Source organism: Pinus tabuliformis, chromosome 3_1, assembly GCF_031772625.1.
Source record: "Pinus tabuliformis cultivar Carrire ecotype Pingquan chromosome 3_1, CPIR1, whole genome shotgun sequence".
Lineage (NCBI taxonomy): Eukaryota > Viridiplantae > Streptophyta > Pinopsida > Pinales > Pinaceae > Pinus > Pinus tabuliformis.
The window spans coordinates 584,012,198-584,156,376 of NC_142301.1; positions in this window are offsets into that span (position 1 = coordinate 584,012,198).

Genomic DNA, 144,179 nt, shown 5'->3' on the forward strand with positions numbered 1-144,179 from the left:
AAACAGAGTGTTGCTTTATTTTTGACAAATTTGATGTAATTTTATGTTTCCTATATGTAATAAGTACTATTCAGCTGCTCTTGGTCATCTTGCCAATTTCTGCAACTGCAAAATAAAAACATCAAAGAATTAGTTCATTAAATTTCTAGGAAAATGGGTCAAACTTCAAATATAAGAACAAAGCATTTGAAAGGGTCATTTAAACTTTACAAAAGTGGGTTTTGAAAGGACAAAAATTAAAGTGAGAAGGTATATAAGGTTATTTCATTATTATGTCTCATTTCACTTCGAAAATTTGAAGTGTGGAGGAAAAAATACGATTTGGAGCAGTCATTGGGCAAAAGAGAGAAAAATCTGGCATTTTGTAACAAATTTGGTGGTGCTGGACATTGGGAGGTTGGCGCTGTGCATCAGGCCAACGCTGTGCATGAGAGGACTTTTTCTAGTGTATTTTTACACTAGCGCTGCGCATATAACTGGCACTGCGCACTTGTCTACAAAGCTTCAAAATGGTTCACGTCAACCTAATTCACTTCAAATCACTCAATGACCCTCTAATCAAGTAAGTTAAGCTCCCTTCTTAGCTAAAGAAAGGTTTCTCATTAGTTATGGTGATTGTTATCTCTTATGAAACTAAACCCTAGCTATCCTTTACACTCTCTCGTACATTTGCAAAGGGTGTTTATTTTCCATTGTGATTTGCAAAAGGTTTTAGTTTTCTACTATTTTCATTCCCTAATCCATTTTCTCTAAACCGTAATCCTCCATATATGAACTCCTCTACACACTATTTTCACAAACCCTAGACCCTACATACAAAACCCTTCAAGCCTTAACCCCATTCATCTCTTCATTCATCTCACCTATTTCATTTTTTTTTAAATCTCTTCATACTCATTTTCATTCACCTCGTTCCTTTACTCACCATCAGTATTCATAGTCATCAATACCAATGGAGAGGGATAGTGATTATGACATGGAGGAACACACCCTTAGTAGGGAAAGGAATTTGTAGCAGCGAAAGCCTCACAAAGGGAGTAAGATAATCAAGGAAGAGCCCATTAGTATGAAGGAATTTCTTGCTTATCCACTGGCCATCTCATGCTTTAAACATCAGTCATGTTTTGAGTTTTGTGAAATGGTGGAGAAGGTTAAGTTTCATCCTGAATTAGCAAGGTTATTTGTAACAAATCTGGACAACAATGTAGTAAATCTTGTTGGAGTCACATTTACTTTGTCACCTACTATTATCTCATAGGCTACAAGTATTCTAGATGTATGTGAGAAATGGAACAAAATATATAATATTGACTAGGAGTACTATGAGCCTTATATTAAGGCTAAATACCATATCAAAATCAACAGAGTGTTTCCTTTCAAATTCTTGGAGGATAGGTTTGCTTCACTGATGAAGGTCATCATCAAGTATTTTACTTGTGAAGGTAGGTTCTCTAGATTGTATGGTTATCATATTAGATTGTTGATGCACCTTACCAGGGTGAGAATCATGAACATCCCCTACTTCATATGTGAAAAAATAGAGAAGATGGCACATTTTGCGAAGAAGAAACCCTACCCACAACAGCTCAATAGCATTTATCATTTCTCTTTAATTAAAATTGTTGTTTTACATCAGTTGAATCAGTTGGGAATGCCATGGGAAACCTTCATTTCTCATGAAGTGTTCAAAGGCCCTCAAATATTTTCATCAGTGCATTAGGAGGAAGGTGGACCTTCAGGACAGCAAAAGGTTCAAGAAACTGAAACTATGGGGATACCTGTGTTTTTTACTTATGAGAGAGGCACTTGGATGCTCTTTGCAATTGCCAAGTGAGTACTATCTCTGCAAAGACTGGAAGGGGTCTCGCCATCATCTATAGACCATAGGAAAATGCTATCTCCACCTACAGTGGAAGGGGCTTTGCCTTCTTCTCTGGCTAAACAGCTACATGTTGGACTCTTTTGGAAGTGGTGCACACATTCTATACTTGTATCAATAGATTGGCAAGGAATAAAACCAGGTTTTGCAGCTATTTTTGTGGGATTCTTGTGATACTGTGTTTTTGTATTGTTTCTTCTTCTGTAATGAGTTATTTTGATGTGTTATATGTTTCAAAACCTTTTCCATTCTTCTAAACTAAATGAATCAAGAAAAATAGGCAAAATACATTGATAACAGTGCTTTGCCTTGGGAGTGCATTTAGTTCTTAATGTTTTTAGCAATTTGAAGAGGATTCATGGTCTCCACATGCCCTCCTTAGCCCCTCAGCAGTCTGTTGTGCCGTACAACAACCCCCATTTCATAAAATTTTTCTTTAAAATCATAATATGAAATGGGTCCCTTTTAAACTTAGATGTGTGAATAAATCGGTGTTAACCCATCTTTAGTAAAATCCTCATCAAAAGGTCCAATGGAAATGATATATTTTAAAATAAACCTTTTGAACAATTATAAAATAGGTCACATATCGTAATAATAAGAAAAACATATATAAAAGACCCATTGACTCACTCCGATCTAAAAAAGGAAATCGCTACCAGATATTGGGGAAAGGCAAAAACACATAGTATAGAGAAACGCCTCCCTCATTTCCCCGATGCGATAAAAGGTATCGCCATTGGCAGTCGGCCGTAACAACCCAATACATGAATCGTGACACCTTCAGATTCTCCGATGCAATAAGGCGTATCGCCATCGGCGATCGGCAATTTTGCAATGGCATAAGTAATATGACCCGAACCCATCCCCGATTGAGATGCATTAAATCAAGGCGCGTGTTTCGAAACATATTTAAAAGTCTTGCATGCATTGTATCACCTTTGGTGATCGAAGGATATTTTGGACTATTATTAAAATCTTCCTGTTCACGTTACCAATCATCGATTGCGATTTACTTCTGATTATCCGCCAAAAAATCTAAGCCACGCTTGAATGGATCATTCATCATATAAACGGTATGATGGGAATTTAAAAACTCCTTTACCATGATTGACATGTTAAACAACCAATTAATGAAGCAGTTATGCCGAGATTTTCCCTTAGATTGTATCTACGGCAGTTTCACTATAATCCTTTCTTATCTGCTAATCGATATAATTCTTTCATATTGGATCATACTACCTATTTCTCTGTATCACGTTGGTTTCATTCCTTGTGCAGAACTTCGCTGAAATAACAAATTTCAAACAAATGGGAAAGAAATCCAAGAGATCTGTGGCAGCAGTGGCTCCTACAGCAACAGTGCAGCCCACCAGTGATCCAGGACCAAGTAAAAAAGGTCTAATCTTAGACACTACATGTCTTGGCCTTGGAAATACAAGTTGGAAAAGTATCTACAATTGAATTGAAGCAGAGGAGCCCAAGGAAGTGTCGGAAGAAGCTACTGCAGACTCAACTAATAAATCAGAAGCTTCCCTGAAAGATTTAGCTGACTCATATTTGCACAGGATAGCAACACAGGAGAAAATTCTTCCATACACCGATGTAGTCAGATGGGTGGTTGAAGAAATTCCAGTTTCAAATAGAACGTTTTGCACAGTTGACGGAATAATTTTTGGTTCATTTCAGCCTGATGACTTAAGGAAGATATATCATTTTCCCGAACCTGAAAAGAAATACAACAAAGCCTTTCTAGAAAAATTCGTAGCAGAGAACAAGACTGAATCAGCCCCAATTAAGCAATGGAGATAGAATCCCACAAAGCACAAACATGAATCATCGGGTAAGTACTCTATGGATTCATTATCATCTCCTTACTGTTATGTTGGGGAAATGACGTGTAGAATGTGAGGAATGCATGATTCTACAAAGTTCAATATTGAAATGGTTCCTTTAATGGAAGCAGCAGTTAATAGTTATGTGATGGATTGGGCAAACATATTGTCCGAGAAATTAGCCACTGCAATTCTTGACTTCAAATCAAATGCATGAAAAACTGCCAGAACCATTCCCCCTTTTTATTATAGTGCTTATATTATGGATACTCTTTCCTTTAATTCTGAATACCCGGTACTCGGATGGAGATGGACTGCACAAGACCCTAAGCCAATCCACATTTATCATCAGATGTTATGGAAGGCACACTATAAAGACCACTTGTACCAAATTTGTAAGGGTTTCATGTTACCTATCTATTATGCCATTTTTGATAATCCTACCCCAAGGATTTCTGAGGAAGCAGTGATTGACTTGACTGCTGTAGGGAATTGGTTTGGAGAAGACAAGTTCACATATATAAGGGTTTATGGTAGCCTTGCAAGACCTCATGTTCTTCCTTTGTACCTGATAAGCTGTTGGCTCGAGAGTTGGCCTACCAAATAACCACAGCAAGAACATCCAAAACTCTTGGGAATTCTAAAAAGCAGTCATGGCCTACATTTCCTTTCAGATGCGGTGTTTACACTCTACATGATTACAAACATGCGGAGAAGGAGGTAGAAAAAATAAACATGTTCAATCTTGTAACCATCCCTAACAGACAATAAAATCCAAGGAAAATTGCCTATAATGTGCTTGAGCAAGCCAAACTTACAAAGTTTGAACATGAAAAAGATGAATTTGACGACCTGTTTTCTTCATCAGAATCATTATTTTAGGTAAAAACATTGGCCAAAATGAAATATAAAGATGAAGGGCTGGTAGAATTCAATAGGCTCAGAGAACAGAGGTTGCAAACTCTGCCTCTGGACTTATTAGCTACTACCTTAACAACTCAATCAAGCGAGCCTAAACAACAAATTATTGATAAACCTCCTACTACAGAGAAAATTCTCGAGAAGGGAAAAGAGCCAGAACAGGAGACAGAGCAGGAGAAAGAGAAGAAACAGGGCAATGAATATATTGATATAGATACTAATATTGATCCCAAACTCCTAAAAGAATGGAAACAATTTGATTCTATTATAAGCAATCCCGAGACTTCACAAGGTTTCAGCACACCTCAAGTAACAGTCGGTCAAAAGACAATGACAACTATGGTTCCAATTGAAGGGACCAACGGCCTACCCACCAGCAAAGATGTAGAAATAGTTCCTAAGGATCCATCCGATCAAATTGTCTTGCAGATAGAAGACATACCACCATTAGATGTCTTTTACAGTCCCAAACACAGGGTTGTAGTGAAAAGACAAAGGAAAAGGAGGAGACTTGATCAATCTTCCCTTTTACCAGCACAAATAGAGATGGCTAATGTGGTGTGGAAGGAGGAATTTAACCCTTCCGATGACCTTACAAAACTTTCTCAGTATGCCGGAGCCTATTCAGTAGCCACCATGGATAAAGCCTTGGAAGTAAGCAATCTACTTAAGGAAAGAGATCAAACAATTGTTTCATTGCAGTCATAGGTGTCCGAAAGTTAGCAAAAAATAGAACAGTAAGAACAGCAACTATCAACACAGCAACAGATAAACAATCAATTAAATGAGCAATTGCTCAAGGAGAAGCAGAGGATAGACTTAAGCACAGTACAAAAACAAAAGGAATTATCTGAAGCATTGGCCAGGTTGAAGACAATGAATGAACAAATGAGTAAGACGAAAGATGAGCAAATCACTCAACTGTCACACCAAGTAGAAAAGTTCAAGAGTTTTCCGCAACTAGCAGATTTTAGTTCCGAAGCTCTCCAAATCAATAAAGAATTGATTACACAGCTAAAACTACTATGTCATAACATTTCTCTGGTTGAGCCCCTTTGTGAGATTACTACATCAATAGTTGACAAATCAGTCGATGGCAGGCAAGATTGGGAACAAGCCGATGAGACTTTAACCAATTTTCTTGCTTGGAAAGACACCATTGAAGGGAAAGCCGTGAATCTGCATAAAATTCTAGAGTCACGCAAGGAAATCCTTTTCCTAGAATGGCAGTCACAACTGATGAAAGCAGAGAGAGAAACCTCAAGATGCATATTATCAACCAATAATTTAATTGAGTTAATCAATGACACTCTTTATCTATCTAACTTGATTTCACAATGCACTCCAGGTAAGCTGCCATCAGCCAAAGCATTGGAACAAACATGCAATCAAGAATTGGAGAAGAATGGAAGGTGAATCGCTGGCATCCAAAGTTTAACATGGGATACCTTTTGGTTTTTTTTAATTAAACCATACAGTCAAAGGTCCGCACTCAAATGTTTAACTGACACGGTCGGTTACATGATTCCCAAAATCCATGATGCCACATACTCAACCCAACTGCATTCTCGTCTGAGTCGCCCTCCAGAATTGCAACCGATGCTTGCTATCTGCCAGCTCAAGCCAAAGGAAGATCATCTGAAACAATGAATCATGTTGCCGACTGTAAACAAGCATTTTTGAGGAGATACTCATGATATAGTTGTACCAATTAATAGCATTTTTATTTTGTAATTAGTTAGCCTAATTAGTATTTATAGGACCTTTCATGCATTTATAAAGGGTCCTCAGTTTTTGTATGCACTCAAATCAGTAAGTCACACTATTGTGCTTCTGATATATTTTTTATGAAGACTGGGCCAGTATTCTGAATTTTAACGAAGAAAGCTTTGATGAGATGTGCACTATTGCCTTGTTGTGCAAGTGTTTCTAAGTTAGAAGAGGGAATTTGAATGCGACTGATATCGGGAGTGATACAAATAACATATGGTACTATTATCTATGCTCTTGCTTCATTCTTGCATGTGAATCAACATTTATTTAATCTTTCTATCATTGGATATATGTATGTGTTTTAACAACATTCTTTATACTTATCACTATTGAATGTCTAAGGAGTGTTATTCTTTCAATCATATTTATGTCTATGATATATATGAAGAATAATGTAATAATGTTTTCTTGATTAGTTTTTTCAACTACTTGAACAAATTAATTATCATATGAATAAATGTCTTTGTTTACCAATAGAGTCATCTATATGCCTGTTTGTAGATAAAGATCATCAAAAGTTACACTAAAGCAGAAATTTCCTGGGATAGGATAGTTGTTCGTAATTTTACTTTTTAGATTAAATCATTCATCCATTATCATTATATATTAGAGAATCAACCGCTTATCCATCCTATTTATCCATCATTGGGAAACTGGTCCCATTATTTCTAGTCGGAGCCACCACACCAAACGGAAAAGGATCTGCCTTTAAGGTCTGGACCAGGTGGTTTTCCCTGATGTTGTTGCAGTGATTTTTGAGGCATCAACATTTTTGGCGCTAGAAGGAGGGCTATGAACTGTGAATGGCAAGCCAACCCAAACCTATAACCCATTCTGAGAGTAAATCTCTCTCCACCTCACCTCGGACCTCCCATTTGCATGCTGGAACACCAGTATTCAAACGAGAAGAAGAGGAGTTAACCACAACTACTCAAGCCCATCATACTTCAGAATGATTAAGTCCTAAGTCCCCTGAAGTACATTCTCTTATCCAGAAACTTCAAGGCTTTTCAATATCACCACAGAAATATGAGGTATCTCAAGGTAGTGAGACTTCGAAATTCAATCTACCTCACCCTCTCACCAGACTTCAAAGCGGAAAGCTCAGTATTGAACCTACCGAGTTGCTTTTACCCAAAAGGAAAAGGGCAAAAAATAACACTGAAGGATCTGACAGTGAGACTTTCTCATCATCATCGTCCATCTCATCTTCTCCAGTGAAAAGTCAGCCATCCACCCCTCCATCACACATTGTTGTTCAACAGGGATCAGGAACTTCAACATCTCAACCTCAAATCTCAATATCAACTCCTTCCCAAACATCTGGAACTTCATCAGCAATATCATCTACTATTAGTTTTACAATGGCTTAGAATCCATGGAACAATCTTGGTGCGATTACTATGCTTGCACCATTGTATCCGTTGCTAGCACATCCTGAAAAATGGTTGTCGAAATTTAGTCCAGATGCATGAATACAAGCCGACGAACATATCAACAATTTCATGTTATCAGTTAATTTGAAAGGAGTAACAGAGGAAGACGTTGTTGTTAGGATTTTCCCTTATACCTTACAAGGATCAGCTGGATCTTGGTATTTTTCCTTGCCCTCTGAATCCATTACTAGTTGGAACATTTTCCAAGGATAGTTTTTGATTTAGTATGGCGATGATAGATCTTTAGCAACGTTAATTAATGATCTCTCGAATCTTAGGATAGAATCTAAAGAACCTATCAAGGAATTCAACTCACGATTTAATAAACTCTTGAATAAGATTCCAACCACCTCTAAACCAAGTGAGAAAATCAGAAGCGAATGGTATATAACAGCCCTACCTTCAAATATAGCTATTTTTGTAGATAGAGCTGCAAAACCAACTTTAGCTGAGAACATGAAAGAGGTGCTTGCTGTAGAGAAACGCATTATTTCTTTAGAAAAGAAAGTTGCTCTTGAAGATAGAAAATCCAAAAAAGTTTCTTTTAAGGATGATTCAAAGAAGAAAACCCCTAAAGATCCATATGATATGGAGGGTCTACAAAAAGTCCTCAAGACTATGTCAAATGAAATGGTTGAAATAAAAAAGCAAGTAGCTGAAACTTCAACAAAAAGGCCATTTAGAAATTTTAAGAAACCTGAATCAAAACCACCAAATGCCATATCCAATGTAGACTCAGATCCTGAAGAGGAAGAAGAAGATGAAACAGTCTTGCCATCCGAGGAACCAGAAGAAGAGGAGACTGTTGAATGCCATGGGATGTGGGACTTTATTTTACCCAACTCTGATACAGAAAATGAACAAGAAGCTTTTCCTGTGACTACCAGAAGTAAGGGTACTTCTGAACCTGTTCAGGCAACTTCAAAGAAAAGGAATGCAAGTACCACTACTACCAAAGAAAAGGTTTCCACAAAGAAAGTTGCAGCAATACCATCCCAAAATCAGCCATCATCTTCAAATTCACCTTCAACATCTAAGACATTAGTAGTTACAGATTCTATGGACTACAATATTATCGAAGACATGAAGAAGACTAAGGCAAATATTACTATGTTTGAACTTAGCAAACTCAAACATCAACAGAAATTACTTCTTAAGGAGCTAAATGTTGTACCTTCTTCACCTCTCCCTAATGTTGTATTGTCCAAAGCTGCTAATGATTCAGGCCAACCACCTCCTGGTAGAGTGGAAGCTACTAATGCAATTTTAATTGGGGATAGATCAAATTCACATACTCCTCCTTTCCTCTTAACCTATGAGATCTATAATAGAAATCTACACAACTATTTGATTGACTCAGAGGCTTCCTCTAATATAATGCTAGCTTCAGTTTGTTCAAAACTGAACATTGAACCCCTAAAGTCTGCAATTCATATTGTACAGTTGGATAGAACTAAGGTCCAGGTTTTAGGGGAAATCAACTCAGTGACTATCAGGTTATCAACTGATCCAAGAGTGGTCTAGAGAATTGATATTTTAATCACTGATATACCTGAATTCTATGGGTTGATTTTAAGTAGAGATTGGTCTGAGAAACTCCATGGTTATATTTCCACTGATTGGTCCCATATGTGGCTAAAGCCAAATCAGATCAAGATCGATCGGGAGAAACATATGACCCATACTGTTACTGAATTCGAGCAAGAAAATCAACCAATAGCATTCAATAAGAATATTTTGGGGAATTACTCATCCGAATCATTCTTTGGCAATTTCACTGCCCAACCATCTCCTTTCCCAGTTCATAATTTCACATCTCAAATTGAAAATTTCTCACAAACAGATAAATCAAGATGTGTTAATATCTCTGAGGAAACTATAAATAAAATTGTTGATAATTCCTTATTTTGGCCACTATACTTTGAAGGGTCTAAATCTAGTGAAGGTGCAGGAGCAGGATGTATTTTAATTAGTCCTGAGGGAGAAAAAACCATGTTATCATGCAGATTGGAATTCAAATGCACAAACAATACAACTAAATATGAGGCCTTAGTTCAAGGACTTTACAAAGCAATTGGTCTTAAAGTTAAATATTTGAAAGTGTTTGGTGATTCAGAAATTGTTATTAAACAAGTTAGAAATTCAATTCATTGCCTTTTCGATCATCTCAAACACTATCAGTCTTTGGTGCAGGAACTCATATTTCAATTTTTAGCATTCAACATTTCTCCCATCCCTAGGTCCCAGAACACAACAGCTGACTTGCTAGCTAACGTTGCCTCCAAACTCCTACCATCTGAAGATTACAGCCCAGATAGATTTTCAGTAGAATTAATTTTTAGACCATCAATTCTCGATAATGTTACCAATTGGCGAGGGTTCAATCATGATGAAGACATTTTAAATTTCTTGACTTCTGACAAGTCCTACGATGATCAAATCATTGATGAAAGTGATCATGACCTTCAAATGAATGAAAAACAAAAAGAAAACTCAATACCTAAACTAGTGGTCAAACTTGAGGATCTTTATGATATTAAAGATAGGTTTAAACATGTGACCAATTCAAAACTCCAGAGTTCTACTTTAATATTTGAATTGATAAACCTAGGTACTGAGGAAAACCCTCAAACATCAATTTGGGATTAGGACTTTCTTTAGAAGAAATAACAGCATTCATTAGATTGTTGTAGAAAAACAAAAATGTCTTCGCTTCGAAATATGATGATTTGAAAACATACGATGCATCGATCATTGAACATACTATTCCAATGCTTTCTAAACAAAAACCAGTGCAACAGAAGTTGAGGAAAATTCATCCTAACCTAGAGAGTCAAATAAAGGCTAAGCCAAACAAACTCTTAAAGGCTAAGATAATTTTTCTTGTTAGAAATTCAAATTGGGTGTCCAATATGGTGCTAGTTAGAAAGAAAAATGGCAACATCAGGATTTGCATCGATTTCAGAAATCTTAATAAGGCAAGCCAAAAGGATAACTTCCATTTACCTACCATGGAGCAGACACTCCATTCAGTAGCTGGTTTTAAGTTAATGTCCTTTTTAGATGGTTTTTTAGGATATAACCAAATTTTGGTCCATCCTGATGACAGGCTTAAAACTGCCTTCAGAACTAAGTGGGGAACTTATGCTTACCCAAAAATGCCTTTTGGATTTATCAATGCATGAGCCACATTCCAGAGAGCAATGGACATAGCATTCAAAGGATTGATCAATAAATTAGTAGTTGTCTATTTAAATGATATTACTATATTTTCCAAGAAAAGGTCTAATCATTTACATGATTTAAAACAAATCTTTGAACGCTGCAGAAGGTATGCTATCTCGCTTAACCCAAAGAATTCCTTTTTTGATCTTAATCAAGGAAATCTTTTGGGATTCATTGTTTCAAAGGATGGTATCTATATTGATCTAGATAGAATTAAAGAGATTTTTGATATTCCATTCCCTCATAATAAAAAATCCATGCAGTCATTTTTGGGTCAAATTAACTTTGTCAAAAGATTTGTTCCAGATTTTTCCCATATTATTTTACCATTGCAAATGATGATTAAGAAAAATTCAGTGTTTAAATGGGGACCTGCAGAAAAAGAGGCATTTGATTCTATCAAACGATCAATCATTAATGCCCCTACTTTAAACACTACCAATTTTTCAAGTCATTTCATACTATATACCTTCACATCCTCTTTGTCTTATGCAACAGTGCTGACTCAAATTAATGATCAAAACTTGGAAGCACCAATCTCATTTTACAGCTCAAATCTTCAAGGTGCTGAACTTAATTACTCGGAGGTTGAAAAACAAGCCTTTGCTGTGTACAAAGCCATTAAACACTACAGACCCTTTCTCTTAAAAGCTCACACAAAAGTTATAGTTCCTTTTTCAGCAGTAAGACAATTACTAGTTCAAAGGGAATTAGGAGAAAAGAGAGCAAATTGGGTCACATCATTACAAGAATATGACTTAGAAATCAAACCAGCAAAGATTATCAAAGGCCAAGGTTTTTTCAGGTTGTTAGCAGGAGCATCCAATATTCAAGAACCTGAAGGTACAAAAGATACTGAAGAAATTAATCAGATAAGTATCACAGATCCTAAATCACAATATGCAGATCTGATTTTCTATTTAAAAAATGGATACGCTCCTTCTAATATTTCCTATAAAAACAAACGTGCCATTAGATTGAAAGAAAAAAACTTCATAATTGTAGATGATGTATTGTTTAGACAAAATTATGATTCAATTCTATTAAGATGCCTAGAAAAACCTGAAGCACAAAAAGTTTTGCAGGAGCTACATGACGAACTAGCAGGAGGGAATTTTGGAGCTGATACAACAGCTCACAAAATCATTCATGCTGGATATTATTGGCCCACCTTGTTTAGAGATACTCATGAATATGTAAGGAAATGCCAAAGTTGTCAAACCTCCAATGGAAGACAAAGGAAGCCAGCTTTCCCTTTGCAACCAGTGAATATTGAACAACCTTTTGAGCAATAGGGATTGGACATCATTGGGGAAATTACTCTACATTATTCCAAACAGCATAAGTATATCCTTACTGCCACTGATTACTCTACTAAGTGGGTTGAAGAAATTCCTTTAAAGACAACAAATTCTGAGGTAATTATGGAATTCATAGATCAATTCATTATTACCAGGTTTGGTGTCCCAAATGCTCTTTTTTTTTTATAATGCATCTTATTTCTCTGGAAATTCTATATTTGAGTTTGCTATCAAAACGGGATTCAAATTGAAGTATTCTGCAAATTACTACCCTCAGGGTAATGGTTTAGCAGAATCCACCAATAAAAATCTTATTAAGATTATTAAGAGAACTATTGAGCAGAATCATAAAAACTGGCATAAATCTCTGATATTTGCACTATGGGCTGACAGAATAACACAGAAGGCCTCCATAGGAACTTCTCCATTTAATCTAGTATATGGAAAGGAAGTTGTCATACCAGCAAATTTAGTACTTCCATCCCTAGTTTTAGTGTAATTTATTGAAGAAAGTCCCTCATCTTTTATTCAACTAAAACATGATCAAATTTTGAAACTAGAAGAAGAAAGGGAAAAAGCCAGAATTATACATGTAAAACATCAGAAAATTATCAAGTCATGTTTTGATACAACTTCAAGCAGTTCAAAGAAATTACAAGTTGGTGATCTAGTTTTGAAATGGGACAAAGCCCATGAAGATAAAGGAAAACACACTATGTTCCAAAAAATATGGCTTGGACCATTTCAAAACAATGAGAAGATAGGCCCTTCTACTTTTATATTGCAAGATCTATCAGGAAAGAGAGATTCTCTTCCTGTTAATGGCCTTATCTTGAAAAAATTCTTCAATTGAGGAGGTAACCCCTTCTCCCTTTGTAAATATTCAATTTTCAGCAAAATTTGTGTACATAGTTTATTTGTTAGAATTTTAGGAAAATAAAGTTGTATGAAGCCTTCCATTGGTTTTTACTATATTGAAAAGTTACTCAAAAGAAATAGTTTTGATATTTACTTTTGAGAAATGGAAGCCTTAAACGAAAGAAAAATTTCTATGAAATTAGGTATATTTAGATTCTGAAAAACCTCATTTTATTTTTGTGAAATCTTCTCAAGATTTAGAAGTACTGTAAATCATTTTAATGTTTTTAAGCAGCCTGAAAACGGTTATCAATACAAAATAGAAACTGATTCAATCTTAGCATCTTCAACTCTTACCCTGTCATCCATCTTCTCTTAAGGAGAAAATTGTTCATCCCATTCATCAAAGTTTATAATTACTCAGAGTGTAATTCTAAAATATGTATGATATAAAAGATAAGAGGTCTTATTACAAGCCTGCTTACCATGATCATTAGGGGAATAGTTCAACTGACATTACCAATACTGCATATCAAAACAAGGTAATGGCTTATAATTATAAGACAAGGGGTTTCATCACGATCCAGCTTGTTCAATTAAATTACAACCAGTGAATGGCATTGTCAAACAGCTAGCCACTAGACCAGAACAATGGCTTTTTATCTTACAAAATAAGGAAAAAGGAAAAAAAGTGATACAAAATATGGAGATATATTTATGGATTCATTCTTTTTAATTATACTCTGAAATGGATCAGATAATGAATGATCAAATGGTTAAAAGGTATCCCTGTCGAGACTATAGACGTTTGCTGGCAGCAGAGGCTCTACCTATGACAGAGGAGTCATTATAAAACTAAGTTGGAAAGGTTTTTTTTTATCATTATCAACCAATTAAGGCTAATTTAAAATATACAATGTATTTTTTTAACATGAGAAGAAAATAGCAGAAATAGTTATCATTATATTCAGAATTTATGATTACCTAGTTCTATTAGAATTTCTCTCTCAGTTAAGATTTCCAGATTAAGAAAGTTTAAGTATTTTAACATTTGTCGGAGATAATTATTTCTCCTAGTGAATCGCCAATTGTTGTGCTATACAACAACCCCCCATTTCATAAATTTTTTCTTTAAAATCATAATATGAAATGGGTCCCTTTTAAACTTAGATGTGTGAATAAATTGGTATTAACCCATCTTTAGAAAAATCCTCATCAAAAGGTCCAATGGAAATGATATATTTTAAAATAAACCTTTTGAACAATAATAAAATAGGTCTTTTAAACAATTATAAAGTCCTTTGTTATTACAATAAAGCGATCGCAAGATTGCATATCGCAATAATAAGAAAAACATATATAAAAGACCCATTAACTCACTCCGATCAGAAAAAGGAAATCACTATCGGATATTGGGCAAAGGAAAAAACACATAGTATAGAGAAATACCTCCCTCATTTCCCTAATACGATAAAAGGTATCGCCATCGGCAGTCGGCCGTAACAACCCAATACATGAATTCTCACACCTTCAAATCCTCCGATGCGATAAGGTGTATCACCATCGACGATCAGCGATTTTGCAATGGCATAAGTAATATGACCCGAACCCATCCCCGATTGTGATGCATTAAATCAAGGCACGTGTTTCGAAACATATTTAAAAGGCTTGCATGCATTGCATCACTTTTTGGTGATCGAAGGATATTTTGGACTATTATTAAAACCTTCCCATTCACGTTACCAATCATCGATTGCGATTTACTTCTGATTATCCGCCAAAAAATCTAAGCCACGCTTGAATGGATCATTCATCATATAAACGATATGATGGGTATTTAAAAACTCCTTTACCATGATTGATAGGTTAAACGGCCAATTAATGAAGAAGTTATGCTGAGATTTTCCCTTAGATTGTATCTGCGGCAGTTTCACTATAATCCTTTATTATCCGCTAATCGATATAATTCTTTCATATTGGCTCATACTACCTATTTCTCTGTATCACATTGGTTTCATTCCTTGTGCAGAACTCCGCCGAAATAAAAAATTTGAAACAAATGGGAAAGAAATCCAAGAGATCCGTGGCAGCAGCGGCTCCTACAGCAACAGTGTATCCCACCAGTGATCCAGGACCAAGTAAAAAAGATTTAATCTCAGACACTACGTGTCTTGGCCTTGGAAATACAAGTTGGTAAAGTATCTACAATTTAATTGAAGCAGAGGAGCCCGAGGAAGTGTCGGAAGAAGCTACTGCAGACTCAACTAATAAATCAGAAGCTTCCCTAAAAGATTTAGCTGACTCATATTTGCACAAGATAGCAGCACGGGAGAAAATTCTTCCATACATTGATATAGTCAGATGGGTGGTTGAAGAAATTCTAGTTTCAAATAGAACGTTTTGCACAGTTGAAGGAAGAATTTTTGGTTCATTTCAGCCTGATGACTTAAGGAAGATGTATCATTTGCCCGAACCTGAAAAGAAATACAACAAAGCCTTTCTGGAGAAATTCATAGCAGAGAACGAGAATGAGTCGGCCCCAATTAAGCAATGGAGACAGAATCCCGCAAAACACAAACATTAATCATCGAGTAAATACTCTGTGGATTCATTATCATCTCCTTACTGTTATGCTGGGGCAATGATGTGTAGAATGTGGGGAATGCATGATTCTGCAAAGTTCACTATTGAAATGGTTCCTTTAATGGAAGCAGTGGTTAATAGTTATGTGATGGATTGGGAAAACATATTGTCCGATAAATTAGCCACTGCAATTCTTGACTTCAGATCAAATGCACGTAAAACCACCAGAACCATTCCCCCTTTTTATTATAGTGCTTATATTATGGATACTCTTTGCTTTAATTCCGAATACCCGGTACTCGGGTGGAGATGGACTACACAAGACCCTAAGCCAATCCACATTTATCATCAGATGTTATGGAAGGCACACTATAAAGACCACTTGTACCAAATCTGTAATGGTTTCGTTTACCTATCTATTATGCCAATTTTGATAAGCCTGCACCAAGGATTTCCGAGGAAGCAACAATTGACTTGACTGCTGTAGGGAATTGGTTTGGGGAAGACAAGTTCACATATATAAGGGTTTATGGTAGCCTTGCAAGACCTCATGTCCTTCCTTTGTATGTACCTGATAAGTTGTTGGCTTGAGAGTTGGCCTACCAAATAACCAGAGCAGGAACATCCAAAACTCTTAGGAATTCTAAAAAGCAGTCATGCCCTACATTTCCTTTGAGATGCAATGTTTACACTCTACATGATTACAAACATGCGGAGAAGGAGGTAGAAAAAATAAACATGCTCAATCTTGCAACCATCCCTAACAGACAATACGATCTAAGGAAAATTTCCTATAATGTGCTTTAGCAAGCCAAACTTACAAAGTTTGATCATGAAAAAGATGAATTTGACAACCTGTTTTCTTCATCAGAATCATTATTTCAGGTAAAAACATTGGCCAAAATGAAATATAAAGATGAAGGTCTGGTAGAATACAATAGGCTCAGAGAACAGAGGTTGCAAACTCTGCCTCTGGACTTATTAGCTACTACCCCAACAACTCAGTCAAGCGAGCCTGAACAACAAATTATTGATAAACCTCCTACTACAGAGAAAATTCCCGAGAAGGGAAAAGAGCCAGAACAAGAGACAGAGCAAGAAAAAGAGAAGAAATAAGGTAGTGAATATATTGATATAGATACTCAGATTGATCCCAAACTCCTAAAACAATGGCAACAATTTGACTCTATTATAAGCAATCCCGAGACTTCACAAGGTTTCAGCACACCTCACGTGACAGTCGGTCAAAAGACAACAACAACTACAGTTCCAATTGAAGGGACCTGTTAGCGCTTTAAATTTCACCTCAGGCTGAAAAAGTTAAACTCCAAGGCAACATCAAACCACTTAGCCTCGTAGCTAGCCCTACGGGGCAGGAGAGGGCTCTCAATGGTCTATCTCGGTAAAGATCTTCAATGGATGAGATAACCAATGAGGAAACAATGATTTTAGGCTAGTAAACTGATAAAAGGTTTGATTTAGTATTTTTAGGATTTTGGTGGAAAGTTGGGGAAAGGCAATTCTGGGTGCGGGGATTGGACACAGTTTTTGCAGGGGGTTCTTTGGGGCAAGGTAGGAGACTGTACTGATGCCTTCAAATTAATTGAATGGATAGAAATGACCGGTGAGGAGCTAAAGAGAGCAAGAAACCTTCAAGAGTTCTCTTTAGATAGATGAAAACATAAATATTAAGCAAACTTAAAAGCAGAGCATGGCAATCATGAATTCTACTTTAACACTTCATTTGCCTAATTTGCAGAAGGAAAAGTAAGAAGATGAATCACATAACAAATTTACAAGTACAAATAGAAACACACCATCAATACATGTAACCACAGGAATCCCAAAAAGACTGCAAAACCCTGGTCTTTCTTCCTTTGCCAAAACTGCAGAGATACAATGAATAATACAATAGTAGCTTCTCCCTCAAGAGTCCAACCTCTCCAACCTCTGAAAATGACTAAGAAAATACATAATATAGGCAAGCTAACACCTTTCCTTGCCTCTAGGGGTCGAGCTCATCCTTCTAGGAGCTGTTTCAACCAATTCTAAACTGAGCACTAAAATCTAGGCAGTCAAAACAACTTGCCTCTATAAGCTAGGAAACCAATTCATTCATTAAATTTTTGCCATTTCGTGAATGAATTTCTAGAATAGGTAAATAAGTGTTATGTCAACATGAAAATACATTAATTACATCAAAGAGGGTGAAAAATCCCATCACAAGTCAAAACTGGTCAAAGCTGGGCGAATTCCTGAGCTGTAGATGAAAAATTGGCAAACTTTCCCAACAGGTCACGCCCTGATCCTGAACGGGTCGCGCTACTTTGGAGCTTCTTTTGAGGTACTTCACGGTGTCCAAATGAGGCAAAAGTTGGCTTGTTGAAAAGGTCTGGATGTCTAATTTCCAACCCAAGTTGAATTTCTGAATTTGGTGGTCATTTGCCCCTCCCAAATTGCAATCTCCCAAGACTGCTTCCTGTGTGTCAAAAAGGTGGCAGAAAGTCTTTTTTGCTTGTTTTTTGACTTTCTGGAGGCCCAAAACTTGGTGAAATTTCTTGGCAATGGCTGAGCAAGTGTATCTTTGCATGACAAATCCAAAAATGCTTAGTTTTCCCAAAACAGAGTTGCCCAACGAAAAGGTCGCACGCGGCATGCGACCCGTTGGTGGAAAAAACCTGTTTTTTGCCCAAAAAATCATAAATGACCAAAAATGCTCAAAATTGTTTGAAATTTGTGCTGGAGATAAGTCATTTAGTATAATTCTCCTTCAAGGAAGCCTCAGCCAAGATGTGGAGGGGGTTGGGCCTTTTCCTTCGTTTTAATGCTTTGGTCAACCGCCCTTGGATCACCTTCATTTTTGCCTTGCATACATGCATTCGGGCCCAATAGTGATTTTTCATGTTCCGGAGCAGGTCCTTGTCTTTATTGGCCTTGGCCAGCAACCTCTCTAAATGAGCATTGACCTGTAGAAGCATAGCCTCTCGAGAGATAAAATCCTCCCATGGGATACCCTGCTGTTTTGACTGTTTAAATGTTGCTCCAAGGGGACAAAAACACAAGGGAGATGTTAGGGAGGGGGACTTTTGAAGGGATTTAGGGAAAATACATATGAAAGGGGAATTTAGGGAAGCAATTATGAAACATATACCATCACATAATCATATTTGTAGGGGTTTCATAGGAGGTTGGGTTTAGGGACTTTGATATTTTGGTAAGGAGATTAGGTGAAAATGACAAGGGAGGTGGTAATGGGATGTGGGAAAAAAAATGGAAGTGAAAGGGATAACCTTGAGAGCAGCAAAACAAAACCCTAGCTTTACTTGCACTTTGACATTTTTAAACAAAATACACATGAACTTCTCCTTTCAAATTGATGGCATTAAAACACATTTTCATGCTCATGCAAGCTTTAGCAAGCAATAAACCTTGATGATTAGAGGCCTACCTACAACGTTGAAGAATTTTGGGGTCGTTTGGCAGTTTACAGGCGAATTTTGGTGGAAGAATTCCCAACAGGTCGCGCGCAAGGCTCAACGGGTCGCGCCTGTGTTGTTTTTGAACTGCGATGGGCACCCTGACAGGGCGCGCTCACCCAACAGGTCGCGTGCAGGCTTGAACGGGTCGCGCGCGGGTACTCTATGCAATTTCGCCCAATTTCTCTTCAATCACTCTTCACTATTGCTTTGAGGCACAATGATGACTAAATGGAGGGAGAGAGGAGCTTTATAGGCTTTGATTTAAATTAATTTCCTTTCAAACCCTCTTTCTAATGTTTATATCATGACACTTTTTCAAAACTTGAATGCTGTTGATTTTATGGTTTCCTTTTGTCCTGAAATTGGTTGAACTGATATTTTTTCTTGAAAATTTTTGCAGGGATAGCTTCTGAGGAATCTTGGCAAAGGGGACCAGGGCTGCATGCTGACTTTCAGAAAATTTTGAATTTTTACAATTTTTTACAAAAATTTGAGAAAATGACATTAGGCTTTAAAAACAGGGTTTTTAAATCCAAGGTAAAAATTAGCTGTACAAGATGAAATCTTTTGAAGAAACACTTTGATAGTCATCCCTCTGGCCTGCTGGGCACTTATTGACTTTTGAAGACCTGACCTTAGAGACAAATTGGACCCAAACCCTAGACCTAGGACTTTTGACCTCAAGACAAGACAAGTAACCTTAAAAACGTTTATTGACTGAAACAACTTGATCCAGCAGTGCCAAGAGGGGAATAAAGACACCAGCTCCTCCATCAGGGTTATGGCATGCCTAATGGAATGCAATGAGATGACACTGATGAGACACCTACTTATGCAAATGCAAAGAGCTTTGATCGCTGATGGAGGGCTACTAGACCGACTCTAACATTGGCTCGAATGGGGATGGTAGCTCCTTGGAGGTACCAAGAACCTTAGACCTCTGGGAGAGCAGACCATTACCTTCGTCCATTGGGCGATGGAGTCCATTATTTCGGCAAACGACACAAGACTTTGACTCATTTATTGAATGAAAACTTGACTGAAAACTGACTGAAACTTAACTGGAACTTGACTCAAACCGACTCGATGGCAAATTGAAATAACTTGAAAAGCTCACTCAACAGACCAAACACAAATGACTCATGACTGACTTAACTAAAACAAGAACTTACAAAGCTTATTGAAGGGCAGCAGTCCATCAAGATTTGAAATCGTGATGACAACCACCTGTGTTTTCTTACAAGACAATATACATCAAACTATATCAAAATGCCAATGCAACCAATCAAGAAGATGCCTTCTTGACTGATTCTTTTTATCAGATCTCATGATCAACAATAGATACTAGTAACTGGGCATCCAAAAACATAGTTGACCATGATCTCCTTCAACACTAAACACAACAATAATCACTTTCACTGCTGACTATAACAAATCTGCCATTGGATCCTGGAAAACATGAAGACTTGACATTGCCACCTCCTGCTGAAAGAACAAGGTATCCTTTGTTTCAAATTCTGATCTGCCTTCATCATGTGCTTCAGAAAGAGTATGTTCCTGGTCCTCAAAAAATTTTGAACAAGTAGATGAGCAGATCTCCTCTTGAAATAACATTTCAAAACATGAGACATATGAGGAAGAATCTGAAATGGAATCCTGAATGGTCTGATCTTTTGTAGTTTGAATACATGGTAAGTCATCCTCATATGATATGATAGCCAGATTCTCATTACATTCATCAATCATGAGAAAAGAAATTTGAGATGTTTCGTGAAACCCAACACTAACATTTCTATCAGCTATCATAGATTCATCCAGAGAAACCTTTTCACTTACTTGAACGAAGATCTTGTCTTGTTTTTCACAGAGGCAATGAACTACCTCCTCATGAAGATCTAGTATTGGTGAAATGAGAGCATTTAGGTCTGCTACTCCATTTTCTTCATTTGAGGCAGCCGCGACAATACAACTCTCTTTTATGAGATCCAGAACAACATGTTTTGCCTCATCACAATTTATCTCCCGATCTGATTTTTCATCATCACTTTCTGAGATTGGAACATTACTTTCCTGCGTTACCTGCATGCTATCTTCTTCTATGGACAGATCTGAAACAACATTTGCTCTTTCCTCATTTTCAACCATATGGAAATCTTCAGCCTGCTGATCTTGACAAATATCCTCTAAGATTTCTGTGTGCTACCGAAATGGATTCTCATTCAGAGCCTCCATAATCTCAACGTCCATAAAATTATCATCTTCATAATATTTCTCAAGGCTTTCAATAAAACTATAAGCATGCTTGCAACAGTCTTGAACTAAATTTAATGATGGATAAGAGTCCTTATATCGTTCAATGAACATAGCATGAAAATCCTTTAAACAGTAAATACAAGCAGGCGGCAAAATTTCATACCATGATTGGGCTTTACCTTCCAGAGTGGCCAGGAATATCTTCATCAAGCAATCTTCAGGAAAATCCACCTTCAACTTGCGAATATGCATATGAAATCTAACTAGATGAAGAGCAGCATCCTTCTTACCATCATCATTAAATGTAGGTAAATTCCTTGACCAATCTACCTTCGGAATTTTATTCGGAAAACCAGGAATGTGATCTCGACTCAAAGGAGCATATCTTCTTGCAATCCAATCCATCTTGAAAATCTCAAAGCTACTGATCTCTCTGCAGTGAAGTCACCATGAAGCATTGATCTCTGGAGCTTTCAGTGAAGGAGTCGCCAGTGAATGATTTCAGCCTTGTCAGTGTCTAATCGTTGTCCACTATCAACAATCAGATCTGAACTTGATACATGTACTGGGGTGAAATGCAAATGAAGTGCTATATTCACAAGCTCATGGAGATTGACTGAAGCAACGTTTATCTACTTCGGCTAATGCAAAGCAAAAGCGTTTCGAAGGCTACCTGGCATAACTTCAGGCTCCGTCTAAGACTTATGAAACCAACACATCAATCAACAAACAATTTGTTCTCCCCAGTATGGTCGCCAATATGTTAGCGCTTGAAATTTCACCTCAGGCTAAAAAAGGTAAACTCCAAGGCAACATCAAACCACTTAGCCTCGTAGCTAGCCCTACGGGGCAGGAGAGGGCTCTCTCCGGTCTATCTCGGTAAAGATCTTCAACGGGTGAGATAACTAATGAGGAAACACTAATTTTAGGCTAGTAAACTGATAAAAGGTTTGATTTAGGATTTTTAGGATTTTGGTGGAAAGTTGGGGAAAGGCAATTCTGGGTGCGGGGATTGGACACAGTTTTTGCAGGGGGTTCTTTGGGGCAAGGTAGGAGACTGTACTGATGCCTTTAAATCAATTGAATGGATAGAAATGACCAGTGAGGAGCTAAAGAGAGCAAGAAACCTTCAAGAGTTCTCTTTAGACAGATGAAAACATAAATATTAAGCAAACTTAAAAGCAGAGCATGGCAATCATGAATTCTACTTTAACACTTCGTTTGCCTAATTTGAAGAAGGAAAAGCAAGAAGATGAATCACATAACAAATTTACAAGTACAAATAGAAACACACCATCAATACATGTAACCACAGGAATCCCAAAAAGACTGCAAAACCCTGGTCTTTCTTCCTTTGCCAAAACTGCAGAGATACAATGAATAATACAATAGTAGCTTCTCCCTCAAGAGTCCAACCTCTCCAACCTCTGAAAATGACTAAGAAAATACATAATATAGGCAAGCTAACACCTTTCCTTGCCTCTAGGGGTCGAGCTCATCCTTCTAGGAGCTGTTTCAACCAATTCTAAACTGAGCACTAAAATCTAGGCAGTCAAAACAACTTGCCTCTATAAGCTAGGAAACCAATTCATTCATTAAATTTTTGCCATTTCGTGAATGAATCTTCTAGAATAGGTAAATAAGTGTCATGTCAACATGAAAATATATTAATTACATCAAAGAGGGTGAAAAATCCCATCACAAGTCAAAACTGGTCAAAGCTGGGCGAATTCCTGAGCTGTAGATGAAAAATTGGCAAACTTTCCCAACAGGTCGCGCCCTGATCCTGAACGGGTCGCGCTACTTGGGAGCTGCTTTTGAGGTACTTCCCGGTATTCAAATGAGGCAAAAGTGGTCTTGTTGGAAAGGTCTGGATGTCTACTTTCTAACCCAAGTGGAATTTCGTAATTTGGTGATCATTTGCCTCTCCCAAATTGCAATCGCCCAAGACTGCTCCCTGTGTGTCAAAAAGGTGGCAGAAAGTCATTTTTTGCTTGTTTTTTGACTTTCTGGAGGCCCAAAACTTGGTGAAATTTCTTGGCAATGGCTGAGCAAGTGTATCTTTGCATGACAAATCCAAAAATGCTGAGTTTTCCCAAAACGGAGTTTCCCAACAAAAAGGTTGTGCGCGGCACGCGACCCGTTGGTGGAAAACACCTGTTTTTTTCCCAAAAAATCATAAATGACCAAAAATGCTCAAAATTGTTTGAAATTTGTGCTGGAGATAAGTCATTTAGTATCATGCTCCTTCAAGGAAGCCTCAGCCAAGATGTGGAGGGGGTCGGGCCTTTTCCTTCGTTTTAATGCTTTGGTCAACCGCCCTTGGATCACCTTCATTTTTGCCTTGCATACATGCATTCGGGCCCAATAGTGATTTTTCATGTTTCGAAGCAGGTCCTTATCTTTATTGGCCTTGGCCAGCAACCTCTCTAAATGAGCATTGACCCGTAGAAGCATAGCCTCTCGAGAGATAAAATCCTCCCATGGGATACCTTGCTGTTTTGACTGTTTAAATGCTGCTCCAAGGGGACAAAAACACAAGGGAGATGTTAGGGAGGGGGACTTTTGAAGGGATTTAGGGAAAATACATATGAAAGGGGAATTTAGGGAAGCAATTATGAAACATATACCATCACATAATCATATTTTGTAGGGGTTTCATAGGAGGTAGGGTTTAGGGACTTTGATATTTTGGTAAGGAGATTAGGTGAAAATGACAAGGGAGGTGGTAATGGGATGTGGGAAAAAAAATGGAAGTGAAAGGGATAACCTTGAGAGCAACAAAAAAAAACCCTAGCTTTACTTGCACTTTGACATTCTTAAAAAAAATACACATGAACTTCTCCTTTCAAATTGATGGCATTAAAACACGTTTTCATGCTCATGCAAGCTTTAGCAAGCAATAAACCTTGATGATTAGAGGCCTACCTGCAACCTTGAAGAATTTTGGGGTCGTTTGGCAGTTTACAAGCGAATTTTGGTGGAAGAATTCCCAACAGGTCGCGCGCAAGGCTCAACAGGTCGCGCCTGTGTTTTTTTTGAACTGCGATGGGCACCCTGACGGGTCGCGCTCACCCAACAGGTCGCGCGCAGGCTTGAACGGGTTGCGCGCGGGTACTCTATGCAATTTCGCCCAATTTCTCTTCAATCACTCTTCACTATTGCTTTGAGGCACAATGATGACTAAATGGAGGGAGAGAGGAGCTTTATAGGCTTTGATTTAAATTAATTTCCTTTCAAACCCTCTTTCTAATGTTTATATCATGACACTTTTTCAAAACTTGAATGCTGCTGATTTTATGGTTTCCTTTTGTCCTGAAATTGGTTGAATTGATATTTTTTCTTGAAAATTTTTGCAGGGATAGCTTCTGAGGAATCTTGGCAAAGGGGACCAGGGCTGCATGCTGACTTTCGGAAAATTTTGAATTTTTACAATTTTTTACAAAAAATTGAGAAAATGACCTTAGGCTTTAAAAACAGGGTTTTTAAATCCAAGGTAAAAATTAGCTGTACAAGATGAAATCTTTTTAAGAAACACTTTGATAGTCATCCCTCTGGCCTGCTGGGCACTTATTGACTTTTGAAGACCTGACCTTAGAGACAAATTGGACCCAAACCCTAGACCTAGGACTTTTGACCTAAAGACAAGACAAGTAACCTTAAAAGAGTTTATTGACTGAAACAACTTGATCCAGCAGTGCCAAGAGGGGAATAAAGACACCAGCTCCTCCATCAGGGTTATGGCATGCCTAATGGAATGCAATGAGATGACACTGATGAGACACCTACTTATGCAAATGCAAAGAGCTTTGATCGCTGATGGAGGGCTACTAGACCGACTCTAACAGGATCAATGGCCTACCCACCAGCAAAGATGTAGAAATAATTCCTAAGGATCCATCCGATTAAATTGTTTTGCAGATAGAAGACATACCACCATTAGATGTCTTTTACAGTCCCAAACATAAGGCTGTAGTGAAAAGACAAAGGAAAAGGAGGAGACTTGATCAATCTTCCATTTTACCAGCATAAACAAATATGGCTAATGTGGTGTGGAAGGAGGAATTTAACCCTTCTGATGACCTTACAAAACTTTCCTAGTATGCCACAGCCTATTCAGTAGCCACCATGGATAAAACCTCGGAAGTAAGCAATCTAATTAAGGAAAGAGATCAAACAATTCTTTCATTGTAGTCACAGGTGTCTAAAAGATAGCAAAAAATAGAGCAGTTAGAACAACAACTATCAACACAGCAGCAGATAAACAATCAATTAAATGAGCAATTTCTCAAGGAGAAGCAAACGATAGACATAAGCGTAGTACAGAAAAAAAAGGAATTATCCGAAGCATTGGCCAGGTTGAAGACAGTGAATCAACAAATGAGTAAGACGAAAGATGAGCAAATCGCTCAACTGTCACACTAAGTAGAAAAGTTCAAGAGTCTTCCGCTACCAGCAGATTTTAGGTCCAAAGCTCTCCAAATCAGTAAAGCATTGATTACACAACTAAAACTGCTATGTCATAACATTTCTCTGGTTGAGCCCCTTTATGAGATTACTGCATCAATAGTTGACAAATTAGTTGATGCCAGGCAGGATTTGGAATAGGCCGATGAGACTTTAACCAATTTTCTTGCTTGGCAAGACACCAGTGAAGGGCAAGCCACAAATCTTCTTAAAATTTTAGAGTCACATAAAGAAATCCTTTTCCTAGAATGACAGTCACAACTGATGAAAGCAGAGAGGGAAACCTCAAGATGCAGATTATCAACCAGTAATTTGATTGAGTTAATCAATGACACTCTTTATCTGTCTAACATGATTTCACAATACACTCCAGGTAAGCTATCGTCAGCCAAAGCATTGGAACAAACATGCAATCAAGAATTGGAGAAGAATGGAATGTTAATCGTTGGCATCCAAAGTTTAACTTGGGATACCTTTTGGTTTTTTTTTAATTAAACCATACAGTCAAAGGGCCACACTCAAATGTTTAACTGATGTAATCGGTTACATGATTCCCAAAATCCATGATGCCACATACTCAGCCCAACTGCATTCTCGTCTAAGTCACCCTCTAGAATTGCAACTGATGCTTGCTATCTGCTAGCCCAAGCCAAAGGGAGATCATCTGAAACAATCAATCATGCTGCCGACTGTAAACAAGCCTTTTTGAGGAGATACTCATGATATAGTTGTACCAATTAATAGCATTTTTATTTTGTAATTAGTTAGCCTCATTAGTATTTATAGGCCCTTTCATGCATTTAGAAAGGGTCCTCAGTTGTTGTATGAACTCAAATCAGTAAGTCACACTATTATGCTTTTGATATATTTTTTATGAAGACTGGGCCAGTATTCTAAATTTTAACGAAGAAAGCTTTGATGAGATGTGCACTATTGCCTTGTTGTGGAAGTGTTTCTAAGTTAGAAGAAGGAATTTGAATGTGATTGATATCGGGAGTGATCCAAATAACATATGGTACTATTATCTATGCTCTTGCTTCATTCTTGCATGTGAATCAACATTTATTTAATCTTGCTATCATTGGATATATGTATGTGTTTTAACAACAATCCTTATACTTATCACTATTGAATGTCTAAGGAGTGTTATTCTTTCAATCATATTTATGTCTATGATATATATGAAGAATAGTGTAATAATGTTTTCTTGATTACTTTGTTCAACTACTTGAACAAAGTAATTATCATATGAATAAATGTCTTTGTTTACCAATAGAGTCATCTATATGCCTGTTTGTAGATAAAGATCATCAAAAGTTACACTAAAGCAAAAATTTCCCGGGATAGGATAGTTATTCCTAATTTTACTTTTTAGATTAAATCATTCATCCATTATCATTATATATTAGAGAATCAACCGCTTATCCATCCTATTTATCCATCATTGGGGAACTGGTCCCATTATTTCCAGTCGGAGCCACCACACCGAATGAAAAAGGAGCTACCTTTAAGGTCCGGACCGGGTGGTTTTCCCCGATGTTGTTGCAGCGATTTTCGAGGCATCAACACAATCTTAAACCAAACATGTCACTCGATTACTAGTGCATAAACACTTATCTATCTCGTCCTACAGAACATGTCTGCATCCTTGATTTGTTTCCCAGACCTAAGCTACCTGCTCCATTTGATCCAGCATCCAAACCCTCAAAATCAAACAAAAAACCCTAGAGCTACTATACCTAGCCTAAAATATATTCTTATTTCAGTCATCACCATTGAAATTGACAAGGAGAGAGCCCTCTCCCGACCTTGTAGGGCTAGCTACCAAGTTAAGTTTGGTTTGTGGTTATCCTGGGATTGCCTCCCTTCAGCCTGAGGTCGATCTAGGCTCTAGCACCATGGAAGTGAGGGAGAACAGAGGGTGGAATATTCTTCATCTAAACTACTCCATTCAGATCCACAATGGGAAATCCAAAGCTGGATTGTTCCTCATTTGGCTGATTCTCACCAGTTCCTTCAACATGATACTCCATCCTTCTTCTTCCAATCAAACCACTCTCAACACAATGTGAAAGTGGACTATGGTTTAGGATGATATTTTGAGTTCTAGTAGTCTCTTTCCCTCCACCCATTGGTTGCGAAACTCCTGAACTACTGTCTCTAGAATCTAGGTGGACAGTACCAGCATGGTGGCTCTATGTTTGCCTAGAATTTCTACATGTAAGAGAAGGCCCAATATGATTTTTTTTTCAACTTATCACTATGTCTTCGGCCCTGATTATGTTTCGTACCCCTACCTCTTCTAGTCATACATTTTAAAATAAATCAACCAAAACGAACAGTTGAGAAGCTTGCTGCAAAAATCAACCAAATGTTGTAGTAAAAAAATACAACACACAAATTAATTCAAATAAAATTCCTTCAAACAATAGAAGCACACTACATGAAAAAATAAAGTAGACTTACCCCTATTGCAGAAAAATTAAAAAGCTTTACCATATTTCTTCCAATTTCATCCTTGACAATGATGCTAAAATGTTAGGCGCTAGAGTTATAGTTTAGTAATCTCCTTCAACACTTAATTTGTAAACCTAGGGCTATGTAAGATTAGAGTAATAGCACAGGAAATGCCAAAGACTTATGGTTTAACTTATGTAAATCTTACTTCTAACCTTCTAACTAAATTTTGCATAATAAACAGGAAATGAAATTACAAAGAAAACCTTTAGCAGAACAACACCAAGCCACTCTGGGTACTGGATTCAATTCAAGAAAAATACTTGCAAAGAAACCTTTACAGAAAAATTAAAGCATGAATTCCAGTCAATCTGAAAATAACGCTAGAAAATGAAATGTTTTCCAATAATAAAAATTCCAATGATTTAAAAAGAACAAGAGTGATCTTCTATTATACTTATAAATCTATGGCCTTTAATAAAGATATCTCATTCTTGTACTAGAGAAACCATGTGCCTATACAGAAATGAGTTTCATTCTTGCACCAAGATAATATCTTCTGGTACAGAAATGCTCTATTCCTATACTGGAATATTCTGCTCCTGTACTAGAACGTTCTTTTCTTGTACCGGAATGGTCTATTCCTATACTAAGAACTCATTGTTCTTGTACTAGAACTTCACTCTTCCTGCACTAGAATGCATTGTTCCTGCACTAGGACAATCTTGTTCCAATTACCCTTCACTCGAATATGAATGTGTTATAGCTGGAAATAAATGAAAACAGAGAGGAAAAACTTAAGCTTGAACTTTAATAAAAAGACTCCAAATCCAAAAAAATGCTCAATGAAAATGATTGTAAAAGCTAGAAAGGAAATCTCACAATGGCAGAAAAGGAAACACACTTGCACTGTAAATAAGAGTGCCTATCCAAAAGTCAGAACTTAATCTTTTTAGATCTCAGTCACAATAATAGATAAACTCTACGTTGAAAGATAAATTCCATAAAATTTTTAATCTCGAAAAGGCACCATAAACGATCCTTGTAATCAATAATGTTCAAGTTGCATTCATATACATAACCGTTACATTTTAATCTTTACATATATAGTATTTATTATATCACTCAAGTTTGTATTTGTATTAGGCACATATATGCTGGAAGGAAAATGATTTAAAATTCAAACTCATAACCTTAACTAATCTTTCAGAAAGAACTCAGAAAACATTTCTCAAAAAAAGGAAAAAACAATGCAATACTTTCAAGAACATAAAGAAATACTAAAACTGGAAATGGAAATTAACTCAATCACATAGAGAATCCTCAGATCTGAGATCACACACAAAAAATTCACAAGGGTTTCATAAAATCTGCAAGCTCAAGCATGTAAAAGAAATCACTCTATTCACATTGACATAACCAGATCTAAACAACTTACGAAAGATAGGGAGAACGAGCTGGGTTGGCTAGGCCCTAGCCAACTAGCTCATTTCCCTCTACGAAAACTCTGAAATCAACTGCACAAAGGAAACATTATAGATAATGAAAGGAACCAAAATATGAAACTAGCATCAACCCCTTCTTTTATTCAAATTCTTCTGCAAATACACATTGTAAAACCATGGATCCAACCCAGAGAGATAGGAGATACAAGATTACAAAATTACAATGATAGTGTATCAAAAATCCTTCATAGTATCGCTAGCTAAGCCTATCCTAGAATCCCTATTTTATACATAAAAAATTAGCTCTCGGCCATGATGAAAACTTAACAGGAAAATGCGTTTGAACAACGACCAACCTCCATCTTTAGTCCATCCACAACGCTCAAAACCTAATGTAAAAAATGGAACAAAACTTTAGCGACAGGTGTGTGCCATTCCTTAACTAGCGTAGTATTTTTGGAGTTAATCCGAAATGAATGGGCTGGTTTTCCACCTAGTACGGAAATGACAAGTGGTACAAGAATTGTGAATCTTGCACCAACCGAACTCTGACTGTGATTAATGAAATGTATTCACCATGCCTTAAGGAAATACGAAACAATAAGTTACATAGGAAATTAATAATATTTAACCATTTTAGTAACAAATAAGCTCTTATATTCCATATCCAATAAAATCACAAGAAAAGACCAAGAACCATGTGTGAAGGTCTTACTTTAGTTGTTAAACAAAGGTTTAGTAACATATTTAGGGAAAGGGTAATGTTGAAAAAAGGATAATTGTGACGACCAACACTGATCTCGAATTCAAATTCTCTAAGTGTGTCCAACCAACTAAACTACCTCAACCCACTGTGGTCACTCATAAAGACAAACATCCTAGTAAAAATATATTGTATCCACATCTTTAATGCATGAATAATGACGTCCAACACTAGATCATGAGTGACATATTTATGCTCGTGCTCATTCCATTTCCTTCACTCATAGCACACCCCATGTCCCTACTAGATCAGGACTCCACCAATTCCTCTCTTGTAAGCATTCGTGCACACCATGAACTCTTTATTTGGATATGTAATGTTTAGAACTGGATCATTTGTCAAAACTTGTTTCAACTGCTAAAAACTTGCTACACATTCCTATGTCCATTCAAGTTTATTTCCTTTCCTCTACAATGAGGTAATAGGATATGCAATCTATGAGAATTTTCTGATTAACATCTTGTAGTAACCTTCTAGCTTCATGAATTACCTAACCTCATCCATATTCTTAGGATTTCCCCATTCCATTATAACTCTTATCTTTTCTGAATCCACTTCTAATCCGTCATTGGAAATAACATGCCCAAGTAATGTACCTATGTCTGAATGAAACTGCATTTATTAAGCTTGGCATACAATTGTTGCTCTCTTAGTAATCTCAATACTACCACTAGGTGTTTGGCATGCTCTTCCTCATTCTTAGAATATATCAATATATCATTAATGAACACAATCACAAACTTATCAAGATAAGTATGCAACACACTATTCATCAAACACATGAAACTTTATGGAACATTAGTCAAAATGAAAGGAGCCACAACAAACTCATAATGCCCACACTTGGTCCAAAAAGTAGTCTTGTAGATGTCCTCCTCTTTGATTTATACCTGATGATATCCTGATCTCAAATCAATATTTGAGAACAATGTTTCTAAGGAATTTAGACTTCTGTGATCCATAACATTGTTAGATAATCTTCGGCAAAATCACATAATCAATCTTTTGTCGACGCGTTTCGAACCAACCAGTGTGGTTCATCGTCAGGACAAGTTGAAGACTAATCTGGTTAAGCTGGTTTAAATATAGTATGCAGAGATTCCAACGGCTATAATGCCAACGGCTAATTTTGACCAAAGGTCTTAGTCAAACCACTAATTATATTATTAATATTCTTAGAAACCGCTAAAACATATAATTTATTTATAACAGTTTATATACTAAGGGAGTTCCTTTGTTATTTTTGAGTATGAATAATATAATATCATTCCAATGTTATTTAGTATTAAATTATTCTTATTCTAAAAAATATTGTTACATTAGGTAAATTGTGTATTAATTTTATAATAATTGTTTAAAGCTAGAAGTCCAGAGGTAAACTCTAATATATTATTTCAATTAATTATATCAAAAAGGCCCAATCGAAAGTAAAATTAATAATTAAATCATCTATATAACTGATAATTCTAATATTATTAAATTAGTATTCTTGTTAAATCTTTAATATTTAGTTACAATAGGTAAATACATAATTAAAGAATATGTTTATTAATAATAGAATATAGTTAAATTGTGTATTAATTCAATATTAATTGTTTAAAGCTAATGGTCCAAAGGTAACCCTTATTATATTATTTTAATTAATTATATCAAATTGGCCCAAAAATAATCCATGTTTATTAAAAGATCTATATAATATATAATTCCAATGTTTTTTAAATTAGTATTCTTGGGCCAAATAATTTATCAATCTTAGAAAACGAATACCTATTCTTGATGGTCACCTTGTTCAAATGTTTGTAATAAATACATAACCTGAGAGTACCATCCTTCCTCTTCATGAACAATACTAGTGCACCCAAGGTGATACACTTGGCCTAATGTATCCCTTATCGAACATTAGCTCTAAAGTGCTCATCCTGTATAGTTCCTTTGATGCTAGTTCCACCCCTAGTACCAACTCAATAGAAATTCTCACTTCCTTATGGGGAGCCAACTCTAAAATCTCTCTTGGAGATACATCCTGAAATTGCTGCAAGATCAAGTACCTCTTCAAGACTTTTTCATCCCCAACATCCTTACCCTTCTCATTGGAAATATGAACTACAAATAGTACACACACCTTCCTGTGACTATGCATAGGCTCCATAGCTATAACCATCCTCACCAATGCAGGCTTATTCTTTCCTTGCAAGATTCGTTTTTCCCTATTATCATCCAAGAACTCAATAGCCTTTTCATATAAGTCTACTTTGGTCTTGTGAAGATACAACCAATTGATACCCAAAAGCATACTATATGATCCAAATGGAATCTCTTTTAGATGTGTTGATGTAGGGATACCATTCAGCTCAAATGTACAAGCTCTCACCCAATGATGAAATCTCTTTTTAGTTCCTATATCCAATTGCACCAAGCAAGACTCTGCATGCACTTATTTTCTCAAACCACATTTACCAGGTCAAACTCTCTTCTTAGTTCCTATAGCCAATTGCACCAATGATGAACTCCCTTCTTAGTTCCTATAGAAAATTGTACCAACCAAGACTTTTCATGCACTTATTTTCTCAAACCACTAGGTCAAGATTATCATAACTATAATTCTATCCAAGGTTAGTCAAAATAAAAACAACTCAATCCCACAGTTTACCTTCCATCTCAATATGGAATCTTGGGATCTTCTTTCTTATTGTCTATGGCTAAATAAATTTGAGAAATGTTATGACCAACATGTCCAAATTCTTGCGCCTCCTAAGCATTATAACTATTTTTCCTACCACCCTAGTACAATGGAAAATCATTCTTGAGATGATCTTTGCCACAAATCCAATGTTGCAAAGGTCCCCTACCATCACCTCTATTATGTTGCTCTCCACACAGAGATCCATGTCCCTTCTCAACTGCATTAAAATTCTTGTAAGGAACAACATTTTCCTTCTCACCTACATCCTGAGATCTTCCCCGATTAAGTGGACACTTCCATTTAGCTTTCTCATTCCCATTCAATTCATGTTTAGGATCAACTTTACATTTTGATTTTTTCATAGAGATGTGTTAGTTTCTTGAAGGATTCCTCTAGTGATCGAGGCTCATCAAACTCAATCTGGTCTCTATACGCTTCTGGAAACCCACTAATCAACCTTTGAATCTTCGCGTTCTCATCCTTGAGAAAATGCACATACACCAATAGATCCATGAACCTACTAGTTTACTCAGCTTCTATCATGGATTCCATATGCAACTCATAAAATGCCTTCGCTCCATCATCATAATAACTTTTAGATAGGTACTTCTTCTTGAAGAGTCTCTCAAACTCATCCCCATGGGGGATTCGCTAAGGGAGGAATACCATAACACGTGCATTCATATTGGGGGATATATATTGAGGGTAAAATGACATAATATATTGAGCATATAATAAGGTGTAAAGGGTTTTTATTTTGGCAGGTATAAAAAAGTGACCTCAAAGTTAATGTAAAAATATAAATGGGTATAAAAAATGTTAATGAAAAAATGGATACATATAATATCTAGTGTAAGTAAGTGTTTCTTAAATTGGGAAGGTGTATTGGGTTTGTATTGGTAGAGGGTTAAATAAAGGGATTTTTAGAGGTATTTGCCAATATATAGTCAAATTAAGCGTATTATTTAATATGTCATGAAATCACATGCTATGTCAGAGGTTCATTGAGTGAAACCCCAGTGCTCATCCCAAATCAACTCTTCTTCTCCATTTCATTTGACATTCTTCACATCTTGCCACTAGATATGTTATTTCGCTTTAAGACTGAAGGTAGCTATTTTTGATTTCATGTTCCCTGAATAGTCATGAAATCTAAAGAATTTCTTCATCACAAGCAACCATGCCTCTCCATATTCTGACTTTTTCATCTCTCCATCAAATGTAGAGGCTTGACTGTCTTGAAATCCTCTGGAAAATAACCACTCCTATAAGGATGATTGTGGAAATGATGATGATGACATATCTTGGATGAAGAACTCGAATGGAACCCATACATACCTATGCTATTAGGTGTACCCAATGATCTTCCACCTCCGACTATCTCGCCTATATCCGACTTATATCTTGACCGTGTCCTACTACTGTATTCCCCATTATTCTAATTCTCAGTTGTCCTTATATCTAGAAGTTTGAAAAAATTGAAAGGATTAGTACATTGACCTCTTCCTTCTTTAACTTGGCCCTTGAGATTATTTCCTAAACCTTAACCAACCTGTCATTGTTTGCTTTACAAATTGTGATATTTTCCCTCAAACTCCTCAACATGTCTGCTATATCAGGAGAGTACTCATCACCTTGTTTTCCAACTATTATGTAGGGAGAGTCATGTGAATTGTGCTCCACCATTTTGCCCATTATCTTTGATTCCCATGTTCCTGCAAGTGTGCCATGTCATATAAATAAAATAGATACCATAATCAAAATCATATCTCAATGATGTTAAGGGGGGGCTTATTTCATCTGCAAAATCAGTCCACATTAACAAAAGACATGTATAATCATAATCATATCAATATGACAACATCATAAATGACAACCATAACCATGACAATGCATGCATAACAACATGCATCTAGCCCATCCAGTCCAAGTGTTTGAATGTTAGGTCCCTATAATACTAGTGATTCCGCCATTAATATTGTCATTATAGCCCTTATTGTTATTGTTGTGCCCCTATTATCCCCATATTTTTATTATTGTGTCCCATAGAAGCCCACCATTTTTATTGTTGTACCCTTATATTATTATTGTTATGTTGGCTTTGATTATATTGTGACCCCTTAGACTCCTAAATATAGAAAGGAGGTTTTGTCATTTGTATCATGGAAGAATTGTTCATTTGTGTAATTTAAAGGAGGTTTACCCCTCGAAGAGGATGATTTTGAAGTCGGTGCTCTATCATTTCTTCTATTTTGTGAGATGGTTGAATAGCAATTGGTATCAGAGTTTTGGATTCTAGGGTTTCATTGCTTCAAACAAGTCATCGTGGAATTTTCACTATAACATCGTAGACCTGCAAAAAATCATTATAACTTTATCTTTGAGAATCGGATTGGAATTTTGTAAAACGTTACAGAAATATGATAGCCTTTAGGCTTTTGTGTATCGGTTTCAGGTTCGAAGGTCGAAATAATGAGACATGGCACTTCGTACAAGTTCTCGCTACTGAATCAGTCTATAATCTGGTCATCGTGGCAAATTTGACTTAACTCTTCCTTGGAGAATCCAATCTTGATCACACTTGTGGTTTTAGAAAGAGAACATAGAGGGCTAAAGCAAGATGGAATTTCAGACCTTGGAGATTTGAAATAACAGAGATATAATAAATTCAATATCGAGCTCCTACAAAATGAAAAAAGGTTGGTAGTTTATTTTTAAATTTTGCACAAGTTTGGTTTGAAAAATTAGTTTGAAGGAATTCAAATGGCATGCTGAAGAATAATTATCATTAATCGATACCCCAAAAAAAGAAAATGGAAAGACCTAGTAAGAAACCTAAAATCTCTAGCATGACTAATGAAGAAGAGGAAGAAATGAAACATGATATATCAAAATTATGAGACCAAGTGCAACAAGATTTACTATCACAAAAGTAAAAAAAGCTAAGATGGATGGTTTAAAGAAAGGAATGGAATCTGATATGGATAGTCTGGAAGATAATATGGATGGTTTAAGGAAAGGTATGGAAGCTAAGATGGATGGTTTAAAGAAATACATGGAACCTAAGATGGATGGTATAAAAGAAAAACTTCAACACAACATGGAATATTTGAAGACAGATTTGACAATGTTGGTACAATAAATGCTTGCTAATGGAGAAATGGTAGTAAAGGAAAATCATGATGACAACAAAATAAATGTTAATCATGATTTCACAGACTCTAACATTGGATTGAAGACCCACCATGTTCTAACGATCGATATGAGGAATTTTGACGGCAAGGATCCCATGACATGGATACTATAGATGGAGCAATATTTAGATCTCAATAATGTGAAAAACACACAAAGGATATGCATTGCAACTTTGTATTTGGAACCAAATCAGTTTGTATGGTATCGGTGACTTTTCTCTTGTAAACAAATTTCCACATGGGAAATTTTTATGGATGAAATGATAACACATTCTGAGGATACAAAAAAAACGATTTTTTTAGCCAATTGATAAATCTCAAACAAAAGGGTTCAATGAAGGAGCACATTGAGGACTTCCAAAAATTGAATATAAGGGTAAAATATATTATAGAGGAGCATAGGATTGATGTGTTCATAGGGACTTTAAATGATAACATCTAACATGAGTTTCGCCTTTGGGATCCTTATTCATTGGATAAGACATTTAGGTTGTCAAGAAAAATGGAAATAAAAATTATGAAAACAAAGGAAGCCTATCACTCACAACTATAAATATGGAAGTGTTTCTTCCCCTAGCCTTCCACAATGTACAAAGTTGACACCACAAAAATTGCAATAAAAAAGAGAAAAAGGGCTTTGATACAATTGTGATAGAAAATACACTAAAGGTCATAACTGTGCTAAGAATAAATTATTTTACATCGATTGTGAAGAGGGGGAAGAAAAGGAAGAAGAAACGTCAAAAGAAGAGGATATACACCAGGAACAAACTGTAAAGATAGAAGGACGTAAGAAGAAATGAATCCGAGCATATCTTGTAATGCATGGTCGGAGTTACCACTCCTCAAACTATCAATATAGAAATACATATCAAAAAAGAAAAAGGTAATTGTTTGGATTGATTCAGGTAGTACCCATAATTTTATTCCTTGTAATATAGCCAAAAAACTAAATTGCTTGCGATATCCAGCACTAATGTGTCAAGTGATGGTTTCAAGTGTAGGACCCATAATTTCTTTGGAAAGTGCCATAATATCAAGCTATGCATGAGAGAATATGTATTGAATAGCCCAATGTTTTCCATTCCAATGGGTGGTGTTGATGTTGTACTAGGACTCCAATGGCTACAATCTTTGGGTACGATAGCTTTTAATTTTCAAGAAAGTTTCATGAATTTTTTTTGGAAGGAAAGGAAGTTGAATTCAGGGTTATCATAGGGAAACTGGGAAAGATAATGAGCTCTAACGAAATGACAAAGCTTCTAAAGAAAGAACAATGAGGCGTAATTGCACAATTATGTTCGCTAGAGGTTCCACATCGAAATCATCTATTTCTATAGATCTCGAAAAATTTGTGGACAATCATTCAAAGGTATTTGAGACTCCCAAAGGCCTCCCACCTATTTGTGATCATGATCATGATATTCATTTGATTCCATGAAGTATTCCTACTGTTATCACTTAAGAATTACAATGCCAAAATTTCTCACATTAGTTTGATGGTAAAGATCGGTGCTACTCTAAGTTTGATTTTTGTTTGTCTTAGGAGTCTTGAGTCAACTATGCATTCTCATTCATCACCAATCATTCTCATTCATCACCGGTCCCATAACCATGTGTTAGTTTTGTTTAAAGGTTACTATGTGCCACAAAGCTCCTTAGGTGATTTCGTAGCGCATATAATAATTTTGAAGTGTTTTCGCAGCGCATAAATCCTTTTTAGCAATTTTGAAGCACAACATGTTTTAGGTTATTTCGTAGTGCATAATTCAAAATTTACATTGACTGCTCTGCGAAATTGGAGATTCGTGCAATCCGCAGCGAATCTTTCCTAACTGTCAAATCTGTCAAGTTCAGTTATGGTTGCATCATTCACTGTCAACTTATACACTCCACCTATCATGTCCAACCGCTTATCTCCATCATTACAGCCACTAGGTACATTGGTACACACGGATTGCAAGTTCCAAGAAAAGCCAGCTATTCACAGTCTTAATGATGATTGTATTCATTGCATGAGGAACAAGTCTGCAAGTTTTCAATTTGAATGCATTATTATCAAGCGAGGTAGTTGTCAAGCGAGGCAACCATTCAAGCGAGGCAGAGATTTAAGTTTGAGCAGTGTTAGTATTTCAAATCTCCATTACACTAAACCTTCATGGAGGGATCGACAGAAAGAAAAGACCACAGATCAGGCAGATGTTTGAGAAACAAACCTGAAGATGTAGACATTATCTTGAAACACAAAGAAGTTGAGCATGCATTCAAACAGGTTGGATGTTGGAATTTTTGTGAGAAACTACAGGGAGGTCATGCACAAACCACCAAAGAATTTGCTTTGAATTTCAGAGGGTTGAATTCAAAGGTTGTGATGCTCGAATTGCAAGTCTCACCAGAGGTAATATCCACAGTTACTGAGATTCCAAGGGGACAAGAAACTTGGTTTAAGAATTTGAAATTTGATATGACTCCCTGCAAAGAGTTTCTGAAGCCAGAATACATTGACTCAGATTTAAACAAGTCTGTGCCTAGAAATTATGTCAAAGACTCATATGCCAATCTGCTTACCTGTGAAGGCAGATATAACAAGGTGTATTCATATCATTTCAAGCTTCTGCTACATTTCACAGGAAAGATTTCCATTGATCTACCTTTTCACTTATTCCGTAGCTTAAGTAAAATGTGTGATAAGGTGCAGCTAAGAAAAGAAGCCTGTGAGACCTCATTGTTTCAGCACAGTTTAATTAAGTTGATTGTTCTACATGAACTCCAGAGAGTAGGTAGGGACTGGCCCACATTCATATTCATGTCTAGTTTCAAGAACGAGACCGGTCACAGTCCTCAAGCTGCAAAAGATCTTCCAACAACAACTAGTCATCAGGCAGAAACAAGATCCAGGAGGTTTTCAAAGTTGAAGGCTAGGAAACAAGTAAGAGAATCCACCAAGCCACTGACTATCCAGGATACACACCAGAAGTCCCTTAAAGAGAAAGCTTAGGTCAAAGAAGGTGCACATGAATCAAGCACGGGTGAAGGAGTTCAAAGAAGAAGGACTAGGAGCCAGGTAGCTAAAGAAAAAGGCAAGTCAGTGATAGGGGAGACTTAAATGACTTATTGCAAGCCATTGATATTGAAGAATCTCCCCTAGTTCAAGAAGATTTGATAGAGTCAGGAAAATACAAGGCTAAGAGAGTCAAAGCCACGAAAAAACTCAAGTTTGACGATCAAGTTGATCAATTTGTCTTTAAGCCCAAAAGACCCATAACGAGGAAGTTCAAAAAAATACAGGAGGTACTGCCAAGAACAGACGAAACAGGGGAGGTGACACAACCTCATGAAAGAAAGGATAAAGGAAGAGCAATTACCATTCAAGAAGAAGATAGTGTGGAAGACTTGAAAAGGAGATTGGAATTGGCAAACTTTGAAATTGCTAGATTGAAGAAAGCCTCCAGGAAATTTGCAATTAAGGAGGCTTATTTTAACCAAATGCAAGCTCGGTGGGAAAACAAAACATTTCAAATACCCGAGGTGGTGGATTGTAATGTTCAATTGCGTAGCTGGACTATCCCTACAATAAAAGAAGCACAATTTATCAAAAAGGTCAATACAAACCTGAGAGCTGGGATCAGAGTCATGAAGAAACAAATTGAAGATTTAAAGATACAGTTGAGCCAACAGAAAGAATTTCCTTAAGGCAGTCACACATTAAGTAAGGTTATGTTTCAAATTTTGATGGTTTTCCTTGTTATAATCCTTCTTGAAGAATCATGCCTTTCCATTCAGTTTTGAAAATCTTTGGAGCAATTGAAAAGGATATTTAAATATCAAGAGGCTCAAAATAACAAAATTTTGGTTGAAGCTGTTTTTTGGAATTACACAGCAGTTTCGTAGCGCGCTACGAAACTGCTGCAGCTACATAATCTAAACTCAGTCAACCGATTTTGAAATACAAAGGGAATTTTTTTGAAAAGGGAATATATTCAAGGGATCATCTAAAGATATCTACTTTCAACAAGGTCAAGACAGGTGGAGGAAACATGTATTCGAATCCAACTTTAAATTTTTTGTTATAAAGTGATCACATTTACTACAGTCAAAGATATGTCAGACAGCTTGGAGGAGTTTTTGTCTTCACACATGGAAGAGGTTGACAGCACATCAAGGACGTGGCATTCTGATATATCTTGTATAATCAAAGATGAAGGGCATGGTTCATTGGATTCGAACATTTTTGAGGAAAACCAAAGGCCGATAAATAGGGGTAGTTTCCTATTTTTCAGGGGCAATGGAGAAGACGTGACATTGAGGACCAGTATGGAGCTTTGAATGTCCACCATAGCCAAACTAAAAAAGACCACTTGTCAAAGAACGAGAATGATTGTAATCAAGGCTATTGTTAGACTCCTATTTGATTTAGATCTCTAGAAAGTCTAGTAGCAGTTTGCTACATTTAATAGGCAGTTAAAATTTGAATAGGTGTCATTAGAAGTAGATTTCGAGTTCCCCTCATGCTTGAGGAGGAATCTCAGTTAGGTAGAAGAGCTCTATATATAGGAGAAAGAGAAATGCAATAAAGGTTGGAAATTTATAAGAAAAAACTCTGATATTTGGCTTATGTAAAGACTCTGTTTTTTGGTAATACAGTACTGGCTTATGCTTCTCAAGAATCATAAAGAGTTCAATGTAATGAGTTTCTTTTGATGTCTTTTGATGTTATCTATAGTGTTATGAGTATCTGATTACCTAGAAATCACTTACAGTGATCTAATTTCCGTCATATACTCATAAACTACCTTCTATGTGTTTTGTGTGTTGAAATCTGAATGCCTTGACTTTTATGCAAAGCCAACCCTGCTATTAATACTGAATCATATATGACTCCATAGGCCCAATGGGTACTTGTTAGTTGTGTTTCCACCATTTTCATTTCTTAGTTGTTTCACAAGAGTTAGCCATCTTGATCATAATCAAAAACCTTTAATCCTTTGAGAGAGCCCTCTCAGGTTGGGGAGGCTAAACCTCAGCCTAAAGTAGGTTTGAAACAGTTACTTGAAGTCTTCCTAGTCTGCAGCCTTCCAGGGCCTGATTTTGAGATAACACCTACAAACATCAGGCCTTACATACATCCTTATGCCCAAAAGAGTGAAATTGAACGTATGGTTGTAGAAATGATAGAGGTTGGTATGATTCAGCCTAGTCAAAATTCTTTCTCTGCTCCAGTCGTATTGGTGCACAAGAAGGATGGATCATGGTGCATGAGTTTGGATTATAGGGATCTCAACAAGCTCACTATTAAAGATAAATTTCACATTCCTGTCATTGATGAATTATTGGATGAATTCCATGGATCAATTAACTTCACCAAGTTGGATCTTTATTCAAGATATCATAAAATCAGAATTAAGACTGAAGACATTCCAAAAAAAAATTTTAGAACTCATGAGGGTCTTGCCTTTTTGGCTTACCAATGCCCCTTCTACATTTCAAGGTTTAATGAATTCCATTTTCAAACCCTTCCTTAGGAAATTTGTGGTAGTATTTTTTGATGATATACTAATCTACAACAAGTCTTGGATGGATCATGTTCAACATGTTGACAGGGTGCTCAAACTATTGGAGGAGAAAAAATTATATGCGAAAAGCTCCAGATGTTTCTTTGGAGCACAAGAGGTGGAATATCTAGGTCATATTGTATCTCATGAAGGTGTTAAGGTAGACCCTGTCAAAATTGAAGCCATTAAGGAATGGAAAATCCCCACATCCATAAAGAACCTGTGAGGATTTCTCCAGTTGATAGGGTATTATCACAAGTGTGTTAAGAATTATGGGAGAATAGCAGCACCTCTAACAACATTATTGAAGAAAGATGTATTTTCATGGACTCGAAAAGCAATGAAGGCCTTTGAACATCTTAAAGAGGAAATGTGCCAAGCACCAGTCTTAACTACATCATATTTCACAAAAACCTTTCTTGTGGAATGTGATTCCTCAAGAAATGGAATCGGTGTTGTTTTAATGCAATAGAAAGACCCATTTCTTTCAAAAGTCATCCAATCAAAGGAAAGTATTTACACAAAGCTATTTATGAGAAGGAAATGCTGGTAATACTACATGCACTTAAGAAATGGCAACCCTACGTAATGGGAAGACACTTCAAGGTAAAAATGGATCATGATAGTCTTAAATCCTTTTTATAACAAATATTATCTTCAAAAGAGTAGCAAAAATCGGTCACAAGGATGTTGGGTTATGACTTTGAAATCATCTACAAAAAATGGAAGAAAAATGTTGTGGAAGATGCATTCTCATGAAAGGATGAGGATGTGGAATCATTACTTTGTGCCATTTCTATTCTCCAACCAGATTGGATAAACAAAGTAAGGGATGAATGGAAGAATGATGAAGAAGTGTTGGAACTCATTCAAAAGTTACAACAGGATCTCAGTACATCTGATATATTTAGATAAAAAAATGATTCGTTCTGGTAAAAAGATCGCTTATACCTATGTAAGAATTCCCAACTCAAACAAAATATTCTTATGGAATTGCACACCTCTCCCTTAGGAGCTCACTCAAGATTTTTACAAACTTACCACAAGGTTAAGAAGTAAATTTTTGAGGATGGCCTTAAATCTGTTATTCAAAAGTTTGTGGTGGAATGTTTGTTTTTCGAACAAAATAAAGTTGAAACAATTAAGACCCTAGGTCTATTACAACCTCTATCCATTCCATGTCAATGTGAGGTAATTAGAGGTGAAAAAGACCCCTTTTACGTCTCGACATTTTGGCGCCATTGCCAGGGAAGAGTGTAGCCATTTGTTTCTTTTCCAGTGTAGTGTAATAGCTTGCTAGGAAAGAGCTGGGTTTTAAAAACAGAAGGTAAGAACCTGCGTGTGGAGTATGTAATAGCCCTGCTCCCCTGACCGCTTTCCTGTAGATTTGTTACTGTTTGTTTGGGTAGAACCTAACAGTTGATTTGTATGCATGACTAAGCAGAAAAAGCCAAAAAAGAATCTCAAACCTCTACCCAAGCCTGATAAATATAAGGGGATGGTGACCCTTGGCCAATCGACCTTAATAGATGAAATCCTTAAGAAAGTAGAATCTCAACCTTCAGTAGGACCTAGAAAAGTTATTTCTAGACAACCTACTAGTTCCCTTCATGCCACAGGATCACCATCTGTAGCCATTGCTGAGGTGCATAGTCAAACCGAAGAGTAAGATTTTCAAGAAATTGAAAATTCTAGCCCAAAATCATTGCAATAAGGGAACCTTAGAAATCTCTGTGAAGGAAGGGGAGAAACAGGAGAAGTAGAGGAACAAAAATCTCCTCTTAGGGTAATTCAGCCATTAAGCAGCCCAGATAATGGAAGTGCTGCAAAAATCATTTATAACAAAATTCAAGAACCCGAATCCCCTCAGAAATTAGGAACTCTCATTATCCCAGATAAAGGAAGTACTTTCAAGGCCATTCCTATTAGAGCCATTCCCTCTCGACAACCTAGGAATACCCTCCTAGATATCCCTGAAGGCTATTGGCACATATTTGACCAAATGACCCAGAATCAGCCTAATACCCAAACCTCTACTCTGCAATACCCCATTGTGGATACTGCAGCCAATGCACCTATGAAAGCAATTCCTCTTCAGCATATCCCTACATTCCACGGCCTTACATCAGAAGATCCGGATGCATTTCTGTTCGAATTTGATGTGCTGTGTAGAGGATATGACTATACCACCGATCCCCAGAAATTGAAATTATTTCCTTCTACATTAAAAGGAGCTGCTTTGAGATGGTTTATGGGATTAGGTGGTGGTGTTATAAATAATTGGGATCAAATGAAAGAGTCTTTTCTAAAAAAGTATCAGGACTATTGTAGGTCTCGAGAATTAAAAGATGAAATATTTTAGATGGTGGCTAAACCAAATGAAACATTGGAAGAGTATGTTGAACGATTCCAATATAATCTTCAAAGATCTCCTTATGCATCATTACCTTTACCTGATAATGTATTAAAAATAGCATTAATTAGGGGAATGAAGGAACAATGGATTGAGACATTAAACATTATGGGGAAGCGAGATATTTATCAAGAAAATTTTGCTGACATTATTGATTTATGTATCAGGAGTTCGAGAGGCAGCACAAGACTAAAACCAGCAGAGCATGATCGATTTGTAAGGGATAATAGAATTTCTGCAGAAGGAGTAACTCGTGCAGAAATTGAAAATTTATTAGAAAATTTTAAAACTGACATATTGGGGATATTGACAACACAACTTGATATTATGCAGGCTAAACAAAAGCAAGTAGAAGTAGAATAGAATTTGGCAATCTTTTGTCCCAGATGCAGGAAGAAACATAGCCACAAGGAGTGTCCATTAGATGTAGTTCAAGTTTGCACCATTTGTACAAAAGACCACTCCACAGAGAGCTGCCCCTCACTTCCTAGATTGAAAGCAGTATACAAGGAAGTAGAAGAAGAGCCAGAACCAGTGTATCTACTTAATCAGCGTCGTCAGTGGCAGCCGTAAAAAACAGGTATGTTTTCAGACCCAGCTTCTTCTTTCAAGTCTCAGCAATACCATGCTCAACAATATAACTCAATGTGGCAAAATCAACCTCCCTTCCCGAATTGGTCACAGCAATCATTCCCTTCATCATCTCCATGGCTGAGTCAAGTAAGCCAACCTAATTGGCCAAATTTTCCCTATACCCCACCATATTGGCAAAACAATGTTTTTCCACCACAATGGACTCCTGCTACTTCACAGAGTCAAACCTGGCAGATAAACTGCCGATGAATCAGCCAGTTGGAACTATCCCGCTCCCTCAACCTACATTTCCAGCTCTACAACAAAATCCCCAATCTAATTTAAGGCTGCAACTCCTAGCCCAACCCAATCCCAATCCAAATAACAGACCTGTCCAGACCATTCAAATAGTCGAAGCATCAGAGACAGGAACTGATCTAAAGGAGCGTGATGACCTTCAATTTAGATCGGGGCATATCATTGAAACAGAGGGAGATAAAACAATCCAAGTTGAAAATCAGTTACCTATAGAACAACCGTTACAGGAAGAGGACGTACCCAAACAACAAATTCGTGATCTAGCAACCACATCCCCTCCTCCATTCCCAGAACGCTTAATTATACCCCGACCTATACAACATCCTAATTTTGAAATTCTGGGAGAATTACGAAATCTGTACATAAAAATCCCGCTCCTCCAAGCCATTCAAGACATTCCAATATATGCAATGACTATCAAAGAACTATGTATAAAGAAACCATGGAGGACAATAAAAAATAACCCAAAAGTCCAAGTTGTTGGCACTTTATCTGACTTACTATCAGGAAAAGAAACACCCGTTAAATACGAAGACCCAGGAAATCCAATAGTAACAGTACAAATCTATGGTCAAACCTTCTCAAATGCCTTACTTGATCTAGGAGCTGAAATTAACATCTTAACAACCACTACTTGCCAAAAACTGGGCATTACCTCAGTAGAACCAACCTCCACTTTATTAGAACTAGTTGATCGATCTATAGTTAGGCCAGAGGGCACACTACAGGATGTCATGGTATCTGTTGATTCCTGGGAATATCTGGTCGATTTTCTGATAATAAACCCCAAAAACTGACTTGATGGACACCCATTGATCTTAGGCAGACCTTGGCTCGCAACCGTCAATGCTTATATTGGTTGTCGACAAGGAAATATGACCATCTCTAGGGGGACAAATATTAAGAATCTAGCTCTATACCCCCCAGCGCAGCCAAGTGTCACCATAATAAAAACTAACAAGCACCCTGTATCATACCTTATAGAAAATATTAGATCTCCATTAACCATACAAGAGGCCCTCGATTTCAAGGACCAAACAGAAGACGATGCCATTAATAATTTTATTAGCCAAGCCGAACCCAAATCCCACATACAATGTCACATGATAGAAGCGCATTTGATAATGAATTAGAAGAGGACCTTATGATAGACACGCATGATCACTCAATACCTACTACCTCTATCTCGAATAGAAAAATTGTGGAAATTGAGCCAGGAAAGACTTTAAACATTAATGCCAACCTGACTTTAGAACAAGAAAAGAAACTCATCCAGCTATTGAGGAAATATAAAGAGGCATTTACATGGGACTACCCTGATATGAAAGGAATTGATCCCCAGTTATGTACACACCACATTTCTATAGAAAAGGATGTGAGACCTATTCGCCAACCACAAAGGAGACTTAATCCTCATCTAAAAGACGTTGTAAAAGCTGAACTCCAAAAACTTTTAGATGTTAACTTCATCTACCCTATCTCCGACAGTAAATGGGTCTCTCCACTTGTTGTGGTACCGAAGAAGAATGGGAAGTGGAGAATTTGTGTAGACTATAGAGAATTAAATAAAGCAACACAAAAATACCACTTTCCCCTTCCATTCATCGATCAGGCATTAGACACTTTGGCAGGAAAGAAAATCTTTTCTTTCTTAGATGGCTTCAGTGGATACAATCAGATTTAGATTGCCTCTGAAGACCAAGACAAAACTACTTTTACTTGTCCTTGGGGAACATTTGCCTACAAAGTTTTACCTTTTGGCTTATGTAATGCTCCTGCCACATTTCAAAGAGCTATCATCAGCATTTTTTCAAATCTAATAAATGAGGGGCTCGAAGTCTATATGGATAATTTTACACCATATGGAGATGACTTTGATCTGGCATTCGACACATTGGAAAAAGTTCTGCAGCGCTATATTGCGACTAGGCTTTTCTTAAGCCATGAAAAATGCTATATGATGATGACTGAAGGGCTTATTCTAGGCCATTATATCTCAGCAGCTGGCATACAAGTAGATCCAGCCAAAATTCAAATAATTTTGCTAATTCCCACCCCTACCACTCAAACAGAGGTACGCAGTTTTCTTGGATTCTCTGGTTATTATAGAAGGCTTATAGAACATTATTCACATACTGCTACACCTCTATATGCATTAACAGGTACTGTTGACTTTCTTTGGACAGAAAAATGTGACAATGCTTTTCAAGATTTGAAGAAGCTTGTCTCCATAGCTCCAGTCCTTCGTGGACCAAATTGGAACCTACCATTCCAGATTTCATCAGATGCCTCAGATACAGCTATTGGAGCAGTCCTTGGGTAAGAAGAAGACAAAAAACCATACGCAATTTATTACATTAGCAAGAATCTATCTCCCGCTGAATTGAATCATGCTGTTACTGAAAAAGAATTTCTAGCTGTAATACATGGTATCAATAAGTTTAGGCATTACATTACTGGATATCCTATTATTTTATATAAAGATCACTCTGCCATAAAATATTTAGCAAATAAACCAATCACAACTAGTAGAATAACTAGATCACTGATTTTGTTGTAGGAATTTGATATTACAATCAAGGATAGACCCAGAAAAGAAAATCTTGTAGTTGACTTTCTCTCATGAATGCCAAAACCAGTGGATGCAGCAGTAGTTGAAGATCAATTCCCAGATGAGCATTTGTTTGTTGTCACTGTTAAAACACCCTGGTATGCTGATGTTGTGAATTACTTAGCAGTAGGTAAATTACCAAAACATTTGACCCCCAATGAACGAAAACAGATTGTCCAGAGAAGTGCTCGATTTTCTTGGATTGGGGGCTACCCGTTCCATACAGGAGCAGATATGCACATCAGGAGATGTGTCCGAGAGGATGAAATTTTTGATATTTTGAAAGCTTATCACGATGGACCATGTGGTGGACACTTTGCCGATAAGAGAACTGGACATAAGGTGCTGCAAATAGGGTATTATTGGCCTACGATCTTCAAAGACGCAAAGAAGTTCGTTCAAGCTTGTGACAATTGTCAAAGAGTAGGATGCCCTGGTCAGGCCGATGAAATGCCCCTGAACCCACAACTAGTTATTGAACCATTTGAACGATGGGCACTTGATTTTGTTGGTCCGATGAACCCATCCTCGAATTAGAAAACATATATTCTAGTGGCAACAGAATATGTCACCAAATGGGTTGAAGCAGAAGCACTGCTGAGAGCTACAAAGGATTTTGTCATACAATTCCTATTTCACATATTTGTGCAATATGGGTTCCAAGAGACATAATTATAGAAGGTGGACCACAGTTTGCTGGTAATAAGATTGTTGCAACACTTAAAAACTATCATATCCAGCATAAAATTACTACTCCATACCACCCACAAGCAAACAGTCAAGTAGAAAGCAGCAACAAAATAATAGAAGCAATCCTGACAAAAACCATTGCATCGCATAAACGCGATTGGGCTGCAAGACTACCAGAAGCCTTGTGGGCTTACAAAACAACATGGAGAAGCGTTACTGATGAGCCCCAAAAATGGATAATTATATGGGCTCATTTAGCCTCCTAATTCGACTTAATCCACCATTCTCATTAGTTTATTGCATGTTTTTTATTATATTTATGATAATAGAGTGAATTGGGTTAGTCATTATGCCAACAAGTCTAATGTGTGCTTTATGCAGACTTTTTGGTCAATTTGGAGACAAAATCAAAGTTTTTAATGAGCACTTGGCAGCCAAATTAGTGGAGAGGATTTGTAGGAAGGTTTCCCCTTAATTTATGAGCCCTTAACTCGAATTCTCCACCATCAGCTCGAAGTTCAAGGGCCACCACATCAATTATCACAAGGGCAGTCAAGCAAGGGCTAGTAAAGTTGATGTTAACTACAAGTTTTGGCAGCCGAGTTCCTAAAATTTAGGAGGGCTATTGGGGTCCTCAATTTGTATAAATAAGAGGGCTTAGGGCCTCATTTGGGTTGGCAGAAGTTAGCTAGTTGGCAGTTTGATTTTAGTCATTTTTTAGGCAGTGGGTTAGCTCTGCATTTCAGTACATTTTCGAGCTTTTCCTTATGGACAGTTTTTGGAATGTAACTATTCTTTTGATTAATAAAGATGAATCCAGCTTTGCACCAGCTCTAATCTCTCTTAGAAGGCTATAGCTCTTGGGGTTGGACCTAACCCAAGTGCTTAGTACCTCCTTTGTTTACTTTTATGTGTTTTTGTTGCATTCTTAGAATAAAATTTGCTATTTAGATTTAAATCTTGTTTTGTTGTTTAGGTTGCTTTTGATGATTAAAACGGATTTTCATGTTCAAATTGATTTGATAAGTTAATAACAGAGAATATATTTATAAAAAGGCTATCAAGCACCTCTAACCTCACCTCTCCCTCAGTGGGACCATGAGCTGGGACCAAGGTGTCCTTGCTGCCACCAAAAACACTGTCTTTGCTTCATCATGCAATTATTAGTGTTGGATTCTCATTTTCAGAATTTGATACCAGTTGTGGTTATATGCTTAGGTTCATGATTGCTTAGTTTTCATAGCTATTTCACATGATTTCGTTGCAATTAAACTGCTGTTCATTTTATTTGTTGTTATTTAGGTCAGATTAGGTTAAAGTAGCTAGGTCAATGATTTTTCAAGTCTTTGTTTGTTCAGTTTGAGAAATAACGTGCAAAGCACCTGTGAAACCTCCTCTCCTACCCTTACCCCATCCATGCAGCCTGCTTCGTCCTCCAACTTAGATTCTTGCCTCACATTTGCTACGTTTTCTCCCTTTGCCCTAATTTCTACATTCTTGTGCATCATTGCTCCCTCCATCCTTGAACCAAATCCAATCGCTCCTTAGCCTCATGCGCCAGGTCCTAGACCCCTTAACATCCTTATCCAACCTCCATGACCATTTTCCCACCATTTTTCCTCCATCAACCCTCCAAAATCCTCTTTTAAGAACATCCTGTAGAAATTACAGAACATCCTGTAGAAATTTCAGAATATCGTGTAGAACCCCTGCAGACTTCCTGTAGAAGCTCACGAAAGTGGTTTCTTGAGATCCGATCATTGTGAAACTCTCTGGAAGGGTCTAAGGACCCCTTAGGCCCTCTTCTATCCTTCCTAACCTCCTGCAAGCAGTTCCTTTCGCCAATCCACCTCTGCATAGTCAAAAACAGTTAAAGCACATGCACAATAATTCTGCCAACTTACTCAAAAATACAAAAAGATTCTTCTTTTCAGATTTCACTTCAGAAGTAGCTTAGTCACATGCATTTTACCTGTCTAAGAGTCAATGGCATTCCTTTCTGTAGCTTTCATCATTTTTCTTGCACCAGTAGGGTTAGTCGGTAAAACTAGGGTTTGCTAGGGTTTGCATTTCCTTTCCGCTTTCAGTTGCTTTTTGCAAGTAGATTAGCCCTCTTTGAGTTAGCTTTCATCCATCAATTAAAAAGCTTCTTATAAGAGCTCATAGAAGTTGGCTTAAGCTCCTAGCAGACTTGTGCCAGCTGATCGAGTGATAGCCGCAGCAAGAGCTAGTACTTGTGCATACAACATTGTCGCTTCCAAGTTTGTTACGAACTACCAGGTTGATAAAAGTAAAGAAGGGAGCCCTAGGAGTTGCAGCATTATCGCTGCAATACTGGGGCCCACCAATTACTCGCTATTCTCCATACCAATTGGTGTTTGGAAAGCAACTTATTTTTCCCATAGAATTTGAAATCCAAACGCTGCGAACAGCACAAAAAGTCAGCCTAGATATAAACGAGCCACAGATTAATAGATTACAGCAGATCAATGAGTTAGATGAAATCAGGCTCTCTGCCCTTCAACATACCACATTAATCCAACAATAGCAAGCTAAATGGCATGAAGCTCTCATTAAAAACAAAGTCTTCCGCGAAGGGGACTGGGCACTCTTATATGATTCTAAGTTCCAGGATTTTCTCAGGAAACTTTAGACTCGCTGGTTGGGGCCATATGAAATCTAGAAGGTACATGATAATGGAACCTTAACTCTAGTCACTATTGACGGATATGGACATATCTTTAAAGTAAATGGCCACCGAGTTCGATTATACTGCAAACCACTTACTCGAGAATCCTTCTGTCAGCAACTACGCTAGGACTTCGATATGCAAATTCTACAAGGGGAAGAGCAAACTTCCTCACCTGTGATTTATTAAGTGATTCACCTTTTTTACTTTGTACATAATTTCTTTGTTCCGTATATATTTTTGTATTTCCATTGTGTTTCCTACTATTTCATTTCTGAAGAAACAACATTTGTGTGCACTTTTGTCATTACAGCGCTTTTGATTTTTGCTATTCATTTTTCAAAGGAATAGTGCTTGTGATTTTTGCTGTTCCTTTTTCAAAGGAACGACATTTGGGTTTTTTGCTGTTCCCTTTTCAAAGGAACGACACTTTTTGATTTTTGCTGTTCCTTTTCCAAAGGAACGGCATTTGCGTTTTTGTTGTTCCTTTTCCAAAGGAACGACACTTTTCAGCACTTGCGTTTATGCTGTTCCTTTTTCAAAGGAACGACACTTTTGCTTTTCTGCTGTTCCTTTTCTAAAGGAATGGCATGTTCGATTTTTGTTGTTCATTTTCAAAGGAACGACACTTTCAGTTTTTTCTGTTCCTTTTTCAATAGAACAACACTTGAATTCCTTTGCCCTTCCTTTCTCAAACAACAACATTCTTGTATTCCTTGTACTTATGCTTGTAGATCCCTGTTGGTCCTCTTGTTTCAGGTCTTTTGGAGCACAGCTATACACTCATGCAATGGATACAAAGCTAGAGCATATTGAAATTAGCAAATTATGTAAAATCACTACATTTACAAGAAATTTCTATGAATTGATAAAGAGGAACGAAGAAAGGACACAATTTTTCATTACTTTTGCTGACATTACCCTACTAATACCGACATGATTGGTCATCTTTATCATGTTGGTTCTTTTTAAATTCCCATAATCTTCTTTGATAATTATTAAGGAATAAGAACAAAGGGTTTATATTTTTCTATTGAGATGTTAAGATTTCTTCTACCATTCCTACTCTTAACAAGGGCCAAACCACCCTTTGTGTATAAATAGGAAAGCATGTTATAAAAATAAAAATAAATACGAATGTTTTGAATTTTCTAATGTAGGATAGGGGGTCTCATCAAGAGCCAGCCTACCACGATCATAAGGAAGAAAGTGAAGTGGCATTCCCACTATGGCCACCACACCAAGGATATGGTCCAAGAGGCACATCAGAAAAAATAAAGAGTCCTTGGAACAGGAGGTCTCATCATGAGCCGGCATGCCCACCTTTCACTCCTTCCTGGTGAATGGAATTATGATTTAACTGGTTACAAAGCCAGCATAATGACCTCCATTTTGAAATTGAATAGAACTTCTTACGCATACACAAAGGATCATGGTTCCATGGGTGAAACAAACAACTCTGTCAAGGTTATGGATACCTGTCGGCAGAAGAGCTCTATTAATGGCATTGAAGTCACATTTCTTATACACCAATAGTCATCATTAATACCCTTCTCTATCTTTTACCTTGGTAATCTGTCAAATAACATTATGCATATCCCTTCCCCAAACCATTAAATGCATGAAAATACATTATAACCAGTCATGACGGCAAAAGTAGACAATGACTGCATTACACTCGTTATGCACGTCAGCTGTCCTATCCTCCCAGCCTCGCATCATGTAACCGCATTTTCTTATTTATTAAGCGACCCTATTATACACCTCGATTTTGGTAACCTGCTACTTTTGTAAACATGGCATTCTTGCATACACTGCTCCTTTATGACCCCTGTACCAGAATAGACCGGCCCACCGCTCCTTCATTTGATGGTCGAGGATGGCCTATCACATTGCGAGGGGGGATGACTTCATAATTTGCGGATATACATGTCAAGTCATTACTCATCAAATTCTTACTCGGGAATAGCAAGGCTTAATGGTATCTCATTTTGCATGCCTTGCTGCTCCTAAGATATTTCCATCTGTAACAATTAGTAAGATTTGAACGAGCATTGCGATTTTACTATTTTCTTCTGTGTTGCTAACAGTTCGAACAACTTGTTGTTCCATTGCCATTTCTGTGTTTTTACAGTGAGCTAAAGCATGGGAGGAAGGTCAATTCGAAGAGAACCACAGGTATTGACAATTTCCAATGTTGCACAGGAAATCTTGGCAAAGGCAGGATGGTTAGTCTATCTTAATCGCATACAGGAATCCAACGAGACCGTGGCAATAGAATTCTTGCAGAATTTACAAGAAAATCACTCCACAGTAAGGGGAAAACATGTAACAGTCACTGATGACATAATTGTAGAGCTCTCAAGACTGCCCGCCACTAGACCTGTGTGGACTCTGAAGAACGAGAGACTGCAAAAGATCATGGAGATCTTCCAGGACGAAGGCCAGAACCTGACAGTCAGAGGAAAGGGAGTCCTACTAGCAGCATTAGGAGAATCGTGGGCAGAATTTGCGAGGATCATCCAGAGCTACATCACCTGTGAAGGCAAGAAAGACATGGTAAGACCACGACACCTTAAACTCTTAGCTGTATTAAAAGAAAAATGCTTTGTGAACCTACCTGCATTTTCAAATTCGTTACTGCATGATGTTGCCTAAAGCATGAAAAAGTCACAACATGTGGAATCGGTGGTGAGTCACCATGGGCTGACACAGCTGATAGCTAGCCACAGTTTGGATCAACAACAGAGCAGATGGGAAGAACTACTTGCTATAATAGATGGGGCACCGACTCCGCCAGCCCCAAAATGCAAACACACTGTCAGTACACCAACTAGAACATCAAAACGGAGGAAATCAATTAGATTGGCACAAATTAGAGGAAGGTTAGAAAATCCCCAAGGGGGTACCAACCAGCCTGTGGAGATAGACGACTTGGGGGATGAGCAACCCCTGCAATTAGAAGGAGAAGAGCATGAGAAAGAAGTATAAGGAAATGAGGAAGGAGAAGCAGAGGGAGAGACCGAGCAATCTGAGCAAGTGGAGGCAGAGGCAAGACACCGTGAAGAGAGTCCATTGAAAAATCCATTGCAAGAGGATGAATTGGCCAAAATTCTAGCCAATATGGGCGAATATGGCTAGCCTCCTAGCCCGCCAGGCTTCCAGACTGAGGAAGGACCAAAAGAGCATTCTGCTCAGGATAAAAGTGCACCTGAGGAATTGTGCGATGAGGAAGAAAATGAAGAGAATCATTTTGTTCATGATGAAAGCATGACAAGAGAAGGAAATAATAAGACATAGAAGGGGAAAAATCCACCCCCAGCCAGACTACACTAAAAGAATTGCATCAAGAAGAAGGGGTGGAAAAGGAAGTTACCCAGAGGTAACAGGGCCAGCTAAGGTTTCTAGTCCTGAGCAGCCTAAACAAAACATCGAAGGGGCACCCCAAGAGGAAAAATAGGGAATGGGTCAAGGTGACAGTCCAGGCCCAAAGAAATAGATAGTTGTTCCTTCTAAGGAAGCAGAGAAAATCAAACAATTACGGAAAGAACAACAAAGGTTGATAAATGTGATAGCCCGACTTCGACAACAAATCAGGGTTTTGAGAATGGGAAAGAGAGCAAAAAGAACTTCAGGGGAAAGACATGCAGCTACTCCGGTGAGACCCCCCAAGAAGAAGATTCAAAAGACCCCTGTTCAGCCTGCTGTTCAAACCACTGTCGAAGAACAGTCCACTGGAACATAGTCTGCTGTTCAAATTGTTGTCAACGAATGGTCTACTATTCAAACTGCCGAAGAACAGTTTGCTATTCAAACTCTTGCTAAAGAGGAAACTTCCGTTCAAGAGAAAAAGGAACAACATTCCACTATTGCTCATATTGAAGTACAAATGGATGATATATTGTCCTGTGACAAGGAAGTTTAGATAAAGGCACAACCCTCTGGAAGGATGCAGACTATGAATACAAGGCAACACAATAGGAAGATTCAAGTAAATCTTCCACTGGCCACTACTATGTGGGACAGCGATCCGAGGAAGGTAACCCTACCAGAGGGTTGATGCAAGCACAACAAGAAGTTGAAAAAATCATGGAACAAACAGTTTCTCGAGAAAAGTATGAAGAATTGCAACAACAGCTAAGGAATGTCAATTTATCCGAGAGCCAAGCCTTTGAAGGATGGCGAAAAGAATAAGAAAAAGTTGCAAAGGTAACTCATAGATTAGATGTAGTTATCAGATAGATGGATACCTTATGCTCTTTGTACACTGACGTCCTAGCATGTAGAGCCCCTGCCAAGAATTATGCCTTGTTTTTAATGGAACGATACTTGCAATTGAAAATTAAGGCCGTCAAAGTAGGAGCCAATATCCAAATTAATACCATTGATGATTTTGTAAGTTGTTGTAAGCATTATGGAATGAAGGTTCGAAGATTACTGTGTGAATTCTATCTGCACAACCTTGTGCTAGACCAAGACACAGAGCAGAACCCTGGCCCTTTTGTTGGGGATATCCAACTGCAGATATTTATTTCGTTTGGAGTTAATCAAATTAAATGGCTCAAAGCCTATAATGCCTTCCAAAGATAAGAAAACAGATTAGAATTATGGGTAAGAGCTGAGCCTAGAGATCCATTACAGTCATGAAACAAACATAGGAGCCTTATGAGGACTCTGGACACATTAAAACCCATTCATACAGCAATCAATCATCAAGGGATAGAATACTTCTTTACCATTAAGGACCTTTCCATTGCAGCTGCTAAATTTCGATATCAGACCTCTAATCCAACTCAGGGAACCATTTAACTATGAGAATTTTAAGTTAGCCATTGATCGTGTGAACCTCTATGGAAAAATTGTCTTGAGGGCAGGGCCATCTTGGTTAGGATATAGGTTTTGAAGTCCGATTACTTGGCACCCTGCACCTGGATACCAAGCACTGTATGAGATGCCTGAGGGTTAGACAGGCCATCCTTTTGAACACCTAGTTAGGCATCATGGCTATAGGCCATCTCTAGCATACTCTCTCACTGCCTTACATGTCAACTACAATGTTTTCATGAGGGCATGAAAAAGGGTAAGCAGGGGGGTGTGTGGAGTATTGAAGAAGGTATGTTTTCATTGACTATTTTGCCATATTTTCTCTAGAACTCGTAACATCTTTGCATCATTAACTAGGTAGATAATGGAGAATCATGAAAAAATCTATAAAGATTTATATGCAACATAAAAACACTAATAATTACTATTTCTTATGTAGGAAAAAGGAAAAACTAAAGATTGTCGCTCCAAGGAAAAAGACAGGGCCAAGCTAACCGTTGTCCCTTTGGCGGGGAACCATATGCAAACGAGATGATCTAAATTAAAATGTCTCAGCCAAGGAAAGGAAAAGGAGATATCGACTAAGCATAAGAAGACGACCGGATAACTGAAGGATTAACAGCCTGGCAAATCCCTCAGGATCCTTTGATCCTGAGGGATCACTGCTTTAACTATTTTTGCATCCTTGATATCTCCGCTTTAGCTGTTATAAGTAGGGGCAGCACTGCTAGTTGGGGAGACTGTTATTTTTGTCATGTAACTTTTCTCTGTACTTGAACTTTGATCATCGACTCTCGTCAAGAAGAGATTTACTGTAACTCTGTTTCAATGCTTTAATATAAAATCTGGTTCCTGTTCCATCTATGATTCTGGAATCATTTCAAGTGGTGTATCCCAGTAGGCTAAGTGCTTGGCCCTGGTGGAACACTTGCTCCTGTATTATTATCTTTTGTTCGTGTGTGGTTTGTATTATCAGCTTTAATCGGTAATATGGTGTGCTTTTTTATCTTATATTGCAACCCTGTTATATTTTACATATCATTCTCTGCAACAGGAAAGTTGTATCGTGCATTCTGATCGTATAATGAATTGTTGCTCCTTTAAAGTCATTAATGTAACATCGTTTTTCTTCATAGAATGCTATTGTTGTTCAATTGCAGAGTAACCGAGTTGTAATCTTCTTAAGTTGGTATTACTGTATTCGTCTATGGTTTATACTTCATACGATTGCTGATCAATTGACATTATTGTTCCATTATGAATTGTGGTCATTGCCCTTTCTAACCAGGATCAATACTTATGGTATCAGACTCAGATTACCGCTTTCCCTAATATCTCTGTGTGCTGTGTGTATTGTCTATTCTGGTACCGTGTATCTACGATTGGTACTACACGTTGTTCTATGTTTCATTGGTAATTGGTTGCCGTTCCATTTCTATTTGTTGTCCGATTTATCCTTTGAGTAAAGATTTATATTTGATTCTTGTAGTATAAGGTGGTTATACTCGTCTCTATAGATTAAGGTGTTTCTGTTCCTCAGACTTAGTTTCTGTTACATTTTCTAGTTGCTGTTCCATTTCTGGTTATTTGCGTTACTGATTGCTTCGGTGTGCAGAACGATCTGAAACTGTAGTGGGCATTGGCATTTGCTGTCTAGTCCCCAGATTGATGATCTGTTCCTTGATTACTTTTAGTTACATCAGTTTCCAAAGGGATGAGTTATTGTTACTGGACCCTTGACTGATAAATTGCTTAGTTTTCTGAATGAATGATTTAGGCTTCAAGGTATTTTGCTGTAAGTAGATTTTCTTTCAAGCATCCATTTACTCTTGTATTTTCTTGAGCACTATACTACTAGCATTACTCTGACAAATGACAGCCTTAGACTGAGTACACTCTTTGAGATAACAAATCGTTCCTGGATTGACAAGTTAATGTGAGGTAATTAGAGGTGAAAAAGACTCTTTTTATGGCTCGACAAGTGGAAGATCACATCAAGCATCAACAACAAGTTCTCTAACTTTTAAAGGATAACCTCACGTTCGTGCAGAACAGAATGAAACAACAAGCAGATCAACATCACAGCGAAATAATTTTTGATGTAGGTGATTGGGTATTTCTACAGATACAACCATATAAACAAATTTCCCTCAAGTGAGATACAAAGGATAATAAATTATCAAGAAAGTATTATGGTCCATAAAAGGTGTTGCAAAAGATTGGTACTATGGCATATAAATTGGAGCTTCCTGCAGGTTCCTGAGTGCACCCAGTTTTCCATGTTTTATGCTTAAAGAAGGTTATAGGTGACAACATCCCAGTTCAAACAATATTTCTAAAACTTGACGAGGAAGGAAAAATTATATTGGAACTTGAAGGAGTCACAAAAACAAGAACTCGACAGCTATGAAATCGATCAGTTTTGGAGTATCTCATCAAGTGGAAGAACTTATCCACTAAAGATTCCACATGGGAGGATGAGAATTTTATACAGAAGCATCCAAAACTACTCAAGCGTCGAGGACAACACTTTTTTGAAGGAGAGGGACATGTTAGGTCCCTATAATACTAGTGATTCCCCCATTACTATTGTCATTGTAGCCCTTATTGTTATTCTTGTGTCCCTGTTTTCCCCATATTGTTATTATTGTGCCCCATAGAATCCCACTATTGTTATTGTTGTGCCATTATATTATTATTGTTATGTCAACTTTGATTATATTGTGACCCCTTAGGCTCCTATATATAGAAAAGATGTTTTGTCATTTGTATCATGGAATAATTGTTCATTTGTGTAATGTAAAGGAGGTTTCCCCCTCGAAGAGGTTGATTTTGAAGTTGTCTCTCTACATTTTCTTATATTTTATGAGCTAGTTGCATAACATTGAACCATGAACTAATATGTTGGGTCCCTATAATACTAGTGATTACCCCATTACTTTTGTAGTTATACCCCTTATTTATATTGTTGTGCCCCTATTACTCCCATATTGTTATTTTTGTGCCCCATAGAATGCCTCTATTGTTATTTTTGTGGCTTTATATTATTATTGTTAGGTCGGCTGGATTATATTGTGACTCCATAGACTCCTATATATAGAAAGGAGGTTTTGTCATTTGTATCATCCAAGAATTGTTCATTTATGTAATGTAAAGGAGGTTGCCCCCTCGAAGAGGCTGAATTCTAAGGCATTTATCTACCTTTTCTATCTTTTCTTGAGCTGGTTTCATAACATTTGGTATCAGAGCTTTGGATTCTAGGGTTTCGCTGCTCCAAATAGGTCATCGTGGAATTTTTGCTATAACTTTTTTTTCTGTGACGTTTCAGAAGTCGCAAAAAAAACCCATTTGAGAAGGAATCGCGCTGAACCTTGGGTCCGAATTTCAGAGCTTTTCGTGCGATATTTGCGGAGATATGATCTGAGGAAGGTGGTCTTTTTGCAGACTCCTGAATTACATTAAAAACAGGTGCCTGGGGAAAATTGTCATAACTTTCTCTCTGGGGATCGGATTGAAATTTCATTAGAAGCTGCAGAAAGAGGACGGACTGTAGTTTCTTGTATATGTGTTTCAGATCCAAAGGTTGAAAGAGTGACTCGTGGCACGCTGTACTAATTCGCTCTACTGAACTAGTCTAAAAGCAAGTCACTGTGGGAGATTTCACATAACTCTTCCTTGGAGAATCCAATTTGGGTCAGACTTGTGGCATTGGAAAGAGGAAACAGGGGGCTAATACTGCTCACAAATTTAGAACTACATGATTGGAAAGTATAGAGATACATCAGAGGCAATATCGAGCTCCTACAAAGTGAAAAAAGGTGTGTAGATTTTCTTAAATTTTTGCTTCAGCTTGGTTTGAAAATTTATTTTGAAGGAATTCAAAGGGCATAGTAGAGCATTATTATCGGTAACTGATGCCCCGAGGAAAGAAAATGCAAACACCTAGTAAGGAACCTGAAAGCTCTAGCATGACTCATGAAGAAGAGGAAGAAATGCAACATGATATATCAAAATTACAAGACCAAGTGCAACAACTGTCCCTTGCACAAAAAGGAACAGAATCTAAGATGGATGGTTTAGAGAAAGATGTAGAAGCTAAGATGGATGGTTTAAAGAAAGGTGTAGAAGCTATGATGGACTATTTAAAGAAAGGCGTAGAAGCTAAGATGATTGACGTGGAAGCTAAGATGGATGATTTGAAGATAGATTTGAAGACAGACATGGAAGAATTGAAGATAAATATGAATAAGTTGCTACAAGAAATTGTCCCTAAGGGTGAAAGGGTACTAAAGGAAACTCATGATGAGAACAAAAGAAATTTTAATCATGATTCCATAGATGCTAATGTTGGATTAAAGAATCACCATATTCCAAAATTTGATATGAGGAAGTTTGATGGCAAGGATCCCGCCACATGGATATTAATGTGCAAAACGCACAAAAGGTACGTATGGCAACTGTATATTTGGAACCAAATCAGTTTGTATGGTATCAATGGCTTTGTTCTCGTAAACAATTTATCACTTGGGCAATTTTTACGGAAGAATTGAAAGCACATTACGAGGATACAAAAAGCAACACTTTTTTTAGCCAATTGATAGTCTCAAACAAAAGGGTTCAATAATGGAGCACATTGAGGAGTTCCAAAAATTGAACATAAGGGTAAAAGATATTCCAGAGGAGCATAGGATTGATGTGTTCATAGGGTCTTTAAAGGATAATATCCAACATGATGTTCGCCTTTGGGAACCTGATTCATTAGAGAAGGCATTCAGGTTAGCAAGAAAAATGGAAAGCAAAATTATGGCAACTAGGAAGCATACCACTCACAACTATAAAGACGGAAGTGTTGTTGCCCCTAGTCTTCCACAACCTACAAGGTTGACACCACAACAATTGGAAGAAAAAAGAGCAAAAGGGCTTTGTTACAGTTGTGATAGCAAATACACAAAGGTCATAAGTGTGCTGAAAAGAAATTATTCTACATAGATTGTGAAGAGGAAGAAGAAAAGGAGCAAGAAAGGTCAAAAGAAGAGGATATACTCCAGGAACAAAGCCTAGATGAAGAACAAATAAATCCGACCATATCTTGTAATGCATTGGCGGGAATTACCACTCCTCAAACCATCAAGATAGAAGGACAAATCAAGAAGAAAAAGGTAATAGTGTTGATTGATTCAGGAAGCACCCACAATTTTATTCATTGTAGGGTAGCAAAAGAATTGAATTGCTTCCTATATCCAGCACCAGAGTGTCAAGTGATGATTGCAAATGGAGGAACAATAAATTGCTCTGGAAAGTGCCATAATATCAAGCTATCCATGGGAGAATATGTATTGACTAGCCCAATGCTTTCCATTCCAATGGGAGGTGCTGATGTTGTACTAGGAGTCCAATGGCTACAATCCTTGGGTACAATAGCTTTTAATTTTCAAGAACTTTTCATCAAATTTTCTACGGAAGGAAAGGAAGTTGAATTAAGGGGTATTGCAGGGAAACCAGGAAAGATAATCAGCTCTAATGGCATGACAAAGCTTCTAAAAAAGGAGCAAAGAGGTGTAATTGCACAATTATGTTCGCTAGATGTTTCCACATTGGAATCATCTATTTCTCCAGATCTCCAAAAAGTCCTGGACAATCATTCCAAGGTATTTGAGACTCCCAAAGGTCTCCCACCTATGCGTGATCATGATCATGCTATTCATCTGATTCCAGGAAGTGTTCCTCCAAACATCAGGCTGTACAGATATCCCTATGCCCAAAAAAGTGAAATTGAACATATGGTTGCAGAAATGCTAGAGGCTGGTATAATTCAACCGAGTCAAAGTTCTTTCTCAGCTCCAGTAGTATTGGTTCACAAGAAGGATGGATCATGGTGCATGTGTCCGGATTATAGGGAGCTCATCAAGCTCACTATTAAAGATAAGTTCCCCATTCCCGGGAAGTGTTCCTCCAAACATCAGGCTGTACAGATATCCCTATGCCCAAAAAAGTGAAATTGAACATATGGTTGCAGAAATGCTAGAGGCTGGTATAATTCAACCGAGTCAAAGTTCTTTCTCAGCTCCAGTAGTATTGGTTCACAAGAAGGATGGATCATGGTGCATGTGTCTGGATTATAGGGAGCTCAACAAGCTCACTATTAAAGATAAGTTCCCCATTCTTGTCATTGATGAATTACTGGATGAATTGCATGGATCAATTTACTTCACCAAGTTGGATCTTCATTTGGGATATCATCAAATCAGAATGAAGAATGAAGACATTCCGAAAATGGCATTTAAAACTCATGAGGGTCATTATGAATTTTTGGTCATGCCTTTTGGCCTTACCAATGCACCTTCAACATTTCAAGGTTTGATGAATTCAATTTTCAAACCATTCCTTAGAAAATTTGTGTTAGTATTTTTTGATGATATACTAATCTACAACAAGTCTTGGAAGGATCATGTTGAACATGTTGACAGGGTGCTACAACTATTGGAGGAGAAACAATTATATGCAAAAAGATCCAAATGTTTCTTTGGAGTCCAGGAGGTGGAATATTTGGGTCATATTGTATCTCATGAAGGAGTTAAGGTAGACCCTAGCAAAATTAAATCCATTAAGGAATGGAAAATCCCCACATCCATAAAGCATCTGCGAGGATTTCTTGGGTTGACAGGGTATTATCGCAAGTTTGTTAAGAATTATGGGAGAATAGCAGCACCTCTAACAACATTATTGAAGAAAGATTCATTTTCATGGACTCCGGAAGCAACAAAGGCCTTTGAACATCTTAAAGAGGCAATGTGCCAAGCACCGGTCTTAGCTACACCGGACTTCACAAAAACCTTTATTGTGGAATGTGATGCTTCAGGAAATGGAATTGGTGTTGTTCTAATGCAAGATGAAAGACCCATTGCTTTTGAAAGTCGTCCAATCAAGGGAAAGTTTTTAAGCAAAGCTATTTATGAGAAGGAAATGTTGGCAATACTCCATGCACTTAAGAAATGGCGACCCTACCTAATGGGAAGACACTTCAAGGTAAAAACGGATCATGATAGCCTTAAATACTTTTTAGAACAAAGATTATCCTCTGAAGAGCAACAAAAGTGGGTCACAAAGATGTTGGGTTATGACTTTGAAATCATCTACAAAAAAGGGAAGCAAAATGTGGTGGCAGATGCACTCTCAAGAAAGGATGAGGATGTGGAAGCATTGTTGTGTGCCATTTCTATTATCCAACCAGATTGGATAAACGAAGCAAGGGAGGAATGGAAGAATGACGAAGAAGTGTGGGCACTTATTCGAAAGCTACAACAAGATTCCAGTACTTCTGATACATTTAGCTGGCAAAATGATTCGTTATGGTACAAAGATCGCTTATACCTCTGTAAGAATTCCCAGCTAAAACAAAAGATTCTTATGGAATTGCACACTTCTCCCTTAGGAGGGCACTCAGGATTTTTAAAAACTTACCACAGGGTTAAGAAGGAATTTTTTTGGGATGGCCTTAAATCAGATATTCAAAAGTTTGTGGCGGAATGTTTGGTTTGCCAACAAAATAAAGTTGAAACAATTAAGACACCGGGTCTATTACAACCTTTATCCATTCCAAGCCAACGTTGGGAGGAGGTTTCAATGGATTTTATCACAGGTTTACCCAAGTCTGAGGGAAAGAGTGTCATCATGGTGGTAGTTGACAGACTTACCAAGTATGCACACTTTTGTGCATTATCACATCCATTTAAAGCCAGTACAGTTTCTACTGCATTTATGGAAACAGTTCAAAAGCTACATGGAAACCCAAAGATTATTGTAAGTGACAGAGATCCCATTTTCACTGGAAATTTTTGGACAGAATTATTTTCTTGTCTTGGTACTCAGTTAGCTCATAGCTCATCTTATCATCCTCAATCTGATGGGCAAACTGAGATAGTAAACAAATGTTTGGAAGGATATCTTCGTTGCTTTGTATCTGATAAACAGACACAATGGGTCAAATGGTTGCCTCTGGCTGAATGGTGGTATAACACTTCCTTCCATACAACAACAAAAATGACCCCATTTATGGCACTTTATGGGTATCAACCACCATCCATCACATCATATTTAAGAGAAAATTCTAAGGTTCAGGCAGTGGAACATCACATCGAACATCAACAACAAGTCCTCCAACTCTTAAAGGATAACCTCGTGTTGGCACAAAATAGAATAGGCAGATCAACATCGCAGTGAAAGAAGTTTTGATGTAGGTGATTGGGTATTCCTACGGCTACAACCATATAAGCAAATGTCCCTAAAGCAAGCTAAGAAGGATAATAAATTATCACCAAAGTATTATGGTCCGTACAAGGTGTTGCAAAAGATTGGTACTATGGCATACAAATTGGAGCTTCCTGCAGCTTCTCGATTGCACCCAGTTTTCCATGTTTCATGTTTAAAGAAGGTTATAGGCGACAAGCTCCCAATTCAAACAATATTGCCAGAACTTGACGAGGAAGGAAAAATTATATTGGAATTGGAAGCAGTCACAGAAACAAGAACTCGACAGCTACGAAATCGATCAATTTCAGAGTATCTTATCAAGTGGAAGAACTTATCTGCTGAAGATTCCACATGGGAGGATGATAATTTTATGCAGAAGTATCCAGAACTACTCAAGCGTTGAGGACAACACTTTTTTGAAGGAGAGGGGCATGTTGGGTCCCTATAATACTAGTGATTACCCCATTACTTTTGTAATTATACCCCTTATTTATATTGTTGTGCCCCTATTACCCCCGTATTGTTATTTCTGTGCCCCATATAATCCCTCTATTGTTATTTTTGTGGCTTTATATTATTATTGTTAGGTCGGTTGGATTATATTGTGACTCCTTAGACTCCTATATATAGGAAGGAGGTTTTGTCATTTGTATCATCCAAGAATTGTTCATTTATGTAATGTAAAGGAGGTTGCCCCCTCGAAGAGGCTGAATTCTAAGGCGTTGATCTATCTTTTCTATCTTTTCTTGAGCTGGTTTCATAACATAATACCACTCTATAGTAGCAGATATTACCCAAATAGAGCACAACCTACTCTTATAGCACTCTGTAACTCCACCTCCTACATTTACCCACTTTCACCGGCCTTCCACAATAAACATGAGTGAAGGATTACTTTAAAATGACTCAACATCCTAAGTACAGTTAAGGAAGTGGAGTTGACAACTTGAAACTTTACTCACTTCCCTCAGATTCTATAGGACCCCAAGGAGCTAAACAACCACTGCAGGTGCCCAGACCTTCAGATAACCTTATTTTTCAATGATTTGAAGCACCAGTCACTTGCATAACAAGGAAAAGTAGTGAATGTAACCCTCCAGTCACATGGATGACCTTTCCTCCCAGTGATTTTCGACAAAATTACTCAGTTATGTGCATGTGACACTGATATCTAAGCCAATTTTTTAAGGCGAGGATACATACTATTAAGAAATTTACTACATAACATAAATAGTTACTGAGAGGAATAAATATAAAAATAACTAGCAACAACCATAAACACATAAACACAAAAATGTTTATCTGGGAAAACCCCAAATTTGGGGAAAAACCCAACCTAATAAGATCTCATTAGCACTGGCCAAAACCCTGGCCAATCTGACCAAGTGAGCCTTCACTGCTCACCTCCAGGTCTTGCCTTAAAATGAAGTCCTTCTAGCCTTTTATAAGCTCCATTACATATAATACCATGGGCAGAATACTATGGGTGCACAATACCATGTGCCCCAAAACCATCACTGTTTAACCTGGTCAACTTTGACTATATCCCGAGTCAAGTTTACCTAACAATTCCACCCTTAAACTTGACTTGGGGTTCCTTGACTAACTCCAACCAAACCTGCTAAGTGAGACAATCCCCCTCACTCTAGCTCTTACTCCCCTCAGAGTTTTTACCCGGGGTATTGTTAAACCGACATCCCCCTATCACCTAGGTCTAGCCCAGACTTTACCGGTGATCACCGAGGGGTAGAAATGCCTTACCAGGTCTTACAGTAGTATGCCCATTTACATGCAATAATTTTGACTTCATTAATTATATATATATATATATATATATATATATATATATATATATATATATATATATATATATATATATATATATATATATCTATATATATATATATATAGATATATATATTGCTGATGTGATTCTGATTCATCCTCTATTAATTTGATTTGCTCAAAAAATCCTATCAAACCGCTCCAACTGCGAGCTTGAGAACCTCATAGATTCTAGCATCGATGGCCTCATGTAGCAAAAAACGAACAATTTTTGAAGTTGCATGAACAATTTTCTTCTGCTGACCTTCTTTAAATAACCGCATGAATCCCAAACAATTCATCAGCATGTTCCAAACCAATAAATATCGCAAATGCACTGCGATCCCTGGTAGTTACGGTACTATCTTTTTCACATTCTCCTCGAGGTTCTTTTGCGTAAGATTATTTCACCATTATTTTCCAGACCCAGATTTGTAAAAATGTTGCATTGATCTCATCAGGCACTATAAACCCCTAGCATCAAAGAATCTCTTTGAAGCCAATATCTGGCTCCGATACTAGTTATTAAGAAATTTACTACATAACATAAATAGTTATTGAGAGGAATAAATATAAAAATAACCAGCAACAACCATAAACACATAAACACAAAAATGTTTATCTGGGAAAACCCCAAATCTGGGGAAAAACCCAACCTAATAAGATCTCATTAGCACTGGCCAAAACCCTGGCCAATCTGACCAAGTGAGCCTTCACCACTCACCTCCAGGTCTTGCACTATAATGAAGTCCTTCCAGCCCTTCATAAGCTCCGTTACATATAATACCACAGGCGGAATACTATGGGTGCACAATACCATGTGCCCTAGAACCATCACTGTTTAACCTGGTCAACTTTGACTCTATCTCAAGTCAAGTTTACCTAACACATACCTCTACCCATAACTTGATATAACTTCCAAAAATAATAAATTACACAAGGAACAATCCTTTAAGACAACTTAGATAAGAACTCGACCTAACCATGTATAACCATGATAGTCGTTCCATCAAACGCATGTTGAACATGAAATCTACAGGTCATGAATGCATATCTAAACATAGAGATCTGAAACTTATATGAGAATCATCAATAAGGTCTAATTCCCTCTCACAATAGTTGCAATAACATCTATTAAGTCACACATTCAATAAACATTCATTTTCCAAACAAAAACGATAAGATCCATGACTAGAATCTATCATAAAATGATGCTTACAACCAACATATAACAAGAATAATAACAATGATAGAATAACCATTAAAGCCACATCATAAAAGGTATAATTACCCATGAAATACAAGAGGAACTTAGCTCTTATTAAAATATCCAAAATCCAACCATGTCAAGGACTTCCATGTACCACCTGACCATAGATTAGGTGAACCAAATATTTCTTTTATCCAATCACCGTCGTTCCATATTCGAAGCATGAATTTTGGATCTCATGCAATAAGCCAAACCTCTACCCTCACCCTACCATGATCTCACCTAAACTAGTCTTGAGATCAAAAAACCAAACCAAGCTCGGATTCCTTAGAATTATTTCACCATCCCTCGAAGAATTTTCAAGTCTCCAACCACCTATTGAGGGCTTCCTAACGAAAACCATCTCCACCGCCAACCCTTGGGATTTTCCTAATACCACCTCACCAGGATTCAAAACCTTCCGACAATCCAAAGCTCAACAAAGAATGATTCCCATCACACCATGGCTATCTGGAAATGGTAAGGTAAGGCTGAAACCACTGTCAAACCCCAAAAAGACCATGCAATTGACAACACTTGGGGCCAAATACACACATGCACATACCATGCATGCTAAAACCAACTAGAAAAACATACATGAAACCTATTACCTGCAATATTTTTTTGTTGAAGCCACTTGATCCAGCGCTTCATTGCTTGTCCTTGTCCTTCCTTTTATTTCCTTTACTTTCCTTGTCCTTCCTTTGCTTCCTTGCTTTCCTTCTCCTCTATGAAATGAATTCAAAATATGAACCAACAACAACCTGGAAAAAAATATGTGAAGCGTGTTGAGCTAATTTATTAACACAAATTAACACAAGTATTCATTATCAATCCAGGTTTGTAAAACTTGGAGGCAAGTCCACAGTGTATGGATATCAGGTATAGCCAAGCTTAGAAGATGAAATTTGAAGAACTAAAGAAGTACATATTACAAATATAAGCCTATTTTAACAATTTCTAATTCACTTTTGCAATGTATGAAAGATGAAGTGGCTCTTAACTTAAGAGATCCATTTGTGTCCTTCTCTCTCAATTATCACTTAATGAATAGAAATCAGAAATCATGAATTAACAATAGCTTAAGATGCATAAATAAACAATGAAGGAGACTCTTAACTTAAGATATATTTGGGTATTCTTCATCACAACTCATTCATCATTATGCTACCATTGGAAAACTTTAAGTACATAAAAATTGCTTCAATGTAACAAAGATGAATTCTAGTTTTGATCTATTAATTCAACATAAGGAGAATTCAACTTGAACACTTTTTTGTACCCTCTTATTAAAATGATAAACAAACTAAGATTCACCAATAATATAAATCATCACACATTAATTCATAAGAAAATGTGAAACAAAACAATTAAACAAATCTAAAGTTACCAGTTCATGAAAATTAAGCTAATTTAACAATGAAGTGTATTTAGCTTGGAGTGGTGGCCCTCCACCCTTGCTTTGCACACTTGAGGTTGCTATGAAATGCTGAAAATTCAGTCACTCATCCACATCAATGAAAAACAAAGTGGAAGTAGAACAAGTTCTTCTAATTAATCTCCAATATCCAAATGTCTCAGCATAACATTATATCAAAATTACATATCATAAGCCTTCAAAGTCTTGGCTTAAATAGAATATCGTGAAACAAAGTGATCTAAAGCCTCTCAAACAAATAAATCTATTCATATCGACCTATCTAAGTCAAATCCATCCAATATATCGCTAGAAATATGGACAATCCCATGAAATCCTAAAACTGCCCTATTTCCTAGGGATTTTCTAGGTGACTAGTCATGTTTGACTAGCCTTGATCGGGCCTAATAAAGCTTGTTTTGACCAAACCAATTGGAATTAGTTTAGTATTAGTTCCCAAGCTTTCCATTCATGTATCCTGCTTGAGCCCAAGTGTCCTACAAATATGTTATCCAGATAGATATTACGGGAATTTCTGATTCTATCAAAAATTGCACTTGAAATTCAATTTATATAAAAACTTCTATAAATTGAAAAATTAAAATTAAATACCTAAATATGCATAAAATACATCAAAATGATATGGATATGATGGAAGATGGATGGAAAAGATAATAATTAAGTAAGTTAGCTTAAGCAAAAATGGACCAAAACTGAGGGCCAACATCTCCCTCTTGCTGATCTTCAAGCATGTCCTCATGCTTGATTCTTCCTTTTGGACTTTCTTACCCCTGCTATGCATCTTGTTCCAGACCTTGATGTCTATTTTTGTGCTACCTCTAATAGATAATCCATCCCTGTGTTATGTTCTTCTTTATACAAAGTAGCCTTAACCTTCTGTTTTTCATATTTGTTTTTCCACATGTTCTTTTCCTTAAGCCACTTGAATGCCTATTTGCAAATTATATCATTCTTTCTCTTTAGTTTTCCTATTTCTTTAGTTAATTTTTCATTTTCCTTAACCAACTTTGCATTACTCTTCTTATTTGCCTTGTTTTCCTTCTTCAAGTGCTTTTCCAAAATCTTATTTATTTCTATTTGATCTGTTAATTCTCTATTTTTTCTCAAATGTAATTCCTTTTCAAGTTCCTATGTGTTTTTCATAAATGATGTTGTTGCCACATCATCAAAATAGAAATCTTTCTCTAGAGCTTATTTCTCAATAATATCCTCTGCCTGTTTCTTTGTAGAACATGTTTCCACAATTTTTACTTCTTGGTCCCTGCTACTTGTTTCAATTGGGCTCTTTTTCCTAAACCTCCTAAGAATGGACATGATGGATGTTTCCTTTTCAACCATGGCTGTGTTAGTTTTCTTCTTAGATTTGGTTCTGGGATAAAGTGGTGAACTGACAATGCCCCTAGTTTCCTGCTCTACTTTTCTTTGTTCCTCAGTGACCTGCTCCTCATACTAGTTTTGGTTTAAAAACTCTCTCCAAATTATCTGCTGAGTTTTTATTTGATATTCTACCAAAAATTTTATCAACCCTTGATGATAAACTTGAGCTTCTCTTGGTTTGTTTTCATGTTTTACTGCTTCTATCATCTTAATGAGACTTCGAAAGAAGAAATATGGTAAGTTTATCTTGACCTCCCCTTTAATGTGTTGAAGGAGCCTAATATGATACAAATGTGCCACACTGTATCTCCTATCACAAGTGAAAATTTATTGAATGATCAAGACTAGTTCTCCCCATGGCTCATTGAGCCACTCCCTGGGTATAACTTAGCTCTGTCAAAGGTTCCCTTTCTGTTTTTGTTCAGGAAGAAAATCCATGCTTTCTCCTTGAAATGTAGACCTTTATGATAATTTTTCCCTATCTTTGGAAGGTCTAATGCTTAGGAAATGTATTCCTGAGTCACCAAAAAGATTAGATTTCCTACTCTTATTTGCTCTTAAGTATAGTTATTCATAAATTCCATTATTATACCGTCACTATGACCATTAAATCTTTGTAGGAACCCTATTAGCCCTGCCTGATACAAATTTCTACTGTTTCCTTCTTCCAGTTCTCTATTTGAAATTTCGGCTCTACCCTGGTGGTCATATTTTCTGTAAACTAATGGATATATCCTTCTACTATCATTAACTTCATTTTTTTAATAATGACACATAACAAACATTTATGCATAAAAATCCTTTCTGGTTTAGTTTGTAGGAGGCTTACCTTTCCCTTGATGTTCTTTAAAATAGTCAAACCAATCTATTTTAGTCCCTGTCTCTCTCTGCAACAATATTGTTCCTGTTTATCAACACTCTGCTTTGTTCATGCAAACCAAATATCCATCTTTATACACACCTCTGTAAGAAAGAAATTGAACTCTGTTTTGGAAAAGAAATATATATATATATATATATATATATATATATATATAAAACCAAAATCATATCACAACTCCTCCCTTCGATTTTTGTTTTTCTTAACATATTCCTATGACATCAAATTAGAGTCGCTTCTTCATTCACTGATTGTTGAATTGAGTCCACTGTGTGTACATTTTTACTTCACTATTTATACAATCAACATGCAATGTGAATTTGCAATCAACTATTGTTTCACAAATTTGCTTTGCGCATTCAAATATAAGCCCAATACCCTATTTTTATTGACCAATTCCTTCATGCAATCAAACTGAAACTTGTTCTTCTGTCACACTGTCTCATCATAAAAACACATGTTTATGTAATTGTAAACACGGATGTAGTTTTAAGCTCGATGAACTATGCGTTTTTCAGAAGCTACAAGTTTTCAAACTACACTTAAACTTCTTGTTTCATTACTCAACATGCAATCAAACTTCAATAAGACACTCTGTTCATGGAAAATCTGATCTGTTAGCCAAGATTCGTTTTGATTTTTTCTATCCTACGTTAACAAATCACATGTTAACCTGAAGCTATATCACAGTTCATTACTTGTGCAATCAAGCCCACTATTTGTCTAATTAAACTCACTATGTAAACACTCGTTTTATTAACAAACTCAGTGATTTCATGGAGGATCGAAATTGATTTACCTGACTACGTTGAAGTGTCATGATTCCCTTGTTTCTTGGCCCAATTATCTTGCATTTCATATCGTTTCCCACTGTTAAACACCCTTATTTGTTGACTGGTGGCATAAACGAATTTTAAATAAATGACAGACAGTCCATATCTCGGCGAAAAATCCCAATATTTCCTCTAAAATATCCATTGCATTAAGGGAATCATATTTTTCTCTTACCTTAGCTCTTCACGAGATTTTTGTTAACTAACTACTCCTCCTCTATTAGTCTTCTCAGCTTACCCTTCTTATCTCTCCATTTTCTCAATGCTATATCTCTTTCTTCCTTTCCTTGATTTGTTTTCTCTGTCAAACCGCTTTTACCTCACTCAAATGTATGCCAATGGCTTACAACATCCACCATCTTCTCTGAGCCTCAATGACTATGATGGCAAAGGAAATTCACAGTTTTTGAGATCTGTAGTTTCAAGAATGGTAGAGGCTTCCACTCTTAAATGTGCAGGGCTTGTCTCTATTATTTAAAATGAATTTGACCATTTTGCTGTTTGGTATGCCGTCCTCTGATTGGAATGCCCTCGTGGCTTAGTCCCTCTGACTATTCCGTGTACCATACCATCAAACTTCATTGCAATACCAAATTGAAATGATTTTGATAGAAATGGAACCATTTTCTATTATTTGTATGGTTCATCATTTCTGCATTTGAATTCATTTTTTATTATAATTATAGCTTAGGTTCATTCATTATATCTCCGCCCATATACCTTAGCTTATATCTGTTGCATTTGTGGTCATCCTCCAACCCATCATGGGTGTCCTACACACCAACCCATAGTGCTATTGTGGCTTGACTTTGACTGACATATATACCATCGTATTTCTTTCTAAGTACTAGTTTATTTTTGTTATGCATTATTTTGATTGCCATGTTAATTGCATGAATCATAGTCTTGTCACATTTCACCTTCCACTTTCACCATTTCCTATGGTTGTCCCTTCAAACATTATCACTTAAGTTTGCATTGTATTGCCATCATATGAGGATTGTGATAACCTTTACACCCCAATAGTATTACATTGCCATCATATCAATAGTATTACTGTTATGCACCATGATAGGTTTAACACATAAATCATTTCGATTTTTTTTGCTTGATTACTTTTCATAATGTGAATGTTCCATATGTATTGCAATATATCACTTAATTTTAAAATGACCACCCTAGATCATGTTTAAAATTAAATCCATAATACTAATGTTTTATATGGTGGTGCAGGTTCTGACTTATTAAATCCTCATTTTGATCCCTTTTGCTTATAAGGAAAAATACTTAGGGTTATGGAATATTTTAAAGTTATGAAGTGAATATGAAATATATGAATGGAATGTATACATGTAGGATGTACTTAGGATTAAGTATAGGATAATGGGTATAGGATGAGGGTAATGTAATGAATATAAAATATGCATTTAGGTACTAACTTAATTTTAACGAGATCTAAAAATTTTGAATTTGCAAGAGAAAATTTTTTTACTCACAATACTTGTACTCCCTTACAAATATTGGATGATGTCCTCTGGTCACATGTCTTAGATAGATTGAAATATAGAATTTATTTCTGCCTTTTGTTCTAACATCCTTCATTGATTGTTGATGTTGTTTACGTCCCTCTGCAATTGATTTATAATAACTCAGGTCCCTTTTGTCATGTACATGTTTATGCAATATATAAATGTTTTTTCTAACATTTCAGGTCCCTTTGCAATTGATTCATAATAACTTAGGTCCCTTATGTCATGTACATTTTTATGCATTATATATATGTTTTTTATAACATTTCAGGTCCCTTCTGCCATTGATTTCAAAAATATTTTAGGTCCAAACTACCAACAATACAAGTTGCATCGTCAATTCAGCTGCAGAACTAAGTTTCTTTTGCGACCTTCCCCCTTAAGGATGGGAAGACTTGTCATCAAGTCATTTTTTTGGAGGTTCTTTTGCAAAACAAAGCTGTTGTAAGAGTAGAACAAGAAGTTGTGAATTCATACAGGGCAAAACGAGTTGGTTTTCCCCTATGAATTCTTGTTTGCTTGGTGCCAGTTGCGTGGTTTTCACTAGCAAATTTTTTATTTATGTTTTTTTTGTTTTTTTATTATATTTTTTTAATTTATTTTTTATATATTTATTTATTTTTATTTATTTTTATTCTTCTAGAGTACTGGAAGGTACATGGCTATGTCATTCCATTACTTCCAGACTGTCTCTTGTGTCAGTTGTTTCATAAATTCTTCTTTGTTGATAGGCTTGTTGTAAACTTTAAACCTATGTCCATTTACCAAAAATGATGTAGATTCTTGATCAATTGTTTTGATTTGAACAACTCCATTGTCAAACATTTCCTGTATCTCATATGGCCCTAACCAATGTATTGTGAACTTGGCCTTGAAATCTTTTTATTTGGAGTCAAACAGTAATGCCTAGTCTCCTTTTTGAATGTGTTGTTCTTGATGAATCTGTGTGCCATTTCATTCTTTGTTGTTGTGCCAATGTTGTGTGTTCTATTGCATGTTTTTTATGTTCATCCAATTGGTTTAATTCCATTATCTGTTGTCGCTATGCTTCAGACAGTTCTAGTCCTAGTTCTGCTACCAATTTGAATGTGTGTATCTAAAATTCTATGGGCGGTAAGACTTCTTTTCTATACACTAACTAGTATGGACTAAACCCAAATGTGTTTTTCCATGTTATTCTGTATGCCCATAGTGCATCTCTTAACTTTTCTGACTAGTCCTTCCTATTCAGCTGTACTATTTTTGTCATTATGTTTTCTAGGACTTTATTTGTTGCTTCCAGTTGTCTGTTTTCCTAAGGATGATACGGTGTTGATTTCCGGTGCTTTATTTTATACTTTTCTGTAAGATCCTGAATAAGTTTTGAAGTAAACTGTGCCCCCTAATCAGTTACAATCTATCTAGGCACACCAAATCTAACAAACATTTCCTCAAAGAGGAAGGTGACCACTGTATTTTCTGTTGCCTTTGTGACTGCCTTTGCCTCCACTCATTTAGTTATTTGTACATACCAAGATGTATTCCTTTACATTTGATGGTGGATTTATTGGTCCCACAAAATCTAGAGCCGATTGCTCAAATGGTTCTATGAGCACTTTTGGTTTAAGTGGCATCTCATCTGATACTATTTGTCTCCCATTTCTTTGACAATTGTCACATCTTTTGACGTAATATTTGGAGTCTTTGAAGATTGCTGGCTAGTAGTAGCCCAATTACAGTACCTTATAGATTGTTCGCTTGTCTGCAAAATGACCACCACATGGTTCGTCATGACATGCTTTCAAGATTTCTAGTATTTCATCTTCTCTCACACATTTTCTTATTAAATCAGAACTAGTAAAAAGCAAATCACCATTTACCCAACTATATCTGGAGCTTTCTCTAATAATTTTTTGTTTTTGTTTCTTTGTTACCTGAGTTGGGAATTTCCCAGAGGATATATAGTTTGCTATGTCCATGAACCATGACATTTTTACTATTATTGCAAACAAATGTTCATCTGGAAAGTTATCTACAACAGGATTTGGATCATTGGGTGTATGTAATCTTGAAAGAAAATCAGCCACTTGATTGTCTTTCTCTGGTCGATATTGAATTGTAATGTTAAATTCTTGCATTAACAATAATCATCTTGTTATTCTTCCATTTGTGATTGATTTGTTCATTAAGTATCTGATTGCTAAATGGTCTGTATGAATGAATACTTGGTATCCTGTTATGTAATGCCTGAATTTGTTCACTGTGTGTACTACAACTAACATTTCTCTTTCTATGACTTTGTAGTTTAATTCTTTTGGTGTTAAGTTCTTGCTTATAAAGTATATAACATAATTGAACATGTTTTCCTTCTGTCTAAGAGATGCACCTATAGCAGTATTAGATGCATCTGTTGAAATACGAAATGGCAAAGACCAGTTTGGTCCACGAAGAATGGGTGCAATTGATAACTCTTCCTTCAATATTTGAAATGCATTTTGACAATGATTTGTTCATTGGAATTCAACATCCTTTGCCAATAAATTCAATAGAGGTTGTGCTATTTTGCTAAAGTTTCCTATAAATCGCCTATAGTAGCCTGCATAACCCAAGAAACTTCTTACCTCCTTTTGAGTTGTAGGTGGCAATAAATTCACAATGGCTTGTATTTTAGCTGGATCCACCTTAATTACTGTTGAGGAAATATGGTGTCCCAAAACTATCCCTTTGGTTAACATCATGTAGCATTTTTCATTACTCAGGGACAAATTTGTCTCTATGCATTGTTTTAGAACTTTCTCAAGATTTTTTAAGCAATCATCATATGTGTTTCTATATACTATGAAATCATCCATATAGACTTCTACAAATTCATGGATTAGATCAGAAAATATTGCAAGCACTTCTCTTTGGAAAGTGGCAGGTGCATTACATAATCCAAATGGCAAAACATTATATGTGTAGGTTCCCCATGGGCAGGTAAATGTTGTTTTGTCGTGGTCTTCTATTGCTATTCTAATCTAATTATACCCACTAAACCCATCTAGGAAAGCAAAGTATTTCTTCCAAGCTAATGAGTCTAGAACCTGGTCAATGAATGGTAGCAGAAAATGATCTTTTAATGTTTCCTTGTTCAATTGTCAGTAATCCACACATATTCTCCACTTCCCATTCTTCTTTCGCACAATCACTAGTGGAGAGACCCATTGACTATCTGAAATAGGATAGATGAACCAAACTTTAAGTAGTTTCTGCAGTTCCTCCTTCACTATTTCTTTCATCATGGGATTCATTTGTCTTTCTAGTTGTCTTACAGGTTTAATCTATTCATGCATATATATGTGGTGAATGCATGTGTTGGGATGAATTGCTTGCATATCTATATAATCCCAAGAAAAATATTTTGAATATTTTTGTAGTAATGCTATTACCTCTTGTTCTTGTGACGATTGTAAATGGTTACCGATGTTCAAATGTTTTCTAGGATATATCTCAATTGTTTTTGTTGTTGAATTGGTAATTGTGTTTATAGGAAAGCTGTTTTAAAGGATTCTTGCAAGGATTGAATTGTACAATTTTCCTAAAAACATTGATTCAAAAGATTACTTGCATCTTCATATTGAGTCACTGTAAGTTGCTCCGAAATATTTGGTTCTGAGATGAAAATATCGATTAGATCTCCATTCTCTTCTTCTTCTCTAAGATCAAAGACTTCATTGATACTTAGAACTGATTTGGTTTGCTGTTGTTTTGGTTCTCCAACCATTGATACTAAAGAAAGTGATTGTGCAAGAGAATAAAGTGTAATGTGTTTTCTCTCATCTCCATGTGCAATAATCATACTTCTAGATCTGCATCCTATAAAGCCATCAACAATGGCTAACCATGGTTTGCCTAAGATTAGAGGATGTCCTCCCAAGTTTGTTTTTGGCTGCAAAATGAGGAAGTCAATAGGATACTCCCATGAATCCAAAGAGACTATAATATCTTCTAGTATTCCTTCTAGCACAACTTTAGATCTATTTGCTAACTCTAAGATTGTAGAAGTAGATCTAATGTTGTTTAAATGTAAATACTTCATTGTCTCCATAGTCATTACATTTATAGCAACTCCCAAATCTATCAATGTGTTTGGAACTGAGAAATTATTTATTGAAATAGTAACCAAAGGGATACCACGATCAATATACTTTTCTACTATTATTTTTGTAGACATGAGGCTTGCTAATTTTCCAATGACTTGGATTGTTGTAAGATCCTTCTTCTTTTTACCAGTTTTCTTGATACAAAATTCCTTTATTCTTTTAGCATATATCGGTATTTCTTTGATTGCTTGTAATAAATGAATTTTTACATAAGCATTTTTCAGTTCATCCAAAATGTCAAATCCAGGAAGGGTCATTTGAATATTCTTCTCTACTAACCTCTCTGGATATGGTGGTTTTTGAGTTATAATAGTTTTTCCCTTCTGAGTTTGTTTTTCTAAATGTGATGTTTCAAGTTGTTCTCCTTGCTCATTTGGTTCTTCTATGATTGGAGGAGAATCTTTTTTAAGCACCTTTTCGGACCTTAAATGGACATCGTTTATGGGAACAATATAATATGTTGGAAAATGTGTTGCTTCTTCAATATTGTATGCAGGTTTATCCATTTTATTGCTTGGATTTGCCACTGGCTGGGCTGGTAGTTGAGTTGGTATGGGCTAGTTTGAATGTAGTTGTAATTGTTGTGGTTGTGTTAGTAGTGGTGGAGAATTATGTTGCAGAAATGGCATGGATTGTGGATATTGTTGGTATTGTTGGTATGGAAATGGCTATTGATGTTGTTGTTGGTAGTTTTGTTGGTACTGTTGAGGGTAGATTTGTTGATATGGATAATTTCCATAACCATATCCTCTCAAACCTTGTGCAGGTTCATTTTGATATTGTTGTGGAGGCCAAGCTTGCCATGGCGTTGGAGTATTCCAAGAATTCTGAGGTGGATATTGAGAGTTCTTTTGAGGGAATTGTTGTAGATTTTCTTGAGCAATCCTTGGCTACCAATATCTTCTCGGTGCTACATAATAGAAACTGTTCCTTGCATTACTTCCATTGGATTCGTTTGCAATTCCTTCAACTTTAGACAATTTTCGGTTGAATGATTTTTTGTACAAAGACCACACACTTGAACACTATCCAAGGGACATTCTCTTAATGCATGTTTCTTTCTACATTTGGGACAAAAGATTTCAAGGATTTGTTCTTGTTCTTATTTCTTTTTGTTTGATTTTAGAACATCTACTTGTGTCCCTAGTGTACTTAGGAGATCAGTTTTGAAGTTTCTAGCAAACTTCCTATCTCTGCTCTTGTTACTCCTCATGTTGCTGATTTTGCTGCTTTTGAACTTACATCTCTCCTTCTAGTTTTTGATCTTCCTCTAGAATATTTTTGACATAATTCTGCAAATTTGTTAAATGGAAAGTTTGAAATGTCAACCTTGCCCATTACATTCAGAATATCAAGGTATTTATCTCTTATTCCTTTTAGATTTTTGTAGATTATATGAAAATATTTCTAAATATTCTTCTAGACTCTCATCTTCTTGTTGTGTCATTATGAAAACATCCTCTTTTGAGTCCTTAGGCCTACAATAGGCTTGATATTTTTTAAGAAGGATTGACTTCATTTCATCCCAGGAAGCTATTGTTTGCTTTCCTAAACCCATGAACCATTTTAATGATGTTGCTTTCAATGTAGCAGGAAAGAGACAAAGTTTGTGTGTATCATCGGTGTATCCATCAGTTCTACAAAAGATGTCAAATTCAAACATAAAGGAATAGGATCTTCCATTGACATTCCATAAAATTTAGGCAATAAAAAAGGTGGACTATTTTTTATTTTTACATCTTCTCCTAATACTGCACTTGTATCCAATATTGGAAAGCCAAAAGTAGCTTCTTGATCACCACCATCTTCTTTCATATTCAAGTATTTGTTCAGGAGTAAGAATAAAAGATCCATGTCCCTCTTCTGCCATAACTTGAGTTGTGTCAATGTCAACTTGAGGCTTAGGCTGTTAAAAAATAGGTTGATCTATGGATTCAAAAATGGATTGCTTTTCTTTAACAATTTCTTTTTGTTTTCCTTAAGTAGGTGCTATTGTTGGAGTTTGTTTTTTTTTACCTCCGAGGCTAACAAAGTTTTCCTTTCAATTAAAGTTAACCTTTGTCCTATTCTTTATTTTTCTTCTAATTCCTCAATTTTTGTTTTAGCAACAACTGGTGTTGTTATCTTTCATGGTCCTACTTCTATTGTGGGGGGTTTTGTTTAATAAATCTACCTTGAGGATCTCTATTTCTAGGCATAAAGAAACATAACCAAAAGAAATGTATCTTAACTAATTTTTTTATTTATTTTTATCAAATTTTTAGTGTTTTTGTTTATCTTTCTATTTGACTATGCTGATAATTGCCTCCCTAGCAATGGTGCCAAAATGTTGAGCTAGTTTATTAACACAAATTAACTAAAGTATTCATCATCAATCCAGGTTTGTAAAACTTGGAGGCAAGTCCACAGTGTATGGATATCAGGTAGATCCAATCTTAGAAGATGAAATTTGAAGAACTAAAGAAGTACATATTACAAATATAGGCCTATTTTAACAATTTCTAATTTGCTTTTGCAATGTATGAAAGATGAAGTGGCTCTTAACTTAATAGATCCATTTGTGTCCTTCTCTCTCAATTATCACTTAATGAATAGAAATCAGAAATCATGAATTAAAAATAGCTTAAGATTCATAAATAAACAATGAAGGAGACTCTTAACTTAAGATATCTTTCTGTATTCTTCATCACAATGCATTCACCATTATGCTACCATTGGAAAACTGAAAGTACATAAAAACTACTTGAATGTAACAAAGATGAATTCTAGTTTTGATCTATTAATTCAACAGAAGGAGAATTCAACTTGAACACTTTGTTGTATGTTCTTATTAAAATGACAAACAAACTAAGATTCACCAATGATATAAATCATCACACATTAATTCATAAGAAAATATGATAAAAAGCAAGTAAACAAATCTAAAGTAACCAGTTCATGAAAATTAAGCTAATTTAACAATGAAGTGTATTTATCTTGGAGTGGGGGCCCTCCACCCTTGTTTTGCTCAATTGAGGTTGCTATCAAATGCTAAAAATTTATTCACTCATCCACATCAATGAACAAAAAAATGGAAGTAGAATAGGTTCTTCTAATTAATCTCCAATATCCAAATATCTCAGCATAAAATTATATCAAAATTACATATCATAAGCCTTCAAAGTCTTGACTTAAATGGAAGATCATGAGAAAAAGTGATCTAAAATCTCTCTAAAAACTAAATCTATTCATATTAATCAATCTAAGTTGAATCCATCCAATCTATCACTAGAAATATGGATAATCCCATGAAATCCTAAAACTGCCCTATTTCCTAGAGATTTTATGGTTGACTAGTCATGTTTGACCAGCCTTGACTGGGCCTAATAAAGCTTGTTTTGACCGAACCAATCGGAATTAATTCAGTCATAGTTCCCAAGCTTTCCATTCATGTATCCAACGTGAGCCCAAGTGTCTTGCAAATATGTCATGCACATAGCTATTATGGGAATTTCTGATTTTGTCCAAAATTTCACTTGAAATTCAATTTTCATAAAAACTTCTATAAATTGCAAAATTAAAATTAAATACCTAAATATGCATAGAATACATCAAAATGAGATGGATGTGATGGAAAATGGATGGAAAATATAAGGATTAAGCAAGTTTTCTTAAGCAAAAATGGACCAAAACTGAGGGCCAACAAATTGATCCTTAGAAGCATTTTTATCTTTGAGGCCTCTAATTTTGTCATTCTCCCACTATTTTCTTTCAATTTCCTACTCACATGGAACCTATGAAATTTTTCTTTCCCTTTTTACTATGTTTCATTATTTTCATAAATAAAATGCCAATAATGCCTTTTTTCCTTTTCAAATCCTTTGCCAATGCCTTTGCAAATCCCCCCTTATCCATAACTAAACAACAAATGGTTCCCACTATGACAATTTTCCCAACATCCATCTTGGAATACGTTTCCCATGACCTTGGTCTTATTTTAACTTTATTAACCTTATTACACGAACTTTTAACCTAGAGCTATCACATTGTGCTATTAATCATAACGAAATACATCATAGATATTCCCCAAGACTTGAGCATTGACATACTAGTGTCATCGCTATCATTGAAAACTACATCCTAAGTGTCGCAATTGGAGGAGGTTGTTTTATTGGCATCACACTGAGGGGATCATGTTGTTCTTGTGTATTGAGTGTTCAATATTTTCTCCTCAATTATTTTGAGTGTCTGTGATAATTCATAAGTTCAAACTTGGTCTCACTTATACTGTACTGATCCTGCACTCAAGCATATCCTTAAAATCTTTCCACCTAATCGACGTGACCCAACTTAACCTTCTTGAGTTGTACATTGCGTAGTAGAGAGGCACAAGCTCCCCCCTCTCCTCTTAGAACTGCATAATGATAGCTCTTTCCTCTAAGGACTGCATATTTCATTGTCTTAGTGCTCAACCCTAGCTCTTTGACCTCTAGAATTTCTCAATTTTTCCTTCCATCCAGCCTCCTTATGCGCATTATGCAGTATTAGTCAACAAGTTGTTTTCCCACCTTCCTAAGTCGTGCAACAGTGCAATCCACTCCACAATGTCTCTAATAATCTACACATTGGGTATTCTCAAGGCTAAGGCCTACATCATTGAGCTCACCAACCATGTAGTATTCTTTCCTAGGCTTTCAGAATTGCACATTATGTAATCTCAAGCCTTAATCCCTCACTCCTAGCCTCTCGAACTTCAAACTATGTAATCTCTGAGCTTTTCTCCCAGTCCAGTACCTAGTTATAGGTCAACCAATGGTTTTGATGAAGTAAGTCAATTTTTATACTGATGTCATCTTGTCATTGGTGGATTTCACTTGCATGTACTATATATTGTCATGACAGGATGATGCTTGGACAGGGAGAGAAGGATACTTTGATGAAACACCCTTGTAGATTTGAAACCATGAAGAAGTCATCGAGCAAGAAGATGAATAGATACTATATTTCAATAGAAGATCAAATATGATGATCACATGAAGACTCCATATCAATCAACCCCTTGGAGAATGAATACAAAGAATATGAAAGATCCATCATGAAGACACAAAAAAGAAACAAAGGGATCAACTTAGAAATACCACATCATCATGAAGTTCCATATCATCATTGTCAAGAGTCATCTCATGAGTCACACGTATCATGATTTCTTATAACATCATTTTTGGAATGTAATTATGTAATCTCCCAAAATGCGAAAATGTAAAATATGCTGAAGACCTAGGGTCGCACATGGAATATGAAGAGTCACTGTTCAATTCTAAAGTCATATAGAAGCTCAAAGGTCATGTAAAAATTTGAAAAGTAATTATCGAAGCTCAAGATTCAAGAGGGAGGTCAAGAGTCACATGATATGTGGAGAGTCACCTCATTTGTTATAAATACACCCTCATAACTCAAGCAAATGGACCTTTGTGACTTGAACTTTCACCTTTCATTCTCTAGCTTCGCATAGGAGAGAAGATCATTCTTTTTAGGAGCATGCAGTGACTTAATGTTCCATTATTGGGGCTAGTGTGGGAGAATTGTACTTGTATATCATGGAAATTCCACTTAATATATGAAGCTCGATGGGCCAACACATTTTCATACTTGTATCATGAATATAGTAATACTAGTCTTTATATGTTTGTAGTATATGGTTTGTTCACATGCAACAAGGAGATTGAACTATGTCAGAGCCTTTGGTACTTATCTTGTTAAAGGTGTGTTGTATTTGGTTTTATGATCATGGTTGTCTTGTGAAATACTTTGAAGGTTAACTAATTATCTTATGTTCTTGTGTGTCTCTTTTAGGATAGTACTATTCCATTTCTTCTTGTCGTGAAAGTGTCGTATATACATCACAAAACTATGCTTCATAGTGTTAGCTTACTTGATTGTTTTAAATAATGTTCATATAACCTCATATGCTAATAATGGTAGGCAAGGAGAATCCCTAAGGTTAATGGAAACCACGTGTATTTCTGGTTGGAGCTCCTACTCCAAATGGTATGAAGTTTATTTGGGACATCACATCTAGGAGACCCCCTTGGTTGACGAATTTCCAGCAACGTCAACAATGTGCGCTAGGAGGGCTAGATGATATTTTCTTCCTGTTGAGTCTGTTTTGAATCTATCATCTTAAATGGATATTTCCCAAATAATAATCGCATATTGTTTTTATAACCTATCTCCTGGTCAACCTTTCATTTCTCAAGAATAGTTTCATGACTTGTCTCAATTCAGGTTTGATGGTGGGAGTGGTACATTCATACCCAAACATGTATCTGATTTTCATGCTTTTTGTAAATCTAATGAAATCTATGATGAAAATGTTGTTTGTATATTATTCATCCTCACTTTTGAAGGTTGCATTAAGAGGTGGTGTCATACTTTACCATCCACTTCCATTCATTCATTTGATCAATTCCTCAAGGAGATTCATCAAGCCTTTGAAGGGTATGATTATTATGATGCATGAAATTGGATTGATCTTCTTAGAATGAAATTTCGTGAATCTATAAAGGATTTTCATAATTGGTTTATTCAACTTTGATATGAATTTTCAAAGGGACTGATCAATTCAATTTTTATTAGTGAAAAACTTTAGGGCTTGATTCTTCTCTCTTTGAACTATTTTGAATCCAAACCCTCAAATGACGTTGCTCTACTAGATTTCGTTGATCATGAGACACCCCAAATTTGTGAGGATGTACCTATAATATTTTTTCTTCCTTGTCCTACTCTTTTTCCAGTTCAATTTGGGTGCCTCCTGGTCATGATGTTAAATTTGGGAAATCTAAAAATAAAATTGTTGATTCCTCCATTAAACCTTCACCCATTTCCAATGATCTGTATCCTATTGAGGAGAAGTTAGAATGGTTTATAAATTACATAGAGCCTAAAGTAAAATTTGATCCCTTATTTTTTCAAGATCACATTAATGTATATAATCCTAATCTTGAATCCGATCCAACTAAAAACATAATTTCCTCAATGGATACTCTTCAACCTCTACCATCTATATCCCATTATTCCTTGTTTCATGATTTGCTTGATCAACCTACTTCAACATTCAATGATGTTCATATTTTTGTTTCAAGCAGTAATGAAGAACAAGGTAGTTGTATTTCATAGCTAGAGGAGAAAAGTGTTGAAGACATGTTCGTCTTTCTTCTCATTTTCAATATAATGATCCTATATTCTTAGTTGATCGTTCATCTTGTAATATTGTTAATATGTCAAATGATTTCATATCCTTCATTCAAGTTGAGACTTTAGACAACCATCACCATGGAATTGATGTTTCCATTAACAAATGTGATGATGGATATCTAATTAAATCAGATGATATATTTCCCTCTTTTGAAGGCTTAGATTCGTAAGGAATCGATTTAGAATCTGCTTCTCATATCTAACAATATACATTTATGCAACTGGAGCCTCTTTCAATTCAGAATGATTCTCAATTTTCTTTAACTCATTCATCTTTATACTCTAAATTTGAATAACTAAATTGTCATGATTTTGAATCTTTGGTATACCATATTGAGGAAAACCAAGATCAATCTAAATTTTACATTGATATGCTTATCTTCGACCTCTATGATGATGAAAATAATATCATGTGGTATAACATGCATGTTGATACATTGTTGTCACAAGCTCAATCTGATTTAGTTACAACCGATGCTCCTCCTCTTGAGTCTTTTCATCCTTCCTCAGCTCTAGCACACTACTTATTATACACAAATATGTGCGATAACTTTGTTAGGCCAACAGTCTATCTAAATCCTTTAGTTCTCTATCTGGTTGGTCATGGTTGTAATGAGGTATAGGATTGTGTGATTCTACCATTATAGGATAAGAAACTTGAATCTATAATTCATGATCTATTCAATTGTAAATATTTTATAAGTCAGGAGGAAGAAGTTATAACTATAAACGATTAGAGGATTTTTTCGAAAATTGTACCTCAATTCTCTATCCATAAAAAATATGATATGTTTAACCTTAATTCTGATCAAACCAGTGGCATTAATATTTTTTTCATTGACACATCTGATGATAGTGGTTCATATTTACCTAATAATTTTTCTAAGCCATCCAAATTTGATGATCCATGATCAAATAGTTTAGAGATAGTCAGGAAGCTAATGAACTTTATCCCTTGTTGATAGTTATGTTAGGTTGTTGAAACCTTGTTGAGATATTTGAACTAATTTGGATCCAGATTGTCATGCATAACTCTTTCCTCAAGAATTCTCCACTGGTTGTGAGTTCATTCTTAAAGGATATTCAATATTTTCAACTTGGTCTTCACGATCTTCAAGATAACATTTATGATTAGATGAAATATTCTTTTTTGGCTAGCCCCTTTTCATCTAGATTCCTTAGACCAAGGGTTGGATAGCACATCTTTTGTGGATCCCAATATTTTTAAAGCATATCATTGTGATTATCAAGATAAAGTTAGTTATGGTTGAAGGATTTCTCTTTGTCAAACACTTCTGAGATTGATCACCTTCTTATCCCTCTTGTGTATGTCATAAGATTGATCATATTTTTGGCACAATATCTCTTATTGAATGATAGGAAATGGTTGAGTCATTTAGTGAATAAAAACTCTTGTGTTGATATGAATACCTAGTATTATTCTACCATTGTTTCCAATTGTTCATGAAATTGGTATCCTAGTTGGTTTCCTATGTTTGCAATGTCAATGATTGTTTTAAATACCTTAAGGTTTCATATTTCTAGCATGGCAAGTAATCAGATACAAAGGGAACCAATGGAGAACCAGGGATCTTATATTCACCAATCTAATAATGATACTAGTTCTAACAACTATCTCTCAATTAATCATTATCCAATTAGAATATATGGTGATATTTTCTTTACATTGATTAATTTTGTTCAACCCAATGATCTTCGCAGTTTATCATTTCATTGTTTAGATGCTTGTTGGATAGTTGAATCACTTCAACACAAGATGATGTTTATGTCGGGTTCTCACCATCTTGACAAAGTTTATGGATTAGATCAAATTGAATCCCCCTCCCATGATTCTCTTTGTGGTTTGAATGCCTTAATTGGAAATCTAGTTTATCACGAGTCTTAGGGTTTTCAAATATGTTTTTCTAAATATAAAGATCCAATGATTGAATTGTTAGAGAAATCTTACCTAGTGAGCTCTGTTCTAAATAACAAGTTTCGATCTTTCTTGATTTTTTCTAAAACTAAAAACATGAATGATTGCACTTCCTTCAACAACCTTCAAGGTTTGTATGATCGTCATTTCAAGAAATAAGGTAAATCATGAAATTGATTAAATATAGTTAGTATGACACGTATTTTTATTGATAAGAAATCCCTTCCATTCATTGTGCAAGATTTTCAAATTGTTTTATTTACTCTTGTGCTATGCTTTATATTGATTTTAATTTCTTTTATCTTTGTGAATGTTGGTTGGGAGTAGTTACTGTAACTACACTGGAAATTCCATTACACTTAATGCTAAACTTTTGGCCCATTAAGTTAGGAGTAGGTTTAGTTACATTTTGTTTGTCTCCCAAGCTTCTTCTCAGTTAAGGTTTCTTCCACTCTATTTTTTCTTTTTTCTTCTTGTAATGCCTTGTCTTGTATTTGTTTCTTTTTATTAATAATACTTTGCATGAAATATGTTTCTTGGCTGTTCAAAATACAACGTGGAAAAGATTCAAAAGGGAAATTGTCATGAGCAACAATGTTTTCCTTATTATTTATCCTATTCTCTATCTTGGGTTTACATATCTTTAAAGTCTGTGATGTCTAAATGGGAAATATGATCCGTTATAGTTCAAAGCCTTTGTTTGAACCATGTATCCCATATCTATTCTAGGATGTTCATTCGTTGACTTAGCATTGTAATTAAATAGTGTTCTTCTTATCAATCCAATTGAGTAGAATAAGGGAAAGGTAAAAGTCAATAGCGATAAAACCAACATCAAAGGGATATATAACATTATATGAGGGAACAACTTCTTATGCTCTCAATAATATGGGATCCCTCTTCCACCACGGTGAAATAAATAAGTGCCTAAGAACAATCCTATGAATAAATAAATAAAGAGTGAAATACGATAAAGGATTCTTGCATAGAAAGGTGAAGCAAGTAACCTCACTGGGGTATTGTTAAGGCTCACTAGTGGAAAAGTAATTATTTTGTTCCTATAGTGACTCTGCTAGGGCATTGTCTAGGCCTGCTAGTGACAGAGCAACACTAAAGATGAAAAATAAGAATTTTATTTTCTTAAACTCACAAATTTATATTACCCTTCTACTGAATCAAAAAAATTATGATTTGATAAGTTTTTTGAATATATTTAGTTGAGAAAAGGAATATAGGGGACTATATCCATAACTGAGTCAAATGGGGAATCTAAGGTAATCCATGGGATGAATCAATACTTCTTAAAAGACTGAGGCCTTGCACTTAAGGATTAAACCTGAACAAAGAAGTTGGAGTTCTACTAGTGTGTCACCAAGTGTTGATGTTATGATCAACACACTCCAAAATGTTTCTTACACTTGAATTTTGGAGCCTACTTATGATCCTCTGATCTATCGTTCCTCAATTTCTCGTAGTCACTTCATGTTAGATTAATGTGTTTAAGTCTTCTTCTTGATTTCTAAGTGTCAAAGTCAGTTCCTCACATGCTTAGTTCATAATTAGTTCATGAGCATATTTATTTACACAAGGTTGAACATGCATATCACATTCCATAAAGATAATGCCTCTGAAATTTTCAACCTATGTCGACACTCGGTGTGTACTTTCATTGACAACCTCTCACATTTGGTTGCAATTTTACTTCTATTTCGGTGAACATTTCCAACTATCGATTTTGCGACCTTCGCTTTTGCAAGTGTCACTTTCATGCTTACGACTATAAATTTTTCTTGTTTTCACTTAAATAAGCATCATTTTTTTTTTATCTTCACCTTGGCATGCGTCACTTTTAATGTTATTTCCACTTGCAAGTTTCATTTGCACTTTTCTCTTACTTTTGCAAGCATCATCTTTTTGCATGAGAAGTCTCATACATTATAAAAGAATATTTTTGGTTCATTGCGAGAGGAAAATTTGGTACAAATGGATCCAATTTATGATGTGGAGATGTAGTAGACTCATTCCAAAAGTTTCATGCATTGTGTACTAGTGTCGTAACTATCATCGCAAAGTGTATCTTAATTGTCGCGCCTAGTTGAAGGGAGTAAATTGTACATTATTAAAGGGAATTTCTTATGCATTCTCCTACATTAATGTATCCTATTCATCATAAGGAAATAAATCAGACATATTCTGCAAGTCTTGATCATTTTGGTACTAGTTTCGTCATTGTCATCGCAAAGTATATACTAAGTGTCACACTTGGAGGAGGTTGTTTTATCACCATTGTGCTGAGGGCATCATGTTTTTATTATGTATTTAGTGTTCAATGTCATGTCATCAATTTTTCTAAATGTGTGATAATTTATAAGTTTAAACTTGGTCTCACTTCTACCCTACTAATCCTACACTTCGCCACATCCTAAAAGCTTTTCGCCCACCCAACTTTACTCAACGCAGCCTCATTGAATTGTAAATTACATAGTAGCGAGGCTTAGGCTCCCCCCTTGCCTCCTGGAACTGCACAATGTGAAGTTTTGTCCTCTATGGACTACACATTGCATAGTATTAGTGCTCAAAGATGGCTCCTTAACCTCCATAACTACACAGTTTTTTCATTTGGCCAACCTCCTTCTATGCATTCAACAGTCTTAGTCATTAAGTTGTCTGCATGCCTTCCTAATCTTCACAAATGTCAAATCGACAACCCCTCTCTCTCTTGTGAACCATGGATTGCATAGTATCAAGGCACAAACCTACCTCACTGAGCTCCCCAACTACACAATCTTCTTACCCACAGTTCCAAAAATGCACATTACATAATCTCAAGCCTTAGTCTCTCACTCAAGGTCTCTAGATCTATGCATTGTATAATCCTTAAGCTTTCCTGCTAGTCCAATACCTAGCTCTAGGTTAGCTTATGGTTTTCATGAAGCAATTTAGTTTCCATACTGATATTGTGTTGTCATGAGTGGATTTAAATTGTAGGTACTATATCTTGACTTGATGGGATGATTATTGGAGAGGAAGAGAAGGATACTACGCTAAAATACACTTGTGGAGATGGAACCATGAATAATTCATCGAGCAAGAAGATGAAGAGACATTAGCTTCCAATATAAGATAAAAAATCGGGATCATATGAAGACCCCATATCAATCATCCCCTTGGAGGATAAATATAAAGCACATGCAAGATCCATCATGAAGATGAAAATAAAGAAACAAAAGGGGCATCTTGGGAATTCCACATCATCATGAAGTTCTATATCATCATTGTCAAGAGTCATCTCAAGAGTCACGTGTGTCATGATTTCTTCCCATATTATTTTCGGAATGTGATTATGTAATTTCCAAAAATGAGAAAATATAAAATATGCTGAAGACCTTAGGTCCCACATGGAATAACAACACCTCTAACAACATTATTAAAGAAATATGCATTTTCTAAAGTCATATAGAAGCTCAAAGGTCATGTACGAATTTGAAAATTCACTGTAGAAACTTAAGAGTCATGATAGAGGTTAAGAGTCACATGGGAGGTGGAGATTCACCTCAATTGTTATAAATACACTCTCGTAACTCAAGGAAATGGAATTTTGGGATTTTAACTTTCACCTTGGATTCTCTAGGTTTTCATAGGAGAGAATATCTTTCTTTGTAGGAGTAAGTGGTTACTCAATCTTCCACTATTGGGGCCAGTGAAACAACATTGTACTTGTATATATTGGAACTTTCATGTAATATATGAAGCTCGATGAGAAAAAATTTTTTCATGCATGTATCGTGAATATAATATGACTATTCTATATATGTTTGCAGTATATGTTTTGTTCACATGTTCTAAGGAAATTGAGCTATTTGAGTAACTTTGGTACTTATCTTGTTGAAGGTGTGTTGTATTTGGTTTTATGATCATGTTTGTCATGTGAACTACTTTTCAGGTTAACTAATGATCATCTTACGCTTTTACGTGTCTCTTTTAAGATAGTAATATTACTTTTCTTCTAGAGTCTCACTCTCTTTCTCGTTGTCATGAAAGTACCTTATATACATCACAATTCTATGCTTCACAGTGTCATATTACTTGCTTCTTTTAATTAATGTTTTTATAACGTCTTCTATTAATAATGGTAGCTAAGGAAAATCACTAAGCACAATGGAAAATGATCATATTTATGCTTGGGGCTCCTACTCCAAATGCTGTGAGGTCTAATTGGTACTTCACATCAGGGATACCTCCTTGGTTGAGGAATTTCCAACACCATCAGCACAAGTAAAATGAATCAAGTGAAAACAAATCTAAAACCAAAAAAAATGCATATGGAAATAATCCTAATAGTTTTAAAAGTTTTTTAATCATAGGAGATACTAGGAATCACATACATAAATAATAAAAGTCATTCAATAATAATGTCAAGTTGTTCAACCAATAATAAAATAATCCATTTGTAGGAAACTAATCCTAAAAGCAGAAGTCATGAGAAAAACCTAGAGGAAGGAACATATATGGCGATGCTCGTGACAAATCATGGTGAAACACTCATAATCATTCTTGAAAACGATCAACTTCTCCAACTTCAGAAGGAAATAATGAAGGTTAAAACAAATTTAAACATCTCACATCTGAAGTATGGATTAGCTACCAACATAGGTGTAATAAATACTCCTCTCAAATATGACAATAAAATTAACTAAAATGGAAAATAAAATAAATAAGAAAACCACAAACTTTAAACTAGTAGAAGTAGATGCACCTTTAATCCACTAAGGATAGACAAAACAATTGCTAAAGAAATAATTCTCCTATCTGCTAATGATTTCAAATGAAGGTGGTATCATGAAACATAAAAGTATACAATAAAGGATGTAAATGCATAACTACTACAAATGTAGGTTCCTTTGGGATTCTAGTAGTTTTATAGGATTTATACCAAATTTTCCTAGAAATTGAAAAAGACACAACGAACCTTATATCCATCAAATTTTCATGCCTTACTTCTAAGGAAAATAACTCCACACTAATGGTTATGGCCCCACTTACACTCCTCATAAAAAAACCCTTTCTTAACTCAATCATTTTCACTAGTGAAACAATAAACAAGGAATTGTAGATACCAAGGGGATATTTTAACATGATCACTTACCCTCAAGGAAAAATAAGAGGTAACAAGAAACTATATGTTGATAGAATAAATTTTTGAGATGAAAGTATTAGGAAAATATTGATGTATTTTCAAACTTCCAATAGATGCTATACATGGAATAAAAAAAGAGGAGGTGCACATTGAATAGAAAAAAGGCTAGAGTAATTTCTTAAAAAAGAATCCCTATTCAATTCAAAAACATCAACAAAATCTAGTATTTTTCCTTTTGAAAGCTTTACCATTAACCAATATCTCTATCATGTAATAGATATATATTCTCTATGTTGGAAATAATACTGAGAGGGGGGGTGAATCAGTATTATCAAATTATTTTCAATATATCTTCCAGATTTATACTTTAATTTATTCTTCAGATATTGATCATTAATTTGTATGTCAGTACCATATAATAATGAGCAAGAACAAGAAAAGTAGATAGTCACACCAAAGAATACCAGTTATAAGGTGGAAACCCAATGTGGGTAAAAACCGCCTGCTGCAATATGTCTCAATCTTCTTTCAATTAGAAACTTCTTTTACAATGATTTTGTACTGGTGCAGTCCTTTACCAGTACGCAAGCTGCAACCTGCTGAGAGCTACAACCCTCTCTCGTTTGCCAGTCTCTCTTGGAAGGGAGCTACAACCCCCTTAGCTCTTGTACTAGCTGATCTACTGGTACGTAGGTGCTGACCTACTTCTTTTCTTCCAAGGACCACTTTTCATAAATTTTCAAACTGGATCCATAAACATCAAATAATCATCAAGTACATGTGAATCAACCAATCTCCTTTTACAATCACCCAATGAATCAACCAATAACTTCTCAGAATGCAGTAACTAGAAAAATAATACTAGTAATCTAAACCCAGAACTCTACAGCAATAGATAAAAGGCAGCCAACAAATATTGTAAGAAAAGTCCACAACTTCACCGATAGAAACCTGCGAATATCCACAGCTTTTCTGTGTTTGGACTGCGCAGCTCCGCACCTGCACTATCTACCCGACAGTGTACCTCCACACATGCGCCTTCTCCTACTCTATGTACCTCCGTAACTGCGCCTTCTGCTGCGCTGTGGACCCCCGCAACTACGCCTTCTACCGCGTTGCGGACCCCCGCACCTGCGCCTTCTGCTAGACTGCGGGCCCCCACACCTGAGCCTTCTACTGGGCTACGGACCCCCGCACCTGCACCTTCTGCTGGGATGCGGACCCCTGCACTTCCGCCTTCTCCTGCGCTGCGTACCCCCGCACCTGCGCTGTGGATCACCTACGGACCTCCGAATAGAGCCAAATTAACAATCCTCCAATGTGCCACAGACAGTCAGATCCACAGATCTGATCATGTGCCATAGAGATCATGACGTATCAATAGATCTGCCTTACAATTTATAGATTTTACCTTGATTTAGATCTATCTTTTCAAACCAATCACCCAACATTTCAGATCTTAAGATATTCAAATTTCACAAGTGACTAGCCAAATGATCTCCTTTCCTTTTTATAGGCAAGCCCTTACTCAAACCATGGAACAAAACCATCGAAAACCAATACAAGGGATCCAAAAATTGGGGTTCAATATTTTAGATCCTATACCATGGACCAAAACCATAGGATCATGTACGTCGAACTAAATACCATGGACCAAACATAAAAATTCCCACGTGTGCACGCTTCTCTGCATTGAAGTGAGTGAATTGGGGGTCCGCACCTACTGTTCGGATAACTTGCAGACATGACCGCACTTTGTGAATGGCATGCCTACGGGCCCGCACCTTTTGAACGGTGTACTTGTGAACCCCTTATTTTCCATCATTTTGAGAGCCTGAATAGAGATTTGCCACTTGAGTGAGTTGCCATCAACTACAACACCTGTGCCATAGCGCCAAACCTGAATCATAATGCCAACAATCTCCCCCTTTGGACTTGATGGCAACCCCAAGATCCTCAAAGTCATTCTCCCCCTTTGTCATCAAGGGCAAAGGGTTATGCTCCCCCTGAGAACATGCTGAAAACTCTACTCTACTATGCTGATCATGCTCCCCCTGACTGTAGGCCAGATCTATAAAAGAAATTTTCTTCAAGAAGAACCATAATCCATCATACACCATAAATGATCTTGACAGAAGAGATATGAGACATAGAGACAAAACATTAGCATCAATATTCAGATCAGCATCCATGTTCTCCTTCTGAACTTTCTTCTCCAAGATCTTCTATAATAATGCCAACAATGTATTATTAGAAGAATAAATGATCCCCCTAAACCTGTGCTAGATGGTCTTTGACCAATCCATAAACCAGCGAATGTACGCATATACCCCATATGAAACTTGCGTACAACCAACAATCTCTGAAATAGATAATATTCAACAACAAGATGATGCATCAACTACCCCCATCTTTTGCCTGAGGTATTCAAAGGTCTCCCTGGGCAGTGGTTTGGTGAGTATCTCATCAACTTGTTCCTTAGAAGGAACATACTCCAACTTGACTTTTTGTTCAAGCACTTGTTCCCGAAGAAAATGATATTTGATAGGTATATGCTTGGTTTTTGAATGCATGATTGGGTTCTTTAAAGTGCTGATAGAACTTGTATTATCACATAGGATGGAGATAGGTAGAGTACAAGTGATTTGAAAGTCCTGCAAGGTTTGCATCATCCAAAGAAGTTGTGTGAAACAAGATGCAGCAACCACATACTCTGCTTTAGCTGTAGATAAATCAATTGAACTCTGTTTCTTGCTGAACCAAGATACTAATCTGGAACCCATGAAGAATGCACCCCCACTAGTGCTTTTCCTGTCATCGACGCTTCCAGCCCAATATGCATCTGTATAAGCATGAAGTGTGAGATCTGTATCTCTAGGATACCATAAGCCATAGTTTTGAGTTCCTTGAAGGTACTTGAAGATTCTCTTAACTACCTGAAGATGAGTTTCCTTTGGATTTGCCTGAAATCTTCCAACTATTCCCACTGCGTGCATGATATCTGGTCGGGTACCTGTCAAATAAAGCAGACATCCAATCATGGATCTATAGGTTGGTTGATGCACTGCTGCAGATTCGTCATTTGCACTGAGGCTGCATCCTATAACCATAGATGTACATGTTGGTTTTGAATCTTCCATGCCATACTTCTTCAAAATCTGCTTGAGGTACTTGGTTTGAGACAAAAAGATACTGCCTTCATTTTGTTGGATTTGCAATCCAAGAAAATATGTCAGTTCTCCAAGCAAAGAAATTTCGAATTCTTTCTACATCACCAAGGAAAAGCTTTGACTCATAGCTTCTTCATTGCTGCCAAAGATAATATCATCTACATACACAACAAGTATTAGCAATTTGTCATTTTCAATTTTTATATAAAGATTGATATCTGCTGATCCTTTTGAAAAACCTTGTTGATGAAGATATTTGTCCAAACGGTAGTACCAAGCCCTTGGAGCCTATTTAAGACCATAGAGAGCCCTTTTTAGTCTGCATACAAGATTTGGATCATTCCCAGGAATGAAACCATCTGGTTGCTCAATGTACACTTCTTCTTCTAAGTCTCCATTCAGAAAGATTGATTTCACGTCCATTTGAAATACTTTAAACTTCTGAAAGTTTGAGAGAGCAAGGAACATTCGTATGGCCTCAAGTCTAGCAACGGGAGCAAAAGTTTCTTCAAAGTCTATTCCTTCTTGTTGAGCATACCCTTTACAAACAAGTCTAGCCTTGTTTCTAATCACTTCCACATTTTCATTCAACTTGTTTTTAAAGATCCATTTTGTCCCTATAACATTCTTATCTTCTGGTCTAGGAACCAACTCCCAAGTGTTATTCTTTTCGATCTACTCAAGTTCTTCATCCATTGCCTTGACCCAACATTCATCTTTGCATGCCTCTTTTACATTTTGTGGTTCAGTGGAAGAGAGCAATGCCAAATAGCTTGAGGCTTCTGCAATTGTTCTTCTTGTTTGTATACCTGCCTCTTTCTGCCCCAAAATTTGAGATTCTGGATGATTCTTTTGAACGTACCTGGATGGAGTCTTCTCTTCTATCCTTATCTGTTCCTCTGGTGCCTCTTGAGGTTCTTTTTCATCATCAGTCTGATTTGAAGGATGGTCTTCATCCTCTTTGATATTTTCATAATTTACCTGCCTAGGAATGTTTCCTTCTTCATCAACCACTACATCAATGCTGTCAACAATTCTTCCAAGTCTTTTATTGTAACACTTGTATGCTTTGCTGTGGGGAGAATAACCAAGGAGAATGCCTTCATCTGCTCTAGGTTCAAATTTTCCAAGATGTTCATCATTATTCTTAATATATCATTTGCTTCCAAAAATTTTGAAATGTTTTACCGAAGGAGTCTCACCATACCAGAGCTCATGAGGAGTTTGAGTGTTGTTCACCTAGACATTTGTTTTGTTGAGAATAACAACCGCAGCAAATGCAGCTTCACCCCAGAAGGTTGCGGGAGTTCCAGACTCATCAAGCATAGCACGAGCCATTTGTTGAACCGTTCTGTTCATCCTTTCCACTACTCCATTTTGCTGAGGAGTCCTAGCTGTAGAGAATTCCATTCTTATTCCATGTTCTTCAAAGAAGTCGAAAAATTCATTCGAGGTATACTCCCCACCTCTATCAGACCTGAGGCATTTGATTTTGTGATCTGATTCATTCTCCACCAAGGCTTTGAATGATTTCAACTTTTCAAAGGCTTCATCTTTGTGCTTCATAAGTCCTATCCAACACATCCTAGAAAAGTCATCAATGAATAATATGAAATATTCTTCTCCTCGAGGTGACCTTTTCTTAGATGGGCCACATACATCAGTATGGACAAGTTCAAGAGGCTTGCTAGCTGATCCTTCCTTCTCAGGGAAGTTAGTTCTAGTTTTCTTACCAAACTGACATCATTTGCATATTGTGTTATCTGGAATTCTGATGTCTCGAAGACCACGAACTTCCTGGTACTTGCATGCTTTCCTTATCTGTGAAAATCTTAGATGCCCAAACCTTCAGTGCCATAACCAGTGTTCATCATTTTTGCTCAAATAACATTGTTGTTGTCCTTATTCAAATATGTATAAATTATTTGGAGTTCTTATGCCTTTGATCACTGTTTTTCCTGTATCAAGATCACGAACAATACATCCATTTGATCGAAATATTACCTCAGTTTCTTGATCGCACATCTGACTGACACTCAGTAGATTATGCTTCAAGCCATCAACATACAAAACATTTCCAGCTTTGACTTTTTCTTTCAACTGAACAGTGCATTTTCCTTTTATGATTGTAGGGGTATCATTTCCAAAAGAAACTTTCTTTCCCTTTTCTAAGGCACTATATGATTGAAGTTTTTATTTATCACCTATCATATGCTTCGAACATCCACTGTTGATGTACCATTGATTTTCTTGTCCTTCTGCATATAAAGCTATCCCACATCTTCCTGGTTGTGGTTCCTTCATTCTCCATGTTCTGGCATTTGAGGTTTGTTCCTTCTGAGTTGTCTTCCGAAACCTGCTCCTGCATTTAGAATCTTCATGACCGAAGTTATTACAAATAGAACATTCAATTTCACTTTCAAGGGTGGAAAAGTTGTTATAGGTCCTTTTCGTGATTCTAGTCATACTTCTTTGTTTTTGAGCTTCTCTAGTCATGATTGTCTTATAGGCAACACATTGAGCTGCTTTGTGACCAAAGTTATGGCAAGAGAAACATTAACCATTGAAGAAACTCCTGCAATTATCAAATCTATCAACCAACCGATTGTAGTTTCTACTGACATCCATTCTTGAGGAAAATTGGGAAGCTTTTACCTGTGGCTGGTTGTGGCTTCTGTTTGTCCTTAAGGTAGATTGCCCCCGATTTTCTTGATAGTCTTTGTTCATTCTTGAGGTAAACTGTCCCTGATGATTTCTATTAGGCCTTTGCTCGCTCCTTCTTGCTGCATCAAGATAGCTTTTGGAGGTGGATGCTTGAGATGCTTCTCCATTATATCCCAAACCTATCTTGATTAGTGGAGAACGCTGCACATTGATAATCTCATCCAAAGTTCCAGATCCTTTAACAAATTTAAGATTAAGAGCTTTTGTTTTCTCAATCTCTTTTCTAAGACCAAAAATTTCACATTCCAATTTTTCATGATGTTTTTCCCTTTCAGCCAGTTGACATTGTAGAGAATCAATAATCACATTTCTCTCTTCTAAACAAATTTTGACTTTAGAAATCTCTTCATAAAGACCTTATTCATCTATAGCATCCATGTAATCATCATCTTCAAAAGCCATTAAAAGTTTATAATTATTACCTCGTTCATCTTCGTCACTATTTGAAAGTCCATCACTATCTTCATGAGTGTAATAGCTTTTCTTATTTGCATTATGTTTCTTGTTCCATCTAACAGGTTCCTTCCCCTTGTCAATCTTATCCTTATGAGGACATTTGGTAGAATAGTGACCAACTCCTCCACAAGCAAAGCATTTGAAAGGTAACTTACCTCGGAATCGTCCACCACCCCATTGAAGGTTTTTGACAAAATTTGATTCTTCTTCTTCTTCTGACACGTATCCTGACTCATAGTAATCTCCTTTGCCTGAAGCCTTGAAGGTAGCTTCTCTCCTTTCTGACGGTCCTCCTTTCCTCATTTCATAAGCAGTCAAAATTCCGTGTAGCTGTGACATGGTAAGGTTTCGTAGATTTTCTTTCTCTTCTATTGCAGAAACTTTAGATTCAAACCTAGGGGACAAAGATCTTAGAACCTTTTCAACCACAACAGCCTCTTTTATTTCTTCACCCAAATTTTTCATACAATTAACAATCTCATCTACACGAAGGAAATAGTTAGCCACACTTTCATCATTGTGCATTCTGATATTTTCATACTGAATTCTAAGGGTTTGAAGTTTTGCTCGTTTTACCTATTCATCTCCTTCATAGCTCAGAAAAATCTTGTCCCATATTTCTTTTGCGGATTTATACTACATAACCTTCACAAATTCTGATTGAGATAGACATCCTAATAGAGTATTGACAGCCTCTGCATTTGTTTCATATTTCTTCTTCTCAGCCGGATCTATAGGAGTTGCTGATGGAAAAGTGTACCCTGTATCTATGATGTCCCAGACTTCTGTACCAAGAGATTGAAGATAGGCAGTAACTCTTACCTTCTAATATACGAAGTTTGTCCCGTCAAAAATTGGTGGCCTGATAGATGCTTCTCTCTCGTAGTTTCTCATGATGATGGATCTTCCTTCAATCGATCAAGCTTCTTCAGAAGGACCTGCTCTGATTCCAATTGTTGGAAATAATACTGAGAGGGGGGGTGAATCAGTATTATCAAATTCTTTTCAATATATCTTCCAGATTTATACTTTAATTTATTTTTCAGATATTGATCATTAATGTGTATGTTAGTACCATATAATAATGAGCACGAACAAGAAAAATAGATAGTCACACCAAAGAACACCACATATAAGGTGGCAACCCAATGTGGGTGAAAACCACCTGCTGTAATATGTCTTTATCTTCTCTCAATTAGAAACTTCTTTTACAATGATTTTGTACTAGTGCAGTCCTTTACCAGTACGCAAGCTGCAACCTTCTGAGAGCTACAACCCTCTCTCATTTTCCAGTCTCTCTTGCAAGGGAGCTACAACCCCCTTAGCTCTTGTACTAGCTGATATACTAGTATGTAGGTGCTGACCTACTTCTTTTCTTCCAAGGACCTCTTTTCATAAATTTTCAAACTGGATCCATAAACATCAAATAATCATCAAGTACATGTGAATCAACCAATCTCCTTTTACAATCACCCAATGAATCAACCAATAACTTCTCAGAATGCAATAACCAGAAAAACAATACCAGTAATCTAAGCCTAGAACTCTGTAGCAATAGATAAAAGGAAGCTAACAAATATTTTAAGAAAAGTCCGCAACTTCACCAATAGAAACCTGCGAATATCCGTAGCTTTTCTGTGTCTGGACTGTGTAGCTCCACACCTGCACTGTCTACCTGACAGCGTACCTCCGCACCTACGCCTTCTGCTGCTTTGCATACCTCCACACCTACGGCTTTTACTGCGCTGTAGACCCCCGTAACTACGCCTTCTGCTGCGCTGTGGACCCCCGCACCTACGCCTTCTACTGGACTGCGGACCCCTGCACCTGAGCCTTCTGCTGGGTTGCGGACCCCCGCACCTGCACCTTCTGCTCGGCTGCGGACCCCCCCACCTGCGCCTTCTGCTGTGCTGCGTACCCCTGCACCTGTGCTGTGGATCACCTGCGGACCTCCAAATAGAGCCAAATTAACAGTCCTCCAATGTGCCACAGACAGTCAAATCCACAGATCTGATCATTCGCCAGAGAGATCACGACCTATCAATAGATCCGCCTTACAATTTATAGATTTTACCTTGATTTAGATCTAGCTTTTTAAACTGATCACCCAACATTTCAGATCTTAAGATATTCAAATTTCACAAGTGACTAGCCAAATGATCTCCTTTCCTTTTTGTAGGCAAGCCCTTACTCAAACCATGGAACAAAACCATCGAAAACCAATACAAGGGATCCAAAAACTAGGGTTCAATAATTTAGATCCTATACCACGGACCAAAACCATAGGATCATGTATGTTAGACTAAATACCATGGACCGAACATAAAAATTCCCACGAGTGCGCTTCTCTGCATTGAAGTGAGTGAACTGGGGGTCCACACCTACTGTTCGGATAACCTGCGAACATGACCGCACTTTGTGAATGGCGTGCCTGTGGGCCCGCACCTTTTGAACGGTGTACCTACGAACCCCTTATTTTCCATCATTTTGAGAGCCTGAACAAAGATTTGCCACTGGAATGAGTTGCCATCAAGTACGACATTTGTGCCATAGTGCCAAACCTAAATCATAATGCCAACACTCTAGACCCAAACCATTTTACCTCTAAAAAAAATGGTTATATAATATCGATTTTTTGGATAATATAAGAAACTTGTGGGATAAAAGGTAATGGAACTAAGGTCACAAAAATACATATATTTTATAAAGAGTTAATATAATTCAAGTATAAAAATTAAAAATGGAATAAAAACGTTTTTGAATATATATTTTGCGCCCACACAAAACTAGAAGAGGATATAAGAAAGCTACAAAGAATCATTAGTAAGGAGGGAAGAGAAAATGAAACAAATACTCAAGAATAAGGCATCCAAACTCATCTCTCACTTAGATCCAAATAAGAAGAAAATGTATAGAGATTAAAATGAAGAATCAAATGGTTCAAAGAGGGGGACAAGAATAATAATTTATTAAATGATTCGATGTTTGGTAAAAGGAATAAAAAATAATTATAGTATCTTAGATTATGAATAGAGCTATGATTAAGAATGAGTTATAATAAATCACTTTCATCATCTTCTCTCAGAACGTTCCATGGAAAAATGCAATACCTATTCAATTTATTACAAACAACATTCCTTCCGTACTTACTAATGAATGTAATCTAATTTCGATAAAAATTACAACTTTTAAGGAATTCACCTAAAGCATTTGTGGAATGGCTATAACTAAATTTGAAGTCCTTAGTGACTTATATATATATATATATATATATATATATATATATATATATATATATATATATATATATATATATATATATATATATATATATATATATAGATAGATATATATATATATATATATATATATATATATATATATATATATATATATTTTCTAGGCAGGTTTCCCCTATGACTGGTAAATATGAATAGGAGGTAGTCGAATAATTGAGAAACACGAGGAATGTAATTGATGGATTCAACTCAACCTTCATTTCTCTATTCACTATGGTTTCAAAATACCACATTAAAAAGAAATTTCTACCCATATTCCTTTGTAATTTTATTTATAGAATCATCACGAAAATTGATTATAAACCATTTAAAACAACTCATGGACTAAAGATATTTTCAAGAGAACGGTGGATAAATCAAGGGAAAGACAATTGTAATAGCCCATCCCATGAATGGCTTGCTTTGGCCATATAATTTTGTCATATAATTGTTTTTTAAAAACTAAATGGGATGAGTGAGGAACACAAATTCCAAGAGGTCTAGGGAGGTCAATTGCTTCTGAAATTCAGCGTACTCACTGAAGGGAGAAATTAGATAGTTTTTGATAACCATTTAAGGCTAGTTGTTGTACCTTAATTGGAAGACAAGGGAAAAGCCTATCATAGCTTGGAAAACCCAACAAACATGAAAGGATGAAATGAGTTAATGCACAATAGAAAATACCACAACAAGGAAATAAAAGAGATGAATTACTTTCAAATATAGAGCAAAGAAGGGAGGAGAAGCTTAACTTCATTTAGGGGATAGTGCAGCACTGGATGCACAACAACTGGGAGCCACAAAAATATATTCATGGGCCTGGAGATAAAATCTGTAGTGGTATCCATGAAACATAAGGAGTCAAACTCTACATATGGGGGTAGATATCAAGGAAGGATGAAGAAACAAAGTTTCTAGAGAAAACAAAGAAATTGCAGGAGGATGTAGCAAAACGTGCTAGAGGAAAACTAGAGAAATTTAGAATCTAGGTGGAGGTTCACGAAAAGATAGATAGAAAGGAAAACGAGAGGGACAATGCAAAGGTTGATACACACAAAATTAGGCCTTTGGTTCTCCTCATACATTTGTTTTTCCATTATTGGATAGCTGGACGGTGGAGGCAGTTGGCCTCTAGAACTTCCTATGCATTAGTGAATTATTGAGAAGCTAGTGGATGGAGAAAGAAGAACCTCTAGAGTCCATGTTTCATCTATTAGAATGGTATTTATTCCCATGAGCAAGGCCACCTCAGATCCTTGGAATCTGTCTCGGGAGTGACAACTACAAGCAGGCTGGATGCAACGTGTCTACGGTTGGGTGGATATTTTAAGTTGTGAACTCTATTTCCCATATTTATTGTAAGCGAAGATAAGTTTCCTTGTACATAGTCTTGTGTGGATATCATGTTGCAATGTAAAGGGTGTATTATTTCTTGTATGAAATGTTTGACTTACCTATGTTTATCTATTGAATGGTTGGTTATGATCCATGTAACGATGTGTGAATGAATACAAGTGTTTCATGTTTTTCATGGTGATTGATAAGTATTTATATTTCTGATGTCAGTTGATTCTATTCTTTTTTGAAATTTGGGTTGAGTTTTATTTCTTATATAGGTTAATAATTATGTTGCTTGGCTTTATTGAAAAGTTTTTGGAATCAAGCAACAATATCATGAACTATGAGTTGACTCTGTTTATGATGGTAATCTAATTTTTCCACCCTTTTGATAGTAAGAAACATAGATATCCATTCATGTTTATAACGACATGATTCTTGTTTTGTTGTAGGATTTTGTAACTACTCACATTGTACAATGGTACTATTTCATAGGCTCAAATTAATTGGTTTATGTTGTTGGATTTAAGTCAACATTTCATCTCTGTTATGTGGATGAACATCATATTTCTCTTAGATAAATGTTGTATTCCATGTGTGTTCCTTGGTGTTATGATAAATGGACATTATTGGTTATGAGAAGTTTGAAAAAGATAAAAAAAATTAGGTCCCATTCCCATAATGATAACTTAAGAAATGAATTCACATAGTAGATACCTCCTTCTAACCTTGGTTGGGTTGTGGATTAGGATGGGGGGAGGGGGGGTGTTAGAAAGTTGTATCAGAGTAGCCAAGTTCAACACTTGAAATGGATGAGCTCTATCATGCATAAGTGATGGTAGGGCTGCCACAAAGGGGTTCATTTTGATTTTAGAAAAATAAATAAATAAATGTTTAGGTGTTAAAAGTTGGCTATAAATTATTTATGGCATGCATGGTTGAAGGGTTATGTTGTGATACATGTATGTAGCAAGGTACTAATGCATGGATCCCTGGATCTAGGTTGGAGATCAACCTTGAGGGCAATATCTGAATGTGAGTAGGATGGTATCCTACTCAAGGTGTTGATTTGGAGTTGGATATTAACTGCATGGATGTTCAACATGTTATTGTGACTAATGTCTTTTTAATGCATGTGATTATTGGCTGGCATCGGGAAGGTTTGGATAGCAGGTGGTTGTGGAATTGGAAGTTGTCTTTTCTTCAATTTTGTAGAACTACATGCACGATAGTGAGTTGATTATAGCATACCATCACCATTGGTTGGGAGGTGGGATTTGGTATGCTTAGAACAATTATTTTCACACGATTTGAGGGATTTGGGGAATAATCCCTATGTAATGTGTATTATGCATAGCACTTCTTATTCCAGTGGATGATGAGAATATGTATTTTATGTTGGTTGGGATGTCGAGATCCCATTGTCTATTTGTTGTCGAGACAAATAACCATAGTGAACTAAAAGGAATTGTTATTTGGAGTTAATGCTTTCTTTTCATACTAGAACTGGATGAACTAAAGGGTAGGGGTCCTTTGTGGACCTTGTAAATACATGATTTGTAGCTTTCTAGAAAATGATGCGCTAGATGATTTTTTTCTTATGTTGGTTTCTACTATTGAATATATATATATATATATATATATATATATATATATATATATATACATCTGTGTGTGTGTGTGTGTGTGTGTTTATATATATATATTCTAACTGGATGGGAACATCCAATGATCGATACATGATATAGTCCCTCAAGGTATTAGAAGTATGATGTTGCACAACATTAGGAGGAAAAGTGTTTGAAAAATACTTGGCTGCAAGTATTTCTTTTAGAAACAAGGATCATGGCTAGTTATTAACTAGTTACATGAGAAAAGTGCATGTTGACTAGGGCGTGTTACGAAATGTGCTAACTTGAAATGCATGTAGGTCCTATAATGCAGGTGTTTGAAGATGACAATTATAAGTATGATAACATGAGATTTTTCTAACTAACCCTTTGAAATTGTAGATGCCATGGCTTACGATGACCTTGATAAGAGGGCCAAATTTTTTTTGTGTCCAAAGTAGTGTGGCCTTAGAATAGAGGATGATATTAAATAATGTTGTTAGTATGGGTTGAAGATTGAAATTTTACTTTTTTTTCTTTGGCTTCATGACGATTATCAATAATATTAATACACATGAATTTCTAAATTTTGAAAACAAGCTTACGTATGTGATAATGGTGCCCTAGTTTATGATACGTGGTTGATGATCTTAAGGATTTGTGAATGTTAAGAGATTACATACTTGGCCTAACATGGTAAATTTGAGAACTAGCATGTATGTTGTTAATTTATTTTATGAACTAATAGATGAGTGTATGTGGAAGAACATAGAAATACTCAGTGTAAGTGAAATGAAACATGTATCATGGCATTGTACAACAAGATATAGACAATGCGCATTAAGAACGAGGAAGAGTGTTATGCAACCAACTCACAAAATAGAAGAAAAGATAGATCAACGACTTTAGAATCAGCCTCTTCAAGGCACAACCTCTTTTTCATTACACAAATGAACAATTCTTGGATGATCTAAAAGACAAGATCTCCTCTCTATATATAAGGGTCTAAGGGGTCACAATATAATCATAGCCGACATAAAAATAATAATGTAAGGGCACAATAATAACAATATGGGGAGTACATGGGGAACAACAATACAATAAGGGGGTACACTGACAATAAAAATGAGGGAATACACTAGTATTATAGGGACCTAACAAAGAGGGACATCCCTCCAAAGGAAAATAACATTTAGGAAATTGGAGTTCGAGCTCACAGACCTAGAAAATGAGCTAAAAATATGCAAGGCGAAACTTAGAAAAAACATCAGAAGACAACAAAAATTGGTAGAGTGTAATGATTATTTATAAAAGTAGTTGTGCGAGATACAATACCAAGTTGAATCCTCAAAAAGGAACAATGGTAATAGTAGGAAAATGCCTCATGAGACTGAAGAGGAGAAGGGAATAATCTCTTGATGGTTTTGTGGAGAAGAGCGTCAAAAATGGGATTGTCCCAATGGAAGAGAAAGAGAGAAAAAACCCTTGTGATGCACAAGGACATGCAAAAAAAATGCAAGATTCTGAGAAGGAGGAAGGGGCACTCACTAAATCTCATTGATACACACATGTATATGTTGAAAGACCGCCTGTGAATGTTTTTGGAGCATAAGACTTCAAGGTTGTTGCTAGCATTATAAATACCTCTTCAACTTATTTTGTATATAAGTGTAGAGATGTACAATTGTATGATGGTTGATAGTTCCATTAATGTTGGAGTCATGAATATTGAGTTCAGTTTTGGGGATTGTTTACTTGATCCCTATGTGTTTTGGCTTTAATTATCAACTTCATGGATTGTTATCATTTTTTTTTAGACTTGTGCATGGACATGTTAGTTTTTAGGTTTGGTTATCATATTGTTTTTGGTCTTGTTTATGATTATATTTTAGTTTGACATTATGTATCACTATTTTATGAATTTCATGTCCTTTTCCAATGATTTCCCTTATTATTCCTCTTGCATTGGATTTTTATTTTTGAATTTTGAATCACATGCTTAGGGAATCCTGGAATAAGGGGTTGGAGTGGTTGGAAGGCCATAGAATCCTAACAAAAATGAGGGAAATGTTTGATAGGATTCAAGGAGATCATGTCGAGTAAAGTTCTAGAAAAAATGGAACATTGTTGGGAAATGTACATGAGTAGAACAAGAAGTAGGAATGAAAATGATAGCAGTGTGAAAAGTTTGTATATGGTTGCTTGGCCTTAATCAGGGAGTCATCTAAACCATAAATCTATTTGGCACAACATAATAGTTGTTGTGGCCATGATTATGTAATGTAATAGCCTAATGGGCTCGTTGATTCTGAGAGAATAATTGACAGGGACATGTGCAATGAGGAAAACAGAAAGAAGGGAGTTCTCTTAACCCTTGACTATACTTACATGTGTACATATATCTTGCATACATGATTATGTTGGTGGATGGTGGTATGCTTCATACATGATCATGATATATATATATATATATATCTATATATATATATATATATATATATATATATATATATATATATATATATATATATATATATATATATATAGATATAGATATAGATATATATATGAAAATTCCATTGTGTATGATAGGGTTGTAAGAGGTGATTTGAATGAAAAATGTCTGCTCAATTTTTTTTGATGATATGTATGGCATGAAAAGATTCCCACTATGATGAGGAATTTATTGGGAAGAAAGAAACATATCTCTTACATTATTCCCATGTCAAGGTTGAGAACATGGGAGGTAGTAAGGCTTGGTTCACATGCATGGAGACAGTGTGGTCTCTGGATTAATTGTGAGATTGTGTAATGTGATATGTTATGTGTGTATGTGTTTCTGTCATACATAGGCATGTGTTGTGTATGGGAATAGGGAAAAGTTGTATTATGTGTGTTGCATCATACCATATGTATAAGTGTGTGTTGTGAAATTCTTTGAGGAGATGTAAGTATGGGATTATTTTGGCCTTTGTGTTGTGTATGCATAAAGTTCTTATGTGTTTTCCTATCTTTGGGGTAGGAAAATACCAGATTGTGTGTCCCTGTTTAGGTGGAAAGGAACATATGAATGGTAATGAGTACACCTCTTGTTAAAAATATACTACATGGATGGTACTACCCATATTCGCAATGTAGGGAAAGGGATTATACATATAAATACATATGTATACCCTATATCCACCTCGAAGTGGAAGTAAAATAAAAGAGAAGGCACTGAAGCAATCCAGTGTGTGTATGTGCTGAAAGTGAAAAGAAGTTACTAGGTGCTTTCGAGATGGGACCCAATGTGTCTAGAGGAAGTAACAAGGACAAAATCAAGCTAAGCATCAATATTTCATGGATTTTGAAATTTATTCCTTATGCATCTAAATTCAATATTATGATTTATGATGGGATGATTTATGAGCTAAGCTAGTTTTGTTGTGATACGAATTAAAGGATAATTCCAATCCACCTCATGAATAAGCTCAAAGTGAGGTATGAGTTAAAGTTATTTCATTTCCTTAATGATGGGATTCATGGAGACATATGTGCTATGATGCCAAAAATATGAAATTGTTGGTTGGGTGGATGGACTTGGTTGTAAGATAAATAGTTGCAGCTAAAAGATATCAAAGTGTGCACTGGAACATTGATTACAGATTTCAAGAATGGGTCCATTGTGATATACTAACACCAATGATGTTAATTTATTACCATTAAGCATGTTATGACCCGTATAACTATGATAAGGTGGGACTACCTTAGCTTTATACCTTTCCACTACGAGGAAGCCTTGTTAAGGGATGGATCACTGAAGGGATTGAGAAACAGAGAAGAGGATGCTTGAACATGGAAGGTGAGTGGTTGCTCAGAGAAGGGGTAAATCGATTTCTTGAGGTACTAAGAAGTAGAGAAGGGAAGGGAAAAAAATAAATTGGGTTTCTTGTTCATGAGCAGAGATGATTGGAATCAGAAGCACATTGGGGTTTTATAGGGAAGAAATGAGATAAGAACTTCTCATTGATGGAACAAGAGTGCAAGGAAAATAAGTGCTAGATATTGGAGGCATACTACCATCTAGAAAAAGGAAAGGATCTAAGCCTTATTTGGTGTGGAAAAGGCACTGAGAAATTTCAAAAGAGCCACAAAATGTGGTTGATCTAATTAACCTTTTTTCTTTTATAATTTTTTAGTTATTGGGTAAGAAATTCTGAATGAGTGACATCTAAGTAAATGTAAATATCATAAAATGCTGTGGATATAAATCACCAAATACAGTGAGTTAATGTTTTCTTAATTTAACGTATTTTATGTGTGTATATGGATATAGAAAACAAAGCGAATTGTTCCCCCAAGTGGGAAAGGTTTGTAACAGGCTAGCCCATGAATGTATTTATTTGGACATATAATTTCATTGTGTAATTGAATTTTAAAACTTGAATGGGTTGAGTGAGGCACACATATTTGAAGAGGTCTGGGGAACTCAACTTAGTAGACGTATAAAAAGAACATGGTGAGACAGACTTTGCCTATGAGAACAGATAGAAACGAAGGAGGAAGGAATGAAGTTGCTCGAAAAAAAATGGAGCTACAATAGGAAGTAGGAGAGACTACTAGAGGAAAACTAGAGAAAGGTTGAAGCTGAGAGGAGGCTCTCCAACAAACATATCGAAAGGAAAAAGAGAGAGACAACATAGAGGTGGATACGCGCTATAGCAAGCCTCTAGTATTCCTTGTGCATTTGTTTGGCCATTATTGGATAGCTAGATGGTGGAGCCAATTGACCTCTAGAACTTTCTGTGCATTAGTGAACAATTGAGAAACTAGTGGGTGGAGGAAGAAGAACCTCTATAGTACCTGTTTGAGTGGGTAGAATGGTGTTTATTCCCTTGAGTAAGGCCATGTGAGACCCTTGCAATGTGGCTAAGTGGTGATAATTGCAAGTAGCTTGGATGCAACTTGTCTATGGTTAGGTGGGGAGGTGATGTCCCAAACATAGTTTCCCATGTTGATTGTATCCAAGATAAGTTTCCTCGTACATACTCTTGTGTGGATATCATGTTGCAGTGGATAGGAAGGTTGTGTTATTGTTTCGTTTACAGTCATGGAATACCTTTTTTTATCTGTTGAATGGTTAGTTATGATCCATTTAAGGATGTGTGAATGCATACAAGTGTTTCATGTTCTTAGTAGCCATTGATCAGTATTGATATTTCTAATGTGAGTTGATGTTATTCTTGTTTGAAATTTGGATTGAGTTTTATTGCTTATATAGGCTAACTTGAATGTTGCTTGACACTATTGAAGAGTTGTTAGAACCAAGCAATGAGATTATGAATTGTGAGATGACTCTATTTATCATTCTCAACCAATGTTTCCTTGCAAATACTATATGTGTTTTGATCACCCTTTTGGCAATAAGTAGCATGAAGGTACATTCATGTTTATAATGGTGTGATTCTTGTCTTTTTTTAGGCTCTTGTAACTACTATTATACAATGGTATTGTTTCATAAGCTTGAATGAATTGGTTTATGCTTTTGGATTTAACCTAAAATCTCATCTGTGTTGTGTGTATGAAGAGTTCATATTTTTCATAGATAATTTTTGTCTTCCATGCATTTTCCTTGTTGTAATAGATGGTAATTATGGGTTTATATAAGTTTGAAAAAGGTCGAAAATTTTAGGTCCCATTCCAATAATTGTACCTTAGGATCTGGATTCACATAGTAACTACCTCCTTCTAACTCTGGTTGGGTTATGGGTTAGGAGGGGGAGGTGCTACAGATCCTAGATGGCATTATCATATCCCATGAAACTATTCAATCCTTAAAACTAGCAAACTGTATAAGATTTCTAATAAAATATGTATTTCCAAAGCCCATGTGAACCTTAATAAGGAATTCATGGTTAGGATTCCAACATTTTTTGTCTTCAATTAAGAAGGAAATTTTTAGATTGGAAACCTCATATCCTTTCTTTTCTTCTCCATCTATGGTTGTGTGAATCCTTCTTATTTGTCTAATCCCTCCATAGGAATTTCACAATGTGATCCCATATAAACCTTTATGTTCATAACTAGTGCTTAAGGTCTCTGAAGAAGCATCAAATAAGTACTAGAAAATGTTTCTCTCACTGGGATAAATCTAAATGAAGTTGTTGAAACTATGTCCCATTTAAACTTTGTGGGTGATATTCTTGTAATGGGAGACTTGATAGTTTGAGAAGCTAAATCCGTCAATTACATGCTTGACACATTCTTACTCTTCTTTGCATCACATGTAATGTCTTTTCCTTTTTTTATAGTGAGGGAGGGGTGTTTCAGGATTTGGTAACTAGAACATGAAATCATTGTTTTCACCAAGGGTCATGTAGAATTACTACAAAGAAAATATCCCATGTCATAATTTGATATACCACACACTATACTAACCAATTTTAGCCATGGTTTCAACCAAGGTGGGCCACATTATTACTATGAGTGGGAGATTAGGTGATTTAAGAAAATCCTTTTATATAGATTTCCGAAGCTCCTCTAATTGTTAAAATTATATATCTATAATACCATGTTTTCAATAAGTAAATATACCCTCAAACTCGGTGTTCTCTTCTCCTTCTCAATACTCTAAGAAATTCCCCTTGGAAGGAACACCTCACCAAACTATAAAACAAACAATAGAGCTAAACCTTTTACTTTCTCTCACTTCTTATAAAAAATCCTTAATCAATATTGTGTTTCAACCCCTTTCTGTTTATTAATTTTTTCCTTTTCTTTATATCTCCTTCCAAAATCATCAAGTAGATTCAATACTTTTAGAGATTTTTGTTAGGAGGTAGTGTTATTTGGGGAAGAAAATGGGCACTTATGCATAGGAGCAATATATTTCTTCCCAAATGGGATGGAGGATAAGGTATAAAAATATCCTATTATTACAAAAAAAAAACGTAGTATGACATTCCCAAGATAAATTTTGTATTTCGTTATGTGTGTCAATTCTATAATAGTTTTGTTTTCATGTCATGATATTGAAAAAATCTAGTTGGTGTGTCTTATTTTCTAATAAATTACATCAAATACCTAATAGTTAGCTACATAGTTGGGCATAGTTTAATTGTAGTAGTTATGGTTGCACATATGCTTTGATGAGTTAACATTGAAAAATCCAAGTTTGTCTATAGATCATGTTGATATGAAAGATATTTTCTTTGGAAACTTTTGTGGTTTGAGAAACAATATGCCTAACCACCATAGAAAGGTGAACTCTTTAGGATAGTTGTGCCTTACGGATCCTAATATTTTCATAAGAAAGGTTTAGAAGTAGCCACAATCCACACAAACGGAAGAAAACATTGATAAGTAGATACCAATGAAGGTGGAAGACTCTTTGTGATGGAATAATCAAATGTTCTACACTGAGACGCTAAAGTAGTCATACAAAACTAAGGTAACACTTACACGATAATCAATTGATATATTCCAATAAGTACTCCTTGTATATTCATATATTGGTTTAGCACCACCATAACTAGTAGAAAAAGTAGAAGCAAGGGTAATGTTAATGTGTATATTTCATGATCAAGATTCTAATGTTCATGATCATGATAAAGTTTCTTCCCTTGGCTTAGTTTCATATCCTATTCCAGAATCAACCATATCACATAAGTTATTCAATTATAATATGCGGCTTTCATGATCATGATTATAATTTCCGTGATCATGATAAATTTTATTCCCTTAGCTTGGTTTCATATCCTATCCTAGAATGAACCATAAAACTATTAAATTAAGCAATGACTCTATTGTTTTAATCTTTTCACTTTATTCTTTGGATATTATCTTTAAGAAATTGTGTGGTTGAGATGGATTAACTCAAAACTTAAAATATGGGGTGATCTTTTGCAGTAAAGAGGAATTATATTGTCTAATATCACCTCGTTGAAACAAAAAATAATCCTACACGATTGGATGTAGACTTCATTAAGCCACTACTAGAAGCCTCATGAAGAAAATCCTCAAAATTATTGTAGCCTATGGATCTTGGGGTTAGAATGGCCTGCAAGGGTAGATGACAATTGCTACAACCTCCCTTGTAGTTTCTTACAAACTTGAAGAACTAGTGTGATCCATAGCTAAACAAACCATATGGGAATCAAGAAATCAAGAACTACAAAAAGAATATTTTTATGCACTATTAGGATATTCAAATAGTCGAGAATAGAGGAAAGTAATGCTACCAAGTATAAACAAAGAGAAGTGACCAAAGGTATCCACATTTCTTTCACTCATGGCCAATAATAAATTTCTCACATAGGATTTAAGCTTATTAAAGGAAGTTGACATACCATACTTTTTCCCCATAGGTAGCTTCATAGGGAGTAAACTAAACAACTCTTTAGTGGTTGTCAATAGGAAAATATTCTTATGGGATTGATTATTTGAATCACGTAAATAGTAATATTAAATAAGAGAAAACATTTCCCATCCCTTACAAAACTAGAAAATATTACCTTATGAAAATTTATTTCTCAACAAAACATGGGTTCACTTCCTAGTTTTCATTCTATAAGTGATATAAAAGGAATGTAGTAGGTGCATATTTAGAACAGTGGGATGGATAAAGCCATGTTGTGGGAAACAATCAAAATAAATATGCAATAAATGAAAGAAATTAGTTATGTTAAGAATAGTCTCTAGGATGATGGCTTGTAATAGTAAAACTATATTGGTTAAGTAGATGTTATATATGTGGGTGGGTATTCCTTTCATCCAAATTTAGGAATATGGGCAGTTGGTGGGACATTCTAGAAGTAATGTATCATTCTATTGACAAAGAAATTGCAATTTTGACATTATCTCGTGATGGGAATGTTGTAGAAAGAGGGAACACTAATTCATAGTGATGTCGACCATATGTTCTCTATGTGATTTCTCTTGGAGATCTTAGCATTATATCATGAATCAAAGAAGCATGCAATCTAAGAAGTGTTTGTTAGTGTGAATATGCTGATGTCTCCAAGTGATAATACCCAATATAGAACTAATATTTAAATATGATGTGTAGCATGCATTCAAGAAATTATCCTTCATGCTAGGACAAAGGAAAGAATGAGATTCAAGAGTACATTGTTGTGCAACTTTAGCCTATATTTCCCATAGATTTCTTGTGATCCATGAAGTACCTGAATGCCTATATGGAAGTGTGAATATCATGCTACGTGGTGTGGGCTAACTAGAATATGATCATGGGCACTTCTATTTCAGTTTTTTTGAATGGTAGTGGACACCAAAGCGCTCATGATGAATGGTAAGGTAATTAAAAGATGTTGTGTTTTATCGTAATGCATTCCATCAAACTATATATGGGGCTAATTTTAAAATTTATGTCTACCAAGTATGTTGGAGGAGGAATAGAGTGATGATATTTTGTTGTAAGAAGAGTAATCCAAGGTGAGTGGTGCTAAAGAATTGAAAGAATGGATTTGTGCTAATAGTCACCCCATAGCTAAAGACCAGGAATGCCTAAATAAAATAGTGTCCAAAAGTGGATTTTGTTGGTGATGCTACTGATAACTACATCAAATTGGAATAACTAATGCTCTTCATATGACTTTATATCCATCACTAGAGTTCATTGATATATTTGTTGAGAGAACCAACGGAATACGATTATAGGAAATAGGGAGGAGGTCCAGGGCATGCATGTAAGCTTAATTACCTTATGTTGTATTAGGGTGAAATACAACAATGGTAATATTCCTATTGGATGAAAGATATAGGAGCTACTTTTAGGGTGAGGATATGAAGAGAAAAAAATAAGGAGAGGCGGTTGTGAAAACCAACTCATTGGGACATGTACTGGGGAAAGGTAGTGAAATTGTAGTATGTATAAGTTCTTAGGAATTTCAATCCTTAAAAATATTATGAGTATTATTGTGATCATTGTGTAAGGTACTTTGTGGCTTTTTATAATATACTCCCCAAGGGACATTAGAGTAGTCAATTAAGAGATGTCACAACCTACTATGTCATGAAAATGTATTATATCAAATGTGATTGCACAACTCTTTTTAATGAGAGAATGAGGAGCATATTATTAAACCCAACTCAACTAGTAATAAAAGGGGTATGGGGTAGTGGGAAGATTCAATTGTTGAGGATCAAAGTAGCTAGTTAATTTCTTATTTTACAATTGTGCATCAAAAGAAGGGTTGAAGTGTATGAAAAAATTGCATTTTCATTAACATTAGTGAGGGATTCAAAGTAGTAAGGTTGGGGAGACAAACAATTTTATATTGGGGAGAAGGTTCAAGAGAGGAAGGTGTAGCATTAAAGTCAATGCTTCTACATGAAAATATGCAAGATCTACTTTTGTAGTGAGTGCTATAGAGTATATATGAATGAGTGGATTTAAAATAAAAACCATATTTTTTTTTAAACAAGTTAGTTAATTTATTTGCATGATTAATTAATCTGAAGTAAAAATTCCTTAAAAAGAATAAAAATAGTGCAAGATACAAGTGTAGCAAATGAAAAAACACACATTTATGACTCCTTTATGTATAACAAAGACAAATTCATGTACAACAAATATCTTGGAGGAAATGCCCTCATACATGTAATTGATGTATGGGGAGGCCATATATCTAGAGAATCCTGGAAAAGGGTGGTGTAGATTCAAATTTTTTTATAACTTATAATATCAAGAATGAAAGCAATACACCCTATTTGATCTTCATCATAGAATTATATACATAATCTATGAAAACAATATAAGAAACACATATGGAAATAGTCACCCAAATGTTGCTTCAAACTCTAGTTAAAACAACTCACCATTGAAGCAAGGATGGCCTAAAGATGGTAAGACTTGGCTAAATCATTGAAAAATACAAGAAGAAATCATTTTGCAAGAAAACAATAATATTAGAAGTATTATTGTACTGAGAGGTGCATTCTACAACAAGGGAGATGTGTAATTCATTCCATGCTGAATGTGGAGTTGACATGAGCTCCTTTTTAAATAAAAATAAAATATACTCTTAAAAAAATCAATGTTGGTTATGATAAAACAAAAATGAATATAAATATCTGGTTAGTTTTGAGTAAAATCATTATAAAACGTCAATAAGGTCACTCTCATAGAGCCTACTCCCTCATCACGAGGGAGATGTTGTCACATAATGTTCATCTAAAAGTAAAAAACGTAAATCCATCTGAAGTCTATCTACCAAACTCCAAAAAGAATCAAATCTCTTGAGATACAAATCTCCTTTAGCCAACATTACTTTAATTATTACTTTTTATCTAAACTGATTTAATTATTAGTTTTTATTAAAGCTATTATAATATGTAAGCATAAACTATTTTCAATTTAATATTTAAATACATTTTATAAAAAATATTTAGAAATATATATTTATTTATTGGAGAATATTTAAAATATATTTTATTGAGTTAAAATGTGCAACATATTCTCATATATAACTGTGCATTAATTAAAATTAAAATAACAATGTAAATCTTTTTCATTTTACATCCTGTTTTTAATACATTCTTTAATTAATTTTATTTATTATTAAAATTACAAATTTAATTATATAATCTCCACAAAATATTTATTAATGTGTTCAGTCCTTTATCTCAAAATAAAATATATGCTATATACTTTAATTTAATTAAAATAAATAAATAACAACTTTGTATTATATATATTATATATACATTCGGTAATTATCCGGTATGGCCTTGGCAGTACTCCAAAATCCTTCGAGCACTGCTTCGAATAGATCTTAGATCAAACTGCGACCATGCTTCAACTGGCTACGAAGAAAACATCATTGTATGTGCGTTTGGGCGACAGGGGTCACCATTTCAGTGCATGTCTAAGAAGAGAATTAATCAAGTAAGTCCTAACAACGCACGTTCAGATAATCAATACTCTCCTCGATAATTCACAGAGGAAGAAATGTGAAAAACCTTCCAATCACATCAGCTGGGTGTTGCATTTCGAGAACCTAGATTCAAACAGTCTGAGCTTCTGTTAGCTTATTTCACTCCAGAGCCGATCGAGTAGGAATATCCGAATTTCCCTTGATATCTTCAAAAATCACGAATTAATCCAACATCCGAATCCTGAAGAATTCAACTCAAATAAAGTTATTATCTGGAAGACAAGATCATTTACTGCTTTTACATGCGGAAAATTGTACTGCGCAGTCACGAATTAATCCAACATCCGAATCCTGAAGAAGTCAAACCAAATCAAATAAAGTTATTATCAGGAAGATGAGATCATTTACTGCTTTTACATGCGGAAAATTGTACTGCGCAGCTACTTGGAACTCTGCATAAATATAGTAGAATATCAGGGGTTTTCCATTATTTAACTTTTCAGCACATAAGCAGAACACAAAACAGTGAAGCCGACCGTCTTTCGAAACAGGGACGCTGACAGGGCCGGAAGATGTCATTCTTATTTAAAATTTAAAATGAACACTCTACTTGCTGGCATACTCTGTCTGCCTTGTTTTTTCCTTTTGTTTTCTTGTGGTTTTTGTCCCTCTGTAATGTTGTTAAGTGTGATATTTGTAATGGCTGGTTTTTCTTTCTTCAGATCATTTCAGCACCGGGCAAAAACAGTTTTGTAAGCTCGAATGAGCAACCCTGCTCCAGTACTCTGATAAATGATATATTGTATGCAATTTGTTCTTTTGTTATCTGTTTTAGGATTGTGATGGAGAATCACATCGCCGACACTAATATACTTTCTCTTATAATAGAAAGCAATATTTTTATAGCAGAATAATTTTTCTAATAAGAGATCTGAAAAGCGCAATGTGAAACCAGAATGTTAATTTGGTAAACATGGAGAATCGATGGTTTCGGCCAGAAAATGTATTGGAGAAAAACGAGAAAAACATAGAAGAAATTTTCCAAACAAAAAGGGTCAAAAATATAATGGAAAGTGTTGAAAAGCTCTGCCAATTTTTGCAACACTACACACGCAATCATGAACCTCGCGGAAAACACTGCACACACAATTGTGAAGCTCAACATTAAGTTGTTCGTTGCATTGGTATAATCATGTGTTTATGGGGAGAGATGCTTACTTCGACGGTATGATACACTGAAGACGACCACCGGCCAAACGTTGGCCGATAGGCTTTTTGAATCAGTGATGACAATTGCGTAATCCACCAAGGCTTAAGAGGCACTTGCATTTGCGTACGACTCTTCCAACCTGCCAAGGGATCTATGAATATCATGAGAAAAGCCCACGGTAATATGTTTTTCATAATGTTTTTGGGTGAAATAATAAAGGGGTGTATGGTACAATAGTCTTTGCCACATAAATTTAAGAAAATAATATTATGTAACCAGTTAACTCAATTTTGTGTATGGATTTAATATGAAATCAATCTTTATGAAGTCATTTTAATGATTTTGTGTATCTAACAAGGAGTGATATAAGAACTGCCCATAAGATTATTACTACAGTTTAGTGAAACATGTAATCCAAACTTTTGCATCTAAATCCATGTATGAAGAGTATTATGCAAAAATGATTACTCTCTTTGCATATTTGGTTTACAAATCCCTAAATAAACTTGAACAAGGAGTGATATAAGAACTGCCCATAAGATTATTATGATAGCCTAGTGAAACATGCAATCCAAACCTTTGCACCTAATCCATGTATGAAGAGTATTATGCAAAAATGATTACTCTCTTTGCATATTTGATTTACAAATGGCTAAATCAACTTGAAAAAAGAGTGATATAAGAATTGTCCATAAGATTATTATGATAGCTTAGTGAAACATGCAATCCAAACCTCGGCACCTAAATCCATGTAGGAAGAGTATTATGCAAGGATGATTACTCTATTGGCATATTTTTTTTTAGTACATTCCACTTATGTTTCTTTTCAAATATAAAACTAAAAAATAAATTATATTTCTTGTGAATTAAGAATTTCATTATTAACTATGTTACTATGTTACCTATTCTTCCATGATATAGAGTTTCTATTATATTACATCTAGAGAATTTTGACTTAGCTCCATAAAACAATAGGAGAGTTTATATTTCTTTTACTAATTAAACAAAAAATTGATTAAAAATAAGAACATCTTTTACTGATAATCATTTTCCTATTTAATAAATTATTAACTACATTTTGTAGATTCTTGAAAGTACATGGGATTAATAAAGTTAAGATGATGGTGAACCTCAGTGATTTTAGTAATGGTTACAGACTTGGGGACCATTAAACATAGCTAAGCATCTAGGAAATTGCTCAACAATATCCTATAAATAATTGTCCATAAATGCTCGAGTCATATTTTTAAGAAACTTTGTTTTTATCCACAAGGCCTATTAAAACATTTTATCAGTGTATTATCAGCATGTGTAATTTTTTCCATATTTAAATCTCTCAGAATATAAATCATTTTTTTTTTAATTTTGCAAAGTTTACATTATTAAAAAAAATATGCTCTAATAAATATAATCCCTTTAAATTAAATCTAAATGGGTTTTGTAAATTTTTCAATTTTCTTCCTCTCAAAACTTTGTTCATAAAAATTCTTTTGTTTCTAATTTATTATTTCCATAAATTAAATGGTATAAAAGTTTTCTTCTCTAGATATCTCTGTATATGTTAAATATCTCTTTATAAACCAACTACTTCAATTTTTTATTTTATTTAACCTCATTCAAAATATGCTTGAATTATGCATTTTTCAAGGTCTTTTTCACTTTCTAAATCTTTTTTTATTTTATTTAACCTCATTCAAAATATACTTGAATTATGCATTTTTTCAAAGTCTTTTTCACTTTCTAAATCTTTTGCATAAAATATCTCATTGTTCTAATTTTTTTATTTCCATAAACTAAATGGTATAAAAGTTTTTATTTCCATAAAATATCTCTTTATATACCAACTACTTCAATTTTTATTTCACTAAACCTCATTCAAAATATGCTTAAATTATTTGTAAATTAATTGAAATTGTCTGTTAATGTTGCATATATCTTATAACATTGCTACTAAATATTAGCATCAAGTTAAGTGAAAGAGTGAGTTCTCAACCTGTAAATTTTGTGAAGCAAATCATTGGTTGTTTTGAAAGAGTGAGTTCTCAACCTGTAAATTTTGTGAAACAAATCATTGGTTGTTTAAAAAATCATTGACAAAAAAAAATATAAATATGAATGAGTGATTCTATCACTTCAGTTTTTTATTTTTTATTATGATAGTGACGTTTTCATTAAGGAATTGTATTTTTTATAAATAAAGTTTCTTTTAACCCATTCAAATTAAAAACTTTTGATTACAACTAGGTTGTTACGATTATAACAAACCTATATCATTGTTTAAAGAATGAAAATTCGTAATTTAAAAAAAAAAAATGTTTACATCACATTCTTAAAAAAACACAATTTAAAATATAATACATATACCAATAATAAAGTATATAAAAGATAAAAATCTAAACTACACCATAAAAATCTATTTAGGAAACACTATTATATTATGGACTATACAGGATAGTCATAATTAGTTTCATAATATTCTCCATATACTCTGAATCAAAGGAGTTACACAATTCTCTACTTGAGGTAACACAGTAAGCGATCATCATATACCATAGCTGGTTAAGTAAGAAATTTTAATTTTTTTTTCACTTTATATGAAAGGAATAGTTCATTTTAATTCGTCATCAGTGGAAAACTAAAATGAAATTATTTTTTTAAATTCAATTGCAATCTTTTATTTTTCATGTCATTCTTGTTTGTTTGTAAATTTAAAAATATTATGAATGTAATGTTTGACTTCATAAGTTGTCCGGAATAATTCTAAAATATTTCGGGACAGTAAAATTTGATTCGTGTAATTACGAAATTTTGATTTTTAACATCCACTACAAAATCAAATTAAACTAAATTGTAAATCCATATAAAGTTGAATTCTAAATTTTAGAGCCTCCAAAACTAAACTGTAAATCCGTGTAGACCTTCTCTTCATTATCAAGAAGCAGGTTGGCATTATTAAGATAACAGTAATTCAATTCAATACAACAGAGAATAATCTTGATCAGAATAATTGTGGTCGAAATCAAATACCGTGCGAGTTATATTTTCTAACAGGATAGGGGCATCCGTGGGGTTGGACCATGGGGATCTACATTTTCTCCGAAACCCCTATAATCCACATTTAATGCGACACCATCCTCTGCAAATGTCAATGGACTACCTGTATTCCGAAATGCTTACTCATTTTCAGTGACTTTCTCACATTCTGCAAATATCTGCAAAGTAATTAATAACAACAAAAACCGGACAGTTCTCTTTATCAGATCGTTAGGTTAATTTATAGACTCGACACCGCTACCGCTAATTTACTACCTTATACTTCTTAGATAATTTTCATCCATTATTGGCTTACATTCACTGTGAACTAAGAAAATAAGAATTAGTAAGTTTTGCATAAAGTAATGAATATATCAATTTAAGCTCGTTTTTAAGTTTTTATTTTTTATCGTTAATTAATATAAAATTAGTTTGAATTATAGATTTTTTTCATTTTATTAAAGTTATGTTAGGTTTGTATTTACAATTAGTTATTTACCTTCAATAGAATTTTTCATGATTTAAAAAATTTACTACTATGCAATTTCATATAATCATATATAAATTTATGTATTTATTGAATTTAAATATGTATTAGTGTTTGATATTATATAGTTATTATATTATTATTTAGTTATTAGTTTTTAGAATCTTGTGAACTTTTTTTCCTAGTTCTATTTATATATATTACTAATTTTTAGGATCATCTAAACTTTTATTGCTTAACTTCATTAAATTTGTTTTATTTACATATATGTTTTATAATTAATAACTATTTTCATAATTAGTTGTGTGAGTATTTCTTTCTTAATTTGATCAAAAAAATATTTATATATAGTTACTAATTATTAGAATCTAATAAAATAGATTAACTCAACACAACTATATTAACATTATTTTATATTCGTATTTACAATTAGTCACTACCAATAGTTAATTAATAAAATATAATTTGAATTATTCATTTGTCAAGATTTCAGTTTATAATTACAATTTTTTCGGTGTATTCTTCTCTAATTTAACTTTAATTAAAAGTAATATCAATTATGTGATATAAATATATATATAAACTCAGCATAGTCATATTAACATTATGTTAGGTTCATATTTACAATGAATCAATAGAAAGAGTTAAAGAGTTAAGTTCATGTATTTATGTACTTTAAATATGTATAATTATTAGAGCTTATATAGTCTTATTTATTTATTACCTTTTAGAATCATGTGAGTATTCATTTCCTAGTTTTGTTAAATTAGTTTTATTTGTATATAGATAGTAATTTTTAGGATCTCCTGAGCTTCTCTTTCCTAACTTTGTTAAATTTGTTTTATTTACCTATAGTTTTTTATAAATAATAACTATTATGATAATTGGTTATTAACTTTTAGAATTTTGGGAGCATTTCTTTCATAATTTTATTAAAAATAATATTATATACAGTTACTATTTCTTAGGATCTAATAAAGACATGTTACCTCAACTTAACCTTATGTTCGTATTTACAAATAATGAATAAAAAGAGTTAATTAATGAAAATTAGTTTGAATTGTTGATTAGGTTTACTTGGATTAGAAGATTGCATCTTATAATTACAATTGTTTTTTCTCTTCAATATATCTTTCTCTAATTTAACTTTAATCAAGAACAATATGATTTAAAGAAATAATGTATGTTTCTAATTAAGAATTTTTCTTTATTTGATTCTTTAATAAAGATATATTTACTCAACATAACCATTATATCCATGATAATTGACAAATTATCAGAGATTTTTACTTTATTAACAATATGTAGTGTTGGTGTATACATTTAGTTATTTACATCAAATGTAATTATTTATTATTCTTAAAATTTATTACTATACAATCTCATATAATCGTTTATAACTTCATCTATTTATTTATTTTGAAAACGTATTATTATTTGACCTTATATAGTCATTATGTTATTTGTTTATAATTTTTTGAGTATATCTTTCTCTAATTTAACTTTAATCAAAAGTAATGTCTATTAATTTGATTTAAGTACATAATATATAATTTTTAGTCAAGATATTTTTTTATTTGATTCTTTAACATGTAGATTTCTAAATAATAATGATATGTTAATTCAACACAACCATATTAAAGTTATTCTATGTTCATATTTACAATTAATCAATACGAACAATTAATTAATAAAATTTGCTTTAAATTATTCATTTTTTTAATTTAATTACAAATATGTTTAATTTCTAAAGTTAAACATTAGAAACTTTCATGGCCAACGCTAGATAATTATTGGTCAACACGGAAATTGATTGCTATAGTCATGTAGCCACTAAATAATACTTGCATTAATAAATTAAAAACTAGTAATTAAGAAAAAGTGTTTCGACCTTAATTTTGCATCAAACTTTTTATAGAAAGGTAATAACTGAAATTGAAAGAAAAAAAATACTTTTTTGCATCGAACTTTATATAGAAAGGTAATAACTAAAATTAAAAGAAAAAAATACTTTTTGCAATGAAGGAGAAAAAAATAATATTATTGGTACTATATTATTTGTAGCTCTTTTTATCCTCCGCTGAGAGAGATGTAACCTTTTAAATTATAATAATAAAAAAAAAAATTTTATATATTAGATAAAACAAAGTGAAAATTAAAAATTTGTAATAGCTAAAAAAATTTATTAGTTGACTCCAAATCTCGCAATAACCAATAAGATATCTTGATGTGCAAACATTTCCTCAAGTTTTTCATTCAAAAGGAGGTTTTCAATCTGAGAGATTGATCCCTCTTAGTGTTGGTAGATCTGAAACTAAGATAGTTTGTTTTGGTTACATACAAATTTAAAAATAATCTAATGATCCAATAATGAATTAGAGAGGAAACAAAAATTAAAATAGTAAAAGAAAATCAATCATGATTTATAAGATCAAAAGTATGTCTTAGTTTTAGCTAGCACAAAGAAGAAAATCAACTTTACAATGTACCATGAGTTACATAGTGAGAGTTGACATTGGAGAATTTTTAAAACACCATGGTATAAAGAAATATATATTTTGTGACACTATAAAAGTTTAAAATCAAAAATACTTTCTCAAATGCCCTACATATATCCAAATTAAATCAAAATTTCAAAACATTTCTCACAATATCAACCCCTTACTTCTAACTTATCAAACTACAATCACTGGAATCACTGGAAGAGTTTTTCTTAATGCTTTGCAAACATAAAATAAAATTTTAAATAAATTTCAACTAATAATCTCAATAATTTCAATAGATATCATCATCACCATAAATTTCAACCATAATAATCTCAATAGATATCATCATCACCCTCACTACACAAGAGAGACCCCAAATCCATTTTGAATTGCAAAAAAATTGCAACCATATGAAATCACAACGAAGGACACTTTATACAATTAGGGAAATGTGGAATTCATTCCTGCTCAACCTAATTTAAGGTAAATATTTCTTATCTGATGATGATGATGATGATGATGGTTAACGTCCGCTGAGACCAAATAATGATCTATCGGACTTAAAAAGACAAATTATTTATTTGGATTTAAGATTTTATTCCTATGCTCAAAAAGCTTGGAGAGAAGCCTCCCGAGTTCACTATAATTTTGGCATTGTAAAAGGCTAGGAAGGTCAGTATTGTAACAGAGGTTGTGAAATTGAGATCTAATGTGGTTGTAAGCAGGGCACTCTAAGAGGAAGTGGTTTTCATCCTCGATGCTCCTATTCTCACAAATATGGCAGATCCTTTCCATCCATGGTGTTTTAGGAACTGCCCAGCGGCCAGTTTCGCTATGGAGCTCATGAGAATTCGTTCTAATCTTTGCTATATTAATTTTCTTTTTTGAGCTAGTTAGAATAGAGAGATACTTTTGATCTTCAAGGGTGGGGTTGATGACCTTCTTATAATAGCTTAATTTTCTTTTAGACGCTAAATCTTTCTCACACCACAATTTTTCTTTGAACTTAGAAGTAACAATATCTTTAATGTTATTTATATTTTGCAAAGCATCATTCTCATTGATCTCCCAATAGTTTAACCAGGCCTTTGTGCCCTTATTCCAACCTCGGTTAAGCCTTAGGTGATTTTGGCTGGAATTTAAAGCTAGCTTAGGAAGCCTATGATTGTCTATGTTATTGAGCTTGTGCTTGTACATCAAAAACCTGAGCATAGCTAGGCTCTCAATAGAAGAAAGACCTGCTTCTATAAGGAGAATAGGATAGGGTGTATTACTTTTAATTTTCAGGTTATAAGTTATAAAACGCTTCTGGATTTGCTCAATCTTCCTCCATGATTCTCTGGAGATGCTGCAGCCCCAAACTTCACAGCCATATAAGATAACAGGGGTGACTAAAGCTTCAAAGAGGAACTTCTTTTTATCCCACATTACGAGGTTTGTTGTTTTACAATTATTTTCAAGACCAAAATAAGCTTTCCATCCCCCATTGATCCTTTTCTTAATGCTATGGTTCCAGTTGGGTTTGTGATGGATATCAATTCCTAGGTACTTGTAAGAATGCACTTCCTCCAAGTTATTATTGTCATACGTAAAATTAGTGCAAGTGTCCTTCTTAGATTTGATAATCATAACTTTTGTTTTGTCTGTGTTAACAGTCATACCCATGGTAGAGCAGAAATCCTTAAGAAGCTTGAGTTGCTTATCAAGATCAGAAGGGCACCTTGCCAAAAGAACAATATCGTCAGCATAGAGAAGAAGGATAATGACTATCCCAGCTAAGATTGTGCCACCACATCCTGCTTCTTCTAAATAACCTTCGAGATTATCGATGTAAATTCCAAATAGAGTAGGGGAGAGGGGGCAACCTTGTTTAACTCCGATGTTACACTTAATATCTTTTGACCACCCCTCATTGCTCTTTAGCTTGGCAATTACGTTCTCGTATAGCCTTATAGCAGTAGCTCTTAACTCAAGAGGAACCTTTAGCTCTTCTAACCTATTCCAGAGGTTGTATCTAGGAACCGTATCGAACGCCTTTCTAAAGTCTACAAAGCAGCAAAATAAATTGGATTTATCATTACGACATTCCTCCGCAATGATCCTTAGCGTAACAAGGTGGTCAGTTGTTGAGTGATGCCTTCTGAAACCTGCTTGGCCTTTAGCCCGCTTACCTTCACTCTCAAGCCATATGCTTAACTTTTTTTCCAGAATACTACCATATAATTTGGCTAAGAGAGGGCTGATCATAATTGTTCGATAGTTAGAGGGGTTATTTGTATCTCCACTTTTAAAAATAGGGATAATGAGGCTCTCAGTCCAAGGCTTAGGGAACCCTTGCTTAACAGCTTGATTGAAAAGCTTGTGGATGTGGGGGATGAGGACAGGGCCTCCAATTTTTAAGATTTCTGCCTGGTACCCTTCAATGTCCTTAGCTTTCCCATTCGCGAGGCGATTAACCCCAAACTTAATGTCTTCTAAAGAGAAGACTTCTTTCATTGTGAGCAGGGTTTCCAAATTATTCGTGACATTAGGAGATTCATAAAGCTTTTTAAGATAAGAATTCCAATCATGAAGAGCAATTTTATTATTATCCTTAGTCTTTCTGGTCAGATACTGCCTCCAAAATTTCTTAGGAGCTACCTTAGAGAGGTGTAAGAGATTCTCCTGTCTTTGACGAATGTACTGCCTCTTTTTCCTTTTAATTAGGGCTTTGTATAATCTTATCTTGTCCATTTTAAGAGAATCATTAATAGCTTCCTTAATTGCTCTCCTCGCATTTTTACAATCTTTGTCATACCAAGGATTGGTTTTGCTATTTCTTTTATTATTTGAGACTTCAATTGAGAACTTTTTAATAGAATATGAGAGGGTTGTAGTAAATTTATGATATAGGTCTTCTATATTATCTATGCTAGATAAAGGAGGCAAATTAGTTTTTAATTCATTTAGAAAGAGGTCCTTTTTATTTTTATCAAATATTAAGTTCTTTTGGTTGTAAGTATTATTTTCTATGGGAACTCTATTCATGACAAAATTGAGGGTTATAAGTAAAGGCCTATCATCGGAGTCAGGCTCGTGGTTGCTTAAGATGTCGAAGTTTATCATTTCGTTGTATAATGGAAGATCGGAAATAACGTAGTCTACCACGTTGCTACCAAGTCCATGGATGCAGGTCATCTTGCTGGAATTGGGCCACTTTTTTAGACCATTGCAAATTATGAGATCCTGAGCACTACAGAGCTTGACAAGCTCTGACCCAAACAAATTTTCCCCGAGGTCTTCAGAGCTCCTTTCGTATCTACTAGCCAGGGTAGGGTCTTCGTCTAACCAAAGAGGATTAGGGTTGGAACGATTGCTTAGAATAATAGCTTGGTTGTTTGAAGTTCGGGCATTGAAGTCACCTATTAAAAGGATATTACCATCATACCTTAGGCTAGAAATATCGTTCTCTAAACTATTGTAAGGGTTAGTTTTATCTAGATTCTTCTTCTTATAGAAGTTAGAATTAATGGGGGGGAAATAACATATAGCTATGTAGGACTTTTTATTATTAATGTCTCTGATCTCTAACCAACTAAATTGGTTGTAAGGGTCGTTTTTATAAAGCCTAACATAGGGGGAGATGTTCTTCTTAATGTAACAAGCTATTCCCCCAATGCCTCTACGGCAGGATCGCTTGTTCCATGTAGACCATAACGTAAAGCCATCTATGTTAGGGACCTTAGATTCTTCGTGCTCCCAAGTTTCAACAAGCAAAATAATATCAACATCATTTGGAATCCAACTTAGCTTGGGGCCTTTGTTCCATGGGAAGCCCCGACAGTTCCAAGAAAGGATCCGGAGCATGTTTAGTTGCTATTGGTTACTATCTTTTTGGTTTTTGTCCCGAATAAGGGCTTTTCTATTTCTGATTATTGCCCATTTTCCTTCCTTTCTAGCTTCTTTTACCTTTTGAACCTCCTTTCTTAATTCTGCTTGATCTTCTGGAATGAGATCTTCATTTATGAATATTCCTGTTCCTTTTAGACTTGAGGTTTTACTAAGTATGTTGTGTTTGTGATCAGTAGAGCTCACCTTTATGCGGACTAATCTTCCTTTATTCTCGGTTAATTTCCCCAACCTTGTTGCTTCTGTGAGACACACTGTTTCAATTTGTAATCTATTATGTAATTCTGTCTGGACTAAGGCTAAAGTATCCTCATCTTCTTCCTCTTTTAAACCGAAGATTATAAGGTTTAAGGTCCTTTTGTTACGTTCGTGGTCTAATTCTATTAATTTTTTCATTTCGTCTTTAATTGGTTTGATATCTAACTTATCTACCACACTATTTAGGGTGAGGCGGCTATTGACTTTGTCTTCTAATTCTTTAATCATGTCTTTTATTTTAAGACCCTCTAAGGTATCAGCGTCTCCTTGCTCGGATGGTTGGTTAGTATCTTGGTTTTGTTTTTCTATAACATGCAGTCTAGTCTCTATTGCCTCCATTTTATTCTCTAGTAGTTCTATTTTATTTTCTATTTGTTTCTGGATAGTGTTTTCAAGAGATGCAAATTTGTTTTCCAGCACGGCTTCTAACTCTTTTTGTAACTTGGCTTCTCTTTCTTCTCTGCGTTTTTCTAAAGACTCTATATACTCATAGAGGCCTTGTAGAGTAACTGTGCTAGGTCTGCCCTTGGTAATCTTTGGTAACTGTGGTGAAGTATTCATACTTGAAATTATATGAGCAAATATGTATTAAAAAAGAAAAAGATAAGGAATGTGTGCACCTGATATCCGAACCTGATGTGCGAGCCAAAATCTCCAAGCTTTGGATTGCGAGCTTTAAAACCAAGAGACTGTATATATATCGCCGAGACGAGACTGATTATATATCTTCCGAGACTACTTATATATCACCGAGACTGTTTATATATCACCTAGACTGTTTAAACCATCACCGAGACTGTTTAGAATTCTGTTTATATATGCGGATATATGCGAGATAGACCGGAGAGTATATATGCGAGATCTGTTCAAATAACCGATCACCGAGACTGATCATATAACCGATCTGTTCAAATAACCGATCACCGAGGATATATGTGAGATAGACCGATCACCGGGACAAGATGTGCGAGACTGTTTTTCTTAATGCGAGAGTATATATGCGAGACTTTATCACCGAGACTGATCTGCGAGATATTACAAGTATATATGCGAGATATTACAAGTATATATCGGTTTTTCTTAATGCGAGACTTTATCACCGAGACTGATCTGCGAGATATTACAAGTATATATGCGAGATAGAGTTTATATAATGCGAGATAGAGTTTATATCTTTCTAAATGATAAGTACCTTTCTACAAACCAATATGTATTAGAGAGATCAATAATTAGTTTATCATTTAAAATTGAAAAAAAATATTAATAACTAAATATATATTTAATAAAAAATTTATTCAAATATTTTAATAAAAATAAAAATATTAGAGATATCAATAATTAGTTTATTATTTAAAATTGAAAAAAATATTAATAATTAAATATATATTTAATAAAACATTTAGTCAAATATTTTAATAAAAATAAAAATATTTTGGCTATTTTATATTTAATATAAAATTAAAAAATTATATATATATATGTATATGGTTTGTAGATCTATTTATTTGTATAAGTTAAAAATATAAAACAAAAATTTCACTTCAAAAGTTTGATTCTCTTAGTTCATAATAAATTATCGAAACAAAATAAAATAATTAGTATAGACAAACATCCTTAACTTTCCTTTAATCCTTTTCTTTTAACACCATATTTAACCAACAATTTAGTTTACGCATCTCTTAATTATATCTAAATTATGCATTATCCTCCCACAGGATGTTAATTCGTCTGTGGTTTTATGTTCGGGACTCTTTCATAAATACTTTTCTCGTGACTGTATTATGTTATTAAATATCTTCACCTGTATGCTATGCTGTTCGTGGATAGATCTACGGGCTCGTGCATAAAATCTGCTTCTAGTTTGACGGGAGGTCAACTATTCATTTTTTATAGATTACCTGAAGAATTTAACAGGCTCGACCAAGTATTTTTCGTAAAAGATATGTACAAAATTAAAATCTATAACTCTCATGTTAAACGAAAGTTTTAATAATGAGTTAAGATGCCATCGAAATCATACTTCATAACTGAAAGATCGTTCAAAGACGTTTCCACATATGTGAAAAAATAAATTATACAAAATCATTTTCAAATTTTATAAAAGATAGTCTTTCCAAAAACACATTTAAAGTTTTTTTAATAATTCTCCAAAATGTTTTTCCTTTTATACAGCATAACCCTATTATTTACAGCAATTTGAAAATATTATAATAATGAACGGGTCTATCCTAAGCTGAGGATATTCTAACATGATCAATCTTGCAATGGAGCAGGGTTTTTGGTCTTTAAAAGTTTTAGATGATGAATTTTCCTATCTTATTCAGGACCTCGTCATCCCGGGAATGTGATCGTTCTCTTTCAATATCTGGTTTACATGCTTTGCACTCTGGTCTCTTTCTTTATATTTGTCTATAACAACAGCTGTCTTAGCTTTTGATCTATACAGCTTTTGAGTTTTAGTTCTGATCTCTTTAGGGATCCTATGACTATCAATTTTGATCTATATGCACTAATATGCTAGCAAGGTGTCTGTCCCTTGCCATATCTTATGATCTTTATATTGTCTTAATATAAATCTATGAAGATTTTTCTTTCTGAAAAAACCAACATGATCAAGGTGAGAAAAATCATAGGAAAATGTTTAAATTTTGATTTTTATTCATGCGGATGGGAGGATCTTGCCTTTCAAATTGTTTCTTATAATTAGAGAACTTTTTAAATCAAGGAAAGCAACTTATACTGTACAATTTCGTACACATTGGTTTTAACTCACCCCGGTGGAAGAATCTTGCCTTCAAAGTTCTCTTATAATGAGTGAATTGAAAAGCCTTGATTCACGTAACTTAAATAAACAAGATGATCAAAGCAACAGACAAACTATACCACGGACATGTAGAATCTTAAGAAACTTTTTTTCACAAATTGACTAGTTAAAATTAATGAAAAATAAAATATGAGATAAATTCAAGAGGCTTTCGAGGCTAATTATCTGGAGAGTGCCCAAACACTCAACACGCTACATCCATTCAAATTCTTTTACATATAAATTCATACATTGGTTGGTTGGTCTCAACCACTCCCTAAGTAATAGGATCTTAGACCTAAATAGAGGATCTCAATCCTCATGCATAACAACAAATGACCAAATGCATTAACATAGAAAAGCCTAGATTTCTCAATTAATTTCAACTCCCCCTTAATAGAGAAATTCACCCAAAGTCATATTTTTCCTTCCTTGGCTTAACGTAGGTCACTTGATGTGGTTTGTCTTTATCATTGGTGATAGATAAAGCTCCATGCAATGCAAACTTACTTAAAGGAATACTTCAAGTATCAATCATCTAAGTAAGAGAATATTTCCACCCGCACAAGGTTTTATTTCATCGGATGTGCTCCTTGTGGATCACCATTCTCCTTATTATTAAGGATGTATAACATGATTTATTTTGTCCCCTCTAGATTACTTTGGAGCTTTGAGATGGAAATGTTTGAGATGATGATTGGCTCTGATAAGAATGATTAGTTACATTTAAGGCACCTTTGTTTCCTTTCTGTCTCTATTGTATTCTTAGTTCTATGTTCCCCTCGTCATCATCTAGATCTTGAGCAATAGGTTCATGATTTAAGTGTTTACACCCTTCTTCATGAACCACTAGTAGCTCTTCAATTGTAAAAACCTCTTTAATGGCAGGAACCTGTTGAGAAGAATATGGCTTATGATAATTCTGATCATTAATAAAACCATATTGTTTGTTGGTGAATTCTTCTAACTCAAAAATACTACCCAATCCAAACATGCCTCCAAATAACCACATGAAATATACATCATGAAAAAGATCCATGTCAAAGAAATCTGAAAATACAGACTTATTGCTAACGCAACTTATTTCACTCAACATTCCTATACAGACTTATTGCTAACGCAACTTATTTCACTCCACATTCCTTTTCGACACTCTACACACACCTTATACGACAACAATTCTGGGCAAACGAAAATAAATGTGTCACAGCTCAAATATTTGTCGTACAACTCCTCGCCTCCTCGTTCACTCTACATACCCACTATGTTTCAACGCAATACTGGACGCAACGCTAGAAGACAGTAGGACAAAAGAAAACAGATCCAACGTGGTTGGTCATTGTGTTACCCGTTGGCTCTACACAGATTGCAGCTGCAACAATCCCAATCAACACCGAAAATTGAAGCCTCGTGAGCTCAATCAGTTAGTAGTTGGGAAATACTAATCTACCACAGATTCTCCAAGGCCTATGTGCACCAGGCCACAAAACAAATCAATCAACACATTGGCTTCATACAACACATAGGCTTCGATTCACAAAAAATATTGAGGCGATACTCTGCAGCTTCACACAGTCGTATTTACTAACATGTCTGCAGCTCCACGGAGGTTATATACGCCATCAGGCAATAACAGGCTAATGCTATCGCCTCCCACCGAATCTACAGGCTCGCGATGCAAACACAGCCCTCATAACAGCCTCTCACCACACAACAGATGCACAGAATCTGTGCACTGTCTCGATCGAGAACCCTTGAGGATGGCTCGATCGCTGGATCGTTGATCCACCATTAAAACTTGTGGAATCATTTGACTTGCACCAACTATCCACCACACCAGTGAGCTTGTATAGCTTCCGCAAGGCCAATTAAATTATGACAAAAAAATGTGCTTCACGGTCCACCGTGTATTCTTCATGCTGATCGCAATCGAGCTGCGGACCACGTAGGCAAAAATCTCCCAACTCCCCACTTGGAGTTGCCAGTGATACCATGTTAAAATCAAGGAGGCAGAATATGAGATAAATTCAAGAGGCTCTCTGCCGAATGCCCAAGTACTAAACACATTATATTTATTCAAAGTTTAGTATATATAAATTTATACATTAGTTGGGTAGTTTGAACCACTCCTTAAACAATAAGATCATAGACCTAAATAGAAGATCTCAATTCTCCCTTACAACAACAAACAACCAAATACATTAATATAGAAGATCTCAATCCTCACTTACAACAACAAAGAACCAAATACATTAATATAGAAAAGACTAGATTTCCCCATTAATTTCAACATGACCTACCATGTAAACCACACAAACTAACTTTTCCCTAGAGAGGAATCCTATTTATAAAATTGGATTTCATATAAGAAATTCATTCAGATAAAAATTTCTAAAATATCATAAGACACAAGAATTTATCATAACATTAAAAAGATTAAAGATAAAAAATATTTTCTTAAATATTATTTAAATACTCTAGATTACAAGACAATTTCAAAATATTTCTCACAATATCAACCTCTCTAAACTTCTAAATCATCAAAACTGTACTTATAAAAAAATCTTCACTTAATATTTTCCTAACATACATATAAAAAAAAAATTAAATAAATAAATAATCTCTTCCACACATATATATACTAGGGTCTAAAATTTCATTAATCTATTATAACGTGTAATTCCTTCCGGGTTTAGCTTAGGGTTCAGAAAGAACATTCGAAAGAAAACAATGAAATAATTTAAAAACATTTTAATGTTCATCGTAAATAAATAAAGCATCTCATATCTACTTTCATTAAAAAAATCTTTTTAATCAACTTCCATAGATAAAGCATCTCATATCTACTTCCATACTTTTTCATATGCTATGCTGTATTTGGATAGTTTTATGGGCTCGTACATTAATCTTCTTCCAAAGAAACAGGGAGTAGGTCAAGTCTTCAGAGGAAATATGCATTTTCAAAGGAAATACGCAAAATCTATATCTGCATCTTACATTCTCGACCAAGTATATTTCAATGTTCATGTACCAAATTAAATCAGTCAAAGTATTTATAACGAGTCAAGATTCCATTGGAATCGCTTTATAAGTCAAAGATCATTCAAAAACGTTTATATGCAAGAAACAAATTCTAAAAGAATCGTTTCCAATTTTTAATCCATATACCCGACTTAAAACACATCTAAATTTTTTAAATAATTACCAAAATGCATATCCTCTTACCCGACAATATAACCCTACAATTTACAAAAATTTGGCAATGTTATAATAATGAACCGGTCTTGTCTCGGCTGAAGAAATATTTTTCATTAGCTGCATAACAACATAATCAAGAACTTTCATTATCTTCACAACAACATAATCAAGATCAGCATGATCATAGGAGGATGTTTACAATTTCATAGACAATGATTTTTATTCATGCCAGTGAGAGAATCTTGCCTCCAAATTGTTTCTTATATTTATAATGAGAGCACTTTTTAAATAAAGGAAAGCGCCATTATATTTTACAATTTCATAGACATTGCTTTTAATTCATCCCGGTCGGAAGAATTTTTCCTTCAAAGTTGTCTTATAATCAAAGTGAATTAAAAAACCTTGATTCACGCACCTTAAATAAACAAGATCATATAAGCAACAGACAAACTAGGCCACCACACATGTAGAATCTTAAAAAAACTTTTTGCATGAAGAGACCTGCTATGTCAAGCAGAGAAAATGACTTTTCTCCAGATGGTCCAGTACTCGTGGGATTCCATTTATAGAATTGGAGCTAGCAGTCAAAAAATGCAGTCTCCAGTGTCTTTTCAAATGCAATCATTTGAATCTGTGCGTTGAAATCTTATCACATGCACTCACAACAAATGCTGTCTGGTTGTTTTTTTGAGAAGCAAAACAACACTTGCGGGGGACCACTCTGATAACACTCATAGTTCATGACCCTCAACGAGAATCTCGTCAACAACCCTACCATGTCTCTTATCTTGACCGTGCTTACAATTTCGAAAACATACGATTTTTAAAACATGCACGGAACGGGTTTGAGTGTGAAATAATAGTTTTTGTAACGTTTAATTCATACTTAAAACAATAATAGTTACAAAAAAATATATGGCTAAACAGACAATTGTTGATAAGAAGTCTACTTCAAAAGACAGAGGCCGGTGGCCTCTTAAAGATTCTGCGGCAGAAAAAGGAAAAAAAATGGAAGAGTGACGGAGAAATATTCTACCACAATGAACAGTAACAGTCTTTAGAAACAAAAAAAATCCGCGTAGTCTAATGACGGGGAGGAGTTGCCCGGAAAGTTATGGAAATTCCGGTCATATTTAGAGAAAATTTGACCAGAATTTTTTAAATCCAAGTTATAGTTGTTAAAGTTTAAAAATTTAAGTGTTCTGAAGTTTTTGATGACGCTGAACCTATTTCCACCATAAAACCACAATTCACACATTGCTTCTACAAGATTAAAAAAAAAAAATTATGGAGATTCTGACCACTTTTAACCATCCATACAATTCCTCAACCTAATTAGAAGACTCCAAAAAAAATCATCTCATCGAACATTCTTCCTGGACACTCACCAAAAGGACCGGTAAACTGTACGCTCACGTCAGCCTTAAATGAAATGCAAAGTAACATTCAATATATTTTGGAGTAGAGTTCCATTAATGTACTGGGTAATATATATCAACTTTTTATTTTTGTACTTGTTTAAATGCAAAGATTGATATATACTGCTTCAGTATCCTTCGAAAAATAGTGATAACCATTTCATGAAATGATAAAAAAAATCCAAAAAATGATAGCCATTGAGTAAAATGGTGGAAGAAGTTATTAGTAGCTGTACACTGAGTCGCAGTGACCAAATACGCCTGAATCAGAGAAAAAAGGAAATTCGATTCCTATATCGAATAATTCTATACAAATTCGAATAGTAAACTTGTAACTCCTAATTCTATACAAATTCGAATAGTAAACTTGTAACTCCTAAACAAAAATAGATGCAGATTACCGCGGGATAGCAGGCAAAATGGAAATTTTGAAGTTGAATAAATTTTATAAAAATAATTATTTTTTATATATATAATAATTGATTTTTTATATACATAACATATAAAAATATATTTAATTTTTACATATGTATTAATTATAAAAAGATTTTAAATAAATTAAAAATTAAAAAAAAATATAGTTTGGAGTTTTGAAAAGAATTAGTATTTTGAAGATAATAAATTATAAATTATAAATGGTTTATATAATTAAAATTATTTAAATTTCAAAATCAATGAAAAGAAAATAAACTTAGAATATAGATATTACATTAAAAAAAAATTATATATTTAAATGTTTAAGATATATAATGTCTAAATTTTTTTCAAATTGAAATGTTTTTCATCATAGGGCACGTAGCGAGTCATTTTTTTTATATGGTTTATAGATATAACGGGAATATTTGTATGATACTGATACACTTAAAAGGAATTAGTCCTTGCCAACTCAACCGTAAATCCTTGAAAAAGTTGCAAAAATGCTTGAAGTACCTAGACTCCTGGACTCAACCAATGGACTAAACACTTCACAACTACCATGTCAGACGCTTTGGTTATATTTTGCAGATATGGTGCACATTGGCCTACTTATGTTTTCTCTACGAATAGTTTGACAAAACTAAACTTTGACGGAACATAACAAATTTTTCTGGACGAATAGGAGGGTAAAGCTGCTTATTGCTTATCTAATGGAGTTTACGCAGCTACAGTGGCATGCTTTTACCTCTCACCGTCCACGGAGCGCTCTCAGGAGAAAGGGTGCCACTAAACACAATACAAGGAATGCTGCAGTGAAATAAAATTAATGACCACCGGTTATGAATGAGACAAGACAATGAATCGTCCATAGTGGGTTCCGGATCCATTCACAGACACAGAGAACCAGACTAATTTTAACATTTTCAATTTGCAATCTTAAAATTTCCGATTTTTTGTTGATTCACGGGTCACCGGAAACCCTTTCCATTCTGCGCTGGGTAGACAGGTAATTGCCTGGATCAATTTGTTGCTTTTCTAGAAGTAAGGAGTTTATGTGCCATAGATTCCTTGAATATTCGTGAATTGGTCGGATATGGTTGTGGTCAATTTGACCAGGCCATGTCCATCAGATTCGCAGGGAATCAGCAATCGACTTAAACTCAGAGGAGAGTTGATGCCGTTTCACCATCCCAGGGGTAGATTGCTCTTCGTAGCAACAAAATAAACAGATTGATAGCACCTCTGTTTCTCCATCTATTTGTTTTCTTTCAGTGTATTGGAGAAATTTGATTGTAACAACCCAACCGATCTGCCAAATATTAGTTAGAAGTATCTGTCTGCCCGGAGTGTTCCAAGTAATGAGTGAGTATGTCACGCACTTCTGTGATTTCGAAATGCTTTGAGAACCACGTTTCCGAGCGAGATATTATTACCCGGTCGAATTACATACATTTCTCTTATTTTTTGCCACTGTGTGACGGCCCCAAAGAGCACAACTTTTCCTCCTACTTGCTGAACTAAAAATCATTATAAAGTGCGTGCTACATATGTGACAACTTACTTATTCATATTCCTAAGTAACAATTTTGCTACTCTTTCCAACTGTTCTTCTTCTACTCTTTCCAACGGTTCTTCTTTATAGTGGAAAGAAAGTAGTACATCATGTAAAATAAAACATTGGAACATAGTATGGTGGATGATTACAGTTGGTTATTAAGACTTCGAAATGATACTATTAAAACCAATGTTTAGCTGTTTAGTTATCAATTGTGGAGGAAATAGTGTGGATATGAAGAGGTTTATTTATTTTTTATAAATCAGATTGCAACTTTATTGGATGACGGTGTAAACTTTGTATTTAATGCAAATTGTTTTCTGAAGAATAAATTGGGAAAGCTTGGCATCATCAACCCATATTATGATGCATATGAAATTAGGTTATGTTATATGTTGTTTGGCACATTGCCATGATATTTATTATTGGTCACATTATGGTAATTTTATGTTTGATCACATTGTAAGGTCATTTTTTATTTTGCATAGTGTGATAATGTTGATTATTCATAATATTGTCATATTATTCTCACATTGAAACATCAATTGTTGTTCAACACATTCTAAACATTTTAAAGTTATTAAAATTATATTATAGGCCACATTGTGATGACATTTATTTTTTATCACATTGCAACATCATTTCTTATTCTGCACATTGGGACAATAATGAATATTCATAAGGATAAGACATTGTTTGTCACATGGTGACATTATTTGTTGTTTGGAACTTTGCAATGGCTTTTATTGTTTGTCACATTATGATGAAAAATATCAATTTTCACATTGTGATGGTGATTTCTGTTTGGCACATTCTAATGGTGTTTATTTTCTCTCACATTGCAACACAATTTGTTTCTTAATAGGTTGTGATGTTATCTGTTGTTTGTCGCACTGGAAACAACTTTAAAGTTATTATAGTTATATTGTTGGTCACGTGGTGATGATGTTACTGCTCATCACATTACGAGATCATTTGTGACTTTACAGATTGCAACAATATTGATTATTTATAACATGTGACATTGTTCTTGACATTGTGACATTGTTTGGTGTTTGACACATTGTAATGACATTTTTGTTCGTCACAATATGATGACATTTAATATTCATCATGGTAATGTTTATTATTCATCATGCTGAATTATTGCTTATAGTTCATGAAATTGCCATATCATTTATTGTCTAACACATTGTAATGTTGTTAATTGTTTGTCCAACCAATTTAAAATTATTAAGTTATATTACTAACAATATAAAATTAAAATAATATAAAATTGATATTACAATACATTTATAAAAATTATATTAAAAGATAAACATTGAAACATTTAAATATTTGGTGATACTAAAAACACTAAATAAGAATTAAAATTAAAATAAATATTAATATTAAAAAGATAATTATGGTTAATAACTTTAATAACATTATTAATCTTATTATTATTATTAACATAAAATTATGGTTAATATTAATATTATTATTATTATTATTAACATGGTTAACATTAATAATGTTAAAAAATTAATAGCATAATTAATTATAGTTACCAGAGTTAAGTGGTTAATTATCGACACATATTCACTATGTTTTCTTAAGATTGGTCACGCTTTTACATGGTTGATCATGGTTGATAATGGTCAATATCGTGAATTATTAGTTATGGGTTATCATGTTTAACTATAATGTCTACAGTAAAAGTTGATATGGAGATATGTTCATCGAAATTGATGTACCACAATTTTCATAACATTGAAAAGTAAAGTTTTCTTTTGTGACATTGCAATAATAACTTATTACATTATTGTTGTTTTTTTTTTCTCAGTGAAACTATTCTATTCTATTATATTATGTACATAAAAACATTACAGACAGAAAAGCATGATGCCCAAGGCCTACTGTGGCACTGTGGGTTGGCGTCTTGCAACTCCATAACAGCCCTTACAGGGGCGACATTTCCATCCGGAGTTGTGACCAGTACAGCAAAACACATCATAGTTTTCATTCCAGACCATAATCACCCACGCAGGGGCCTTTAAGCAAAAACTGCCCGCGCAGGGGCGACCAACTAGCTGAACCAAAGCATATAAAAAACTGGACATAAACTTTAAAGATCCAGACATAAACATATAGCTTATCCCATACCCAGACACAGGTGGCAACCGAGACAGAAAACTTAAACAGAACCTGAACAAAAAGATGGTCGACGGAGCCTGCCGCTGAGTGCTACTCCTCAGGCTTCTCCTCAACAATCGGAACCCATCCATAGTACTCAGGGAGGCCATCCCCTTCTTCCCCTGCAGCGTTCTTCGAGGACGACGCCTCCGGCTTCTGAGATTGGGTGGGAGCCTGCTCCATAGTTCCCTCTGCCTTTTCCTCAGCAATTGTCGGTTGTTCAGCGTATAGCATCGCCCTGCTGCCCTCACCGTCTTCATTTTCCTTGGTATCCTTGATGAATAAGACGGAGAGGTGTGCACTAATGCTTCCAATAGTAAAAACTGTTGTGCCAAATGCTGGAAGGGAGGGTGGTTCTGTTGTGGGGCTGCCCGCGTCCATGAATTGGGTAGCCTGCATGTGGGTAGCCCCGGCTCTCCTGTGACAGTAGCAACAGCAGCAATGGTGGTGGGCATCCGCTGCTGGATGGCGTGAGGAGCTCCCTCGACCAGAGCCGCGTCTACATGGCATTCTTTCCCTTGGCTTGACCATTTCGACAGTGGAGCTGGAGGTGCGGAACAGAGCTTCAATTGCTGGCAGCCCCTACTCAAGTCTCTTCCCAATGAAGCTAAGGACTCTCTCCTCGGCTCTTGGCAGTAGCACAGTGATGACCGCAATTCTGTCAACATGGAGAAACATCACGAGATATTCCGTGACCTCTTGTTCACTGTCTGAACCAGCCGCAGCATCTGCGAGAAGGAAGAAATTGCCCATACTAGCCTGCGCAGCGTGCCTCTCACTCTGAATATGGTCCTTCCCCATACAAACCTCCGCTTTAACCCTCTCAACATTCTCTTGAACCTTGGGCGCCATAAATGTGCACTGAAACTTCCCCAATTCGTCTCAGATCTCATTAAAGGCCCTGAGTTAATGCCTCGGAATTTAATTCCTCGGCGGCGATCAGAGTGTCCTCCCATATATCAACGCGAGGCGTCACATGTTGGCCATGTGGCCTCACACCTTCTGCCGTGCGAACACCCGCATCCGGGGAGTCTGCATCTTTTTGGATGAGGCTTTCACATTCCTGGGCTTGGAGATTGTTTTGAATGATGTCCGTGGTTCCTGATAGAAGGACCTGATCATTTTCTACCCCAATATTGGCTAGGAGATCAGCTATCTTATTGCCCTCTCTTCTTATGTGATTAAAGGAGACGGCTCTGTTATTGCACAGATACTGTTCCATGATGTTTAGCCTCGCTTCTAATCTCCAGCTTGAGGCGATGTTCCTGGCTTGGGAGCCATTCTGAATGTGGGTGGCCATGTTGATGAGAAGCTGGGAATCCCCTTCCACAATCAAGGGTTGGAGACTGAGATTTTCCGCTAGTAGGAGACCTTGCCAGAGGCCCTCTAGTTCAGCGGAGTTGTTGGTGTCCCATCCCATGTTTCCAAAGTAGATCTGCAGAGGAGTACCAACATGGTTCCTCAGAATTCCTCCAAATCCAGCAGCTCCAGGATTGCCTTTGGAGGCTCCATCAAAGTTGAGTTTGAAGGAGTTAATAGGGGGGGCTTTCCAGCAGCTGTTGTCCTTGATATTGCTATTGGAAGGGCGAGGCTTGTAACCTTCTTGTGGCAGTTGCAGAAGCCAATTATCAAGGATGTTTTTCTCATTGTCTGTTGAAGGGAGATCCTCCTTCGTCCAAGCTCTGAGCAACATAGTTTCTTTGAGATTCCCGTGTATCCTGTTCCATATTTCTTCAATAGGAGAGCTCTTGTTTTTGAAGATGCGTTTATTTCTTTCCTTCCAGATATTCCATAGGACTAATCCTAGGATGATTTTCCACAGGTAGTTGAGGATCTCACAGTTGTAGGGGCTTTTTGACCATTGCCTTATGGTGTTGATGATGTCGTTGTCCCCTCTGCATCTTTTTTGGCATCTGAAGCTCACCTTTTCCCATAGCTGATTGGCTAAGGGACAGGTATCTAAGAGGTGCTGAAGGGTTTCTTCGCTTTGAAAGCAGTTATAGCATACAGAGGGGCCTTGGAAGCTTCTTCTCCTTAGTTTATCCCAAGTGAGGATTCTTTTATGTCCTACAAGCCAGAGGAAGTAGGAAATTTTTGGCCATGATCCGAGTTCCCAAAGTTTGCTCCATAAAGGATCCGTAGGAGAGGGGAAGTTGCAAACCAGCTTGTAGGCCTCAGAAGTGGTAAAGGATCCTTTGGGTTGATAACCCCATCTGAGAATGTCGTGATCTTCATAATGCCTTATGCTTCGTTTTCTTAGCTCCTTCTCTAATTCTTCTATCTCCTGTGCGTTTGTGCTGCTAAGAATTTGATTACTCTGTCTCCATTTTCTGTACCCGTGCTCCGTCTCCTGCATCCAAAAATGCTGGATTTTATCCTGTTGCTGCTCCTGCCTATTTGGAATCATGGATGGAGGAAGAACATTAATAAGCCTAGGCATTTGGTTCCAGGCGTCTGTCCAAAATCTAGCCGTGCTGCCATTCCTGATCTCCCAGAAGCTGTGCTGTTGAATTAAATGATAGTGCTGTTTGGCAGCATTCCAGATTAATGACCCTTTTTCAGTGGGGATGAACCTGATGAGTTCTTCTTGAGGTCTGTTGTTAGCGTATTTGGCTGTCCATATTTTTACCCATGGCTTTTCTGGGTTAGTGATCCAGTGCCACCAAATCTTAGCATTCATTATGGAGTTACTGTGCTCTGGGTCCCTTAGCCCAATGCCGCCCTTGTCCTTGGGCATGCAAACAGAAGTCCATTTAACCAGAGCCCATTTGCGATTTGTAGCCGAGCTGCCCCAAAGAAAGTCACGCTGTATGCTTCTTATTCTCTTTAGGACCCACTTAGGGGCTGCTAGAATGGAGAAGAGGTAAAGAGGCATGGCTTGAAGTACAGATTTGATGAGCACCACCCGACTGGCGAGGTTTAGAGATCTGTAAGTCCAAAGGTTGAGGCGGGACTCAAGCTTCTCTAAGAGAGAGCTCCATGCTGGTTGCTTGATGGCGGAAGCGGTGAGGGGAGCACCAAGATATTTGGAGGGGAGGGTAGCAGAAGGGAAGCCAAGAATGCGGGTGACTGCAGCTTTAACCGAAGGAGGAGTATGAAAGAAGAATATCTGCGACTTGGAGGTGTTGACATAGGTGCCAGAAGCCTCTGAGAAGTCGTTGAGAAGAGATTTGAAGCGGGAGGCTTCCTGGACAGAAGGGTAGCCAAAAAGCATGGTATCATCAACAAATTGCTGATGAGAGGTGGCAGGGGTATTGTGGACCGTTATGCCTTTAAGCTGCTTGGAATGGAGGGCATGTTTGATGTGTCTACCAAGACCTTCAGCCATCAGAACAAAAAGGAAGGGGGATAGGGGGTCACCTTGCCTGATACCCCGGGATGGCTTGAAAGGACGAGAGGGGATACCATTCACCAGGATAGAGAAGTGAGTGGAAGTGATTAGGCTCATGATCCAGCGAATCCAAATGGAACCAAATCCAAAAGCTTTTAACATATGATGAATGTAAGTCCAACTGAGCTTGTCAAAAGCTTTAGAAAGATCCAGTTTGAGAATCATACCTGCTTGTTTGGAGTGCTTGAGGGAATGGATTATCTCGTGCGTGAGGATGATGCCATCCATTATCTGTCGTCCCTCCACGTACCCCGACTGTTCCGGAGAGATGAGCAGAGGTAATAGGGGCTTTAGCCTGTTTGCAATGACTTTTGATATGACTTTGTAGATGACGTTACAAAGAGCGATGGGCCTGAACTTGTCAGGGGTGATGGAGTTCTCCTCTTTGGGAATGAGAGTGATAAAAGTGGAGTTGAGGGAGGGGAGGAGCCAGCGCATGGCCCTGGATTCCTCAACAATCTGCCAAACCTCCATCTTTATCATATCCCAAAAGGCATGGAAGAACGTGGTGGTGAATCCATCTGGGCCTGGGGCCTTACCATCTTTAAGCTGGGCCATTGCGTCGTCTACTTCCTGCGGAAGAATAGGTCGCATTAGAAGCTCATTGTGATCCTCCGTGATGAGTTTTGGCACATTTCTGATTATTTTCTCAATAGACTGTTGCCTGTCATCTATTGGTTCCCGGTGGACATGTTGGAAGTGATTTAGGAGAACCTCTTCGATTTCCTCATGCTTCTCGACTTTTTCCCCTGTCTGATTCTGGATGAAGGGGATAGTATTGTGCATTCTTCTCTGCACCGTGGTTCTGTGGAAAAATTTGGTGTTGCGCTCCCCCTCCTTCAGCCACCTGACTCTTGATTTTTGCCTCCAATAGATTTCCTCCTGCTTTCTCCTTTCTTCCAGCTGACTGTGAAGGAGCCGCTCCTGGTCCAGAGTAGTTTCCGTATGCCCTTCTGTGATTATCTTTTGTTGGAGATTCACCAGTTCTTGATTCAATTCTTGTTGCGCCTTGAATATATTGCCAAAGGTCTCCCTATTCCATATTTTTAGTTGATTTTTTAGAAATCTTAGCTTCTGTTGAAATTGATACATTTTTGCGCCTTCTGGGGGGACGAAAGATGCCCAAGTGGTCTTGACGAAATCCTTGAATGCAGGGTGCGAAAGCCAAAATCCCTCAAAGCGGAAGGGTCTTTTTGTCAAATCCCCTGGTCTCCTCCATTGTAAAGCAATCGGCCAGTGATCCGACCCGGTGTGTGCCAATATTTCTGCTGAGATATCTCCTCCTAAGTGCACCGAATTATCAGAGATGAGAAAGCGGTCTAATTTGGAGGCGATTTGGGATTTGCCAGCTCTGCGGTTGCTCCAGGTGAAGGTGCCAT